Source organism: Acanthochromis polyacanthus, chromosome 1 (assembly GCF_021347895.1).
Source record: "Acanthochromis polyacanthus isolate Apoly-LR-REF ecotype Palm Island chromosome 1, KAUST_Apoly_ChrSc, whole genome shotgun sequence".
NCBI lineage: Eukaryota > Metazoa > Chordata > Actinopteri > Pomacentridae > Acanthochromis > Acanthochromis polyacanthus.
The window spans coordinates 35,950,245-36,092,830 of NC_067113.1; the positions used below are offsets into that span (position 1 = coordinate 35,950,245).

A 142,586-nucleotide genomic window follows, 5' to 3' on the forward strand; every position below is an offset into this window, starting at 1 on the left:
GAAAACCTATCAAGGCTTTTTATCTTTTGGATCGTTTTGCTTGAAATTAGTACAATTAACTGAATATCTAGTGTCATTTCCAGCAGTCAGACCTCTCAGTATTTGGACGGTTTTCATAATTTCCTGTTAACACGTCTGAACTGAAGTGACTCTGATGTGACTGAAGCGTTGATTTTCAGCTTTAATTGAGGAAATTTAACTCACATGAAGTGTTTTTATGGAGTCCCTGAGCTAAGAAGACGTCTGAGCGACGAGAAGCTTCTTCCAGGTGTTTCCTCATTATTCCAGGACAACTTGAGGTCAAAGATCCGGATTTAGTTTCAACAGTTCATCTGTTGTTGAGAACTCTTAAAGAGGCATCGATGGAAATTATAGAGGCTGGAAGGCAAAACAAAGAAACCAGACAGACGCCAGAGGAATTTATGGAGAAACAGATTATTAAAAACAATCCATTAACGAAAAGAGCAACACCAAAAAAGGCGTCAAGATCCAGAAGAGCAACGTCAAAAAAGATGACAATTCTTGAGTCAGTTTGGACATTCTGTGCTTTTTTGGTTGAGTTTCATCCATCCATCCATTCTCTATACACCTCTTTATCCTCACTAGGGTCATGGGGGGTGCTGGAGTCTATCCCAGCTGACTCTGGTGAAGGCAGGGGACACCCTGGACAGGTCACCAGTCTGTCACAGGGCTACATATACAGACACACAATCACACTCACATTCACACCTACGGATAATTTAGAGTAACCAATTAACCTCAGCATGTTTTTGGACTGTGGGAGGAAGCCGGAGTACCCGGAGAAAACCCACGCATGCACAGGGAGAACATGCAAACTCCATGCAGAAAGATCCCAGGCCGGGATTTGAACCGGGGATCTTCTTGCTGTAAATGCTAACCACTACATCACTGTGCAGCCCTGTTTCAAATCATTTTGGTCAAATTTAGATGGAGAGGAAAATCTATTTTTTTCTACCGTTGGTAACATGCGTCATTTTGACCAAAGTCTGATTTATTTTGGTGACATGTTGAAGGTAGCATGACCACATTTTAAATACATTTTGATGCTTTTTGAGTAAATGTGGACATATTTTCCTCATTTTGGACGGATTTTGAATACATTCAGACGTTTGGGGTTTTTATGTTGCTTTGGACAACTTTCAAATCATTTTGAACTAATATTTTCTAGTTTTGGTAAAACCCATGAGACTAACCCTAAAATGACTCAAAACTTGGTTATTTTGAACAGTAAGAGACTTTGTGGATAATTTCAAGTCATTCTGGACAAGTCTTCCACCAGTTTGGACAAGTTTCAAATCATTTCCCATATTTCCAACCTACTGGATGAATAAATGAAGTCAGCATGGCTCAGAAACAGAACAGAGCAGCAGGTTGGTGGAGATCCATCAGCATGGAGGAACATCTACTGATGAACAGATTCAAAACTGGAATAAAATAATTTCAAAATGACTCAAAAATGGTCATTTTCAACTAATTTTGAATCATTTTCAACTAATATCTAACAACTTTGAGTTATTATAGACATGTTTTGCGCCATTCTGGACAATTTGAAGAAGTTTTAAATCCCTCGTCTCCTTCTGAATGCTTGTTGTTTCCACAGAGGTGCAGGAAAAAATGAGAAACTGCTGCTTGGAGGGTTAAACCTGAAAGTCTGCACTTCTGTCATATCTGGACTTTTTCATTTTAAAAAGAAAATAATATGGAAACTGTCTAAATACATACAGACTGGATTTACCTGAAGATCTCCTGAAGAAGTTAAACTTCTTCTCAGAGTTCAGACTTTAGTTTTGATTCATGCAAGTAAACAAACAGAAACACTGCAGAGAGAGAGATAAACCTGTTAAACTCTGATAAAACAACAACCAGAAAAGATTTAAAATACAAAACCAGAAGAGAAACGCTGGACTTCAGTAGATATAAGATGATCTCACCTCCACAGCTCTGTTCACTCCTGTCGACTTTATGTTCCTGAAATGTGGATAAATAAATGGAGACGGAGGCGAAGGTGAGTTAAGAGTTTTATTAGAGCTGAGAGGAAGAAACAGGAAGTTACAGAGAAGACAGGAAGTTTAGTCGATACAAAATAAAAGTGGAATAAAGAGGTCAGAGATGTGAAGATTCACAGGTCAGAGTCCAGGTCACTTCTGGCCGAGCTGAGAGAGCTGTGGGCGAGAACCAAGACAGGGGGTCAGAAACAGGTGATGGATAGGTGATAAACAGGTGATAAACAGCTAATAAACAGGTGGTAAACAGGTGATGGATGGGTAATAAACAGCTAATAAACAGGTGATAAACAGGTGAACAGGTGAGTTGTCTGACCTGTTTGATGAACTGAGCAGCGTTGAAAAGTTCACTGCATCCGTAAACGACCTTCTTTCCTTGTTTGGACTGAAAACACACAAACAGGAAGTAACTGAGTACAATTACTGTAGTACAAATACCACTTAGTGGTACTTTTTACTTCCACTACTACAGTGCAGTACCTTTGTGTAATCCACCAGGTTCTGGTACTCGATGTAGTTTCCTCCTCCGACCACAAACACGATGGCCTGAAACACAAAATATTAAAAACTTATGTATTTAACAACAGAAGGACCTAAAATCTTTAATTCTTATTTTATATTTTAGTCGTAAGAACTATCATAGACCCTGTGCACGATAGCATGTGCTAGTTCCGGTTGAAAAACTCCGGGTGCTACAGTTACTTCCGGTCCTGCTTACAGCGCTGTCAAAATGGAAGAAGCCAGCAGTACACTTTACTTTTCCAGATGCCTAGGCAACTTGCCTAAAATTTCTGTTGACGATGTTTATCGTCTCGTTGATGATTTTTCGTCAGCTCCTCAAAGCAAACGGGAAAAGGGATTCAAATTTTATATATCCCAGTACATATATAACTTTGAAGGTAAGTGGCATCGCATCCTACATAACTAGTGCTAGCTTAACTGTAGGGCTTGCCAAACATGTACCTTATCATTTTATTTTCTGGTATTTATACATTACTATTTTTTGCTTAGTTAGCTACTAGAATCCACTTTACACTTTAGTCTTTGGTACTTAGTTGGTGGACGCGGGAGTTGATGGACATCTCGCTGCCTGGACCACTGACTACCTCACTGACCGTCCACAGTACGTGCGGCTGTGAGTCAGAGGTGGTAGTCTGCAGCACGGGGGCGCCCCAGGGCACCGTCCTCTCGCCCTTCCTCTTCACCATCTATACCTCAGACTTCACCTACAACACGGACAGCTGCCATCTCCAGAAGTTCTCTGATGACTCCGCCATTGTGGGCCGTGTGTCTGAGGGGAACGAGCTGGAGTATCGGTCGGTCATCATGGACTTTGTGGACTGGTGTGAGCGCAACCATCTGTGCCTCAACACCAGTAAGACGAAGGAGATGGTGGTCGACTTCAGGAGAAGGACACTCCCACATCCACCAGTGAACATCCAGGGGCAGGACATTGAAACAGTGGACAGTTTCAAGTACCTGGGTGTTCACCTCAACAATAAACTGGACTGGTCCCACAACACCGATGCTCTGTACAAGAAGGACCAGAGTCGCCTCCACCTTCTGAGGAGGCTGAGGTCCTTCGGAGTGTGCAGACCTCTACTAAGGACTTTCTACGACACCGTGGTAGCCTCTGCTTTCCTCTACGCTGTCGTCTGCTGGGCCCCGGGCAGCACAGAGCGGGACATGAAGAGACTGAACAAGCTGACCAAGAGGGCCAGCTCTGTCCTGGGCTGCCCACTGGACTCTGTGATGGATGTGGGTGAGAGGAGGATGTTGACCAAGCTCTCATCCATCATGGACAACAGCTCCCACCCACTGCACCGGACTGTAGTGGAGCTGAGCAGCTCCTTTAGCACGAGACTCAGACACCCTCAGTGCAAGAAGGAGCGCTACCGCAGGTCCTTCATCCCCACTGCCATCAGACTGTAGAACACTACTGTGTAGTTGTTATTATGTGCAATATTTATTATCTTGTTCTTGTACTTTCGTGACTTTTGCACTCCTGTTTTTTGTTTTTGTTTCTAAGAGCCCTGTAATGTTAAATTTCTCCTTTGTGAGATTAATAAAGTCTATCTTATCTTATCTTATCTTAGTTGCGCTTCAGTGTCCCACCTGCGGTACACTTTGAGATCTGCATAAGCAATTTGCTAAATGTCTGAAACTGCAAACGCGATTATACAAACACTATACACCGATGGAAAGCTTTGATTCTCATGAATCCGCCGGTATAAACCACTTTCAGATGTGATTACCACAGCGGGTGAGAAAAACACATTTGTCCGACAAACAAGGAATATCCATCCATCATTTCTCTATACACGGCTTCAACGCACACAGCGCGACTCACATTTCCGGGTTCATTATTACACACTGATGAAAATATTCCACAAAAAACGGCCATAATCCAACCTTTTACATCCAGACGACACAAGCCAGTAAACTATTTTGTCCAAAACATGTCTTGAAGTCGGTATAAAATCCCCGAATCGGTCGTTTTCAAGGAAATGCACCTCGCGATGCGCGTCTAATATTCCCCGTATTTCTCGTCATATTTTTATTTACAAATAGAATATTAGCGATTTTTTGTACTGAAAATGTCTGGAATTGACTGAAGCTTAAAGGGTTAGTCGAGTTCAGCAAAACATTTTGTATTTTTGTTTGAACAAAATGACAAATGCTTGGATTTCCTCTATATTTAATTAGGTGTCAAAACAGAATAACAAATGATTGAAGAGTGCACGGATTGTTGTTATAGTTTATCAGATATTTGCTGTTTGATCAGTGACTATGCACTAATATTCCCGATCCTCAGCTCAGTGTGAAACATTTTTTTCGTCTAATTTTGGCAATCCACTGAGCCCGCAAATGCCGGTCTTTTGGAAAACGGTGAAGGCTTATAGAAGCGTTATAAACACCAGAAGCCGAACATAATGGTACACTACAGTACCTCCCATATCGACCTTGAACACGCTGAAATCTGATTTTTTGTTTTGCCGAGAAAACAATGTTTTTCTTTTTTGATTCCATGTTATCCATGCTGCCAAATAGCCTCCGGAAGGACCTGTAAGCCCTCCTGGTCAGAACCCGGAAGTTAGCATTTTGATGTGCACAGGGTCTGTTAAAGGATGTCTGTGGACATGCTGGACGAGTTTCTGTCATTGTTCATCATTTTGACTTATTCTGGATGATTATTTATTCTGAACAACCTTTAAGTCACTTTTTTTTAAATTTTGGCCATTTTTTGAGTCACTGAACAAATTTCAAGTAATTTTGACATTCAGAAGCATTCTGAACAAATTTCTGTGATTCTGGACAAAGTCTGAGTGATTTTTTGAATAAAAAACTAATTTAATGACTTTATTAGTATATTTTTGTCAAAGAATGATAGATAATTGAATTCAATCTATTTTGTTTTCTAACTGCCGTTTGTGGATCTTTCTTCCTCCTGTAATAAATGTTAGTTTTGTGTTTCAGGTGATTTTAGATGTGTGAGGGTTAATCAGGTCCAAATATCACTGAATACAGTCCGGTGAAGCTTCGGTTTTCTGTTTTCTCCTCAGACTGCAGCAGACTTTCTGCATCATTTCCTGTTTCCTGGATTTCCTTTCAACTCTGTTTGTCCTGGAATCGACTCTGAATCTAATCAATCAACCTCACCTCCTGAAACGGGTTCTTGTTCCTGGGAATGGAGCTGAAAAACAGCAGCAGAAGATCAGACTTTCTGTTAGTCAGCAGCAGACTGTTCTACTGATGATCGGGTTATTGATTATTGATTATTGATCGTACCTCTCGCTGCCTCGCAGCATCTTTGGGTCGAAGTATCGATAGTCGTCTGTTTCCTGGAAGAAAAAAAACATCAAACAGCTGAGTTTAATTTAAGCAGCAGATCTTTAAAAATGTTTTACAGATGACTCACTGCTTTCTATTTAAAGGTTCAGCTTCAGATTAAAATCCAACATCAGACAGTAGAAACAGGAAATATTTGATTTCTCTAATACTTCACAGTTCCACCTTTATTTCAGAAACATTGTTTCTGTGTTTCTTCCTGTTACTGCTCTGAAAAAGTTACAGCAACTCAATTTTAATATGTAGATTAGTCTGGTTTGTTTTTGGATCCAAAATGAGTTAAAAAACGGCAAAAATGACCAAGAACTAAGAAAAATACTTAGACTACTGTTCAACAGTTTGGGTTCATCCATTAAACTCCCACTTTTATCCATGTGCTAACATAACTGAACAAGGGTTTTCTAACCATCAATGAGCCTTTCAACACCATTAGCGAACACAATGTAGCATTAGAACACAGGAGATGTTCCTCTGTACCCATATGGAGATATTCCATTAAAAATCAGCTGTTTACAGCTACAATAGTCATTTACCACATTAACTATGTCTGCACTGGATTTATCAGTCATTTAATGGTATCTTTACTGAAAAAAAACTGCTTTTCTTTCAAAAATGAGGACATTTCTAAGAGAGGCCAGACTTTTGGACAGTCTCGTAAATATTAAAAATATAAAACAGTGTCCAAAAAGATTCAAGCATTCTTCATAAAGCCTCCACATTATCCAAAGAAATCTCAGCCGACAAAAATGTGTCCAGAATGATGGAAACATCGTCCACGATGACAAATGATCAAAAGTGACAATAAATTTGCTGAAATTGATCAGAAAAAGGTGTTCAAGAGATTAGAAACTTGTTCTAAAAGACATTATTATCCAAAATGGTTCAAATATTAAATGATGCACAAATTATTCAGAATTACAAAAAAGGGTCCAAAAATTACTCAAGTTATTTGAAAAAAGGCCGCGGACTGTGCAATAGGACTCTAAACGTGTCCAGAACCACTCCACCATAAACCACACATATCTCAGTGCTTGTTCTCGTTATTGATGCTAATTTGTGGCTGAATGTGTCTTTGAAGGTGTTGATGGACAAACAGAAGAAGGTGAAGGTTCTATTAATTCCTCCAATGTTCATGTGAAGCCAACAGAACAACATCCAGAGATCTGACAGAATGTTCTCCTTCCTCCTCTTTCATGTGGATCCAGAGCTGCTCCTCCTCCTCCTCAACAACAGGATCTTTGTTGCTCGTCTGTAACTCCAGACGCTGAGAACCCGCCGCTGTGTTTCTGCCGGTCCTCCTGTCCCTGTGAGGACCGGCTCTCTGGAAGCTTCAGGGTTCTGATCCGGTTTCTGGGTTCCCGTTAGAACCTCCTCCGGGCCGAACAGCTCTGAATTCCAGAGATCCTGCCGGGTGTCAAAGCGTGCGTTGGTTCACGTGTGGTCACATGTGAGTGATGTAATCTGCCCTCCGCACGCGCTCAGACCGTGCCGCTAACGTGGAGCTAACGGCTGTCAATCACAGCCGAGGTGAGAAGAAAAGTCTGCTGGTGTCCATCCGCCGCTGAAAGTAGTCCCAGCTAACACACTGCTTCCTGTTTGATAAAATATCTTCCAGCTTTACAAAAAACTGATTCTGAATGACAGGAAACACAAATCTTTACTATTTATCCCTCTATCAGACCTGATCATCAACATATTGATCGATTGGTTTGTTTCCATGACTGACTGTATAGAAACTGAAAGTGATGAAGGACAGCCGACAGTCGTTTCAGTTCGATGGTTAGCTGTCCAACGTTGTGAATGATGTGGAAAATTATGTGAAAAAAGACAAAAATGTGTCCTACACTAGTCTTTATCTGCAGCGATATCTAAAATGACCTTACAGTAACTCAAAACGACAAAAACGGGTCCAAAGCGAAAACGGTCTTAAATCACATAAAATGATCAGAATGAACCAAAAATTATTTAAATTGATTTAAATCTGTCTAAGAAAAGCAGCAGAACACCGCTGTATAATTCAGCTTAATTAAATTATTAAAGCTTCTAGATGAGAATCTGAGAAAGTCTCCAGAATGAAGGAACAAGGAAGGAAGAAGAGCTGCTAAGAAGACGTCATTGAGGCCTGAAAACATCCAAAAACATCTAAACTCTGCCACAAATGCTGGACTGTAGACGACTGGAAGAAGGTTCTCTGAACGGATGAGTCCAAGTCTGAACTCCTCGGTCAGCATCGTTGTGTTCATGTCCTTAGAAAAGCTGGACAACGTTTTGATGGTAGATGCATCACAGTGAAACACGGTGAGAGAAGTTCTACTAGTTAATATAGATGGTCTACCACACCATCTTCATGGAATCCCTTCTGGAGTGAGCCTGATTGGTGGTGGGTTCAAACACCAAGAAGACAACGACCACAAGCAGACTTCAAAGCTGAGCAGAGACGGATGGACCAAGAAACAGCAATCTGGAGTTCTGCAGTACCGTTGAGATTTCACATCTTTAAGAAGGAGGTGAAGATCCTTTCTCCTGAGCTAAAGATACGCCTCCTTTCCTTCTTTTGTACTGAAACTTCCTCCTTTTCGTCTTCTCTTGTGCCTTTAATCTGGAGTTGTGGACCTGATGGACTGAGGTCTAAGCCCAGACTGGAATCCTACTGAACAGATCTGGGATTTATTGAATTCAAAAACAGATCGCACAAGTTTCATCCAAAGCAAGTGTCTGGAACAGCTGGAAACTATCTGGAGCTCAACAACAGAAGAGACTGCTAACCCAAAATAGGAAGATTTCTGCTTTATGTCTGTGAGTAAAGAATGTTTATTGTTCCAGTTTGTTTGCCTCATAAATAAAAATACAGTTTTAGTCTGAAACAAGTTTTTGACAGACTTCTAAAATATTTGTTTTCTCGTCTGTCTAACTTTCAGTAAGTCTCCTCCACTACTAATCCAGAATCCCTTTTAGCTGCTGATCTTCTGTTTCTATAAGCAGTGAATGAATGTTTCAGACAGACGTAGATCTCTGATTTAAATCCTTTTTTCTGTCAGACTGAAAATCAAACAAATTATTAAAAAAACTGTTCTTGAAAAGAAAGCTGCAGAAATGTAAAGTTTTCTGAATAAATGAATTCCGGTTTTCAGGCAGAAAAACTCACAGGATGAGACTTCATCTCCATCAGGTTGTCCAGGATCCGAGTGACCGGAAGGTTCTGGAAGAAAACAGACCAACAAATGAGTTGTTGGTTACAGATGTTCTGTGAAAAGTTGTTTTCTTCGATCGCTCTGCTGATTTTAATAAACGTGTCTTACCCAGAGTCAGTTTGATTCACAACTTTGGTTTTCAGTTTCTGTCCATTTGAACCATTTTGAGTCATTTTTCAACATTTTTCCAGCAGGTTTTTGACATTTTGGACAATTTTTGAATCATTTTGAGAAAAGGTTTTTGATAATTGTTGTGCTGTTTTAGACAACTGCAGTTAATTTAGATGATTTCTGAACAATCGTGGCAAGAATGAGTCATTTTAAATCATTTTTGAGCCTATATTTCTTTTGAACACGTCTGAATCATTTCTGAACTATTTTGAGCAAGATTTTGGACATTTTGGAATCATTATGGAGAAGTGTTAGTTTTTTAGTTAGTTAAGATCTAAATGCTGTTTTTTATGCAGAAATTGAGCTTTAAAGGACAGTTCTGACCGTCTACAGGCTCTTTAATCGGACGTCCATCTGCTGTTAGCTTCAAACATTTCTGCTGGGAGTTTTAGTTTTCTACTAGTAGAATAATGATTCTATGAATCATTTCTAGTGATGGATCTGTGATGAGAGCAGTTTATCAGACAGATTTTAGTTTTCAGATGCAGATTATTTGTTCTGCAGCATAAAGACTCACGTGTTGTTTGAGAACCAGGTTCTTCACTCCCTCCATGACGAACTGAGAGCCGGTATTCATCACTCTGGAGAAGAGTCTGAGGAGGAAGAGGAGGATGAAGAGGAGGAGGATGAGGGGGAGGATGAAGAGGAGGAGGAGGAGGAGGATGAAGAGGAGGAGGAGGAGGAGGATGAAGAGTAGGAGGAGGAGGAGGATGAAGAGGAGGAGGAGGAGGAGGATGAAGAGGAGGAGAAAGAGGAGGAGGAAGAGGAGGAGGATGAGGGGGAGGATGAAGAGGAGGAGAAAGAGGAGGAGGAAGAGGGGGAGGATGAAGAGGAGGAGGATGATGAGAAGGATGAAGAGGAGGAGGATGAAGAGGAGGAGGATGAAGATGAAGAGGAGGATGAAGAGGAGGAGGATGAAGAGGAGGAGGATGAAGATGAAGAGGAGGATGAAGAGGAGGAGGAGGAGGAGGAGGATGAGGATGAAGAGGAGGAAGAAGAGAAGGAGGATGAAGAGGAGGAGGATGAAGATGAAGAGGAGGATGAAGAGGAGGAGGAGGAGGATGAAGAGGAGGAGGATGAAGATGAAGAGGAGGATGAAGAGGAGGAGGAGGAGGAGGATGAAGAGGAGGAGAAGGATGAGGATGAAGAGGAGGAAGAAGAGAAGGAGGATGAGGAGGAGGAGGATGAAGAGGAGGAGGAGGAGGAGGAGGATGAAGAGGAGGAAGAGGATGATGAGGAGGAGGATGAAGAGGAGGAGGAGGATGAGGATGAAGAGGAGGAAGAAGAGAAGGAGGATGAGGAGGAGGAGGATGAAGAGGAGGATGAAGAGGATGAAGAGGAGGAAGAGGAGGAAGAGGAAGAGGAGGAGGAGGAGGATAAAGAGGAGGCCAGGGTTAGACTGGTAGTCTGACATTAACAGTTTAAAAACTTGCATCTACAGTGAAATAAATCTCCACATCTGGACTTAAAGACCAACAATCATGATTTCTGTTCAGCTTTCAGAAGAATATTAACGAAGCAGAAAGTTTCTATTTATGGTCTCAGGTGAACGAATCTGAGGACAAATCTTTTTATTTCCATCATGAAGTGCTGCTGAAACTTTTCCAATAAACACAGTTAACGTGAAAGTGGATCAAATCAGACGACAGCAGGTCAGAGTCTTTAAATCATGGACAATAAGTCAGATCAGCACTGGGTTTATTTTATAGTCTGACTATAAAACATTAGTAAAAGAGCTACTTTAGACCAGTTTTTGTCATTTTTGACAGTTGTTGAGTCACCTTGGACATATTCTTGTAATTAGGAGCCATTCTGAGTCATTTTGGATAATAAATATTTTGCCATTTTTGATACTTTATGAGTCAGAGTTTTATGCACTTTTGGACAAATCTGATTAATTTTGCACAACTTTTTGTCATTTTGGACAGTTTTTTTTTTGACATTTTCGTCAATGATAACTTGGTTCTTTTGAGAAATTTCTAAGCTATTTGGGATATTTTTTCTAAATATAGACATTTTTTCTATAGTTTGACTATGAAACATTAGTACACAAGTTATTTTAGAAAGGTTTTTATCATTTTTGACAACTGTTGAGCCACCTTGGATATATGGATTAGGAGCCACTTTGAGTCATTTTGGATGACATTTTGCCATTTTTGACGCTTTATGAGTCACATTTTATGCACTTATGGACACATTTTGAGAATTTTCAAACAAGTTTAACTTTCTTCAGAGTGATTTCTGTGCAGCGCTTTGCTCAGACGCAGCTTTAAGAGGACTATTAGTGAAGCAGAGTGTTTTATCTCTGGTCAGATCATATTTCTCCATGGCTGCAGCCGTTATATTTCCACACATTATCCAAGAAACTGGATAAAATCAGACACACAGCTGCTCCAAGTCTTTAAATCATGGATAATAACTCACAACACCACTGCTTTCATTTCCTATTTTGACTATTAAAATGATTATTGTGACATTCTAGTGTTATTCGGATTCTAAAAGGAATTAAAACATTCCTTATGAACGTTATGAACTCACCCCATGGGTTTGACTCCACTGTTGCCGTAGTTGGCAGGTGTTGCAGCCATTTTAGTGAACGCCCTGGAAATAATCAGAAGAACAATTAAAAGCTGACTGAACTAGACTCTGTTCTTACCACAGTAGAATAAAACACCACAGAGGAAGAATAACGCTGCATCATATACGGTGTTTATAAAGCACAGTAAAGGATGATTTCCATGAATCAGACCGACTTACTTCCACTGTTTGATGTAGTTTAGAGGTGAGAGGTCGCAGCCTGCGTCCGTCAAAGCCTTTTTGTACTGCTCCAGGTCCGACTGAAACACAAAAACAACCACAAACCAACGTTAACGCAACATAAGACAACCAGGACCACGTTTCCCAACATAATGTTAACAAGGACAGAGCATTGTGGGAGTTTAGCCAGCAAAGGGGGCACCATGACAGCGACTAAAGTGGTGATTAAAGACCTCCAACCAGAGCTTTCCTTTTTTAGGGCACAGTGAAGTGCACTAAAATGGAAATTCTGTGGACCCACGTCTGATAATTACTCCATTTGAACGGGTTACAAGAATGCCCACATCAGATTATCATCAATATTATATTACATTTTATGGGTATTAGAAAATGGTTTTGACACAGAGAGAATTGTGTTTAGAAGCTTACTGTGGTATCAAATGTAGGAAAAATTATGCTTTCGTCATCTATAGTAGTTCTAACCAAACAACTATCACACATACTGATATGAGCCTTAAAGTTTAGCCAGAATGACCTTATAAAAGTTTCCTCTGGTGAATTATCAGAAAACGGAAGAAGGTTCTTTGGTCTGATAAGATTAAAATGGAGCTTTATGTTTATTAGATGATGTGAAGCATGGTGGTAATTTCTGTCCTTTCTGTGGTGATTTTGTGTTCTTTTTGTGACAATTATCCCTCTTTTTGTGGTAGTTTTAGTCCATTTTGTAGCGATTTTGCATCTTTTGTGTTGATCTTGCATGCTTTTGTGAACATATGAAGTTATGTGGTTCAAAAGTGATAAATCTGGGCACACCTCTATGGACTTCAAGGACCTGGAACTCTCAATTATTGACAGTATGAAGGTTGAACTTTGATCATTAAATAGTTTCTGACTGATACATTTATTACAGAATGACGTCTTCTAACTGCTGCTGTGGTTTTGGCTTCTCAAAGTGTTTTGAATCCTGTAAATTACGAGACTTTTCAGATTTCAACACATGCAGAGTGTTTTTTTCCTTCTCTGTGGTCATCATGTGAGATTCTCCATCCTGCACTTGAACTTAAACAAAAATAAATCAAGCGTCTCGGCAGCAGCAGCACTATTCCAGGAATGCAGGTTTCAGTGGCGTTTTCCTGCCACGCATATAGACGTGGTAGTAAGAAAACATTCCATACGACTGTTATTTCCTGGTGGAGGTGACGCTCAGAGGATCATCTGCTCAGTTTCCTCCTCGCTGAGCTTCTGACCGGAGGATTACACAACCTGCACAGCCGTGTGAGGAAAGACACCAAAGAAATCCAACACATCAGTCAGAAAAGCGGGCAGCACCCAGGAGACCCTGAAGGCTGATCAAAGGAGGCCGAGAGGGGACAGAAGGAAGCAGACGGGAGGCCGAGAGCTGGTGATGGAGGGATAATCCTGGGAGGTCGACGCTCAGCTGGACGGCAGATGAAAGAGGTTCATGTCCTGATGGAAGGAGAGTCGCCTTATCGTCCGGCAGGAAACAGGACGAGAGGAGAAGGCCTCCAACAACCAACAGTAACGGTCATACCGAGGAAGCCAATGACTTTACTGCCACTGCTAATCCAGCAGGGATGTTAGTTTGTATAGACGTTAACAAAACCAGCCATCAGGACAAGTTTTCTTTAAAGAAATCTAAAATATGACACCATTCATGAGGCAAAATCTGTAAGACCTGAGAGAGATTGTCAGATCTTCAACTTTCATTCAACTAATCATGTTTGACATGAGGTTCCAGTAGGAAAATGAGCCAAATCCAAGTTTAAAATCATGATATTTCACTCAAATCGCTTTATTCTACAGGTCTGGGATTCAGTAGAAACCAACTGGACTTCTCTTGTAGGTTCTGGAAGGCAGAGATTGTTGGAGAGATGAGTGAAGTAAGACATCTGCACGACCGTTCAACAGGCTGGGTTCATCCAGATAAACCCCCACTTTTATCCATGTGCTAACATAACTGCTCAAGGGTTTTCTAACCATCAATGAGCCTTTCAGCACCATTAGCTAACACAATGTAGCATTAGAACACAGGAAATGTTCCTCTGTACCCCTATGGAGATATTCCATTAAAAATCAGCTGTTTACAGCTACAACAGTCATTTACCACATTAACTATGTCTACACTGGATTTATCAGTCATTTCATCTTATCTTCATTGTAAAAAAAAAAAAAAAAAAAGATTTTGTCTGTTGGTAACTTCTGACACTATGAACAAATTTTGATTCGTTCTGGACATGTTGAAGCTATTATGAGCAGATTTTGACAAAAATTTTAGTAAATTTTTAAGCTTTTTGAGTAAATGTGGCCAGATTTTCCTAATTTTGGACAGATTATGAATAAATTTAGACATTTTGAGAAATTAATGTAAGTTTGGACAAGTTCCAGTGTTGGCAAAACCTGTGAGACTAAAAATCCACTAAAATGGTCATTTTGAACAAAGTTTGAGTCATTTTGAACAATCTCAAGTAATTTTGGACAAATCTTAAACCAGTTGGGACAAATTTCAAGTCACTTGGGATGATTTGACACAGAGGAAAACCAAAGCTACTGGATGAATAAAGAAAGTCAGCATGGCTCAGACACAGAGAACAGAGGAGCAGGTTGGTGGAGATCCATCCAGCATGGAGGAACATCTTCTACTGATGATGAACAGAGGAGAGAGGGAAAGACTGGAGACATGAAGATAGTAGAATATCTACAGGATGAGGAGACAAAATTTGCCCTTTGTTTTTAAACTATGAAACTCAAAATTTGACACTAAATGTTCCTAAAATAAAAAACAACAACAAAATCTTAAGATTTTTTAAAACAAATTGAGTAATTTTTGACAAATTTTAAGTAATTCTGAGTTAGTTTTGTCAAGGTTTCAGTAAATTTCCAGTGGAGACAGCATTTTTCCAGTGTTTTTTCTTTGATTACTTCTTTTACAAAACTGGGGAAAAACAGGAACCGACATGTTTCCAAGGGTCCACAGATGTGGATGCTTGTTTCCAGTTTTGTAAAAGAAATGATCAAAGAATTAATTAGTTTTTCTGCTTTCTGTCATTCTGCAAATAAGCCAGCAAAGGAGAAACAGAAACTGATACATGTAGAATAAAGCAATGTTGATGAAATATTCTGATTTTATGGTTAAATTTCGTACATTTTCGACCTAAATCTGCACAGAAAAATTTAAGATGTTCAGGATCGATTGACTGCTTTAACCGAATGGGCAGAAATTACCCCGAAGCACAGAAAACCAGAGACTTTCTGTCTTATGAAGCACAGATCTGCCATAATTTAATATTCAGTCAAACTTCAGGCCCAACACTGACATCAGCGGAACACATGACCCGGCTAGTTTTCCTTGGAGACGTTCCTCAGCCTTATTGATTAACATCTATGACGGTTCTGTCCCGATGCTGAATGAGCTCTGCCTGAATAATGGAGATGGATGGTTGTAATGACTTCTGCAGAACTCTCAGCAGCTGGAGGTCCGGACCGATCCAACCAACCCACAGTTCCGAAGGTCTGTGGAAACTTCAGGGGGAGAAGAAGTTCTGCAGGGGTTTTCAGGTCTGATTGGAGCAGAGTTCAGGTAGGTGTCGGCAATTGGAAGGAGGGTAGTTTCTGTTTGGAGGTGTGAACGAAGAAAAAGAATGACCTGCTCCAGCTCTGAGGAAACTAATAACCGTCAGAGTCACTGTCAGTTCATGAAGGATGAGAGTTGAGAGCCAAACCAAACCTGATCCAGCTGTTCCTCTGACAGTGACTCTGAGCAGGTCTCTGTTTCTGAGAGGACCTTTGTTCACTCTCATAATGACATTATGGACATAAAGGAGCCAAGAAGATGCTTCTTGTAAAGAGGTTATTGATCAACATGCAGAACACCGGGGTGAGTGGGACTGTAAACCATCTGTAGAAACCATTTCTGCTGCTGCCAGTCCACAGCTGGTGATGTAAGTGTTCCTCTGTGCTGCTTCAGTTTGAGAGTCTAGATGAAAACTGGCGGCGACGATTGGAAGATCTGGAGGACTGTCATCAGAGACTTCCAACGAACTTTAGTTGGGTTGAATCCGATCCAGATTTCAACAGGAAGTTCATCCTGATGCTGCAGGTCGTCAGGAAGATGCTGGAGGTTCGACTTCAGAGTAAAATTTTAAGAAGACACCAGTGGTTTATAGTTAAAGGTGAAGTAAGAAAACAAGAATTTACTATAAAGATTCTTTCATGTCAAAGTGAGAACAGATTTCTACAAAGTAGTGTCTGTAAAATAAGTGACAACATAAGAATCCACACCCTTAGATGAACCTTCAGGCCCATCATGGATCTTGTTGGTCACCATCAGTCTGAACATCTGGATGCTTCTTCTTTATAAACGCTCTCAGGTTCCACAGGATCCTGAGCGAACAGAACTTTTCAGGTCCAAACTCCAATTCTCAGCTGGACTGAGGTCTGGACTCTGACTCCTCCAGAACTTCCATCTTGTTGTCTTCAAATCATCTCTGAGGATCTTGTCTGTTTGCTTCCACTCATCGTCTGGATGGAAAACTGATCTTCTCCATGTCTCAGATCTCTTCAGACTGCATCAGGTTGTCCTCCAGGATTTAATTTACCCTCTATCTTTACCAGCCTTCCAGGACCTGCTGCTGAGGAACATCATGATGCTGCCACCACCGTGCTTCACATCATGATGCTGCCTCCACCATGCTTCACATCATGATGCTACCATCACCGTGCTTCACATCATGATGCTGCCACCACCGTGCTTCACATCATGACGCTGCCTCCACCGTGCTTCATCATGACGCTGCCTCCACCGTGCTTCACATCATGACGCTGCCTCCACCGTGCTTCACATCATGACGCTGCCACCACCGTGCTTCACATCATGACGCTGCCACCACCGTGCTTCACATCATGATGCTGCCTCCATCGTGCTTCACATCATGATGCTGCCATCACCGTGCTTCACATCATGACGCTGCCACCACCGTGCTTCACATCATGACGCTGCCACCACCGTGCTTCACATCATGATGCTGCCATCACCGTGCTTCATCATGACGCTGCCACGACCGTGCTTCATCATGACGCTGCCTCCACCGTGCTTCACATCATGACGCTGCCTCCACCGTGCTTCACATCATGACGCTGCCACCACCGTGCTTCACATCATGACGCTGCCACCACCGTGCTTCACATCATGATGCTGCCTCCATCGTGCTTCACATCATGATGCTGCCACCACCGTGCTTCACATCATGATGCTGCCTCCATCGTGCTTCACATCATGATGCTGCCTCCATCGTGCTTCACATCATGATGCTGCCACCACCGTGCTTCACATCATGACGCTGCCACCACCGTGCTTCACATCATGATGCTGCCTCCATCGTGCTTCACATCATGATGCTGCCATCACCGTGCTTCACATCATGACGCTGCCACCACCGTGCTTCACATCATGACGCTGCCACCACCGTGCTTCACATCATGACGCTGCCACCACCATGCTTCACATCATGACGCTGCCTCCATCGTGCTTCACATCATGATGCTGCCTCCACCGTGCTTCACATCATGATGCTGCCACCACCGTGCTTCACATCATGATGCTGCCATCACCGTGCTTCACATCATGACGCTGCCACCACCGTGCTTCACATCATGATGCTGCCTCCATCGTGCTTCACATCATGACGCTGCCACCACCGTGCTTCACATCATGATGCTGCCACCACCGTGCTTCACATCATGATGCTGCCATCACCGTGCTTCACATCATGACGCTGCCACCACCGTGCTTCACATCATGATGCTGCCTCCATCGTGCTTCACATCATGATGCTGCCACCACCGTGCTTCACATCATGATGCTGCCTCCATCGTGCTTCACATCATGATGCTGCCTCCATCGTGCTTCACATCATGATGCTGCCACCACCGTGCTTCACATCATGACGCTGCCACCACCGTGCTTCACATCATGATGCTGCCTCCATCGTGCTTCACATCATGATGCTGCCTCCACCATGCTTCACATCATGATGCTGCCTCCACCGTGCTTCACATCATGATGCTGCCACCACCATGCTTCACATCATGACGCTGCCACCACCATGCTTCACATCATGATGCTGCCTCCACCGTGCTTCACATCATGATGCTGCCACCACCGTGCTTCACATCATGATGCTGCCTCCATCGTGCTTCACATCATGATGCTGCCACCACCGTGCTTCACATCATGATGCTGCCTCCATCGTGCTTCACATCATGATGCTGCCTCCATCGTGCTTCACATCATGATGCTGCCATCACCGTGCTACACATCATGATGCTGCCATCACCGTGCTTCACAGTTGGAATGGTGTGTTTGTGATCACGTTCAGTGTTTGGTGTCCATCAAACATATCATGTAGTCTAATGGCCTACAAACTTCATTCTAGTCTCCTCACACCAAAGAACCTTCTTCCAGGTGTCTTCAGAGTCTCCACATGTCTTCTGGTGAACTCTAATCCAGATTTAATTGGAGCTTTTTATGAACAGAGTCTTTCTCTTTGTCTCCATGAAGCTTTGACTGGTAAAGAACAGACAACAGTTGCTAGATGAACAGTCTCTAACATCTCAGCTGCTGGAGCTGGAACTCCTTCAGAGGAGTCATAGGTGTCTTGGTGGCTTCCTCACTAGTCTCAGGACCAAAGTAACTCCATGTGGAATGTGAATTCTTGCAACAAAACAAAACCACAGTAATGTGAACAAACTCGCTCTCAAGCAACCAAAGTCCTGATCAGCTCTGATGGGATTTACTATTCAGTCCTCTATGGTTTTAATTTCAATTCCCCTCAGGTCTTTCAGTTCCCCGAATGTTCCTGTTGTGTTCTTTGAAGTGAATGCCGAAACCGCAGAAGAATTCACAGACAGTTAAAGATCCCCAGAGTGACAGTTGTCCTCCATCATCCTCTATTTTGACACAACTGAAGCACACAGGGACTAAAACTGAACCACAAACCCTCACATCCCTGTTTCACCGCTAAGTCACCTCATACAGCTGTGAATAATCCCAGAAAATACTGAACATCTTCTTAAAAACACATTCTGCTCATAACTCTGCCTTTACAGGTTCATGACTGCAGACTGAAACAAAGTGAAACCAACTAACAGCTTTAAGATTTAAGGTCATTTCTGTCTGGAACATTGGTGATGAATGAAAACTGTCCATGTTGGAGTTGCTAAACTCTCATGCTGCTGTGGTCCACTGTCAAGCATTTTGCTGCAAACACAAGGAAAAATTAATGCATGAATGTGAAAACTTTACTGCTCACTTTAGTCTGCAGATTATTTTGATCGATGTATATAATGTCTTTATACTATGAACAGGATCTTTATTCCTTTTTTGATAACTGCAGTTTGATATTTATAATGTTTATTTGTTGATAACTGCATTTTAGATACTTTCATAATGGTTTATAATGTTCATTTTTTAGACAATTGCATATGTAATATGTTAAGTTAACTGGATATACTTATCTTTGACAATTCCATGTCCTTGTTATTACAACCGATGTGGACAAGGCAAAAATTTCATTGTACAAAAGTATGACTGTGCAATGACAATAAAGATTTATCTTATCTTAGTTTAAAAATGCATTGGTTTATATACTATAATTGCATTACTATTGATCATTATTGGTAACACCTTATGCTATTTAAAAGGCAGGTTTGTTTTCTCAAGTTAAAGGAGCCAAGGAACGAGATTTAACTAAAACTACTTTTTCAGTCAGAAGAAAGTCTCTAGAAGTACTAAAACTATTGGCCAGCAGACAATCAAATGTTTGTTGGAACAGGATCACGAAAAACAACCATGTGAGAAGCAAATTAGCTTCTAAAGACTTGAGAAAAGTTCAGTTTAATCCACAAATCAAGTCACTGCTATCATACAGCCCATTGAAAACATTAGACGCTGACCTAAAGTGCTTCTCAACAAAGTTTGAAGGTTATTTTCTCAGTTTCCCTCAGGAGGTTTGAATGTTCAGCTACAGGACTGTGAGAACTTCTTGCTTGTCTAAAACTATTTTCACATCATTCAGGAACCGACTGAGGTGAACTCCGACCGTCAGTCCAACACATCAGCAGCTTTAAAGCGAGAACAGCGAGACGTCGGAGCTCCAGTTCAGACGGTGCAGAGGAGGTTTGGAGATCTGGCGGTCTGAGTTTGCTTCAGACGATGACGGGCCATCGACATCCATCACAGCAGCGGTTTGGAAACGCTCAGGTTTTGGCGAGTTTTAGGTGAAGGCAAAGACACACTACAGTGGACTCGAAGTGAAAACACACACCATCAAACACGGAAAATATTTGGATTTTGGCGGCAAGATTGAGCATTAATTCACAGATATGATTAGTTGCACTTGGTGCGCTGACAAAGGACGCATTGTCAGGACTGCACAGAACCATTAGGCAGCTCCTTCACTGAACGATGGTGACATAAAGCACGACACTCATGGGAACCAGTTCTCAGCTTCAAGATGGTCAGATATTTGTGAGAAGAGGTTGTGCTGAAGTGTTAATCCAAAAATCTATTCTTTCCCTGCTGGAACATCCAGTCTCAGATGTGAGGAAACTTTATGAGTTCCAGTAAAATACATGAACTTCATCTCCAAAGCCCATATTTATAAACCGACAGTTAAAGCAACAAGATTAGTAAAAAGTGTTGATCACCGCATAGAAACTGTTCCACTGTAAGAAGTGATTTTAACAATATTTCAACTAAATTTTGATGATTCTCTGTTGTGAAACACATTTTCTGCGGAAATCCTCAAAAGCTCCTTTAAAGTTCAGAAAAAAGTATAATAAATGTTTTAACATTTTGTTTATTAAATGTGGCCTTCAGTTTTTAGGAGTAGGGAGCACTGTATTACCTCTAAGGTCTAATTCAGCTGCAGAAAATGAAGGTAAAGTGAAAGAAAGGACTGCAGAGAAACAAAATGATGATCCAATTAAAGACTATTGTATTGATGTAAATGTAAAAAACATTTATTTTTACACTTCTGAAACCTTTTAAGGCCTCAAAAAATAACATCTAAAACACGTCCCATAGTAGAAGGAATGCACATTCAGTCTGGTGACAGGACTTTCTGTGATAATAGATATTTTTCCAATGTCATTCCATATTTCTATGTAAAATAACTCATGCAGTCATTTAAATAAATGTTTGATGCATTAGTCTGTGTTCCATTATGAAGCACTACATCAAAAATGACAGATTTTATATTCAGATATGCTGCAGCTCAGAGTGTTTTATGTGTCTAGAGGTATTATCTGGATTTTTTTCATCTTTTGTCGTCACAAATTAAGGCTTCAAAGATATTTTATGGCCTTAAATTTTAAAAGACGTTCTTGAAGGTTATCTAATGGTTTGAACAAGAGGAACTCGATGGTGAATGTCTGCAGTGGGGATTTTGGACAGGATTATTGGGACACGCTGATAAAGACAAGACCTACAAGACTCTGACATTGCTTTCAGGACTTGGACAAGATCTCATGGACTTGTGCAATGTCTTCAATCCAAGGATATCACTGAGAAGTACTTAAATATTGTCTTGAAGACTTGGACGTGATCTTAAGATCTCTTTGTATGAGTCAGTAAGATCTTGGCCAAGTTTAAAGACATTGTACGAATCTCTCAGGGAATCATACAATGTCTTTAATCCAAGGATATCACTATGAAGTACTTGGACATGATCTTCTACATTTGGACAAGATCTTAGAGAATTGAAAGATCTTGAGTCCTACGATATCACCTTGAAGAATTTGTCATTATCTTTGAGACTTGGACAAGATCTTAGTGAAGCGGAAGTTCTTGAATCCTACAATATTTCCGCCTTCAATCCTTCAAGATTTCCGCCCTGTCTTTGAGACTTGGACAATATTGTAGGAAACCTGAGAAGATCTTGAATCCTACGATATCACCTTGTATTTGTTTCTGTGAGTGTGCTACCTCTGAAGGAGCCAGCTGAGCAGTGATGTAGAAGATCAGGAAGAGTCTCATTTTATCTTCAGGTGTCCCAGCTGACAAACACAAACACACCGTTTAGTCAGGTTTGCTGTCAGGTGAATCATCAGTGTGTGGTAATACGTGAAACAACCATCTAAACTCCTTTTTGATGCCTGTGAAGTGTATAAGTGTGTGTTTGTACCATCAGGGTCGCTGATGATGTCCAGCAGAGATTTGTCTAAAGTCGACTTGCTCATCAGTTTCTCTTCATACTCAAAGTAAACGTCCAGTTTTCGACTCTGAGGACACAAACAGCATCAAGTTACTACAAACAGCCACTTTGTTCCCATGGTAAACCTCAGATTATCCAGGTCTGTGGTGATTTAAGGTAACCTGAGCTAAACTGGGTCTGTGGCAGGTTTAGGTTAAAGCTCAGATAAACCAGATTTTCTGTAAATGGTAAATGGTTGTATTTATATAGCGCTTTTATCCAAAGCGCTTTACATGATGATATGTCACATTTACCTATTCAAACACACATTCACACACTGATGGTGGAAGCTGCCATGCAAGGTGCGAACCACAACCCATCAGGAGCAATTAGGGGTTAGGTGTCTTGCTCAGGGACACCTCGACATGAACACAACGGGCCGAGGATCGAACCGGCAACCTTCCAGTTACAAGACGGCCACTCTACCCACTGAGCCATGCCGACCCTGTAGGTATAAATTTAACCTAAGTCAGACTAGGTCTGCAGCAGGTTAACTTGAGTTAAATCAGGTCTTCAGCAAATTTAAGTTAAACCTCAGGCAAACAAGGTCTGCAACAGGTCTAACTTAAACCTGAGTTTAACCAGGTTAGCTGTAGGTTTAAGTTGAACCGCAGTTAAACTAGGTATGTGGCTTGTTTACACTAAACTTCAGCTAACCAGGTCTGTGTCAGATTGAAGCTGAACCTCATAAAAACAAGGTGTGCAACAGGTTTAGCTTAAACCTGAATTAAACCAGGTTTGCAACTTGCTTAAGCTAAACGGGAAGTTAAACCAGGTTTATGGCAGGTTTAAGTTAAATCTTAGTTATATAAGAACTGTGGCAGAATAAACCAAAGTTGAACTAGGTCTGCAGTAGCTTTAAAGAAACCTGAGTTAAACCAGGTCTGTGGCAGGTTTAAGTCAAACCTCAGTTAAACCAAGTCTTTTAAGTTCTTGAGTTGAGGCTAAGTTTGCTGTCGGTTTAGTAAAATGTCTGATAAATGGGATCAGTGGCAGGTTAAAGATCAATAGGTCTGCAGCAGGTTTAAAGTTCAGCCTCAGTTTAACCAGGTGTCATCCTCAGGTAACCAGGTAACCAGGTAAGTGCTGCGTACCTTGATGTGGTCGAGCACTGCGGTGGCGACGTTGGTGTGCAGGTCGATCAGCCTTTTCTTCTCCAGCAGCTCCGGCAGGGAGCTGCAGTAAACACAGAAAAATGTAAAAACCAATCAGCAGAAACGTCTTCAGTCTGCTTCTCACATCAACCCAACATTTCAGCACCTTTTACTGGAGCATCAAGTGTCTTAATCTGTGGAAATCATACAACTAGAAGTCTGTCACAGAGAGAGAAACCTCCTCAATCACTGCTGCCTACAGCCAAAAACAACATCCCTGCAGTTCCCATTTTAAACAGGATTCTAGACAACAGGTTGTTTGGGAAGTTAGAGTTGAGAAGAGTTTCCTGGTTACAGATAAAAAACACAACAGCATCTTAATGGTGGAAACCCCCGAGATGGAAACCAAAAATACAATCAGATGTGCCCTGGCTCAGAGCTCAGCTGTCCTCCAGTTCACAGAAATACAATCTTCAGAAGTTCCCGAGAAACAGTCACTGAAGGGGGTGAAGCTAAAAACTCTGTGTTCTCTTTTTCTGGTATTTAACCTTCTTTAATCCACTGAAATTCAATGACAGTGAGAACAAGCTGAGCAGTGACTGATATAAATAATGTGAATTAAATGTTTGTCTGTTACAAAACTGAGACAAACAGGAACCAGAGTGACATTTTAAACCCTTCTATAAACGCAGACATGTCTTATTTCTACCCAGATACATGAAGAAATGTGTGTTTCCTGATGAAAATATCCAGTAATGTACAGGAACAGACTTGGCCATTTTAACAAAGCTCATGATGTTTTTTATTGTTTTTAATTACCTCCTTTAACTTAAATTCTATCCTCGTATATTAAAGTATTTTCTAGTTTTCTTTGTTTTGTGTGCATCTCTCAGTATTCACTTGTGACAACTGAACACTGATTTTCTCTAAATGTTTCTCCAGAATGTCTGCTATGAAAGACTTTGTGCTTCTCTAATTATGATGATGTTGGTTTATTATCATACAGATCTTCCACTGTGTTCAGTACCTCATGGCAGAGGTGAGTTTTGCTGTGTTGTCTGACAACATGCTGATGGCTCCTTCATCTTCTCCTTCCAAACCCTGCAGAAACACGGTAGACATGACACCAATCAACATCTAAATCATCTGACATATAAACTCCATGGACTGAATCATCTTTATTGCCTTGTTGGATAAAGATAAAGATAAAGATAAGATAAAGAGATCTCATTGTCATTCACTTCATTGTAAATAAAAAGTTCTTGAAGGCCAACTAATGGTTTGGACAAGATAAACTTGGTGGTGAATGTTTGTAGTGGGGACTTTGGACAGGACTGTTTGGACATGGTGATACAGACAAAACCCATAAGACTCAGACATTACCTTTAAGATTTGGACAAGATCTCATGGACTTGAACAATGTCTTTAACCCAGGGATATTACCGTGAAGTACTTAAATATTATCTTCAAGACTTGGACAAGATATTCAGGAAATGGAAGTTCTTGAATCCTACGATATCACCTTGAAGACTTGAGCGTTATCTTTGAGACTTGGACAAGACCATTGGGAATAGGAAGTTCTTGACTTAGATATTATCTGAGGGACTCAAAAAAGTCTGGAAGCATTGGACACATTTTGAAACCTTAGGTATTATCTTGGAGACTTGAGCAATATCTTAGGTACATGACATCAACAATACTTCAGGGACTCTGATGTGATTTGTGGGACTTGGAACCTTTCTTTCCCTGTCTTCCCTGAGAAGTGAATGTGACTAGGCGATGGACTGCGCATCTCAGGGATTCAGAGAAGCTCTTAAATCCTACAATATCAAGACTTTTTGGATATTATCTGAGGGATTCCAAAAAAACCCTCCTAACTCCTTACATACTACCTTGAAAACTTGGATATTATCTTTGACACTTGAACAAAATCATAGGGAAGTGGAGAAGTTCTGGAAGCATTCAATTAGGTCACGCTGAGGATTCAGGAAATGCTTTGATGAATTCAAAGATATGAACTTGAAACTTTGGACACTGTTTTCGACACACTTCGGTTGGGCGTGATCTTAAGGAGCAGAAGAAGATCTTGAAGCATTAGATAAATTTGAAAGCTTCAGTATAAATTTAAAGACTTTGACACAACCTCAGGAACACCTTGTACCCCCTCGATGACTTGAATTTGCCGTAATGATCTTTGTAACCTGTTGACTCCGACAAGACCTCAAACAGTCAGCAGAAAGTTTTAGTTTCTAAATTGAAAACCACCAGCTGACCATATTTAATCAGTACCATACAGTGCGTTAGTGTCTCACCATGATGCTCTTCAGGCGTTTGACTTCGTCCTCCTGAGCTCGGTACGTATCCAGCTCCTCCTGAACCGACTCGGCCACCTCTGGGAACGGACTGGAACAAACAACCAATCGGAACACTTCGTACTCAACTTCTAAGCAGTAAAACAGCTTCCAGGTCATTTTAAAGTAATTTTGGACCCATTTTTAGTAATTTTTGAACCCTTCTCAGCCATCCCAGACAATTATCTCATCTTGGACAGATTTTGAACAGTTAAGAAGGATTTTTGAGCAAGTTCTGGACAAATTTTAGTCCTTTCTAGTAATACTGCACATACTTTGGGCCATTTTGGACACATTTTGACAACATTTAGAGAACGTATTTATTTTATGAGGTCAAATTATTTTTGGAACCTTTCTAAACCATCCTAGATGTCTGACTCATTTTGGACAGATTGTGAACAGCAAAAGAGGATTTTCTGAGCAAGTTCTGGACAAATTTCTAGAACAAATGTGGAGATTAGTTTAAGATTTCCGTATCATTACCAGATAGCGGCACGGCGTCACTGTAACCATGACAACCAGTGAACACTACATCAGCTGATTGTGATCCTACTACAAATCCACCTCTGAGGACTTATCAGGACTGATCCATCAGAAATGATCCAAGGAACAACTGATTAAACTGTGGGGGGGTTTCTGAGTCCCATCGTTGGCTACATACTTAGGTCATGTGATTCGACATCCATACATAACGTACACATGCAGAACACACACCTGTGCTCAGAAAGGTCACTGTGTTAGTGGGTACATCTATATTAAAAGGACATATTCTATGTTGCAGTGATTTCTGATCATCAATAATAAACAAATGCGGCATTTCTGACATATCGGGGAATGAGCAGCCTTGGAGGAGGACTGCGGTCTTGTTTCTAGTTAAACCTTCTGTCACTCAGTATTCTCATTAATTTATCCACTTAAAAAATTGATTGATTGCAAAAAATAGTTTCCTAAAGCTGTATGTGCTCAAAACCCAAAGACATTCCATTTACAATCAAATTAGACAAAGGAAAGCGGTAAATCTGCACCGTATAAATGTAATTATTGGTATAAACAGTTCCAAAACCCACCTGCCCTTGTGTTTCTGCCAGAACTTGTCAGCAGCCGTCAGGTCGTAGGTCTTCCTGCTCTTCTTCTTTGGTCTGGCGCCCGCCGGCGATGGCTCCGCCCCCACGCCCTCCTCCATCATCACCCTGTTCAGATGGAAGTCCTGGTGGACACACAAACCCAGATCTGGTTCATCTGCTGTCCAGGTGCAGCAGCTCGTCTCAACAACCACGACTGATGTAATTATTTTCCAATATAAACCGTTTTTCTGGTGTCAAGTGACCCGAAAAGGATTTAAGTCTTTAGAAGAAGTGGAGCAAAACCAAAAGACGTCATCAGAGATGCTCAAAGTGAAACTCTGACCATAAAACCTGATCCAGCACCAGCAGAGCGTCACCATAATGACACCCCAGAACCCCAACACTGAGGTTGCCATGGTGACGGAGGGCAGATTTAGCATTGGGATGCTTCTCCTGCTGGGTGGAAGACATGTTTACAGCCCAGAGTCTGCAGCCATCTGGATCAGGGTTGGTAGAACCGGGTCTCAGCAGAAACCAGATCACAGTCGGACCCTAAAATCATCTCACCTGCTTCCAAAACAAACCAACCAGTCGTTTTCTGGACTCTGGAGCAGAGAAATTTAGTCTCTCTGACCCAGTTCATGTTACTGATGGTTATTTCTCACCGATTCCTGAAACCACAGACACAAATTGGAGCTACAGAATAAACCTTCTGAATTAAGAGGCCTCATTCTGCACATCTGCACGTCAGAGGAGGATTCTGGAGTCTAAGAGAAGATCAACGCCTGAAATGATTCCTGTAAAAGTCTGCCTTTGTTGGAAGCTTCCATTTTGGTCATTTCCAACCATTTTTTAATAAATTCAGGTCAGATTTCAGATTATCTCAGACAATTTTAGGTCTTTTTCAACAGTTTATGACGATTTACGACAATTTCCAACTGTTTTGGATCACCAATCATCAAACTGAAATGACTGCAGAAGCTATTTTTATTCATTTTTGACTACTTTTAGACAATTTCTGAAGTATTTAGGAGCTTTTGTGGTCAAGTTGTTGTCCAAATTTCTGAGCCGTTACACAAGTTTCAAGTCATATTATGAAATTTGGAGAAATTTTTACCAAGTTTTTGAGTCATTTTGGCCAAGTTTCAAGTCAGTCTGCACATTTTTTAATCTTTTTGAAGAATCTTTGAGCCATTTCGACAAGTTTCAAGTTTTTTGCACAACAGTAAGTCTTTGAGCAGTTTTTTCTTGAATGATTTTCAAATCATTTTGGAAAAAAATATTCCAACTAAAATGACTGCTGTTATTTCAATTCATTTTTTAAATTCATTTTGTAAAGGTTTTGAGTTATTTAGAAGCATTTTAGGTAAAGTTTTTGTCTTTTTAGACAAATTTCTGACCCATCAGACAAGTTTCAAGTCATACTCTGCAATGCTGTTTTTCAGTGATTCTCAACAGTTCTTGAGCTATTTTCAACAGTTTTTGAGTCATTTTAACAGTTTCTGGGCCATTTTTAACAGTTTCTGAGCCATATTGGACAAGTTTGAAGTTATTTTGTATGGTTTTTACATCTTTTGGACCAAATATGTTTTTAAACATTAAAACATGAAAACGCATTCTAGGTGACCTTAAAAATAAAAGTGCCTCCTGTAAATGATGGCTTCTTAAATAAACTAACATGTGTTATGTGCTGCTGCGCTCCATTATCACATCAGTTAAATTTTAGAACTCTCCTGCTGCTAATTTTCCAGCAAAAATCTGCTGGAAAATTAGTCCTGAAGGACCAATCTGAGACCAAACGACTCGTTCAGAGTGAAGTCTTCTGGGCTCGGTTTGCCAAATATTGGTATTTTGACAGCCTGTGTGTGTGTGTGTGTGTGTGTGTGTGTGTGTGTGTGTGTGTGTGTGTGTGTGTGTGTGTGTGTGTGTGTGTGTGTGCTGATGACATGTTACATAATACGTCCATGTAACTCTACATTCCAGTGGTGTCAGTATTAACCTCAGCACCTCAGAGGCTGACAGTGTTCTGGCTCTGCATGAACTACACAGTGTGTGTGTGTGTGTGTGTGTGTGTGTGTGTGTGTGTGTGTGTGTCAGACAAACTTTTCCACTGGTAGTTCTGGTTATGCCAACGTTTTCAGTCAGCTCCACCAACACTATGCTATGCCATAATATGCTATGCTAGCCTAGCCGCGCTAGACCCAGGTCTGAAGACGCAAGGGTCTAGGAACTCTCGACAGGGAGGGAGGCGGCTAAAAGGTTGTCTTTCAAATCACTCTGCAGCAATTGGGTAGGTATACAACCAATCAGCGCAACGAATAGGCTGACGTAGTTTCGAGAGCACCAGAAATCAGAGGATGCGGGAGTTCGGTGAAGCCGTATTTATCTCTCTTATCTTATCCTTTGTTTATCTTTCAAGTTGAATTTTAGCTTCAAATCTTTAAGGGCTGTGGCCAAAGCCGAGTCGAAAGATAACTGGTTATTGTGCGCAGCCATCTTCTTGTCTATCCTTGTTTCTATGGTTGTTTACGGTTGTTTCTGTCAGAATCGTCACGCCTCTGTCATCACTTAGTTACGCCCGCCTTCTGACTCTACACTTCATGGTGATTGGTCCGGCCAGTTTTAGGAGCATCCAACCTCGAGGCTTACCGAGGGTAACTAGACCCACCCTGGCAGAGAATTAAATTCGTTGCCGTGGGTTGTCTAGCGCGGCTAGGCTAATACTATGCTATAATATGCTATGCTATACTATGTTATACTATACTAATGTGTCATCACACCTATTCATCCACCTGTTGATCAATATCTGTTGTGAGAATGTTGTGGCAATGTTCAGGTTGTTCAATGTTGTGGACATTGACAGCTCACCAGCACGTCGTGGATCAGCGCCTGATAGGTCCAGGTGTGGTGGAGGGGCGTGGCCATGTCCACGTTACGGTCTGCCAGGACGAACAGAGGCCTCTGGAAGCTGTAGAGAGATAAACGAGAAACACAGGAAACATGTGAGACAGAGCGATCATCATGGGAGATGAGGTCCTGCAGTCATTCATTCTCTTTGTCCTTCCTGATAATTCTATCATGACGATATTTAGGCTAAAGTTTAACTGAACATGTGTTAGTTTAGTTTATAAATACTGGAATGATTATTATGTGAATGGGGAAAAAAAAAATCAACTGATTCAAGCTCATTTAAATCAATACAATAATATATAATTCTATACAATACGGTGCTATTCTGTAGTCTAATCAAGGATATTTTATTTCATAATGCTGTTCTGTTCTATACTATACAGTACCTTACAATACTACATTATGTTATGGTATATTATAATATCCCATACTATACATATTACAGAATTTCTCTCAGTCTAAGGCTACATCACACTACACTAGATTATGTTACATTATACCATGCAATAATAATACATTATTCTATGCTTTACTACACTATGCTATATCATATGATGCTATTTTATGCTATGCTATGCTATAATGTGCTGCACTATGCTATACTATGCTACATTACACTATGCTATATATATATCCTATACTATGCTACAATATACTACGCTATGCTATGCTATACTATGCAATGCTAAACTATACTATGCCATACTATACTATGCTATGCAATGCTATACTATGCTATGCAATGCTAAACTATACTATGCTATGCTAAACTATGCTATGCAATGCTAAACTATACTATGTTATGCTATACTATGCAATGCTATACCATGCAATGCCAAACTATGCTATGCTAAACTATACTATGCTATGCTATACCATGCAATGCTAAACTATACTATGCTATGATATAATATACTACCCTATACTATGCTAAAGTATGCTGCATTATGCCATGCTATACTACCCTATACTAAACTGTGGTAACCTGCACTATGCTATGCTATGATATGCTATGCTATACAATGCTAAACTATGCTATGGTATGCTATGTTGCATTATGCCATGCTATACTACCCTATAGTAACCTGCACTATGCTATGCTATGATATGCTATGCTATACAATGCTAAACTATGCTATGGTATGCTATGTTGCATTATGCCATGCTATACTACCCTATAGTAACCTGCACTATGCTATGCTATGATATGCTATGCAATGCTAAACTACGCTATGCTATGCAATGCTAAACTATGCTATGCTATGCTGCATTATGCCCTGCTATACTACACTATGGTAACCTGCACTATGCCATGCTATGATATGCTATGCTATGCAATGCTAAACTATGCTATGCTGCATTATGCCATGCTATACTAAACTATGGTAACCTGCACTATGCCATGCTATGATATGCTATGCTATGCAATGCTAAACTATGCTATGCTGCATTATGCCATGCTATACTACCCTATACTAAACTATGGTAACCTGCGCTATGCTATGCTATGCAATACAATACGTGTAACAGACGTTCATGAGCAGACAGAATCTAACCGATCACTGACCTGAACTGTCCGGCTGCCATACTGTCTCCGGTGAACAGACTGTTTCTGGCGTCACGCAAGTTCTCTCTGAGCTTCTTATCCAGTTTCTACACAGAACACATGTTTAGTGTTAAAGCTGCAAATGTTTCAGACTTTACACTTTGGAGGGTTTAAGTGTGTCAGAGAACTCACCACGGCCACCATTTCTGCTGCGTTTCCTCGAGGACATCTGATGATCGGCACAGCACCTGATCAATAACACGATTTATTAATCTCAGCTCAGCGAACACAAGAAAACACTCACGTACACAGATGTTTATAGATGCTATTCAAAGCTGATGAGACATGAAGGTTCACTTTGAAAGATGAATAAATATAAATATGAGTTCTAACAGCTGATTGAGTTCATTCAGCAGCAGTTTGTACTTTATTCAAAAATAAATCTGACTCTGAATAGATAAACTCTGTACAGTTCAGCCCTTTTTTAAACAGACTACAGCTCCACCTGGTGGTCAGAGGCAGGAACACACTGGAGCAGGAAAAATGCAGTTAAATCAGAAGGAGCTGCTCTCACCCAGAGTGACGAAGAAACAGAACAGACTGTCCACGATGGTGTCCATGATGGCCTCCATGTCCGTGTCCTGGATGTCCGCTCTGTTGATGGCTGCAGGTGACAGCTTCATTTATTAAATGCTTTCTGAGATCATTCGTTTTTAAAAAATGCCCGGTGATCGACTTTTAGCAGAAGTATTCAATAAATCAACTTAAAATTACGTAAACATCCATAATTCATCATAAAGCGTGTTACCGTGGTAGGATATGAGCTCCTTGTTCTGGTGACAGAGGATGAACATGTCGTCCTCCAGAGTGATGAAGTTCAGGTACTGATCAAACACCTGGACGCAAGAAAGAGAACCACAGCAGTTTGTTTAGTTCAATAAAACACAGGGAGGAACTACTGAGGGGTCCAACCTGAAGGTTTATCAGTGAAGAAGAGAGCAAAGTTCACAACTATAGATTTATAGACAGGAAAATACAGATAAAACAGCTCATTGGGAAAAAGGTTTGAATGAAAAACTGCCGAAATAAACGCAGGAAAACATCTATTACCGTATATTCATATTTATTTCCTATATTTACTTATTTCCACACTGACGTATTTCTACATTTATTCATATCTATGTTCCTGAGAAGACGAGCGTAACCGTGGTAACCTTGGTGACGAGGTTGACGGCGTTAGCGGCCAGAGCGGCGCTGGCGATGTCCTCCAGTTTACTCCTACTGATGGCAGAGATGAAGTTCAGGTAGTACGACTCGTACAGCTGGTTCCTCAGGTCCTACACCCATAAATATACATTAATATACACAAAATACAGAAATAAACAAATAAATACACACAAATACACAAAACCAATAAAAGCACAACATAATGAATCTAAAATTTGAATCATTTTGGACCCATTTTAAGTAATTTTGAACCACTATTTAGTCAAATCCGTGGATCCAGACTAGAAGCTTCATCACTGCCAGAATCTAATCACTTGGTCCTTGTGTCATTTCTGATCTTCCCTGAAAATTTCATCCAAATCCGTGGGTCTGTTTTTGAGTAATGCTGCAAACAGACGCCGATCATCACATAAGTCCCCCTGTTCCTTAGCAGAGTAACTATTCTACATGTTAGAGCAGGTTTCCACCTTTGGTCCCTGTTCCCGTCCTCAGGTTCTGACCTTATCTCGCCCTAATCTGGTCTTCAGATATTCAGACGCTGCAGGAGGAAGACCTACCAGGACTCTTTGCTCTGGTCGAGGTCAGATAATCTCTATTCTGACGTGACTAAGCAAACGAATTATCTCCATGTTCGTCTGTAATCTAAATCTTCTCCCAACTCAGAGAGAATCCTCAGAACTGATGGTGGCATGAACTGCTGCTCTGTCGGTGTCACTTCTCCCGATATCAGTGAACCTTACAGCCTAAGTCATCTGAGTCTCCTGTGTTTCTCTTCATCTTCTCTGGACCTCTACAACACAAACACGTCAACACCAGACTAAACTCTCAGCAGACAGGTAAAGTGAGTTAAACGTGAAAGAACCTGACAGATCCTGTCGATGTTCTCCTCCGTGGGCATCACAAAGTAAATAGCTGGAACGTCTGGAATCGGATCTCTGTCAGAGTGAAGCAGCCTAAAAACACAAAAACTAAACGTTAACATGTTTAACTTAGAAACACAACACAGGATGGAAGAACATTCACAGAAATACCAACTAAAACACAACTGTTCCTCACATTACTGCGCATTTATCACTGTGTTCGGTTAGTGTTTCTGCTCTGCACAGATCTGTATTCTCAGGTATTCAGCAAAGAACTCGATGCAAAATGATCACAAAGATACACAAAACTGACAATATGACATTAAATATCCTAAAGGAGACAAAAAAGACAGAAAATGGCAACACGGTGATCCAAAATCGGTGAAAATAAACACAAAATGTGAGAAACATAAAAAACAAAATGAAACAGAAAGCCACAAAGAGACACAAAACAGCCACAAAGACACAAAACACCCACAAAAAGACACAAAACACCCACAAAGAGACACAAAACAACCACAGAGAGACACAAAACACCCACAAATAAACACAAAACAACCTCAAAAAGACACAAAACACCTACAAAGACACACAAAACACCTACAAAAAGACACAAAACACCCACAAAGACACAAAACAACCACAAAGAGACACAAAACAACCACAGAGAGACACAAAACACCCACAAATAAACACAAAACACCCACAAAAAGACACAAAACACCCACAAAGACACAAAACACCCACAAAGAGACACAAAACAACCACAGAGAGACACAAAACACCCACAAATAAACACAAAACAACCTCAAAAAGACACAAAACACCTACAAAGACACACAAAACACCTACAAAAAGACACAAAACACCCACAAAGACACAAAACAACCACAAAGAGACACAAAACAACCACAGAGAGACACAAAACACCCACAAATAAACACAAAACAACCACAAAAAGACACAAAACAACCACAGAAACACAAAACAACCACTAAGACCCAAAACAACCACAAAAAGACACAAAACAACCACAGAAACACAAAACAACCACTAAGACCCAAAACAACCACAAAAAGACACAAAACAACCACAGAAACACAAAACAACCAGTAAGACAAGCAAAATCACTAAAAACAAACACGAAGAGATACAAAGAAGTCGTCGGTATTTCTAAGCAGCTCAACAAACCACCATCTGATCATCTAGAAGCAGCAGCCGACTGTCTCTGTTTTATTCCTAAATAGTTCTGGTTCTGGATCAGCAGCTGATATATTTTATAAATCATATTCATTTAAATAGAAACTAACCAGGTTGCAGTGACTTAATCTCCTAAAACCAACTGGTTCTGTTGGTTTATGATCTGTGGAACATTTAATTCAACTCATGGATTTTATTTTTCTTGTTACCAGTTGGTTGACTACTAGCTACAATTCTTTCTGGCTGAATTCATGTCTAACATGAATAAAGGATATAAATGCTGCAGTGTCTTACAGATGGAGGGTGATTCCCATATCTCTCAGCTCTTTGACAGACAGCAGCGGGGAGATGATGTCCTGACCGAACCGGTCGTAAATCAAAACCTGCACAGAACCAAAAGTGTCAAACACATGACGGTTAGCACAGGTTAGTATGGTCGCCTGGTGGAAAAGAATTTTAATTTTTTTAGGTGTGTTTCAGGTGAGTTACCTTCCATACTGGCTCGGCTGCTGTGTTCTTCAGAGGAGGAGCGTTGAAGTTCAGCATTCGCTTTAAAGCGACTAAAATAAAACAAAAAGACTCAAATCTGTCACATATTCACAGATCAGAGTCTCCTCATTGATGTACAGATCATAGATTTAAGCAATAATTACAAGACGACATGGTCATCAATATCCCCCCCCACATGTGATGTCTATGAGTCTATATCCAAAATAGTGATAAAGGGCCATAACTCTGTTAAATATTATCGCACAGGTCTCATTTTCGAACTTGATCAAGGTGTCCATGGTGTGAAGCTACACACTAAATTTCGTAATCGTATCTGTAACAGTTTCTGAGAAAAGCTGTCCCCTTCATCTTGGACGGACGGACGCCAAACCTATATCCCCCTTTTCCACTTCGTGGAGGCGGGGGATAAAAATAATAATTAATCAGCAGCTGTTAATCAATCAATCAATCAATCAATCAATTAATAAAACCATGTAGTTTTAATCAGGAAAAAAATTTAAACAATTCCTATTTCAAGATTCTGAAATAAGAGAATTGATGTTTGTCTGAGAGAAAAGACAATAGGAGACAGAATTTGAATTTAACTTATAGAAAAAATACTTTATAAATAATTTAAAACCAGATAAGGCTCCAACTAACAATAACATCAAGAAATCATCCATTTTCTCATTCTTCTGTTTATTGTTTGTTTCTGTTGACTGAAATTTTCTAAAGTAATACTGCTAATTGTGACGACCCTCCATCTTCACACCGAGTGTGCCTGATCAGGAGCCGAGGGTCGCCACCTGACGGAACACACCTGCAATCAGTGCTGCATTTAACTGCTCCCTTTTTCCCAGTCAGATGGGAACGCTGTCTGCGGAGCTCCAGCCTCACGCGTGGGTTTTGGACAGCATTGTGAATTGGGTTCAACCAGGCAATAAGCATTTGTTGCTCACCGTACAGTGGTTATCTCTGAGTTTTCTGCTACAACTAAGGAGCCATAAATTGAATTGAGACAAAACAACCAGGAACTAATCCTGAAACTGAAATGAAGAGTATTTTTTAGTATCATTTCTGTCTGCTGTAGACTTAGAGGGAATTAGGAAAATACCTGATCTGTCTTTAGTGCTATCAGTCTGTTAGTTGTGATTTGGTAGGAAATAATTCAATATTTACACATTTTCAGCACACAAAACTACTAAACGTAAATTATAAAACTTTTCTGACGCTGCATGATTTATTTATTTTTTATAAAACGTCCTGAAACTTCAGAAAAATTTGGAATATTCATGGCATTTTAGCATTTTACTGCTTTCATCACCGTTAGCAACATGCTAACTTCACCATCTAATTCTACCGTTATAAAGCTAGCAGTACGGTTAGCTGGCAGGCTAAAGGGCTGGTTAACGGCTCAATTAACTAGTCAGTTAACTAGCTAGCTGTGCTGCTGGTTAGTTGGTTAATTAGTCTGTTAGTGAACCAGAAGTGAGCTGAAGTGAAACAGAAACGTCTGTTAAGCAGCTAGTTCAGGCTGGTTAGTTAGCCGGTTAGCAGCCTGACACCGCGGGGTAAACGCTCTCTGGTAAGACCCCGCGTCGGTGCAGCTCTCCGCCACCGGTTACCGCCGCTGTCAGCCGGTAAATGCGACCGTTACCGGAGGAAATGGAGCCGCTCCTCTCACCTGTCTGCTTCTCCCGGACAGACGCCGCCATGTTGGATGTTGTTGGTGGTGACGGAGCGGCTGATGACGTGGCAACAGGCGACGTCAGCTTACCATCAGAGAGGAGCGGATTATGAAGAGGTCTCACTCCGCCAGTTTTTACCGGAGACCAACAATAAAACTGAGGCCCGTCAAAGAGTGTAGCATGAAGAGGTCTCACTCTCCCGCTGTTTCCAGGGACCAACAAGGACAGACGATTTTTTTCTTTACATTTAATACAGCACCTTCAAATAAAACTTTTTGTAAATGTGATGTGTGAAAATTTGAAGTTGAAGTAAAGAGTTTAAGTTAATTGTTGCGTCTGAAACATCTCACTAATAAATCAGATAATCTCGGCAAATGTTTCTGTCTGTTCTTTGATTTTCTTGACAGATATTTATCCAATTTGCTTCAAATTTGGCAAATTTATTGTTGTGGAGCAGAGGAAGTGTAGTGGTGAGTTTGAAACAGTTTGGATCAACAATTCTCAAGAAATAGATAAACACTGAAGATCAGGAAGTGGTGACCAAAGCTGATTGTTAGAAGCTTGAAGGCTCTTAAAGTTCTTAAAGAGTTGGCAGTGCATAAATTTAATCAAAACCTGGGTCAAATTAGAACTAAAAGTTAAGATAATTCAGTCGTATTTGTACAGTACTACTATTACCTGAAGAAAATATACTTTCTTTGTACATTGAGTGGTGTAAAGATTAAAAAACCTGTCTTACTGAATGTTCCTGACATTTTATGCAGGTATTGTATTGATAAATTCCCAGACTGCTGAGTTTGTTTAAAGACAGAAAAATGTTCCACACTGCATGTCATCTCTCTAAATGTCTCTTTTATTGGATCTGAGCTCTCTGTGACTTCTGTTCAGGGACATAAACCTCCTGAATTTGAACCCAAAATCCTGTAAACTTTCATTTCTAACCATCAATGTAACTTCATTCATTCTCAAGAAGGAAAGAAGTGGAAGAAACCAAAAACTTCACCAAAAAAAGACACCAAATAAGCAAGATAAATATGACCATAGGACATCTGTGACATCTGTGAAATGTTCTTTGGAATTTTTGGTGGAATTTTTAACTTTACAAATGAGAGATTTAATCCTCTTGTTATGTTTAGAAGATTTTAGATAAAGAATGAATATTTTGACAAGCGCTGATTCAGGGTTCATACCTTGTGAATTATTCTTTAAGTCTATTACAGATTGGATTTTTTCACTTGGTAACTTCATAAAAACTATAATTTCCAAAGAAAGGGGTCAGTTTTATAAGGAAAACAATATAAAGAGTATAAATTCAACCTAAATAATGAATCTGGATTCATGTTTGAATGTTCTCATCACAATGGCCTTAAAACTTAACCAATGATGGATTTATTTAAGTCCTAAAAATCATCATTGCTCCCAACATCGGTAAAATAACGTCCTCACATGCTTTAAACTCTTCAGCAACGACACACAGACATCTTTAAAAGCTGCATAAAATCTGAGAATAAACTTGTTCATTTTACAAAATATTGTAAAAACAACAAAAATACAACAAACAGAAGCAAGAAGCAAAAAAAGCCGAGAGAACAAACTGTACAATATAAAACAGAACTAACAAACTAAGATATAAAATCAGCACAAAAGATCTTTAACGGTTTACAGATGAAGTTTGAAAAAGAGAAAATTAAGACATTCTAATGCTTTATGTGTGAAATGAAACAGAAAAGCAGAGATTCTTCCATAATAATAATCATTGTGGTGCGATATTTACTGAGAAAAACTAATCAGTGGGTTCATAATGAGCTTTGGTATTTGCTTACAATATGATGTACATAAAGAGAAAGTGAAATATGAGCAAACAGTCGAGCTGATTTTAGATAATAAGACACGAGGACCTTTGGGAAACAGATGGGAACTATTTTCAAACTAAACGACCAGTAATAATAACAATAAAAACAGTTTCAATGAGTTTGGACCAGACTGAAGGAGGAGCTGGCGTCGCCTCCTCTAGCTCTCTGCAGGCAGCAGCAGATGGACTCGGTGGCTCACCGCCTGCTCCATGGAGCTCTTGAAGTTCTGGTAGGAGGAGCTGATGGGCAGCAGCAGGCGTTTGGACTCCGGGTGGCTCTGGGGGAAGAGACCCTCGTCCCTCTGGTCCTCCTCCTGGAGCCCTGGAGGGTGGAGGAAGGAGATGGAGGGAGCAGGAAGGAGGCCGACCGCCGGCACATCCTGGACCCCGGTGGAGAACCGGAGGAGGTCCTGCAGGGAGACGGAGCTCCGACCGACTGAAACCGACAGAGTTTAAGATCAGGATCCACCTCACCGACTGAGGAGCTCAAACGGTTTATTTTTAGTGTAAACGCATCACAACTCCACATGTTTAACCAAAAATATTGTTTCCTTGTCTGAAAAAAAACCTAAAATTCAGCAAAATAATTCCTCAAATTTCTGAAAATTTACAAAACCTTCAGGAAGAAAATTCCAATAATTCCTTAAGTTTCCCTTGAAGTTTTATTTTTAACAAAGCCCCCAAATTTGGCAAGAAAATCCTTGTAAATATTTTCAAAAAATGAGAGAAATAAATGTAATAAAAATACTACATTTACACACGTGGACAAAATTGTTGGTACCCCTCAGTTAAAGAAGGAAAAACCCACAATTCTCACTGAAATCACTTGAAACTCACAAAAGTAACAATAAATAAAAATTTATTGAAAATTAAATAATCAAAAACAGCCATTACTTTTGAATTGTTGATTAACATAATTATTTAAAAAAAACAAACTAATGAAACAGGCCTGGACAAAAATGATGGTACCTCTATAAAAGATTGAAAACTATTTGACCAGAGTGACATGATTAACTCAGGTGTGTCATTTAATTGACATCACAGGTGTTTCCAAACTCATAATCAGTCAGTCTGCCTATTTAAAGGGAGACAAGTAGTCACCCTGCTGTTTGGTGAAAAGGTGTGTACCACACTGAACATGGACAACAGAAAGCGAAGGAGAAAATTGTCCCAGGACATCCGAAAAAAAATTATAGACAAACATCTTAAAGGTAAAGGCTATAAGACCATCTCTAAACAGCTTGAAGTTCCTGTGACAACAGTGGCTCATATTATTCAGAAGTTCAAGACCCACGGGACAGTAGCCAACCTCCCTGGACGTGGCCGCAAGAGGAAAATTGATGACAAATTGAAGAGACGGATCGTTCGAATTGTATCCAAAGAGCCCAGAGCAACCTCCAAAGAAATTAAAGGTGAACTCCAAGGCCAAGGTACATCAGTGTCAGATCGCACCATTCGTCGTTGTCTGAGCCAAAGTGGACTTCATGGGAGACGACCAAGGAGGACACCACTGCTGAAAAAAACTCATAAAAAAGCGAGACTGGAATTTGCAAAAATGCATGTTGACAAGCCACAAAGCTTCTGGGAGAATGTCCTTTGGACAGATGAGACCAAACTGGAGCTTTTTGGTAAGGCACATCAACTCTATGTTCATAGACTCAAAAACCAAGCATACGAAGAAAAGAACACTGTCCCTACGGTGAAACATGGAGGAGGCTCAGTAATGTTTTGGGCCTGCTTTGCTGCATCTGGCACAGGGTGTCTTGAAAGTGTGCAAGGTACAATGAAATCTGAAGACTATCAAGGCATTCTGGAGAGAAATGTGCTGCCTAGTGTCAGAAAGCTTGGTCTCAGTCGCAGGTCATGGGTCTTCCAACAGGACAACGATCCAAAACACACAGCCAAAAACACCCAAGAATGGCTGAGAGAAAAGCGTTGGACTATTCTAAAGTGGCCTTCTATGAGCCCAGATCTGAATCCCATTGAACATATGTGGAAGGAGCTGAAACATGCCATTTGGAGAAGACACCCATCAAACCTGAGACAACTGGAGCTGTTTGCTCATGAGGAGTGGGCCAAAATACCTGTTGACAGCTGCAGAACGCTCATTGACAAATACAGAAATCGTTTAATTGCAGTGATTGCCTCAAAAGGTTGTGCAACAAAATATTAAGTTATGGGTACCATCATTTTTGTCCAGCCCTATTTCATTAGTTTGTTTTTTAAAATAATTATGTTAATCAACAATTCAAAAGTGATGGCTGATTTTGATTATTTAATTTTCAATAAATTTTTATTTATTGTTACTTTTGTGAGTTTCAAGTGATTTCAGTGAGAATTGTGGGTTTTTCCTTCTTTAACTGAGGGGTACCAACAATTTTGTCCACGTGTGTACAAGTTAGAGTGCTGCATTTACACTCAGAAAAGTGTAAATAAATACACTAAAAGTATTCATGATGCAGAACAAACCTGCTAATGTTCAACATTCTTGTTGTCATGAGTTCAGTTAAACACTTGAAATTACCACAGAAAGCTTTTCTCACTTTGAATCATCAGTCTGAATAAATCTGCAGCTTAAATAAATCCCTTTTACCTTCACACTCGAGCAGGAAGTGTCTCCAGTAGGCCACGACGGCCGTTTCTCGGTTCAGTTTGTCTTCCTGCTCAGAGAAAGCGACGGTGAAGAGTCGACCGACCGTCTGAGCCGTGAGATGATCCGAGGCTTCACAGAAAACCTCCAGGAAAGCCGACGGGAAGAGCTGGACCTGCAGCAGACCACACATCGGTTTAGATCATCAGACTTTATCCACCTCTATGCAGACGATGCTGTTATTTATTCCTCTACTCGCTGCAGAGCATTTAGCGGTTAATCTGTTTAAATTATGTTTTAGAGTTCCACCAAATCTACCCCAACTTCAAGAACTTCTCTTTTATTTAAACAGCTGGAGTCACAGCATGTTTGAACTGAAATAAAAGATTTTTAACCAGATTTGCAGATTAACGTTTAATTTAAATAAACTGTTTATTTAATTTGTTGATCAACGGGTCAGAAATATCAGAAAAATGCAGATTTCTGTCAAACAAATGAACATGGTCTCACTGATTTAGCGTATGCAGGCTGATCATGTTTACCTCTAGATCTCTGGATATTATTTTTATTCAAACAATCAGAATTCGTGTCAGGAAAAGTAAATTTCAATCACCTGATCAAAGACACCCAAAGTCTGCAAACCTTCACGAAACCTGCAGGAAAACAAGCAGAGTGACGACAGTTAGCGCTCTTTGCAGATTGTATGATAAAAAAAGGGAAATGTATGGAAAGACAAAGCAGAAAAAACGTGAACAACATCTTCACTGTGATGAGAACAGCGACTCTAAAGCTCCTGTATCCTGTAAAGCTGTTTATTCTGTGCTCTGTCCCACCTCTGCAGAGGAAGCTGCATCCTGGTGATCATGGTGAAGTTCACCAGATCCTCCACCAGAGCTTCTCTCTCCTCCATGCTGCCGATTGGTCGGTTACATCCGGCCACCTCCAGGAAGCCGCAGCTCGACGCCATCGCTTCTCCGAGTTCCTCCAGAGACTCGGCCTCGGCGATCTGAAGCAGAAAACCAGAAGTTCAGCCTCAGATTCCTGGATTTCTGCAGTTCTGGTGTCCAACCAGAGAGAACGTCTGCTCACCTGGAGGACTCGATGGGTCAGCGGCGTGTCGGGGGTCATGTGACCGACGGTCAGCGGCCGGTGGGCCGGATGGTTGAACAAACACTGGTACAGAGCCGGAGAGAAGAATCCAACCGGTGGACCGCCGTGGACCAGAGACAGAGCCAGAAGACAGCCGACGTCAAAGTAGAGGTCCTCACGTACGGCTGGAGGACAAATACAGACAGAAATATACAGAAATATGAAATATAAACACAGTAAAATAATAATAATAATATTTAAATACAGGTCCTCACGTACGGCTGGAGGACAAATACAGACAGAAATATACAGAAATATGAAATATAAACACAGTAAAATAATAATAACAACAATTATAATAATTATCATCCTCACATACAGCTGGATCCAAACATACAGACAGAAATATAAACTCTAAATACAGAACATGATGTATTTATGTCTGAGACGTTTACATCATATGATTATAAAAAACAACCAATCAGAAACTGTTCATGTACGATCGCAGCATAACGATGGAAACAAACAGTTACAGAAGTACAGAAAGTCAAAACTGATCTAGAAATGAATAACTATACAGATAAAGAAGTAGCCATAAATGAAATATTAAAAAAGACAAAAACAAAAATACTGAAATAAAAGATAAAATAGAAAGATAAGATACTATATAGCTACAGAAACAAACAACTACACTGATAAATAAATACGTAAATAGATTAACTAATAAATCAATAAATCATTTCAGAGAGATTTAAAATAAATACATAAGAAAATACAAAGGTAAACAAAAAATAAATAGATAAATGAATAAACAAATACTTAGCTAAAGAAAGAAAGAGAAACAGACAGATTAAAATATTTTAAAGAAAAGACAAACACAAAAATAAGGAAATAAAAGCTAAAATACATAGATAAATAACTGACTATATAGATACATAAACAACTAAACTGATAAATAAATACATAAATAATCAAATTAATGAATGAATAAATAACTATATAGATAAAGTAAAGAGAAATACAGAAAAGTAAAATGACTAAATATATAAAGATAGGAACCCGATAAATACAGATAAACTTAGAAAGAAATAAAGAGATAAATAAATAGATAAATAACTACATGGATAATGAATAAAAAGGCCGTTAATTATTAGATGGAACGATTCATAAAGGAAGAAATAGCAACATAAATAAAAGATAAATAATCAATCAGTGAGAATCAATAACTTCTCGGTACCCTGGGAGTTCAGCGCAAGATTCTTGGCTCCTTCTGGACCCTCAAACACCACACAGTTCTGGATCTGCTGCACCAACAGCTTCAGGAAGTTCTGCCGGGCCGAGTCCCCGCCCCGCGGGCTGCTGGGTAACGTAGTCTCCTCTGTGAACCTGGAACCACAAACATGGCCGCCAGGTGAGGAGGAGCCGCAGGTGAGGAAAATAACAGAGAAGGTGGAGAGTTTACGGACCTGACGGACAGAACCAGAGACGGGTCGAAGTCGGTCCTCCTCACCAGCTCCAGACCCGCAGACAGAACCTCGTCTCCTCTCACCTCCACCTGCACGCTGAGGGGGCGGAGCTGAGGCAGCAGCACCTGCAGCAGCTCCTCAGGTGAGCCGGCCTGCACAGGTGAGGAGGGTCTGACAGAGACGGACGCCGTTAGAGTTCTGAAAGTTCTACAGAGAATCACTAAAACCCAAACAAACAACTCAGACAGAGGACAGGTGTGTTTGATTTATGTACCTTTAAGAAGTAATGAAGGACAGGTGAGCTTGGTTTATTTACCTTTTACATGTTACATTTATGTACCTTTGAGCAACAGGTGCATTATTTTTGTGGACCTTTAACAGCTTTTTGAGGACAGGTGCGTTAGATTCGTGTACCTTTGAACAACAAGTCTATTACTTTTGTGCACTCCACAGCCGATGGAGGACAGGTGTGTTAGATTTATGTACCTTTTACTGCCGATGGAGGACAGGTGTGTTAGATTTATGTACCTTTTACTGCCGATGGAGGACAGGTGTGTTAGATTTATGTACCTTTTACTGCTGATGGAGGACAGGTGTTAAATTAGTGTACCTTTTACAGCTTTTTGAGGACAGGTAACTTAGATTTATGTACCTTTTATGGGTAACAGAGGACAAGTGTGTTCAATTTAAGTACCTTTTACATATTTTTGGGGACAGGTGCATTACATTTGCATACCTTTTACTGCTGACAGAGGACAGGTGCGTTAGATTAGTGCACCTTTTACGGCTGACGGGGGAGTGGTTGGGGGACAGGTGGCGTTTGGACAGCAGACTCCTCCTCTGAACTCCCTGAGGAGACGTGACCAGAGAGGCTGTAGAAAACAAACACACACTTTATCAGCTTATAGAGGTAAAACATGAGCCTAAACCCCGGCGACTGATCCGGACCTTTCCCGTCGGTGGCCTGGGTGCACTCGCTGCAGGCCCAGTCTCTGGTGTCCACCTGCAGCTCTGAACATCTTCTGTGGGTTCCTGTGGATCCACACAGCCGGCAGCGGATCACCTCGAACCAGCTTTGAAAAACAAAGCAGAACTTCGCTGCATTTCTGTGACATTTAAATGGTTTAAACATCTAAAACGTGCAGTAACTGGTGGGTTTCTTACCCGCTCTTGGCAGAATGAGCTCGTCCTTTCTCACAGAGGCAGCTGAGGGCATCGCAGCGATTATAAACCTCCAGCAGCTCTGAGAAAGCGTTGGCCTCCAGCTCCCACGATGCATCTCTGCAGGAAGCACGGGACGTTTGTACCACAAAAGAAGCTCCAAGTGCTCTGAGTGACTAAACGGCTGCCTCACCTCTCTGGGATGTAGATTCCCATCCTGAGCATCTCCTCCTGGAAGCTCTCCTTGTTGTTGCACAGAGTACACCTGAAGAAGAAGAGTCCTGCACTGTGGGCCTGACGCTGACACACAAACACAACCAGGAGGTCAGCAGGTACACGTCTAGGGCTTCACATAGTCACTGATCTCCTCAGTCTGCCGTCGATGCAGCAGAACGTCACCTGAAGGTTCACTTTGGACACCAGTGGGACGCAGAACTAAATTCTAGGAAACTTTTTGGCCGAATTTTGTTTTAAACCTGGAACTTTTTGTATTTTCATCGTCAAAAAACAAACTTGAAGGTTCCAACAGCTCCAGAAATAAAACTCCTGCTGTTTCCTTTTGTTGTTTTACTGCAGCACTCATCTCCTGTTTCACTGCTCCGGTTGGTTACAGAACTTTGTCACATAAACATGAGATTCACTGTGATAATCAGACTTTATTTCCAGTATCTGTAGGAGAACATTCAGAAAATGCCACCATGAAGACACAGCAGGTTCTACTGATGTTAGAGCCTCAACAGGTGGAGAAATGTGGACCACAGACTGGATTTTAGTGGAAACATGGATCCATCCACAGATAAACACTCACAGAGACGTCATGGAGACACCAGACCAGCCTGGGCTGCACGTTTAGCACTTTTCCCTCATTTCCAAGGACCAGTGATTCTTCATTATTGTCATTTTGGAATTTAGTTTTTGCCATTTTAGAGAGGTTTCAAGTAATTTGGAACAAATTTTGTGTAATTTCTGGCAGGTTAAATGAATTTTAAACCTATGTTCCATGGCCAATAAATATTCATTATTGTCATTTTGGACAATTTTTAGTAATTTTTTTACAGGTTCAAGACATTTTAGAACATTTTTTTGGATTTTTTTAAAATATCATTTTGACTAAATTTGGACAACTTTCAAGTCAAAAGTTTTATTTCTCGAGATATTAAACCCTTAAATGGCTTCATTTGTTTTTTGAGGGTTAAACTGCAAAAATTCCCAGATCTGAAAACATGAAGTTCTCAAAGTATTTCCCAGAACCCAAATAACAAATAAACAAACTGAACAAAACCTTAGATTGTGCAGAAACATATTTCATGACTTCTGTGTGAAGTCAGAGCGTTGTAAAACAGACCGATGCTCTCTACCTGCACACAGTCTCTGTGGAACCAGCTGGTGTGGCAGGACGGACACTTGAGGACGGAGAAGGAGAGGACGGGGTCGATGGAGTCCAGACAGATGGAGCAGGACTGAGGCAGGCTGAGGTCCAGACCTGCACCCAGAGTCTGAACTGGACCGTGGTCCCGACAGTAAGACCTGCACACGCAAACACAAGTCAGTTTTTTGTTCCTAAGAGCTCTGTAACAGTAAATTTCTCCTTTGTGAGATCAATAAAGTCTGTTTTATCTTATTTAGTCGTACAACATGCTAGCAGAACCTGCTGATGACGTTTCTGTCGCTTTGTGTCTCATTTCTGTTTTATGCCTTTTTATTGTTTTGTGTCTTGTTTTTGTCTCATTTGTCGCTTTGTGTCTCATTTCTGTTTTATGCCTCGTTTTTGCCGTTTTGTGTAATTTTTGTCGTTTTGTTTTCCTTTTTGTTGTTTTGTGTCTCATTTTTATCATTTTATGCCTCATTTTTGTTGTTTTGTGTCTTCCTTTTTATCATTTTTTGTCTCATTTTTGTTTTATGCCTTTTTATTGTTTTGTGTCTTGTTTTTGTTCATTTATGTCTCATTTGTCGCTCTGTGTCTCATTTCTGTTTTACGCCTCGTTTTTGCCGTTTTGTGTAATTTTTGTCCCTTTGTGTCTTCCTTTTTATCATTTTATGCCTCATTTTTGTCCCTTTGTGTCTTCCTTTTTATCATTTTATGTCTCATTTTTGTCCCTTTGTGTCTCGTTTTTGTCGTTTTGTGTCTCATCTGGACCACGTCAGCCCTCTCTGGGTGGAGAAGTTTGATCTTTACTATCAGGAAGATCAATAACTGATACAGGAAACTGATAAACTATTGTAAGAAAAGTGGAAATATTGGTGTAGAAATTTAGGAACTCCACTAAATAAGTTAATTGAAATGCTTTTTTTGTTTAGTTAAGTCTCTGAACTCTAAAAACCCACCAGCTGATTTAAAAAGCACAAAATCTAAAAAAAAAAAAACACCTAAAGGACCAGTTATCGACCAGGTTCTCTGAAAACAAGAACAATCTCTTCTGATTTTTTCCCACATTTGTTCTTAATAATGTGTCATTTTTACTGAGGAACAGTCACCATGAATTTCACTGCACAGACCATAAGAGACAAATAAAAACTCCTGAAATCTTGACTCACCAGATTTCAGACAACAGAAAACCCTGAAGTCAGAGAATGACCAGATAGAGTAGCTGTTAGCCTGTTAGCCTGCTAGCTGAGTGTAAAAACGTGGTTCTGAAACGGGTCCGTGTCGGTCAGAACTCACGGGAAAAGTCCGGTAAACTGAGAGACGGACATCCGTTTCCTCCCGCAGGGAAAGTGGAACATCTTCCTGCAGCTCCTGACGTTACAGCCGACACACGCTCCCTTCTTCTTACAGACGAAACACATCTGCAGCTCACAAACAAACAAACAAACAAACAGAAGAATCAGAATATTTATTGTCATTGTCACAAGAACAACGAAACTGCGCTCAGAGCATCCATACAGCGAAGTTGATAAGTGCAAAAAAAAAACTCACAGTAATAAATATCATAAATAGCCCAGTACAAAAAAACCCACAATAATAAATACTAAATACTGTAAATCACCCAGTGCAACAAAGACATAACCGTTGGGGAAGAAGGATCACGAGAGAGGGGGGTGGTGAATAGTGACATTCTGCAACTATGCAAACCAGATCAGATTTATAATTGGTGGATACGGTTATTGTCTGTGTAAACACACAGAGGGCTGCACTTCTCTATATTTTTATTCCTGACTGAATCTTTCACAGGTTTAAACTCGTATTTAAACAGACTTAGTGTTTTCTTTCCTCACCAGTCGAGCTGAGCGTCGGATCTCCTGCTTGATGTCGTCCACCAGGAAGCCAAAGACGCCTTCGTTCTCTTCTCCTCGCTGGTAAACTCCACAAGACGTCAGCTGAGACACAATAAAGAAACACAGTCTGATATCAGTTCTAATTTATGTCAAACAACTGATTCTAACATCTGAGGAACATGAAGGACGGAATGAGACCTTTTAACTTGTTCTACAGAAGAATAATCTGCATCTATTCTAACGATAATTACTGAATTTATTCAGCACTTTTGACGGGTTTATAAAGCGTTTTAACAGACAACATAATATATATGTACAGAAGTCAAGTTATCATTAAATGCAGCAGATTTAAACAGCAGCTTTCAATAAAGAATGAGATTAATAAAACAAATTCACCCTGACAGGTATAAATATTAAACAAAAGACTTATTAAATGCAAAGCGTGACAATCATGTAATGTTTTCCTGATAGTGGTTCAACAAAAACAGCATCTGAAAGTTTGATATTTTTCATGTTTTTGTGACGCTGAAGAATCCAACAAAGTGATTAAAACTTTCTAGTTCTTTGTGTCCGTTTCTAAACAAATATAAATGCATGAATGAACACAGCTTCAGTTTTTAAATACTATAGTTTCAATTTGTTTGTTTTTGTACTTTTACTTTGTGTTTTTTAATGTAAGTGCTTTAATTACGATTATAATAATAATAAAACTAAAAAAAATAGTCATTAAATCTCTCTTTTTAATCAATCCTTATTTTTTTAGGTATCTTACTATTTTATCTCGGTGTGCTTTAGTCTCCCAGACTATTTTTATCATCCCATGTTTTTGTCTTTTAGTTGTAAATCCTCTGAATTCCATTAAAGCTGTTTTAAGTAAATAAACATGTTTATCTGCATAAACTCACCAAACAGAAGTAGTGGACGGACAGTTTGTGCTCTTTGAGAGTCACTTTCTCCCCAAACAAAGCCGGATCATCGTCACTGAACCGGCACAGAGCACAGCCTGCAAACAAACACAAAACATTCATTTATTTATTTATGTGTGAGTCCTTCTGCTTCACAGCGCTGCAGCACGGTGTAAACGGCGTGTCAGAAGAAAAATTCACATTATACTGTCCCACAACACACAACAGTGAGAGAGTTCTCAGGTTGAACTGCAGGCAGTGTTTCCACAGAGAGACTGAAGATAAAAATCAATAAAATAAAGTCAGTATGGATCAGAAACAGAGAACAGAGGAGCAGGTTGTTGGAGATCCATCCAGCATGGAGGAACATCTACTGATGATGAGCAGAGGAGAGAGGAAAAGACTGGAGACATGGAGATAGAAAAACATTCACAGAAGGAGGAGACAGAAGAGAATAGAATCATGTTATTCATCCATCCTCTATCCACCGCTTTATCCTCACTAGGGTTGCGGGGGGTGCTGGAGTCTATCCCAGCTGACTGAAGGCAGGGATTTTATTCATTCCCGAAGGGAAATTCAATCATATTCATTCAAACACAATGACCATAAAGAGACAAAAAAATATAAATGAGTCACAGAACGACCAAAAATGAGACACAAAATGACACACCAGACAATAAATGAGAAAGTAAACAACAAAAACAGACAAAAACAACAAAAAGCAAGACGAAATGACACAAACTAGACACAAAACAACAAAAATGAGCCCAAAAAAAGATTAAAATAAGACATGAAGCACAAAAAAATCGGACAAAATGACACAAATCAACAAAATGAGACACAAAATGACACAAACTAGACAAAAAGAAAAAAATGAGACCAAAAAAGATTAAATTAAGACATGAAGCAACAAAAAAAAATCGGACAAAATGACACAAATCAACAAAATGAGACACACTAGACAAAAAACAAAAAATGAGAGCAAAAAAGATTAAAATAAGACACGAAGCAACAAAAAAATCGGACAAAATGACACTAACTAGAGAAAAAACAAGAAAGAAAACAACAAAAAACAGACACAAAATAATCCAAATTAGGCAAAACTGACAAAAAAACAACCCAATTAAGACACAAAACCCACAAAATGAGACACAAAATGTCAAAAGCTAGACAAAACAACAAGACCAGCAGACGTCTATTAACACACTGACCACACAGAATGAAAGAGACGCCTTTAAATTTCATATTTTTGGAGCTTATAAGCAGCTAATAATTCTCGGAGCAGACGGTAGCGTTGGTTAAAAAACAGCTTATTTACATGGAAACTGTGTGAATTCTCTCCAGTTTTAGATGCAGGATTGTCTGACTGAGTGTTCAATGATCTGAACAGAGTTTGTATATTAAAGGTGAACTCACACTCCTTCTCCATGCTGTCCACCTGAGACCTTCTCATCTTCTTCTTCTTCATCCTGTCGGTGTTGATGGATTCTGCAGGAGCAAAAAATGTACAGACCTTTAACATCTCAGAGTCCTTCAGTAGAAAACATAAACAGAGCTGTGATGATGAATGAATATGATGACTATGACGTCGACCAGACCTATTTTTGATGAGCAAACTGCATAAAAACTGCAAAAAAAAATATTTCCAAGAAATGCAGTCCTTTGGATGCATTATTACATTATCGGCTGCAGCTATTACATTTTAAAATGTAAAATGTGTATCTTATTCACTAAAACCACCAGATCCCCATATGAGAGCAACAGGAACCTTTAAACGCACCTCCAGGCTGCTGCTTTGTGTTAGCATCTACAGCTAGCAGGTCGGATCATAATAAACCCACATAAACTGTTACTATACGTTATTGTAAAGACATTCAGGTACAGTTTAATAAGCTAAATATCTATTTAAAACAACACAACTGTGTTTACTAAGAGAGAAAAAAGAAGTCGCTCGTTCGTTAACGTCTGTGTTTAACCACAAAGTGAGTCAGAAATTCAACCGTTAAAGAACAAAACTTCGATATTAAAGGTTCCTTTAAAAGACAGAACGTTTATCTGTGAACTTACTTTACATTTGGGAGAGAAAAGCTTCAGTTTTCTGTCATTTTTCCGGATTTATTCCGTTTGTTTGAGTCGCTTTCAGACTAACGTCGCTCCAACTTTTAAATTTCCCTCTTTCAAAACAAAAAGGCTCCGCTCCCTTTCTTCTTCTACGGATGATTGCTGCTGCTGCTGCTGCTGCTGCTGCTTCTTCTTCTTCTACGGTCCTCCAGCGGCCTGCAGCAGCGCCCTCTCAGGGTTCAGACTGACGGTTTGTGTTTTATATTATTTATGTTTGTTCATTTTCCTTCCAGTGACTCATTTTCAACTTTACAGAACAAAATATGCAAAACAAAAAAATAAATTTTATTATACGAGTTTTATTTTTTAAGGTGGTATGTTAAATAATTCAATAATCGTGACAATTTTTTTAAAGAAAAATGTGACATAGCATGAAAAACATGGAATAATTTATAAAATATGGCATTTTATGAATTATTTTACATATTTTATAGCGTTAAATAGCATAATTACACATTTTATTCAAATATGACGCAATATGTGAAAAATACTACATCATATAGTCATAAAAAACTTAAAATGTATAAAAAATGGGAAATTTTATTTTTTAAAAATGACAAATTTCATAAATTAACTGACATATTTTATTCATTATTCAAAGCATTATATGATAATTTTGACATTCTATGAAATCAAATGACACTAAATATTTTTCCTTCATATCATATTCTTTAGCAATATATGTCCAATAATTCACAAAATGACAAATCTAATAAATTATGCTGTGTTTAATATATATCATTCTTTCATACAATGTCAGATTTTCATATAATACATCAGATTTTTCATAAATGTGATTGTACTCCTTAAATATGTCAAATCTTTGAAATTGGGATTAAAAAACAAAAAACACTTTATACAATAATAATTATTTTATTATTTGATATTTAAAAAACATGATAAATAATTTACATAGTATATGATTTTTTTTCTGTCACATTTTTCATAGAAAATGTTCTTTATTTCTATTGAAACAGCATCACAAAATATGACAAATTTTGATGCTACTCTAGAAAACAGAAACTGGCAAATATTCACATGTTTGAAGCTAGAAGCTCATAATTTTGGACATTTTTTGTTTTAAACATCAACATCAAGTCTGTTTATTTATTTATTCACCCCTTTATTGAACTTATATTTAATAAAAGTGAAACAAACTGAGGAGTGGAGGCAGCAGAGGAGAAAAATGTCGTCACTGTCAGATGGAATATTCATGTCCATCAGTTTACCTCCAGTTCACTTCCTGCTGATTTAGTTCACAGTTTACATGTTATACTCATTTTATTTGATTATTTCCTTGCCATCCACCTAGAAATAGTTTGTTTTGTGCTTCTTCTTCTTCTTCTTCTTATTATTATTATTATTATTATTATTATATGTATATTTAGATATTATTCCTTGCCATTTTTTCAGACAAGGAAACAATATTTCTGGTGCCCGTAAATGAAGAAAACGGGAGGGTTAAAAATTAAATAACAAAAACATGAATTAGAGCATTTACAATTTAAACTGAGGAATCAGAGTCGCTGGAAGGAAAATCAGCTGAAACTAGAAACCTTATCCGCTCTCTAATGATTGATTATTGATTGATTATTGATCTATTTTTGTCTTGTTTGTTTTCAGACTTTTATTTCCACACATTTGGCTGCTGATGAGGAATAATCTGCGCTCTGTTTGGCTTTCCTGGTTGACCTCTGGGTGTTTCCAGGCTGACTTCATCCTGCATCCTGCTGCAGCGTCACTCCGCAGGGCGGTGCCGGCAGGTAGAGCCCAGCGGCGGCCACAGCTCCAGCAGCAGCCGGGGCCGCGCACTCAGGACGCACTGTGCTCCGGGACACACGCACGGACCACGAACAGGGAAGTTGGAGCGTCAGAGTCGGAGGGAAGAAGCATGTTCAGCTGGGCCAAACAGGAGCAGGGCGGCCGCAACAAAGAGGGAGAGATGTACCAGACGGTGACCGAAGGGCTGCAGACCCTCTACACCAAGAAGCTGCTGCCGCTGGAGGACACCTACCTCTTCCACGACTTCCACTCCCCGGCCCTGGAGGCGGCTGACTTCCAGAGCAAACCCATGGTGCTGCTGGTCGGACAGTACTCCACCGGGAAAACGACCTTCATCAGGTAAACCGACACCTGAGGGACTAAAACCAACTGTAGATAGGGAGGCAAGAGGTTAAAAACACCTTTAATAGGTAGGAAATCACCTCTAGTGGAACCTCATGCCAGACCTCATTGTAAAACACCGACATTTAACCTTCTCTTGCTTTCACGCGAATTCAGATAAGTGGTACATATTAATGCAATGTGTCAAACTAAAGTGTCGAGTCTTGTGTTGAATTCGGCTCAAATAAAATCCACAGAAGCCCTTTAGTGTTTGAGATAAAATGCAAGTTCATGTTCAGTCGCAGCACCGCGAATGTCGAACTCTGGCGAAGCGCGGTAATGGAAGCAATGCCAAAAACATCAAGTGTCATTGAAACAGCAAACAGCTCAGTGGCTCAGATTTCTGCCGAAGTGGAGAACGTTTCCTGAAGTTCATGCATTAAAGCTCTAAAATCTGTATTTACAATGAGTGAAGTTTAAAATCAGAAATATCTTAAAGGGGGCATTTTTCAGTTGAATTTGGTTTGAGTTTATTTCAGGGGATTTACATGACTGTACTTTGCTGAGCGGTGTTGTGAAACAGTTAATTCAGTTTATGGGTGTTCCTGGATGGATTTGAACCAGCAGCCCTTCAGGCACAGCTGCTGAGGCTCATGGGAGTTGTAGTTGTGAGTGATTCTTTCCTCTGGGTTGTGGAACAGATCTACGTTTGTGCTGTGACTTTATTCTGTGGCTCCACAAAGTCTCCTGTGTTTGTGTTGTTGAATCAGATGTGAAGATTTACTCACTCATTTTTCCTTTCTGTATCCGGACAAAACAATTCGGCACCAGCAAAGAAATCAATTAAAAAAAAAGGTGACATAGGAATTAGAAAACTCCATTGAAATAGCTTTTTAGGAGATTTAAAACCTGATTCAGGGTCAAATTGACACGGCTAAAGGTGTCCTGAAACTGGCCAAGTCGGAACAAACTTCTAAAAATAAGCTGTGCGTCAGTCTGAGTGATTTCCAATGAAGAAAAGATGAAGAAAAGGGAAGCTGAAGCTGCAGAAAAGTGTTCACAGTCAATCAGATCCTGCAGGAAATTTACCAAAATGTGGAAAAAAAAAAAAAATTCGGTTTTAAAAGTGAATTTATGCTATGACTGTTGATTAAAGATCAACAGGTTCCTGAACTGCAGCAGGAGAATTAAATATATGAACAAAAACAACAAGAAAATGAACATGTAGGGAGAGTAAATCTGCAAATAGAAAAGAAAACCAGAGTTTCATTGTTAATAAATTGAATTATTCCGATAATTACTTTAAATATAAAACCCTAAATTAGTTTGACAGCTGATTAAGAACGCATTAAATGATCAGTGACTAAAATAATTCAATAAATAAAGCAATTTATCGTCTGGATCTTCCACTGAGAGCTGCTGCAGCATTTCAAATAATAAAATAATCTGATGTAAGCTGCTTAATTATTCAATATTTCATTTATTCTCGTTTTTCTCTTCCATCTATCAGTGGGTGGAGATTTTGTTTGAAAACTGGTGGATTTTTCTGCACCAGTTTGCTCATTTTCTGCAGTTTTCATCGTCAGTCTTTTGCTTCTTTTGTGTTTTTATTGGAGGAAACAAAAGCACATTTTCTAAATATTTAATTTTCTCTGCATCCATCCTGAGCTGTTATTTACTAATCAAACCCTGAAGAAAACATAAAGACATCGGAGGACTGTTGATGCTTTAGGAATATCAATAAAACAGACTTTTGTTTCCTGATTTCAGCCTGTAAAGGAGGTTTATCTATCAGCACATCTCAGGTCTGACTTAAATAGTGCATTAAAAAGAAAGAAAAACTGCATAAAAGCATTAAAAGATAAAAAGACTTAAAGATAAATTTTAACATAAATAACCAGAATTTATAGATTATGTTAAAACAGCTAAAAAAGCAACAATCTTTATATATTAAAATCTGAGGAGAGACGCTGCCTTCATCCTGAGGGAATAAAAGCCCTCATTAATGCTGGACTTCATTAGAGGCGGAGCCACTTAGAAATCAACCAATCAGAGCTGCTGAAAACTGATGAGTCACTCTAATATGATGGAGGTTCTTTCCTGTCTCCTGGCTGCAGTTCATTCAGAGCTGCAGACAGAATCCGTCAGCGTTTACATCGTTTAATGACAGATCTGCTCACTGCTTCCTGATTACATCACCGTGACACGCCTGTGACATCACCCCAAGTCATCTGATGGGACTGAGAGCTGATCTGAGGTCTGAGCAGGCTCCAGATGATGACATGTGGGCCAGATTTCACAGGAAGTTCAGCTGATTTAAAGCTATTTTGTTCAAACAAATATTTAGTGAAGCAGATTCTCGCGTGTCGACCAAACGCCTCGGGGCAATTCTGACCTCATAAAACCAACCAGCAGCTCTGTGGTTGAAGCTTTTAGAGCGTCGTCTGATGGAGGGTGGTGAACAAGAGGAGGCACAGTCATGAAAACATGAGGATCAGCTCAGTTAAAGAGGCTTCATTTGTCCTTTAAAGGGCAGAAATAAGAATTCCAACAACAGCTGGAAACAACTGACTCAAAATTTGTCCAATTTGAAAGCAGAGTGTTCCCAAAATGACTTAGATTATGTCCAGAATGACGTGAAACCTGGCTGACATCAGTCAAAATTTGTCCAAAATGACTCAAACGGTCCCAAAAATTATTTCAAATTTCTCCCAATATGTAACAGAAATAGTAAAAAAGGCCTTAAAGTCCGTGCACAGCGACTAAAATGTGACACTTTTTTTCCCACTTTTGCAGCTTCTGGCTGATAAATAGCATTAATTTGGTGATTTTATTAAAATAAATAGAACATATATTTCAAACTCACTGGTGTGTTTTGTTTTTCAGAGGATTCATTTATTCTCTAAATCCAAATCAGAGCAGCTCATGTGGATTCAGACCAAACTTCAGTCAAAAATCAGTGAATTTCTGACATGAAGACTGAATTAAAGCTGCTTCAGAAGGATCCTAAACTTCTGAAAAGTCCACCAACTTCTGCAGAGTTTTAGTGTTTCTACAGCAGAACCAAAGTCCTGCACAGATTTATTCTAAAGCGTGGCTGCTGATTGTAGACAGAGCTACCAGTCTGCTATAAACTCCTCCCCAGAAGCTCCTGGACCTCCGGGTTTCTGCAGAGTAAACACTGGAGGACCTGAGTTCCTCCTCAGCTTCCTGCTGTGGAAACACACCTTCTAGTTACCAAATACCAGGCCGGCTTTAAATGAGGCAATTTTAGAATGGAGTCTGGTACGACGAGTTCCTCTTTATAAACAGCTAAAGGTTTGGGTAGAACGTCTTTATAAACAGTTAAAGGTTTGGGTGGAACGTCTTTATAAACAGTTAAAGGTTTGGGTAGAACGTCTTTATAAACAGTTAAAGGTTTGGGTAGAACGTCTTTATAAACAGTTAAAGGTTTGGGTGGAACGTCTTTATAAACAGTTAAAGGTTTGGGTGGAACGTCTTTATAAACAGTTAAAGGTTTGGGTGGAACGTCTTTATAAACAGTTAAAGGTTTGGGTGGAACGTCTTTATAAACAGTTAAAGGTTTGGGTGGAACGTCTTTATAAACAGCTAAAGGTTTGGGTAGAACGTCTTTATAAACAGTTAAAGGTTTGGGTAGAACGTCTTTATAAACAGTTAAAGGTTAAGGTGGAACGTCTTTATAAACAGTTAAAGGTTTGGGTGGAACGTCTTTATAAACAGCTAAAGGTTTGGGTGGAACGTCTTTATAAACAGTTAAAGGTCTGGGTAGAACGTCTTTATGAACAGCTAAAGGTTTGGGTAGAACGTCTTTATGAACAGTTAAAGGTCTGGGTGGAACGTCTTTATAAACAGTTAAAGGTCTGGGTGGAACGTCTTTATAAACAGTTAAAGGTTTGGGTGGAACGTCTTTATAAACAGTTAAAGGTTTGGGTGGAACGTCTTTATAAACAGCTAAAGGTTTGGGTGGAACGTCTTTATAAACAGTTAAAGGTTTGGGTGGAACGTCTTTATAAACAGCTAAAGGTTTGGGTGGAACGTCTTTATAAACAGTTAAAGGTTTGGGTGGAACGTCTTTATAAACAGTTAAAGGTTTGGGTGGAACGTCTTTATAAACAGTTAAAGGTTTGGGTGGAACGTCTTTATAAACAGTTAAAGGTTTGGGTGGAACGTCTTTATAAACAGTTAAAGGTTTGGGTGGAACGTCTTTATAAACAGTTAAAGGTTTGGGTGGAACGTCTTTATAAACAGTTAAAGGTTTGGGTGGAACGTCTTTATAAACAGTTAAAGGTTTGGGTGGAACGTCTTTATAAACAGTTAAAGGTTTGGGTGGAACGTCTTTATAAACAGCTAAAGGTTTGGGTGGAACGTCTTTATAAACAGCTAAAGGTTTGGGTGGAACGTCTTTATAAACAGCTAAAGGTTTGGGTGGAACGTCTTTATAAACAGTTAAAGGTTTGGGTGGAACGTCTTTATAAACAGCTAAAGGTTTGGGTGGAACGTCTTTATAAACAGTTAAAGGTTTGGGTGGAACGTCTTTATAAACAGCTAAAGGTTTGGGTGGAACGTCTTTATAAACAGCTAAAGGTTTGGGTGGAACGTCTTTATAAACAGCTAAAGGTTTGGGTGGAACGTCTTTATAAACAGCTAAAGGTTTGGGTGGAACGTCTTTATAAACAGTTAAAGGTTTGGGTGGAACGTCTTTATAAACAGTTAAAGGTTTGGGTGGAACGTCTTTATAAACAGCTAAAGGTTTGGGTGGAACGTCTTTATAAACAGGTAAAGGTTTGGGTGGAACGTCTTTATAAACAGCTAAAGGTTTGGGTGGAACGTCTTTATAAACAGTTAAAGGTTTGGGTGGAACGTCTTTATAAACAGTTAAAGGTTTGGGTGGAACGTCTTTATAAACAGCTAAAGGTTTGGGTGGAACGTCTTTATAAACAGTTAAAGGTTTGGGTGGAACGTCTTTATAAACAGCTAAAGGTTTGGGTGGAACGTCTTTATAAACAGCTAAAGGTTTGGGTGGAACGTCTTTATAAACAGTTAAAGGTTTGGGTGGAACGTCTTTATAAACAGTTAAAGGTTTGGGTGGAACGTCTTTATAAACAGTTAAAGGTTTGGGTGGAACGTCTTTATAAACAGCTAAAGGTTTGGGTGGAACGTCTTTATAAACAGCTAAAGGTTTGGGTGGAACGTCTTTATAAACAGCTAAAGGTTTGGGTGGAACGTCTTTATAAACAGCTAAAGGTTTGGGTGGAACGTCTTTATAAACAGCTAAAGGTTTGGGTGGAACGTCTTTATAAACAGTTAAAGGTTTGGGTGGAACGTCTTTATAAACAGTTAAAGGTTTGGGTGAAACGTCTTTATGAACAGTTAATAGTTAAGGTGGAACCTCATCCATCAGTTGGTTTCAGGATAAAGAGATTAGAGTTAAAACCAAAGTTCATTTTAGAAATCAGAGTTTGGTGTTTATTCAGCTGATTATAGGGAAGTAGTAGTGTGGAAAGAGTTGTTGTTCCTGTTTGTGGTTCTGTCTGTGGTTCTGTCTGTGGTTCTGTTTGGACCTGGATCTCCTCATTCCTGCTCCGGTTCCGTCTGCAGTCTGACTCTAGTTTGTGTTTGAACCTTGGAGAGTTTTAGCGTTGGTTCTCTGACAGCAGACGAGCTGTGACCTGCAGACTGACTCACACCTGGAGGCTACAACCTGTCAGTCAGAACCAGAGTCCAGCTGTGATTGGTGGAGCTCAGACACAGAACCAGGAAGTAAAAACCATTTACTACCAAACTATAAATAATGCTGGTCGCTTAAAATGAAAAATAAACTGTGCAATAAACCTGAAACTGATCCAGAATGCCTCAAAATCTTTCAAAAATGACAATTTGAAGAGTCCAACATGACTCCAGCATTTATCAAGATGACTAATAATTTATCCTGAGTGACTAAAAATGATCCTAAACCACTCTTTACCACCATGCTTCATGTCATGATGCTGCCACCACCGTGCTTCACAGTGGGGACATTCTGTCTATTTTAGTCTCATCAGACAAAAGAACTTTCTGTTTTCTGATAATTCACCAGAGAAAACTTTGAAAAGTGCATTCTGGGTAAATTTGGACTAATTTCAGACACATTTGGGATAATTATTGTGTCATTATGAAGATGTTTCTTAGGACTTATGGACAGTTTTTGACTTATTAAACAAATTTCAAGTAATTTTAAAAACAGTTTAATGGCATTAATGCTGGACTTCATTAGAGGCATTTCAAGCTTTTTTAAAAAAGAAAAGTCTGACTTTGGACAACTTTTATGTCATTTGAAGCAAGTTTTCAGTCATTTTTCAAAAAGATTTAGATAAATTCTATCTAAAACTTGGGGAAACTTGTAAAAAAGTGCATTCTGGGTAAACTTTAAGGCTCATATCAGCATGTTGGTAGGTGGTCAGAACTATTCTAGACGATGGAAGAAGAAACAGAATCATCTCGAGTCAGTATTCACTCTGAGGTAAAACAGTTTTAGGTTCTCTGGTTGTTATCTGTCGTTTGCACATGTTGGCTCCAAACAGTCGAAGGTTTGGCTGCAAATCGACGTGTGTGTGTGTGTGTGTGTCAGAGGGGTGTGTCGCCCGCTAAGCCCCGCCCTCAGGAATGCTATGAATCATGGGAACTTGCTGCCAGTAAACTGCAGACTCAACATATTTTCTTCTCCTTCTGTGAAGTGAAACCTGCGGTGGTCCAACAGGCGGTTCGAGGGCCACAAACAGGCCACAGTGTGGTCTCTGGAGGGACAGCAGTAACTCGTGTTGAAGCTTTTTTATTAATATTCTACTTTTTGCACAATGTTTATTATTTATTCATTTCACACCAGACTCCATTCAAAAATCTATTAATTTAAGGTCAGTTTGCATACAGCTGAACACTAAAGATAAATATTGATTTATTTCCTGATCATAAATCAGAGCAGCTGATATGAGTCAAACCAACCAGACTCCATTCAAACATCAGTCGATTAAATGAAATGAAAGCAGAAGAGTTATTGTTGTTTGAGGTGTTCTGTCTGGACTCGTGTTACTGACTGGAATGGAAGCGACAGACTCTTTGTCAGATGATGTTTGTATTTCTGTCAGCTGAAGCTTCACCTGTACAGGTGTTTACCTGCAGCAGAGACCTGCTTCTCCTTTCACAGCGGGAAGATTCAGGTTTCTGAATCAGGACATGGAGCTTTAAACACAGATGATGTGTGAAGCTCACCTGTCTGCAGGTGGACAGGTGAGAATCAGCTGGTGGATCAGCTGGTTCTCCGTTTAAAGCTCAGGTTTCTAAGATTTCAGTGGTTTTCCATCGTCATCTCTTCTTTGAAGTCCTGAAACAGGAAGTGAGAGGACAGACTCTCAGCGGCCATCTTCCTTCTCTTCCTTCCGTTCTCACTTTCCTCTGAAAGCGTGAGAGGAGATGAAAGGACGGAAACAATTTTAAAGATGCAGCGTTCTCTGACAGATGGAGAGGAAAGTTTATTTAAACTGGTGAGAAAGTAGAACCGTAGTCCTGGTTCCATGTGTTCAGATCAGACCTGATGGTGTCCGTTCATTGGTTCATTTGTTCATTGGGTCATTGGTTCATTGGTTCATTAGTTCATTGGTTCATTAGTTCATTGGTTCATTTGGTCATTGGTTCATTGGTTCATTGGTCATTAGTTCATTTGTTCATTGGTTCATTGGTTCATTGGTTCATTTGGTCATTGGTTCATTGGTTCATTGGTCATTAGTTCATTTGTTCATTGGTTCATTGGTTCATTGGTCATTAGTTCATTGGTTCATTTGGTCACTGGTCATTAGTTCATTGGTTCATTTGGTCATTAGTTCATTGGTCATTGGTTCATTGGTTCATTGGCCATTGGTTCATTGGTCATTAGTTCATTGGTTCATTGGTGCATTGGTTCATTGGTCATTAGTTCATTGGTTCATTTGGTCATTAGTTCATTGGTCATTAGTTCATTGGTTCATTTGGTCATTAGTTCATTGGTCATTAGTTCATTGGTTCATTTGGTCATTAGTTCATTGGTCATTGGTTCATTGGTTCATTTGGTCATTAGTTCATTGGTCATTGGTTCATTGGTCATTGGTTCATTGGTTCATTGGTCATTAGTTCATTGGTTCATTTGGTCATTGGTTCATTGGTTCATTGGTCATTAGTTCATTTGTTCATTGGTTCATTGGTTCATTGGTTCATTTGGTCATTGGTTCATTGGTTCATTGGTCATTAGTTCATTTGTTCATTGGTTCATTGGTTAATTGGTCATTAGTTCATTGGTTCATTTGGTCACTGGTCATTAGTTCATTGGTTCATTTGGTCATTAGTTCATTGGTCATTGGTTCATTGGTTCATTGGCCATTGGTTCATTGGTCATTAGTTCATTGGTTCATTTGGTCATTAGTTCATTGGTCATTAGTTCATTGGTTCATTTGGTCATTAGTTCATTGGTCATTAGTTCATTGGTTCATTGGTTCATTTGGTCATTAGTTCATTGGTCATTGGTTCATTGGTTCATTTGGTCATTCGTTCATTGGTCATTGGTTCATTGGTTCATTGGCCATTGGTTCATTGGTCATTAGTTCATTGGTTCATTGGTGCATTGGTTCATTGGTCATTAGTTCATTGGTCATTAGTTCATTGGTTCATTTGGTCATTAGTTCATTGGTCATTAGTTCATTGGTTCATTTGGTCATTAGTTCATTGGTCATTAGTTCATTGGTTCATTGGTTCATTGGTTCATTGGTGCATTGGTTCATTGGTCATTGGTTCATTGGTGCATTGGTTCATTGGTCATTGGTTCATTGGTCATTAGTTCATTGGTTCATTGGTGCATTGGTTCATTGGTCATTGGTTCATTGGTGCATTGGTTCATTGGTCATTAGTTCATTGGTCATTAGTTCATTGGTTCATTGGTGCATTGGTTCATTGGTCATTAGTTCATTGGTTCATTTGTTTATTGGTTCATTTGGTCATTGGTTCATTGGTTCATTTGGTTGAAGTGATCCTTTAAGGACTCTGAGCTTTAATTTATTCACAGATATCACTGAATTCTCTTTAAAGTTACCGTTAAATCCTTTAAATCTCATCTCAGATGGACACTGAGATGTAATTTTCAGTTTTTTGGAGTGAACAGCTGCAGATGCTGTTGAGTTTGGTGGTTTCATGTTGGATAGTTTTAGTATTTTTGTTTTTTTAAATCTCAGAGCAGCTTCATGAGCAGAAACTAAAGTCTGGTTCATGAAGGTATCTGTGCCTCCATGACGAGTGTTTCTGTACGTTTAACCCTCATGTATAAAACACTGTTTGATGTAAAGTCTGCAGTCGTCTGTGGACACAGAAAACACCAGCATGGTGGTAAAAACATGAAGCTGTAGACGTTTCTGCTGCAGCCGCAACCATAAGAGTCCAGATTTTTCTGTTCTTGAGTCTGTGTTGGTGGTTTTTATCAGAATTATTTTTATCTTTACTGTTGATTATTTTCTGGATGAATCGATCAGATATTTGGTCTAAAATGGTCAAAATGTGGATCAGTTTCCTCAAACGTCTCATTTAGATCAAAGATCTTCAGTCTAATGTCATAAACCAGAAAATATTCACATTTAAGGAGCTGAAATCCCAAAATTATTACAGTTTTTATTTGAAATAATCAATCAAACTGATCGATCGATTATCAGAATAGTTGTTGATTGATTTAAAAGTTGATAGTTCTGGTTCAGTATCCTCAGAGGGATTCTACAAGTCTTAATCTGAACTCTGTAGCAGGATGAGATCAGGTTATTGATGATGGGTTATTGATGATGGGTTATTGATATTCATTGATCAGTTGGTATTGACTAATCTCTCTGTTGGTTTTCCAGGTACCTGCTGGAAGAGGACTTCCCCGGCATGCGGATCGGTCCGGAGCCGACCACCGACGGCTTCATCGCCGTGATGTACGGAGAGAACGAGGGCGTTGTCCCCGGCAACGCTCTGGTGGTCGACCCCAAGAAGCCATTCAGGAAACTCAACGCCTTCGGGAACTCCTTCCTCAACAGGTAAACACACGACGGCACACTTAGAGTCTTTTCTGGAAAACATCAAAGTCTGAAAACCTCCAGAAATCTAAAAAATCTAAACCTGGATCTGAGAATCGATTCTGACGTCTAAAGAATAAACACAAAAGACATCAGAATCAGAACCAACTTTGTCGTAGATTCGGTCATTTTATTTTTCATTTTTTGTCATTTTCTGTCTTTTCAGGACGCTTTTGTTTCCTTTTGTTGTTTTTTGTCTCATTTACACCATCATGTGTCTCTTTGTAGACATTTTTTTTTAGTTTTTGTTCTTTTGACTCTCATTTGTGTTATTTGTTTGTCTTGTTTTAGCTGTTTTGTGGCTCTTTGGGTTGTTTATTATTTATTTTGGTTGTTTATGCCTGATTTTCATCATTTTGTGCCTTTTTTGGACAGTTTTGTCTCCAGTTTGTCATTTTGTGTCTGGTGTCTGTTGTTTTTTCTCTCATTGTGTTGTTTTTTTGTTTCGTTTAATAAAACATCAGGATTTTAAGCTCAGATTAGGTTTCAGTTCCCCAACAGAAGGACTGTGAGAAAGTAGAAAACCTGTCCATTCTTTCTGTTTTAAAGTTTCTGGCTGATAAAGACAGAGTTCAGGTGTTTTTTTTTAAAGAAAACAGGAACCTTTCAGGGTTCAGAGGTTAATCAGGAACCAACACTGTGCTGCTCTTCAAAACAATCACATTTTTAGACTGAATGCCTCCTAACTTTAATAATAGTATTCCATTAAAACGTGGAATCAGGTCTGAAAACATCACAAAACTCAATCCCGCTGGAGTTAAACCAACATTAAAGTCACTAAAATGAGACTGAATAGAATAAAAATTGGTCATGAATCAGTTCCATCTCTGATCATTAGTCTAAATGGATCCTTCATCAGCAGCTTGTGGAACCAGAACCCTGAGAACCTCCTGACTTCAGAGGGTCTAAGCTCAGATTTTTCTGGTTTATTAACGCAGCAGCAGCAGAGCAGGCGTCTGGATAAATAAAAACTCTGATCCGATACGACATTAAGGAGCTCCACCCGGTCCGGACAGACCTCCAGCCTTAAACCCGATCCCTCCAGAACCACTCCAGGGTTCTGGGTTCTGCTGAGCCGATGAGTGATTCTAGATTCACACACCCAAGAAGACAAAGTGAACCCAGAAGAGACTAAAAAGAGCGAAACACCCAAAGAAGAGAGACGACTTCACCCACAGTAGACCAGGACACATCTCATAATGACAAACTGGAGAAAAAACGGACCACACAAGGAACAAAATCACACCAATTAGAGATAACACAGCAAAAAATGTGATTAAAAATGACCCAGAGAGACACAAAATGACAATGAATCGGAAAATAACAGAAATGAGACAATTAAAAAAAAAACAAATGTTCAAATGAGAGACAAAAGAACAAAAACTAAACAAAAAATGACCACAAAAAGACACAAAACGGTATAAACGAGTGTCAATTTTGTCATTTTCTGGCCTTTTTTTGTTCCGTTTCTGTCGTTTTGTGTTTTGTTTTTGTTGTTTTCTATTATTTTGAATCCCGTTTTTGTGTTTTTTCTTGTTTTTCTCATTTACATCCAGTTTAGCTATTATTTACTTTCAACAAAATAACCGTATCTGTAATTCAAACCATTTTTTCTTTGCTTTTAGCAATTTTTAACCATCAACTATTTCAACTAGTCATCCATTATTTGTTTTATCTAATATTTCAACCAATAATTCTACAGTTAATCTAATATTTCCACAGTTTATTTCAGCTGTTTATGCATTTAAAGTTCCATCTGACACCCTTTATTTAAACTACCTCTTAAAGCTATTTTGCTATTTATCCATTTGTTAATTAATTTTACGGTTTATTCAATAATTTATCTGTGACTTTAGCTACTATTTCTCCAGTTTCAACCACTTGCCGGTCTGTTTCAGCTTCAGACTGAGCATGAAAAGCCTCAGATCAGTAAAACCATGGACCAGAACCTCTCTGCTCTGAAGCTCCAGCAGCAGTCAGGCTTCGGTCCACCATGAGGACGTCTGAACACCGCCGGTCTGATCGCTGACCTCCTCCTCCCGCTGTCAGTTTTCTTCCAAACATTTCCACCGAGGGAAGTGACCTCTGCGTAAACACTCTCTGCTCGCTGTCAGACCCATCACGGTTAAATTTAGCCCAAACCACGGCGGCACAAACATGTTTCCTCCGTCCAGAAATATTCCTCAGAGCGGCAGCGAGGAAGTGGGAGGACGGTCCAGCGGTTCAGGAGGAGCAGCTCAGGAACCACAATAACTTATTGTTTCCAGGGGAAGTGTGTGTGCGTCACCACGTGTCAGCTCGGTCGCTTTGTTTTTTCCCACTGCCAACCTGCAGCCGACACAGAGAAGCGATTTATAGCCGCTGTCAGATTAATGTACCCTCAGATGACTGGAGGCCTCACAGATAGAGTTTAGACTGTGAAGGTCAGTTTGTCTAAAATGACTGAAAACCCCTTCAGAATGAGTGAACAAAATGACTCAAAAATGATCTGAAATGACTCATAGTTTGTTCAAAATCATAAATATAATAGTCCACATCTGAAAAATGTCAAGAATTACTCAAAAAATGTCTAAAATGACTTAAAAACTGTTTAAAATGCTCTCATGTTTGTCCAGAATGACTGAAATCTGACCAAAATGACTCAAAAATAGAACAAAATTTCTTTTAATTTATCTGAAATTCTTGAAAACTGTCCAAAATGACTGAAAACCTGTTGAAAGGGTGAGTGAAATTTGAAGAAAATGACTCAAAAATGATCTGAAATGACTCATAGTTTGTTCAAAATCATAAATATAATAGTCCACATCTGAAAAATGTCAAGAATTACTCAAAAAATGTCTAAAATGACTTAAAAACTGTTTAAAATGCTCTCATGTTTGTCCAGAATGACTGAAATCTGACCAAAATGACTCAAAAATAGAACAAAATTTCTTTTAATTTATCTGAAATTCTTGAAAACTGTCCAAAATGACTGAAAACCTGTTGAAAGGGTGAGTGAAATTTGAAGAAAATGACTCAAAAATGATCTGAAATGACTCATAGTTTGTTCAAAATCATAAATAAAATAGTCCACACGTGAAAGATTGTCCAGAATCACTCAAACATGGTCTAAAATGACTGAAAACTGTTCAAAAATGACCCTAAAACATCACAGAAAGACACAAAATCTCCACCAAAAGGGTGAGAATGACTACAATCATCTGGTTCTTCATGTCCAGTAGCTTTATTAATGATCAGAGTTCTGCCTTCATACTGTGAATATTTCCATGTTCTTGAAGTTCAGTTTGTCAAAAATGACTGAAAACCTGTTCACAGTGAGTGAAATTTGACCAAAATGACTCAAAAATGTTCTGGAATGACTCATAGTTTGTTTAGAATTATTAAGAAAATTGCCCACAAGTCAAAAAATGTCTAAAATGACTTAAAAACGGTTTAAAATGCTCTCACGTTTGTCCAGAATGACTGAACTCTGACCAAAATGACTCAAAAATAGAACAAAATTTCTCTAAATTTATCTGAAATCCTTGAAAACTGTCCAAAATGACTGAAAACTGGTTCAAAATGAGTGAAATTTGAAAAAAATGACTCATAGTTTGTTCAGAATTATGAATATAATAGTCCACATCTGAAAAATGTCCAGAATTACTTAAAAAATGTCTAAAATGACTTAAAAACTGTTTAAAATGCTCTCACGTTTGTCCAGAATGACTGACATTTGACCAAAATGACTCAAAAATAGAACAAAATTTCTTTTAATTTATCTGAAATTCTTGAAAACTGTCCAAAATGACTGAAAACCTGTTGAAAGGGTGAGTGAAATTTGAAGAAAATGACTCAAAAATGATCTGAAATGACTCATAGTTTGTTCAAAATCATAAATAAAATAGTCCACAACTGAAAAATGTCCAGAATTACTCAAAAAAGGTCTAAAATGACTTCAAAGCCGTCCAAAATGGTCAAACAACTCCAAAGTTGTTAAAAAATATTTTAAATTCATCTGAGATTCTTGAAGACTGTCCAGTTCCTGTTTCTGGGTCCACGTTTATCACTTTTTAATTTACTTTTCCATCATTTCTGAGCCTCAGAACTCCATCAGTCCAGCAGATAGAACCAGGACATGTAGGAGGAGAAACATCTGAGTTCTGGTAGAAACTGACCCCAGATCAGTTTGAATCCATCCAGGTGTCACTGAATCTGATTTCCATTTATTTTCTCTATAACCCAGTGTGATCATCAGTATTATGGGATGTATCCTAGTGTCAGCAGTTTGGAGTCCTACAAACAGTCACTGGTTCCCTGGATGTGTTTCTGCTTCTGATGATCCACCAGAGAAAACTTTACAGAGGTGAATTCTGGGTAAACTTTGGTGTTGATGGATGGTTGGTCAGAACTATCAGAGATGATGGAAGAAGAAACCAGAATCATCTAGAGACAGGGTTCCTGCTGGTTCTGATATCATTCTACAAAGTCTAACACAGATTCTTGTTGTCTCCTCAGGTTCATCTGCTCCCAGATGCCCAACCAGGTCCTTCAGAGCATCAGCATCATCGACACTCCTGGAATCCTGTCTGGAGAGAAGCAGCGGATCAGCAGAGGTGAGAAGGCAGCAGCTGTTGTTGCATAACGGTCCTTGAGATTCTTTCACTTCCTCGTATTGTACGAAGCCGGAGAACTTTAACCGTCTGAACTCCAGCAGGAACGTTTAAAGCCACCGTGGTTCATTTTAAAGTCCTGCAGCTCTGGAACCAGAACATCATGAAGGAGGAGAGAACTCAGAGATCAGATGGAAAGCTAGATCAAGACAACAGTATTGGTTCAAAAGAACAGCTTCTGTGGTGTTTTGGATAATTTTAGTCCATTCTGAGTCCGTTCCTCCATGCTGATGGATCTCCAACAACCTGCTCCTCTGTTCTCTGTTTCTGAGCCATGCTGACTTTATTTATTCGTCCAGTCGGTTTGATTTTACTTTCAGTCTAAAATATCATCTAAAATTGTCCAAAATTATTTGAAACTATCCAAAGTACCATAAAATTACCAAAACAGACTCAAGAATTGTCCAGAATAACTTGAAAACTGTCCAAAAATGCTTAAAATGTGTCCGTAATTACATCAATTTTGTGTAAAATTACAATTTTTGAAAGATTTTGGACGAGTTTTTTTTTAATCAAGTTTAAAGTCTCTGGTAAAAGAAAGGAACATTGTTTGCAGGGTAAAATATTCCCTAGAATCCGTGCAGATTTCATGAAACCATCAGTCGACCTTCTGACCTTTTCTCTCCACCTGAAACATCTCACTGTTTTTATCAAACATCTGATGAATGCTTCACATTCTGCTGTGGCTTCAGGACAAACTCGTGACGGTACAACGTTGAGAAACTCTTCGTCTGTTTCCTCTGATGAATCACAGCTGCTGATGTGAAACTACTCTGTGTGGAAATGCAGAAGTGAAACCAGAAACTGACAGAATGGTTTTTAGGAGGTTTGCTCCTCGACAACAAACAGCTGCAGACGAACGCTCAGTTTTCTGCTCCTCCTATAAATAAAACACCAGAACGCTTGGTGGGATCAGCGGTGAAATGTTGGCAGAAGGGAACTAAACATGAAACTAACTCTGGTGGAGAACAAAATATGCAGCATTTCCTGAAAAAAGAGACGTAATGATGCATCAGAAATGAAATTCTGTCAGAACTTCTTCCTCATTTCTGTGAAAATACGACTCATGATGTTCAAGACAAAAACAGATAAAGACATTTTTATATTCTGAAAACACAAAAACACAATAAATACACCACATAAATACTATCAAAAAATCACTGAGAATGCTCAAATTATGTGTTTATTAGTAATCAAACAGATTGATAACCAATATCTGTAATCCGTGTTCATAAATACTGCAGCAAAAAGATAAATCTTGGTGTCAAAGTTGAGAAAAACAACAGCAACCTTTTTTGAAATTTGTTTAATGTTTAATTTAAAGAGAACTTTTATCCTTCACTGCTGATTAGCTGTTACTAATGACATGTAACCAATCAGAGAGAGCTGTGGGCGGGACATTGGGATTCATTGATTTGATCAGGAATCAGCTAAAAAAACGAACAACAATCTGAAAAATGCTGAACATTTTCTCAGATAATTGTTTGTCACTTAATTTTATTACATGATTGGTCGAGTTGAAAATGTAAATATTAGCTCATATTGCGTTTTTAAGTAAAAATGTAATGACATTTTCAGTAAATTCTGATATTCCAGGGTGCTGGGAGGCATACTGGCATCGTGAAGGCCAAAAATTGAATTTAGATTTAATGTCACTGCCCAAATATGTCTAATAAATGTTTAAAAATGCTGAGAAATCAGAGAAAAGCTGCTCCCCATGGCTCTAGAAGTTGCTTCTCATCATGATGCTGCCACCACTGTGCTTCTCATCATCACTTCTGTATCACAGTAGTCCAGTGATAATTACTGTTCAGCACAGTTTTAATTCAGATATTAATGAATGTTGAACAAATACAGGCATTAAGTATTTTTAGAAACATCTACTGTGATCTACTTGATGTTAATCATGTTGGTGGAAATAAAACTGCAGGAACAAACTTTAAAAACCACACATTTGAGGAATACTTGAATAATTTGTCTGCTAGTATCTGTAAGATTGAGCTTCTTGTTTGAGTTTCTTTCTGTGGTGTTTAACTCTGAGGTCTGTTCCTGATGAAGGTTCTGGGTGTGGAGCCAGACACTCACACTCACATAACTCTGTGGGAAACGGTCCTGTTAGCGCTCATAAACGTCCTGGAGGAGTTCCTCAGGGAACCGTCAGGGGTCCCCTTACGTTCTCAATGTGGGGAGGAAATGTTAGAGATGCCTTCTGCTGCTTGGTGAGCTCAGCCGTGTTCTGAAATGTGTGTTTTTGAGCTGCTGACACTGACGGCCTCAGGGGGGAACTGAGAGGAACCGAGGGGAACCGAGAGGAACATCCACCTGCTGCTCTGCACAAGCTGTTACAAATCTGGCAAATTAAAGTCACCAGAGAGCAGAAGGGATTGTGAGGCTGATAACAGCTGCAGTTTAAATACAGATTTCTGGTGGAGAAAATTAACAATCATCCAGATACAGTCCAGCAGACACCAGCATTTTATCTCAACCTTATCAGTAAGAGTCAAAACATTTTGTCTGCAACAATACATTAGTTTTTAGCTTTTCAGGTCCAGACTCTGATCCTCAGGTGGACTGAGGTCTGGACTCTGACTCCTCCAGAACTTCCACCTTGTTGTCTTTAAACCATTTCTGAAGATCTTTGACAGTTTGCTTCGACTCATCTTTGGTTTATATGAATCCTGCTGCAGAAAAACTGTTTTGATGGATGGATGGATGGATGGATGGATGGATGGATGGATGGATGTATAGATGTATGGATCAGAAGGAGGGCCTCGGCTACAGGAAGCAGCAGTGGAGGGTTTTTCCCTCCATCTGGAAGCATTTAGCGGCTCAGCTGAGGTTAAATTCCTCCTGAAGACGTTTTCAGGCCAGCGGTGACTCAACACAAACGCTCACATCAGTTGGTTGACGTCCAGCTCGCTGACGCTCGGTGAGATCAGCGCTGCTGCTCAGGAATGCTTCGACCCGTTAGCTCACATTCAGCAGTTTGTTCTGTTTCTAAAAGCAGACCACCTGCTGGGTGAACATGTTGGCCTGGGCTTTGTTTAGAGGCTCGACTGCACACGTGTGTGTTCAGCTTCATTTCTGTTTATTTACTTAGTTTGGATCGATAACACATTTTTTACTTCTTGGTGCGAAATGAACAGAACAGAAATCTGTATTAAGGTTTAATAGTTGCCAAAATGAAAAGTTGTTCTGAACTCTGTGAGCTACAAATATTCACTTAAGTATCATTAGATCAGCTAAAACACTGACATCTGTAGTGTTCATCCACTGCAAAGACACAAAACACCACAAAGAGATGCAGAGTGATCAAAAGAGATGCAAAAACACCACAAAGGGACACAAAACAATAACAAAAAGACATTTAGTGACCAAACAGACACAGCATGACCATAGAATATGCAAAATGACCACAAAGAGACAAAATTACCACAATAAATTCACCAAATGACCACAAAGAGACACAGATTCACCACTGAGAGAAACAAAATGACTACAAAAATATGCAAATTTGCCGCAGAAATTCACAAGCAACCATAAAGAGACACAACAGAGATACAAAATGGTAACTAAAAAACAAAAACCAACCACATAGGTGCACAAAATGACCACCAAAAGACACAAAACTAGTACAAAAAGACATTAAGTGACTGCAGAGATACAAAACAACCTCAACGGGATCCAGAACAGCCTCAGAAAGACAGAACATTACCACAAAATAACACCAAGGGACACAAAATGACCGTAAAAATACACAAAACTACCGGAAATATGCACAAAATGACCATAAAGAGAAGGAAAGGTGCAAAATGTCAGCATAGAAACACACACATGTGAGTTCTGAGCTCAAACAACCACTGGGTCTGTTGTGTAAAGCAGAATCCTCTCCTTTATTTTTCTCTGTTTGTCACATCACAGCACCAGAGTATTTCATTCAGACAAACTGAATGACCTCCTGGCTGCTCCACGGTTCTGTCTACGACACCAGGCGGGCCTCTATTTAAAGGTTAATGTGGGAGTTGTCGGCCTGCAGCAGGAATGTGTGTGTTGTGTGTGTTTTGTGTTGTTGCACCACAGTTTGAAGCAGCTGCTGTTTGTAGCGGCGTCTCGATGTGCTGACAGTAAAGTGGTTCTTTCTAAACTCTGCAGGCTGGATGTTCTCGCTGCTGAGTCGCGTGTGTTTGCAATGCAAGCAGTGGTGTGTGTGTGTGTGTGTGTGTGTGTGTGCTGTGGAGTCATTCCAGCTGCATGTTTGGCTGCAGATGTGCAGGGTGGAGCTGCAGACTGATGTGCTGCCAGTGGAGGGTGGAGGCGGCGTTTTCTTCCTACTACCGAGTCTGTAGCTGACGTGATGCTGCAGCTGATGCTCATGTTCACTGCTATAAGAGTAAATACTGGAGCTTTAGAAGAGACGACGCAAAGAGGAACGACGCAAAGACAAACGTCCCACCGCCTGGAAAAACGGGGACAGAGTTTAACTTTTAGCTTTTGCTCACAGAGCTGCTAACAGGCTGCAGAGTCTTTACAGAAAAAAACGTTTTAAAAACTGACCAGCGCAGTTTTTCTGCATCCAGAAGACCACAGAGACACAAAACAGCTGCAAAAACATGCAAAATGACCACTGGCTGGATTAAAACAAGACCAATTCACATTTATTGTTTACAACAGTTCTAAAGTTTGCTTCAGATTCACTTTACGGTTCTGTTGAGGCACAATTAGTGTGGATTTCTGTTGTTGTTTAGTCAAAACATCAACAAAATCAATAAAAACTGTCGACCTCAAAGTCCAAGAGCAAAACTCTAGAGCAAAACTATTCTGTTTGTGCAAAAGTTCAAATACTTAAAAACCTTGATAAACAAGAAAACACTAAATCAGAGAATATGTAAGTTTCAGGTTATTTTCTGGGTTCAGCTCCAGTTTCAGGGTTTATCCTGAGGGGACCGTGAGCGTCTGATCCTGTAGTTCTGCTCAGCAAATAGACCTTCAGCCTCACAGGAAGTAGTATTGTTGTTCTGCAGGCATTTCCCTGTTTGACGGAAATGGAACATGTGAAGTCACCAGAGGTTCTGTAATGGAACCAGCAGAGAACAATTCCGGCTCATATCACAGGAATTTCCTCCCATTAAAATGGAACGAGGCCGGAGCAGCAGCAGAACCCGGAGCTTTATCTACCGTCCAGACTCTCCTGAAGAACCTGGAGCTTTATCTACCGTCCAGAGTCTCCTGAAGAACCTGGAGCTTTATCTACCGTCCAGACTCTCCTGAAGAACCTGGAGCTTTATCTACCGTCCAGACTCTCCTGAAGAACCCGGAGCTTTATCTACCGTCCAGACTCTCCTGAAGAACCTGGAGCTTTATCTACCGTCCAGACTCTCCTGAAGAACCCGGAGCTTTATCTGCCGTCCAGAGTCTCCTGAAGAACCTGGAGCTTTATCTACCGTCCAGGCTCTCCTGAAGAACCTGGAGCTTTATCTACCGTCCAGAGTCTCCTGAAGAACCTGGAGCTTTATCTACCGTCCAGACTCTCCTGAAGAACCTGGAGCTTTATCTACCGTCCAGACTCTCCTGAAGAACCCGGAGCTTTATCTACCGTCCAGACTCTCCTGAAGAACCTGGAGCTTTATCTACCGTCCAGACTCTCCTGAAGAACCCGGAGCTTTATCTGCCGTCCAGAGTCTCCTGAAGAACCCGGAGCTTTATCTACCGTCCAGAGTCTCCTGAAGAACCCGGAGCTTTATCTACCGTCCAGACTCTCCTGAAGAACCTGGAGCTTTATCTACCGTCCAGACTCTCCTGAAGAACCTGGAGCTTTATCTACCGTCCAGAGTCTCCTGAAGAACCTGGAGCTTTATCTACCGTCCAGACTTTCCTGAAGAACCTGGAGCTTTATCTACCGTCCAGACTCTCCTGAAGAACCTGGAGCTTTATCTACCGTCCAGACTCTCCTGAAGAACCTGGAGCTTTATCTACCGTCCAGAGTCTCCTGAAGAACCTGGAGCTTTATCTACCGTCCAGACTCTCCTGAAGAACCCGGAGCTTTATCTGCCGTCCAGACTCTCCTGAAGAACCCGGAGCTTTATCTACCGTCCAGACTCTCCTGAAGAACCTGGAGCTTTATCTACCGTCCAGACTCTCCTGAAGAACCTGGAGCTTTATCTACCGTCCAGAGTCTCCAGAGACCAACCTGAGGCGACACCTGAGGCTGAAACCTGAAGCTGCTGGAGGATCATCTCTTATTCATGAGGCTCAGACACCAAAGAGCTGCAGCAATTCCTCCTCCAACCGTTATTCTACTGTCTTTTATTCATCTGAGGGGATAAATGTTTGAACTTCTTTACTTTCTGAGGCTTTTTGGAGGATTTTCAGAGGATTGTTTGGACGTCCTGAAGATAAGAAATTACTGTAATTTAGACTAGAAATAACAAATGCATGGACTAGCCTTTAGCATCACTCTGAGACGAAATGGTTCTGAGAAAAACATAGAAATGGTTCTTAGAAAAACAAAAAAGAGACACAATATGGCCGTGAAAAGATGAAAAACAACAATAAAGAGACACAAAACGATAACTCTGTATAGATGGAAAAATGCTGTGGAATGATGATGAGGTACAGTCAGACCATTCTACAGGAACCTCTGCTTTCCTTCATGATGTTTGTTTTTCCCATCAGCTGTGTGTGTTTTGTCCACAAACTCTGGGTTGTCATCCTGCAGCGATGTTGTGTTGATGTTGAGTTCTTCTCAGCTGATTCAGCCTCTAATTTCACACGTTCATTCATTAAAACTGCAGCAGATGGTGAATCTCTGCTGATTCTAGAAGCTGCCGGTCAGAGCTGAAGTGTTTGCTGAAGGTGTTTCTGTGTGTTCAGGTGTGTGTTGAGGGTAGACGGTGGGTTTAAAGGTGACCTCACAGACCTGAGCAAACAGAAGCTTACAGGGTTACGTCAGCTGTGAGGAGATGGTCAAACAGAGAAAGTTTTACTGCCTTAGACTCCATCAGTAGAGTGGAAACAGTGATTATTAAACCTGAACACACCTGAGAGGGTTAAAGTTAAACCTCAACTTTGATTTAACTCCATAAAACATCACATGTATGTACAGAAATATAACTTCTGAAAGTTTTTAACCTGTTTTACTAAATCACAATTAAAAACTTTGTACATGTGGCGTCTGTGAAAATGACTCATAACGACCACAAAGGGATGCAAAATGGTACAAAACAACAACAAATACACACAAAATGACCACCAGTAGACATAAAATTATATAAAATGACCACAAGGAGTTGCAAAATCAAATCAAACATCAAAGAGACCAAAAAATGACACGAAATAACAGCAAGTAGACACAAACTGACCTTAAAGAGACACAAAGTAATAAAAAAAGATGCAAAATCACAAGATAAGGACACAAAATGACCAGAAAAAGAGACAAAATGATGCAAAATGATCAGAAAAGGACATAAAATGATGCAAAATCACCAGAAAAAAAAGATACAAAATGACACAAGATTTCACAACACCACAAAAAGATGCAGAATGTTCAAAATAGCAACAAGTAGACACAAAGTGACCACAAAGAGATGTAGAATTGCACAAATCAACCACAAATATACACTAAATGACCACAAAGACACAAAAAACACACAAACAAGCAGAAAGAGATGCAGAATATACAAAATAACAACAAATACACACAAATTGACCACAAGGAGACATAAGACGTCGACAGAGACACAAAAAATGCAAAAATAACAATAAAATGATACAAAATGAGGGAAAATGTCAACAGAGAAACACACAATCACACAAACCGATGACAAAAAGACACAATAATGCAAGCTGAGCACCAACAGACACAGTAATGTCACACAGTGCAGCACAGACGATCATCATGTGAGCAGAGCTGAATCTGTCACCGCTTTTCTTTGTGCTGCAGAATTTTCCTCTTTAACGTTCAGAGCTTTTGTGTTTCCAGGTCTGAGATCAGTGTCGCCCAGTTCTGGAGGAGCCACACCCAGACTGCCACAGATCGCTTTACACACAGACACACAACTTAAAGGCACAGAGCAGCTGGTGCCCTCAGCACCAACAGTCAGTCTATGCAGTCACTTATGAAGTCACTTCTAAAGCTGTGTGAGTGTGGATGAAAGCTGCTGATGAGCTCTGGACAGACTCACTGCAACTACTTTCTTTAATCAGGTTCTTGTGTTCATGTTTGGACGGCGTTACACAAAAGATGTGATGTTTTGGTGCTGATGTGTTGCTAAGAAACACCTGCTGGAGGTGTTTGAGCCGCTCTGAGTCTGTATGTAAACGACAAACCAACAAAGAGACACAAAACGACCTCAAAGAGACACAAAACGACCTCAAAGAGACACAAAACAACCACAAAGAGACACAAAACAACCACAAAGAGACAAAAAACAACCTCAAAGAGACACAAAACGACCTCAAAGAGACACAAAACGACCTCAAAGAGACACAAAACAACCACAAAGAGACACAAAACAACCTCAAAGAGACACAAAACAACCACAAAGAGACACAAAACGACCTCAAAGAGACACAAAACAACCACAAAGAGACACAAAACGACCTCAAAGAGACACAAAACAACCTCAAAGAGACACAAAACAACCACAAAGAGACACAAAACAACCACAAAGAGACACAAAACGACCTCAAAGAGACACAAAACGACCTCAAAGAGACACAAAACGACCTCAAAGAGACACAAAACAACCACAAAGAGACACAAAACGACCACAAAGAGACACAAAACGACCTCAAAGAGACACAAAACGACCTCAAAGAGACACAAAACGACCACAAAGAGACACAAAATGACCTCAAAGAGACACAAAATAACCACAAAGAGACACAAAACAACCTCAAAGAGACACAAAGCAACACATTTGTGTGACCTGGAGGTCTTGGGTGTCACATGAAAATTGAAGCAAAAAATAAGCAACAAATAAATATTCCTGTTGTCAAATATTTAAAGTTAAATTAAAGTTTGAAATAAAACTTGACTTCAAACAATTTGCAGCTGCAGTAAAAATGCTCTTATTGAGTCATAGTTCTGCAGAAAACATCAGCAGTAATGACAGCTAACGACCCTCAGTCTGTCCACCTGTCACCTGTCTAACTGTCCACCTGTCTAACTGTCCAGGTTACGACTTCTCCGAGGTTCTGCGTTGGTTCGGGGAGCGGGTGGATCGGATCATTCTGCTGTTTGACGCTCATAAACTGGACATTTCAGACGAGTTCTCTGAAGCCATCAAGGCCTTCAAAGGTCAGGACGACAAGATCAGAGTGGTCCTGAACAAGGCTGACCAGGTGAGTCACCGCTCAGGGACAGTCTGCTCCAAACTCCTCCCCTCCTCACCTGTCTACTCTAAACTCCTCCCCCTCCTCACCTGTCTGCTCTAAACTCCTCCCCCTCCTCACCTGTCTACTCTAAACTCCTCCCCCTCCTCACCTGTCTGCTCTAAACTCCTCCCCCTCCTCACCTGTCTACTCTAATCTCCTCCCCTCCTCACCTGTCTACTCTAAACTCCTCCCCTCCTCACCTGTCTGCTCTAAACTCCTCCCCCTCCTCACCTGTCTGCTCTAAACTCCTCCCCTCCTCACCTGTCTGCTCTAAACTCCTCCCCCTCCTCACCTGTCTGCTCTAAACTCCTCCCCTCCTAACCTGTCTACTCTAAACTCCTCCCCTCCTCACCTGTCTACTCTAAACTCCTCCCCCTCCTCACCTGTCTGCTCTAAACTCCTCCCCTCCTCACCTGTCTACTCTAAACTCCTCCCCTCCTCACCTGTCTACTCTAAACTCCTCCCCTCCTCACCTGTCTACTCTAAACTCCTCCCCTCCTCACCTGTCTACTCTAAACTCTTCCCCTCCTCACCTGTCTACTCTAAACTCTTCCCCCTCCTCACCTGTCTACTCTAAACTCCTCCCCCTCCTCACCTGTCTGCTCTAAACTCTTCCCCTCCTCACCTGTCTGCTCTAAACTCCTCCCCTCCTAACCTGTCTACTCTAAACTCCTTCCCTCCTCACCTGTCTACTCTAAACTCCTCCCCTCCTCACCTGTCTACTCTAAACTCCTCCCCCTCCTCACCTGTCTACTCTAAACTCCTCCCCTCCTCACCTGTCTGCTCTAAACTCCTCCCCCTCCTCACCTGTCTACTCTAAACTCCTCCCCTCCTCACCTGTCTACTCTAAACTCCTCCCCTCCTCACCTGTCTACTCTAAACTCCTCCCCTCCTCACCTGTCTACTCTAAACTCTTCCCCTCCTCACCTGTCTACTCTAAACTCTTCCCCCTCCTCACCTGTCTACTCTAAACTCCTCCCCCTCCTCACCTGTCTACTCTAAACTCTTCCCCTCCTCACCTGTCTACTCTAAACTCTTCCCCCTCCTCACCTGTCTACTCTAAACTCCTCCCCCTCCTCACCTGTCTACTCTAAACTCTTCCCCTCCTCACCTGTCTGCTCTAAACTCCTCCCCTCCTAACCTGTCTACTCTAAACTCCTCCCCTCCTCACCTGTCTACTCTAAACTCCTCCCCTCCTCACCTGTCTACTCTAAACTCCTCCCCCTCCTCACCTGTCTACTCTAAACTCCTCCCCCTCCTCACCTGTCTGCACTAAACTCCTCCCCCTCCTCACCTGTCTACTCTAAACTCCTCCCCCTCCTCACCTGTCTACTCTAAACTCCTCCCCCTCCTCACCTGTGCTCCCAGGTGGACACCCAGCAGCTGATGAGGGTGTACGGCGCCCTCATGTGGTCGCTGGGGAAGGTGATCAACACTCCAGAGGTGGTGAGAGTTTACCTGGGCTCCTTCTGGGCCAAACCTCTGCAGAACACCGAGAACAGGTGAGGCTCGTTTACTAATTGATCTATTAATTAGCTCATTAATCAATCCGTTCATTAATCAATTGGCTTATTCTCCCTCCAGGCGTCTGTTTGAGGCTGAATCTCAGGATCTTTTCCGAGACATCCAGAGTCTTCCGAGGAACGCGGCGCTCCGGAAACTCAACGACCTCATCAAGAGAGCGCGACTGGCCAAGGTGAGGTCACATGACACGTCTGGAATTCTGGGAAAATCCTGGAATGTTTGTTTGACCTGGAAATCTGATCCGACTGCAGGGATCAGAGGATATTAGAGTTCAGGCGGACGTTGGTTCAAGTTTTTATAGTGGAGAACTGAAACAGAAGCAGAAGCAGGAAAAAGAACTGAAACTAGAAATTAAGATTTTTTTCCAAAACAAATGCGGAATATTTTGAGGGTGAATAAATTATGTTTCAATAATGTAGTCTTCATAGTTTGAGAATAAATTTATAACAGTTTAAGAATAAATTTGCATAATTTAAACATTTTTACAGTGAATCCAGGATGAATTTCTGAAGTTCTGCTGAAACTGTTATGTTAGAGTCTCTGTTTGTTTGTTTTCCTTCTATTGTTGACGTTCTAAATAATATTTCATTTAGTCAGAGGACTGAGAGCTGCTGAATGACTGTTCCTGATTAAATAAGTTCTGTTAGTCCTGGGTGGAGCTGAGCAACGTTTCATGAGATCTCTGAGGGTCTTCAGGAGAACGTTGAGCCTGCAGCTTCATATTGGATTAAAGACTTCTTCTGTGTGTTTGGTCACATGACCTTCTAGTGCTGTGAGGACAGAAACACACAAACAGTCTTTGTTGGTGAGAAGCTTTTAGTGAAGAACAGATTGAGCTTCATGTGATTCTGGTTCCTGATGAGGAGGTTCAACCTTCAGGCTACGATTCTGGAAATAAAGAAGGTTCCTCTGGAGACAGAGACTCTTTGTCCTGTTTAGTGTGTCTCTGTGGTAGCTTTGTGTCTATTTGTGGTTGTTTTGTGTCTATTTGTGGTTGTTTTGTGTCTATTTGTGGTTGTTTTGTGTCTATTTGTGGTTGTTTTGTGTCTATTTGTGGTAGCTTTGTGTCTATTTGTGGTTGTTTTGTGTCTATTTGTGGTTGTTTTGTGCCTATTTGTGGTTGTTTTGTGTATTTTCTGCAGTCTTTTTGTGTCTTTTTACCGTTTTTGTGTCTTTTGGTGGTCATTTTACCTTTTAGGTGCCTTTGTGGTTGTTTTGTTCGTATTTGCAATCAGTTTGTCCCTTTATCAGCCTTTTGTGTCTCTTTGTGGTTGTTTTGTGTCTCTTTGTGGTCGTTTTGTGCCTGTTTGTGGTGTATGTGATCTAGATCTGCTCATTGCGTATTAGTGAGTCTTCTCCTCTACTGAGCTGCTTTTGGTCTTCATCATAGTTTTTCCTGTTTACTGGATCTTGCCTACATTACCCACAATGCATCAGGCGTTGGGTGTGTTGTGGTTTAATGATGTCAGCTGGTGGAGGTTCAGTGTGACTTTTATCCAGATGAACTCTGTAAATGAACAGTGTTCATCCATCTCTTTTATTTTCATTCCTCCTCCCTCCTTTGATAAGTTGCTCTGGTTGTTCCTCCTCCATCATCCATGTAGGATTAGGGTGGTCCTCCTGCTCTTCATCCTGCTCTTTATCCTCCTCTTCATCCTCCTCTTCCTCGTCCTCCATCAGTGTAGTTTTACCCCTGGCCTGTTTCTGTATTATTTATTATTAACATTCAGGCTTTAGCTTACAGATTCATTGTGTTTTTATGTTTCCTCATGAATTGTTCTCCACTTTTCTTTTTGTTAAAGATGACCATTTTTTTTCTCTTTGTGGTTGTTTTGTGTTTCTCGTGGGTAAATTTGTATATATTGTGGGGATTTTTTGTCTCTGTGGTTGTTTTGAGTCTCTTTTTGCTCGTGTTGTGTCTCTTTCTGATAATTTTCTCTGACTCTTTGTGGTTTTGACTTCTTTTTAAACCTCATGAATTCTATTTATCTTTATAATATAGTTATCTTTTTTAAGATTATTATATTTCCTGGTGCTTTCATGCATCAGTTAAACTCCAGACAGGAGAGTCTGCGCTGACAGATGACTGTGAAAGTTGTGAACCAGCTGGAATCAAACTGGAGACTCTCTGCTTGGAGACATTTGCACCTGAACCGCTCCGTCATCGTTATTTTCCTCGACAGAACAAACACCAGACGTCACGTTTTCATTCTTCAAGCGCCTGGATTAATGGAGTCCTGAGACGGAGAGTCGCTGCCCTCTGCCATGTGAACCTGCAGACGTCCGGCTGGGAGCTGTGATTGAGGAAAGCGTTGTTTAAACAGCGCTGTTGTTGAACGGAGCTCTGGCAGCGGGGGGGCGTTCCTTTTCTAGGAACTGTCAGCTGGGAGGTGAAAACAAGAGGAGGTGGATCAGCTGAGCCTCATTACAGGCGTCTGACAGCTCACACATAGAAGAATTTATAACCAGTTAAAGGACTGTTTTGTGCAGAAAACCCGAGACTGAATTATGTATTTAAAGTAGGTTCGTTTTAAACTGTTGGACTGATAGTTTTCACAGCGTAACCCTCTAAACCCTTTAAAAGACATGTTTTCTTGTTTAAAATCACCAAAATGTCACATTTATCAGCCAGAAGCTGTACAAGCAGGAAAGATTTTCAACTTTCTGATTGTTTTTTAACATATCACCGTCTAAAATTTGCCTTAAAAATATCTTGAATTCATGATATTTAATTAAAACTCACTTTTAAATGCATTTTTTTTAAATTGTAAAAAATAAACATTTTCTTTACACCAGATTCTATGAAAAACAAAAAATTCTGAGCTTTTCGCCGCAGCCATGAAGCCATGATCGACTCATCTACGACCAACAGTCATGGGACAAAAATTCAGAGAGTTTTCTGCTGAACTGCAGGCAGTGTTTCCACAGAGCAAAGAGATCTGAGAATATTAGAAACAAAACTGATCAAAATCACTGGAAATTGTAATTTTGAACACATTGTCAGTCAATTTGAGCATCTTTTCAAGTCATTTTATGCAGTTTTTGACTTATTTTGGACATTTCTCAAAGCAATTTAGACATTTTTGTTACTCTGGACAAGTTTCAAATCATTTCAGACTGAGAGCAGCAGGTTGTTGGAGATCCATCCAGCAGGGTGAAACATCTTTCTACTGATGACGATTCGGTTTCCGTCTCATGTTTAACCGTCCGTCCGTCCGTCCTGCAGGTCCACGCCTACATCATCAGCTACCTGAAGAAGGAGATGCCGTCTCTGTTTGGCCGGGAGAAGAAGAAGGAGGAGCTGATCATGAGGCTTCCAGAGATCTACACCTTCCTGCAGAGAGAGCATCACATCAGCCCCGGAGACTTCCCCAGCGTCACCAAGATGCAGGTATGAGCTGCTGCTGGTTTAATGAGGACCTGCAGGGGGCGCCACTGAGACTAGCCCCCTTCCTGTTGGATGATGGTGTAACACTACAGATTCCCTGTTTAGATAAACCACAAAAACACAGGAAAGTGTTCATTGTGACTGTAAAAAAAGATGAAATATCTGTATGTTTGCAAATATTAATTACTTGTTTTTACGCTTAAATTTAACGGAATATTACATCATTTTTTACTGTATTTAAACCAGCAGAAGAAATAATATTTTACAAATTATTGCCATTTTTAAAATAGAAAAATAGTCAATGTAATTTGACTGTTGTTTTATCACATTTTCTGTTTTGTTAAATTACATTAACTATACAGGAAAATCACAGAAAAGTATTAATTATGACGGGAAAAAAAAGATTAATCTGTAATATTAAGAAAATAGTCATGAGTTTTTTATGTACGATCATAAATTGCTTTTTTTTACTGTATTTAAATCAGCAGAAGAAACACATTTTTGCCATTTTTAAAAGGCAAATAATTTATTTACTTTATTAATTTCAATATTTTAAAAATTTATTTATGTATATTAAGAACCGCTCAAAGATGATCCAGCGGCTTTTAATTCAACATAAAGTAAATAAAAACCGTCTGAAGGGAAAATCAGAGAGCAGCTGAGGAGACGTCAGAAAAGTTTCATCATCAGAGAAAGAAAACATCCAGAAAACAGAATCAGGAACAGAACGAACCCAGAGAACAGCTGCTCGGTGTGTGTTAATGTGTGTGTTATATGTGTGTGTTAATGTGTGTGTGTGTGTGTGTGTGTGTGTGTGTTAATGTGTGTGTGTGTTTCCTGGATCCTCTGGTATTTATTGGATGCTTTCGGTCGTAGAACTCGTCTGGATGTTTCCGTCTCTCTGGTGAAATATGTGTTTTCACTGATAAAGACGTCAGAACGTCGTCGTGTTATTTTCTGTCCTGCTTCAGTCGGTGACGTTATTCTGACATTTTACCGTCTGAAATCTCTCCTCTGTTCTTTAAATCTATCAGCTGCTTTCTGGCCGTGAGATGAGCTTCAGTGTTCACGTGTTTTATAAAAAACTGGTTTAATTAATCACATTTATCAACGTTTGCTGCATTCAGAGCTCAGTTTGCTGTAGCTGACTGTTTAAAACTTAAGATATTTAATTCATTATCATAAACAGCAAAGAAAATCGGTCAGGAAACCAAAAAATATTCAGGATTTTAACTGTTACATCATCAATTAATCTGTTTCACAAAGAAAACCGTCTAAAACTTCAGATACTTAATTCATTCATTTAATGAACAGCAAATTAAACCAGTTCAACTCGTCTGTTTGGTCTAAAATGTGAGAAAATGTGGATCAGAGTTTCCTCAAATGTCTCATTTTGTCCAAAGGTCTTCAGTTTTTTTAGTCATAAACCTGAAAATATTCACACAGAATTTAGACTGTTGATGAAATCGATTATCAGAATATATGCTGAATAATTTCCTGGTTGGCGATTAATCAATTAATCGATTAATCGATGCAGCTGGAGTTCTGATGAACTAAAGGAATAAACTGTTAGTGAAGGAAGAAATGAACCAAAGAGTCTCTTAAACCTCAAAAACAGGATTATGAAGAGAACCAAGTGAATTTTTGAAAGCTTGTAAATGAAAAACTCCTGAATAAAATGTGTTAAATGTGTAAAAATATACTTTTATGTTTATATATTTAAAACCTGAGCCGAAGTTGAGTGTAATTAGATATTAAACATTTAAAAATGTTGCTGCAGTGACTGTCAGGGTTTTATTTCATCAGGAAATAGAACCTTTAATTTAAAATGTGACTTTGTTAGAACATAGTTTTGACTCAGAAGAACTTTTTACTCTGAAACACTGAAAGGATTCAGTGACAAAGTGAGGCAAAGGTCTGAAATATAACACACACACACACACTATGTTTTTCTATCATTGTGGGGACATACCATTGACTCCCATTCATATCTAACCCCTTACCCTTACCCTAACCCTTACCCTAACCTTAACCCAGACCAAAACAATGTCTAACCCTAAAGAAACGTTTTTGCACTTTTACCTTTTTCAGTAACAACAACATGGCCAAGAAAACACTGTTTCCGCTCATAGGGACCTCATTTTTGATCCCCACCGTGACACGAGTCCCCACTGAGATAGCAGAAACAAGTACACACGAACAGATACACACACACACAGACACAGACACACACACACACTCACAGCATCTATCAGGGTCCAGCTGTGTGCAGCTGCAGAAAACAGGACGTTCAGATTTAATCTCAGTCCAGAAACTTCAAGAAGCTGAAAACTTGCAGAACAAATTTCATTTTATTTACCTGAAGATCTTCAAGTGTCTTCGTTCTGTTTTTTTTTTATTCTTTCTCAGATTCTTGTCGGTTTGTTTGTGTTGAAAACTGAGTCCTAAAAAGTCTGAATGAGTCCATGTCACTATTTATGCATCAAAAACCAAAAATCTGGAACATATTTTTGTCCCATATCACATTCTACTGATGTTAGAGCCTCAAAAGTAAATTTTTAGGTTTAGATTTTATTTAATAAAATCCATTTCTAATTTATAATATAGTAATTAATAATTATAGTAATAATAATATCACTGATATTTATTATTATTATTATTTATTATTATTATTATTAATAATAATAATAATAATAATCTTCTTCTCTTCCTGCAGGACATGCTTCAGCACTATTATTATTATTATTATTATTATTATTATTGATATTATTATTATTATTAATCTTCTTCTCTTCCTGCAGGACATGCTTCAGCACTATTATTATTATTATTATTATTATTATTATTGATATTATTATTATTATTAATCTTCTTCTCTTCCTGCAGGACATGCTTCAGCACTATTATTATTATTATTGTTATTATTATTATTATTAATCTTCTTCTCTTCCTGCAGGACATGCTTCAGCACTATTATTATTATTATTGTTATTATTATTATTATTAATCTTCTTCTCTTCCTGCAGGACATGCTTCAGCACTATTATTATTATTATTAGTCTTCTTCTCTTCCTGCAGGACATGCTTCAGCACTATTATTATTATTATTATTATTGTTATTATTATTATTATTAATCTTCTTCTCTTCCTGCAGGACATGCTTCAGCACTATTATTATTATTATTAATCTTCTTCTCTTCCTGCAGGACATGCTTCAGCACTATTATTATTATTATTATTATTGTTATTATTATTATTATTAATCTTCTTCTCTTCCTGCAGGACATGCTTCAGCACTATTATTATTATTATTATTATTATTATTATTATTATTATTAATCTTCTTCTCTTCCTGCAGGACATGCTTCAGCACTATTATTATTATTATTATTATTGTTATTATTATTATTATTAATCTTCTTCTCTTCCTGCAGGACATGCTTCAGCACTATTATTATTATTATTGGTATTATTATTATTATTATTAATCTTCTTCTCTTCCTGCAGGACATGCTTCAGCACTACGACTTCAGTAAGTTTCCGTCCCTGAAGATGAAGCTGATCGAGTCGGTGGATAAGATGTTGGCCACTAAGATCGCCGTCCTGATGGCGATGATTCGGGACGAGGAGTCCAAGCAGCCCCCCGCTATGGTGTCGGGCGGCGCCTTCGAGGGTTCCCATGAAGGACCCTTCGGCCAGGGCTACGGCGAGGGCATCAGCGCCGGCGCCGACGCCGAGGACTGGATCGTAAGCCGAGACAAGCACCGCTACGACGAGATCTTCTACACGCTGATGCCCGTCAACGGGAAGATCACCGGCAACAACGCCAAGAGGGAGATGATGAACTCGCGGCTGCCCAACACCGTCCTGGGGAAGATCTGGAAGCTGGCCGACTGCGACCACGACGGCATGCTGGACGACGAGGAGTTTGCTCTGGCTCAGCACCTCATCAAGATCAAGCTGGAGGGCTACGAGCTGCCGGCCGAGCTGCCCCACCACCTGGTGCCCCCCGCCCACCGCAAGAACCCCACCGCCGACGCCCTGTACAACCACAGCGAGGACTAGCAGGGCGATAGGGACTGGAAACACGGAGGGACGGACGGCTGCAGGACGTTAAAGGTTCAACACCAAAACCACCAACAAACATCTCTGACTTTATCTGTCGAACAATTCAGCCGAATTAAAGAAGAAAAGCAGCAAAACTTCTGGCTTCCTGTCGCCACATTTCACTGATTCTGCTTCATTTAGTATAAAACAGAACAATCCTAATATTTAACCTCCTTCACAAACTTCCTGCCTTAACTTTCCTCCAAACGACCACAACATAAACCTGCTCAGAGGTTTAAATATCCAGCAACTCTCCACTGTTTCTGTTCCATTAATTAGCATTAGTTTGTCCAAAACACCGACCACTTTGCTCAGCATCGCTTCATTTTTCTTCTATTTCTGCCAAAAATCCCCAAAATCTGCACCAACCTCTGCTGGCTGCCGCAGAAAGGGTTTTAGTTTGCAGCAGTATGAAGCAGAAACCTGCAAATATTCAGGATTTTAACTTTTATGTCATCAATTAATCTGCTAAAGAACCAAAAAAATAATCTACAAAGTGCATGAGAACAAAATTATATTATCTTTAAACACAATAAACACAAAGAAAAGTGTCTCAAAACTTAAGATATTGAATTCATTCATTTACAAAACAAAGAAAGTCAGCTGTTTGGTCTAAAATGTGAGAAAATGTGGATCAGTTTCCTCAAATGTCTCATTTAGTCCAAAGGTCTTCAGTTTTTAAGTCATAAACCAGAAAATATTTGCACAGAATTTAGACTGTTACTCAAATCGATTATAAAAAGGGTGATTAATTTCCTGGTTAATGATTAATCGATTAATCGATGCAGCTGGAGTTATGATGAACTAAAGGAATAAACCGTTACTGTAGGAAGAAATGAACCAAAGAGCCTCTTAAACTATCAAAAACAGGACTAAGAAGAGAAACAAGAGGAAAAAGCAGAATTTTCCTTTAAATCCTCCTCAGATTTCCATCCTTCATTTCCACAGCTGTGCCTTTTCATTTCAGAGCCTCTCAGGAGTTCATTTCAGCGTTTGACTCGTGTCGTCACGTTTCAGGGCTTCAATGCTGCAGCGCCTTCGGTTCTATGACGGGACAGGTCCGTCCTCGAGGACTCGGCTTCACTCCAGTGCCTTTAACACGCAAAAACCCAAATATAGACCAAGCAGAAACTGTTTCTGTGCTTTTCACATCCGACCAGGCCTCCTAGAAATTACATTCACATGTTACTGACGTGGTGGATCCTTTAAATTCATTTAAGTAAAATTAAGCCTTGAATCATCTTTAAAATGCTGCAGAATCAAACATCTGTGGTTCTACAGTCAATAAATGAGGTTATTCTGCAGAAATAAACACTTAAATGTCAGAAAATGTCATTGTGGAGGACAAAGAAGTTGCATTTCAGGGTTTTTCCTGCTCAGAATGAGGCAATCAGGATGATGGTTTTTCACTGAAATCTGCATTTTCTTATTTCTGATCATTTTATCAACAACAATGTCTATTATGCTTCACTAAATGACATAAAAATATGCCTGTGATTGTAAAGTTTAATATAATGTTGATCTGTGAGCTTAAAAACCTGTAGATGAAGCGGCAGGAGGTCGGGGTGGATGGAGGGCGAACAAACACAAGTTCCCATCTGAGGCAGGAAAAGTTCAGAAAATCAACTGGAATAAAAGTTTATGCAGAAATCTAAAGTATCCAGCCTCCCGTAGACAAACATTTCTACTTTACATCTCTGGTTCTGCAGTTATTTTTATGTTAAATCCATAGTTAGGTTAAAAAAAAAAAAAAAAGACTCAGAGTTCAGTCACGGTTTTCTGCTCTGTTAAAACAAATCAGAACAAAATCAGGATCTGGAAGCAATTCTGGACTCTGAACTTTATCTGCCTTTTTTCAACTTCTTGGAATATTTTTTTTTCAATGTAAAACCAAAAAAAAACGACCATGTAAGGTTTCTGTTTTTTATTATGTTAAAATCCTGTTTCATGTAATTTAAATAAACATCTTGATTATTATGTTCCCACAAATTCAAATGTGATTTTGCTTTTTGTTTGTTCTTCAGACGTTTGTGAGTGGAACCTTTTTGATGACCAACATGTAGCATCTGTTCTGCTGTTTATCTACCAAACATTTCCTCTTTGTGTTCATATAGATTGTACTCCAGCTGCACTGTGGTTTCCTTCCTTGCTGTTTGTGTGTAAATGTAATTTCTAGGAGCTCCATGAGGGAACATTTGTCCATGAAGTCCAGATTTACTGTAAGGAAAAGGAAGCAGCAGCCGGGTGGTGGTTTAAGACAAGCTTCTCTCAGTCCGACTGTACATTTCATGAAAAGCTCAAATGCAGCCTTCATTTATCTGAATGTAAAAGTTTTTATTTTTTGATCTGTTTTGTATTCTTGTTGTTCAGATGTGAAGCAGCTCATCCTGTTAGCGGAGCTGCGAGCTAATAAAGATTATTCAATCCTCAATGTTCCAGTAGTTGGACTCCAGTTTGTGTTTCCAGCTCAGTGGATGGAGAATCACAGTAACCTGAACCACAATACTAAATAAAGTCACGTTTAAACTGCACGAACATCAGCAGACAGCCTGGAATATCCCGGACAAGACCCCAAATATCAACAGAGTTCAAAGACAGTAATAAGTAGAGAGACAACATGAGTTGATAGCTAAGAAAAGATCAATTTCTTTTACCAAAACAAAATGAAAAGATGAGTTAAAATGACTGAATTTAACATCATATAGATTATGATGTAATATGAAGCATGGTGGTGGTAGCATCATAATTTTGCTGGACTGATGAAGTTCTGAGGCTCAGAAATGATGGAAAACGTCCATTAAAAAGTGATAAATCTGGACCCAGAAACAGCAACTGGGCAGTTTTCAAGAACTTCAGGTAAACGATACTGTTGCTTATTTAAACCGACAATTCAGAAAAGTTGTATTACGTTGCGGTTTAAATAAGCAACATTATCGTATAGTATATAACGGCAAAATAAACCTAATCCAACTTCAGGTAAATTTAAAATCATTTTGAACAAATCTTGAGTTATTCTGGACAAATGTTAGATTGTTTTGGACAGTTTTTAAGTCATTTTTGACCATTTTTGAGTAATTTCAACAGGTTTTCGGTCATTTTATCCGTTTTTCAAATCATTTTTGACTAACTGAATCTCTCTTGAATTTCCATCTATGTTCACTGTTTTGTCCTCGTCTCCCTGAATCTCCTGCTTCATCTACAGGTTTATAATCTGCTGAACTGATGAAGTTATGAGGCTCAAAACTGATAAATCTGGACCCATCTCTATGGACTTCAAGGACCTGGAACTCTGAACTATTCACAGTTTGAAGGTGGAACTCTGATCCTTCATAAAGTTACTGTAGATGAAGAACCAGATGTTCTGAGAGGATCAGGAGAACGTTTCCAAACTAAAATCATCTCTTCAGTAACTGTTTCCTCCTACAGATCCACTTTAATCTAAAACATCTCTGTCCTCTTGTCCTTGAGGACGATCGCTGCTGGTTGCATAACTTCCTGTTTCCCTGCAGCGTCGCAGGATGACGGATGGATGTCATTAATTAGAATTCAGACAGGAAACAGAAACTCTGTGAACTCTGGAGATCCAATGGTTTCCTCTGTTCTGTTTGTTTTCTGGTTGATTCAGTTTCATGTGAATTACAGTAAATCAGCAGGAAGACTTGAATGAACTGGATCTGCTCTGTTTGCAGAAGGTTCTGTTTCTGCTCTGGACTTTAAATGAATGTAAAAACAGAACAGAGGGATGTTAATGTGGTTTAAAGGAGAACTGACGCTGACTGTTAGCTACTTCTACGTGTTTTAGAACCTTTTTCTGAATCAGTTTTTAGATCTGAGGCCTTTTCTTTCACTGAACTGTTTAATTCCTGAAATCAGCAGTTTAGTTGTGATGTTTTAGTTTCAGTTTCCTAAAAAATACTTCCATCTCTGTTAGGTTTTCCAAAAGGGGACAAACAGTCAAAACAAATCAATGAAACTATGTCAATTAAACTTTTGAATTTTCCATTTAAGATGAAATCCCGTCAGGTCTGAATTCACTTGTTGTGAAAGACTTTGGACAAAACTCTGAAAACTCTGAAGCAAAATTCAACAAAACTGTTTCTCACAGCTCAGTGTGCAACAAAAAGGACATTTCCAGAAAAAAACTGCCATATTTCTACTAAAATCCAGTCTTTGGTCCACATTTCTCCAACTGTTGAGGCTCTAACAGCCGTAGAATCTGATGGTTAAAGTTTGACCAGACAACAACTGGAAATCTGTCTAAAAGAAGATAAATATTATCCAAAATAATTCAAAGCCCATCAAAAATGTGTTGAAATCTGATTGACATGACTTTTGTAATCATGTTTGTTGTGCTTTTCTTAATTTGCTCAAATTTATCCAGAATGTCTTATCTAAAATTAAACAAAAAGAAGATAAAGATTGCCCAGAATAACTGGAAACTGGTCCAAAATTACACAAAATCTTAAAAAATGTCTTGAAACTTGCCAAAAATGACTTCGAATTGCCCAAAGTTTCTTGAAACTTGTCCAAAATAAGATAAAGACTGTTCAAGAAAAAGTCTAAAATCACAATAATGAATAATTATTTGTCCTTGAAAAATGTACATTTTTGAGCTTCAGTGGAATAGTGTCTCCATAAAGTTCCTCTAGGTGTTTAAGACCATTCAAGGATGATCCAAAATTACCTCGAACTGGACAAAATTATGTGAAACTTGTCCAAAATTAATAAAAAATGTTCCAAAATATGACAAAAACTGACTTGAAACCTGTCAAAATGACTCAAAACTACTCAAAATGAGTCCAAATGTGTAGAATGTAGCAGAAAATAATAAGAATGTCTGCAGCATAAATCAGAAAATTAAGATTTTTTTTATCATACAAATATGATTGTGAATAAATGGTTACAATATGTGTGTTCGTTGTGTGTTTGGTGTGTGTGTGTGGGTGTGGGTGCGTGCATGCATGCGTGTGTGTGTGAACTTGGACCCTGCAGGTTTGTCAGGTGAGTCGACCTGCTCATGCTGTAAATCCAATGGCTTCAAAGGTCACACACACACACACACACACACACACACACACACACACACACACACACACACACACACACACACACACACAACATGTTGACTTTCGTCTATTCTTAAAGACTAAAACTGTCCCTTAAACCATCATCGAACCCTGAACTTGATCAGTTTATTGATCCAGATGATCGGTTTGTGTGTTTGGTCCTCATAAGGATGTAAAGTCCCCACACTGCGACTGTCCTAAACCCACTGTGTCCCCACAACGGCAGTAAAACCCTCAGGTCACATGTGCAGCAGGTGCTTTCTGGCGACTCTGCAGGGGAACATCCAAACTTCACATCGACTCGGTTCTTCAGGAGGAGATTATTGATCCATCAGGAAACCAGCAGAAGGTAAGGAGATGTTTCCTCCAGAGGATCTTCTGCTCCACGTTGTTTTGGTTCTGTTAAGCTGAAACACAGGAATCCATCTAAAGTGTTTGTATTCCGATATATAAAATCAGTTCAGAGCACAGACCAGAGTCTCTACACACTCTATTGTTAGCTTAGCTTAGCATAAAGACTGGAAACAAAGGGAAACTGTTAGCATGGGATGGTAAGCAGACGGATTTCCACTGAAAGTCTCTTTATACATGTCGTATCTGAGAGGAGAATACTGCAGTTTCTGCTCCAGTACATTTAGCCAGCTGCTAAAATTACTCTGTGAATTAGGTTTTACCTGCAAAACACATGGAAGAGTTTAAAATATGATGCAATGTCATAAAAATAAACAGACAAACTGAGTTCTCATTTCATTTATACGTTTAAGATCATATTTATTTAGCAGTTTATGTGGTTTGGGTATTATTACATAGTTTTATTTACATCTTGTGACTTGGTTAGAAGAGTTTAACTGATTGTTAATGAACAGAATCTTGTGCTAAAATCACCAATTTATCTTTTAATATTTACATATAGTATAAATATTTTATATATTCAATACTTTTTAAAACCCTTAAGTACTTTAAACAGCAAAAATATATCATGCTATAAAAATTATTCAGTCTCCAAAGACAAATATAAGCACATGATGTGTAAAAACCAACATGATGTTGGTTAAAAAACATTTTTAAAACCAGAAGTTCACGTATTAAACGACCACAAAGATGATCATCCAGATTCTGTCCTGGTGCTCATTAATGAAAACTTTACCTGTAATTTTACCCCAATTGTCTCTGCACTGATTTCTGTTTGTTTGTGTTTGTTTTGTAATTTTTTGCGCTCATTTTGCATCTTTGTTGACAATTTCTCTCTCTTAGTGGTTGTTTTGCGTCTGTTTGTGGTTATTTTGTGTTGCTTTGGTTGTTGTTTTATATCTTTTGCCATCATTTTTTCATTGTTGTTTTGTGTCTCTTTGTGGTTGTTTTTCATGTGTCAGATTCTCTCTTTCCAGGACTAATAACCAGGTCACCATAGATACCAGCAGGAAGTTAACAAAAAAATTTTTTTAGTACATATTAATGTTTAACTGGTAGATTGTTGGTTGTAAATATATTTTACAACATCGCAGCTACTTGTGAAATGAAATTTAGTGAGCAAAAGAAACGAGTCGAATCATCAGAATGAATCTTTAACAACTCCGCAGTTTTGGTGTTGCTTAAAAAAAACAAAGATTAGCAAAATTATATGTCTTAAAACACACACACAGACACAGACACACACACACACACACACACACACACACACACACACTGATGACAGTGTGTTAGTGTGTTATGGAGGCTCAGGTATTTTTACTGAAGGTGTGTTCGTCCTGTCAGCATGAATGAAGGTATAAACCGTGTCCTGTTGTACCTGCTGACTCAGAGACTCACCGACCAATCAGACGACAGAGCAGGTGTGTCCTCCATCACAGCGTCTCTGTGTTTCATTACAGCAGAATAAATACTGACAGCGGTTTAATGAGTGTCTCTGTGAGGTGTCATCAGTTTTTACTGGCGCTTTATTCACACAATCATTACACAACGGATCAATGTTTGACACGACAGTTAGGATTTCTGTTGGGAAGGTCAGTCAAATGACAACAAAGAGCTGCAGAAACACCACAAAGAGACACAAAACCACCACAAAGACACACAAAAGGACCACAAAGAGACACAAAACCACCACAAAGACACACAAAAGGACCACAAAGACACACAAAACCACCACAAAGACACACGAAAGGACACCAAAGACACACAAAACCACCACAAAGACACACAAAAGGACACCAAAGACACACAAAACCTACACAAAGACACACAAAACCACCACAAAGACACACAAAAGGACACCAAAGACACACAAAACTACCACAAAGACACACAAAACCACCACAAAGACACACAAAAGAACCACAAAGACACACAAAAGGACACCAAAGACACACAAAAGGACCACAAAGACACACAAAACCACCACAAAGACACAGAAAAGGACCACAAAAAGACGCAAAACTACCACAAAGAGACACAAAACAACCATCAAGCCACTGCAGATTTGGCTCCGCCCTCCCTTACCTGATCACTAACTCTCGTTGACACCTGGTGTGTTTCAGCCAATCAGGATGGAGGGGGAGGAGGACGGGGCGGGGCGAGTGCGGGAGCTGCAGGAGCAGAGGATGGCGGTCCAGAAGAAGACCTTCACCAAGTGGATGAACAGTGTGTTCTCCAAGAACCGGGTGAGAAAGAACCTCATCAGGACCTTCAGTCACCAACACATTCTCTGGTTTACCTGAAAACACACCTGAGTAAAGACCAACACCTAATAATGAGTTACAAAGTAAAACACATAAAGTTTCTACTGAAGCTAATCAAAGCCTCAATTCACCCAAACATGAAACAGCACGAGGCCGAATTTAACGGCAGTTTAACCAAAAACATCTCAGTTTCTTCACATCGTGTCTCATAATTTTTACTATTTATTTTATGTCTCTTAATTTGAAATAATTCACTTAAAACTTGGAGTTTATTTCATAACTCAGACTTAATATCACAAACATTTAACTTTATAATGTAAAGATTTCTGTTAATATCTCAGTAATTAAACTTGTCTGAAATATTTTAGCTAATTTTGATTATTTACATCAAAATCTGACATAGCAGTGTTAGTTTTACATGTTTTTTTTAGATTTTTTTATTGCATAAATGTGACTTTTTGTCTAATAGTTTCTTCTCTAACTGTTATAATTGAGGTTCTTTGATCCCTTTTTCCGCCTGTATTTAGCCTCCTGCAGTATTGAAGTGTTTCCATGCTGGTGTTCTGTTTGTGTTTGTTGTTATAGCAGATATTTTTATTATTACTGGAACCAACCTGAATGCAGGTAAAGCACAACTCACTGCAGTGTTTCCTTCATGCACGACTTCATGGGTTGAAAACCAGGTACTGATGAGCAGTTTGTTGTAGAAAAGAAGAAAAGGCGTTTATTTCAGTGACTGTAGATGAACTCATGGACCTGAATCTGTTCTAATCAAAGCATTTAAAGTCGCTATTAAAGCGATAATATTAAATTTCCTGCAGAGAATCTGCAGCTTTAAGCAACATGACATAAATACAGTTTATTATTGTAAAATCTATTTCCAGTTTTAACCAGTGAACCTTGAGTGTCACTTATAAAGTGGTTATCTGTTAAATTAGAAGTTGTTGGTGTTTTCTGTAGTTTCAGAGGAAGCTTTGTTCCACTGTGAATTTCTTCTTGTTGTTCAGCTGCTCAGTGATCTCAGCTCGTATTGTTTTCATTCAGAAAGGTTTAAAGATCCTCTGTGTTCATCCTGTAGAACCAGAAACCAGCTGGTGGACTGATCCCAGCGCTCTGCAGAGTCCCTCCTCTGTTCTGTTTCTGTGTCATGGTGTCAGCGTTATCACATTCCTGCCTGATAAGCAGCTAATTTCTGCACATTATCAGCTGCTAGCTCGTTAAACTCTCATTAATCTGCTGATAGGTGACCTCAGCCCCCCGTGGCAGCGTTCTGCTATGATTTCATGTGTTTTCTCTGATAAGTGATGCCAGCTGTTGGCTGAACACCGAGTCCTGCTGCCAATCATTCCCAGGATTCCTCTGGGGTTCAGCAGCAGGGAGAGATGTTTATACCAACGGCTCCACTGTTTCTCATTCATTTATTTATTTCACATGTTCAGTTTTATCTAGGTGTAAAGTAATTAACACACAGAAAACCTCAGGGAAGGTTGTTTCATTCTCTGTTATCGAGCTATTTTCATGATCAACAAGTCTTCTTTAATAACTGACTGATGGATCTGTGTAGAAAATGTCTGAAAATATTTAAATATACCAGATTTATCTTTGTGCTGCTTCACTTTGTGGACATTTTGCCTCTAGTTAGGGTCCTTTTTCATCTGTTTTTTTCACTTTGTGGTCATTTTCATGTTTATTTGCTTCTTTTATACCACTATATGATCACTTTGTCACCATTTCAGTCTCTTCGTGGTCATTTTGTGTATTTTTGTGGCCTTTTTATGGTAATTTCAGTATGGTTGGCCAATTGTGGTCATTTTGAGTCTCATTGTGGTCGTTTTTGTCTTTTTCTGGTTATTTTGCACTACTATGTAGTCTCTTTGGTGTTGTTTGTGTACTAGTAGTCATTTTGAATGACTTTGTGGTCTTTTTTTATCATTATGTAGCCATTTTGCCTCTAACTAGTGTCATGTTGCATTTCATTGTGGTAGTTTTGTGTCTCTTTGTGGTTATTTTGTGTCTCTTTTTGGATTTTTTGTGTCTTTTTGTGGTCATTTTATACCACTATATGATATTTTTTTCATAATTTCAGTCTCTTTGTGGTCATTTTGCAGTGTTTTGAACATTTTGCTACTTTTTGTGGTCACTTTGTATGTTTTTGTGGCTATGTTTTGTGGTAATTTCAGTGTTGTTCAGAAATTCGTGAACCTTTTGAATATCGCTGTGGTAATTTAGGCATTTTTCGTGTTATTTTGCACCTCTTTATGATGCAGAATAATCAAAAAGGTCATTTGTGTCCTTTTTGGTCATTTTTTCACTTTGGGGCCATTTGTGGTTAGTTTGAGTCTTGTTCTGATCCTTTTTTTTCTCTTTGTAGTTATTTTGCATCTTTATATGGTAAGTGTGATGTAATTTTTTAGCATATTTTATGAAGATACTGCGAACAATGCAACATACTCTTCGACTGTTTTATCGGTGTTGTTGTTGTTGTTGTTGTAATTCACCTTCCGACCGCTGGCGGCAGCACTGAGTATAGAGTTGCTGAATTAAGCTGGCGGCCGGCCGGAGTTAATAAATTCTGTTCCGTCACCGTGAACTCACCTGTCAGCAGGTTTACCCGCCCAGAAAGTTACCTGAAATGCTGCTTTATCTTTGGTGAGTCTAATTCATTTATTTATTTGTTTTAACGAAAACAACGTTTATTAAAGTGCTAGAGACTAAAATATTCGTGTTTAATCGGTAAAAATCCTGTACTCCGATAGAGACTAATGTAGAGTTAAATGTCAGCTTAGCCGTTAGCTTAGCCGAGGTACTAGCCAAACATTTGCGCTAACGGTTGATGGAAACACTGAATTTAAGCTTCGATTTCTCCTCAGACAAACATTTTAGTCATCTGGGCAGATTAAAAAACATCCACAGAAGCATGAAAGTGACTTTAAAGTCGCGACCTGCCGCTGAGTAACATTTAAAAACCAAGTTTCCATGAATCCTCTTTGGTTTGTTGTTAAAGGCATTAGAGGAGATTTAATTTCCTTTTGTATCACTGCTAGCATGCTAACCTAGCATAGGCTAACCGCCAAAAATAAGTTCATGATAATCAGCATCTTGGTATGTGAGGTGGGATGGATTATCTCAGCAAAGGAGAAGTGCTCACTATCACAGATTTAGACAGATTTGTCAACAATGTTTGAGAGAAATGGTGATATTGTGTATGTGGAAAAAGTTTTAGATCTTTGAATTCATCTCATAAAAAATGGGAGCAAAAACAAAAGTGTTGCGTTTATATTTTTGTTGAGTGTAGCTTTTCTCCAAAGAGAATCGACTGTGATAGTCTGATATAGCAACATTTTTACATTAAAAAAAGAATGTTTATCTTCATTTCTGATATTTTATTCACCAATCTGTTAACATAAAGCTAAAATAAAAAGGTGCAGCTGTTGGTTTATTTGAGGTTAAATATGTTTTCTCTCTCCTCTGTGATGTTTTTGGTAAACAGTGTCATCAGTGAGGTCACAGGAATTCAAGCTAATTTTAGACAGGGCGGTTTAAAAAAAACCTTCCTCCTCCTTTATGACCTCACAGCTACCTGATAAAGAGACTTTATCTGCAAAACTGAATTCCCACAAACCCAGCAGCTCAGTATTCATCCTTAGTGGCAGAAATCCAGAGTTCAGGATGCAATCAGGCTCAGCGTTTCCACCAAACTTTACCGAAATCCATTAAAGTTTCCTACAGACAAACGAACAGGACGGAAACAAAACCTGGCTGCAGATAAAAATGACGTCTGATTGATTATTTTATTTTTGTGCTTTTAAATCTCCTGAAACGGACACATCAAGGCCTCAGTGAAATATAGCATTGTGATAATAAGACCTGGAAGCCTTCACTGTCCTTTTTTAAATAAGGAGATTAAATTCTACACTTTAGAAGGATGATATAATAATGAGCAAATTATAAATACAATACACAACATTCAAATTGTTAGTATTAATAAAAATAACAAATACTACAAAATATCTCATTAAATAATATATATTTTAGAATTTTTTCTGTCTTTATCTACTTCGGCGTTTTATGTAATTTATTGTATGTATTTATTTAGTTTTGGTCTGATTAAAGCCAATATTTATCTACTCAAAGATTCTCAGTTTATTGACTAAAGAAAAAATAAAATATAGTCATAAAATTGAAATAATATTTGCGTATGAGAAGCTGCGGTCAGGGGATGGTGAGCACATTTCCTCAGTTAAACAATAACCCGTTATTGATGTTTTTTTTTTTTTCCATTTTTAAAAACAATTCGACTCATTTAACCATGGATCTGTGGTGGTTACCTGATTAGTTTTCAGCTGTAAATGAATACTAAAGTATTCTGATAATCGATTAACCAGCGCTAACCTTCTTAAATGTGAATATAATCAGTTTTTCTTCCTCCTCTGTGACAGTAAACTGAAGATCTTTGGACAAAACAAGACATTTGAGAAAACTGATCCACATTTTCACCATTTTAGAGACCAAAGATTTAACTAATTAGTCAAGAAAATCATCTGCAATGGAAATAAATGTTTTGCACCCCTTTGCTGCAAAAAATGAACTGTTTACAACTAGTACAAGTTGAGGTAAAACTGTGTAACACTTGGTTTCATCTGGGACAAACCTGACATTAGAACGCCTTAGTTTAACTCTTTTTCTAAGCGTTTTTGGTCGCCACCTGTCTGAGCACCACAGCTACCTACCAGCAGCCTGTAATGTGGACGTTTAGGGAGCATCGGTAAACTGTAGCGTCTATTGATAATGAAATGTTCAGCGAGTGATGTGTTTTGCCTGAGAGAAGGTGGACCTAAATGAGGAAATTGGTTTCACCGGTGGTACCAGTGAAAGTGTCAGTCTGGAGATCTTCAGGACAAGACTCCTTTAACATCTAAAAGCAGCAAATCGTGGGGTTAAAGGCTGACAGGGGAAGGTGTGTCTGGTTTACTGAGTTTAGCTGCTGCCTCTCTGGCTCCCGGTGGTCTGAGACACAAAGGAAACGTGGATTCTTTGGAATCTGCTTCTGGAACAAACACTTGGAGCCCTGAAGTGAGGAATTCCTGCTACCTTTAAGATGAAGCGGGCCTCTGACCTCCAGATAACCAGAGCCGTTACATAACGACATCCTCCTCACTGGATGATGAAGGTTTACTGCTCACATCATGTTATTTATATGTTGACACTTTTCCAGGTGCTGTTATGAGTGAGTGAGTGTTTGCTGGGTTCATTAACATCCTGCTACCACTTTTAGAAAATACTTTTACTCAAGAACATGAGAGCACAACAGGAGTTATTTATAGCTGAGTATTAACTCTGAGCACTTTCTGACAGGCGTCACATTTTTCTTTGTGTTTTTCTTTGTTTTATGTGTGTTTGGTTGGTTTTTTTTGTCTCTTTTTAGGTGTTTTCTCTCTCGTTTTTGCCATTTTATTTCTCATTGGGACAGTTTTGTCTCCTGTCAGTCATTTTTTGTTACTTTGTGTCTAATTTGTGTAGTTTTGTGTCTCATATTTTTCTTATTTTGTCTCTTATTTATGTAGTTTTGTGTTTCCTTGTGGTAATTTAGCGTCTTCTTTTTGTAATACAAAAACAAGACACTAAATGACAAAAAATTATGTTTTGCTCAGTAAATGAAACTCAAATTAACAATGTAATAACTTTTTCTTCTTAATCTTCCTGCAGGAGAAGGTGGAGCTGACCGACGTCTACACGGAGCTGGAGACTGGAGTCGTTCTGATCCGTCTGCTGGAGCTCATCTCCAGAGAAACGCTGCCGACGCCCAGCCGAAGGAAGCTCAGAGTCCACTGTCTGGAGAACAACAGCATCGCCATCGGCTTCCTCAAGACCAAGGTAGCTCACCTCTCTGAGCAGTACCCTGAACATCCAGGTGGAAATGGGTTCCTCGTCAAGAATATTTCACATTTTTCCCTGATCATTTAATTGGAAAACAAATTAGTAACTCGTAGCCGCCTAGCGACACCTCAGCTTTATCCAACCTTTTAATAGCATCAAATGACTGAAACAATGTGGGAATTTGAACAATCAGCAGCTTAATAAGAGAAAAGATTTATTTATTTAGATTTAGTTTTAGTTTGGCTGCACTCCCTCATGAAGCAGCAGAACTTATTCTGTAACCAGCCAACAGGAGGCGATGAAGACATTTTGGCGTCACTTTAGGAGAGCTTTAACCCTCGTGTCCTGCAGGTCAAATTGACCTGTTTTAAAGTTTGAAAATGTGGGGGGAAAAAATATCTTTTCACGTTGAAAACTGACACATTTTCAACATTTTTGGGGAAAAAAGGAACCATTAAAATGTTTCTTTATGGACATTCGAAAAAAAAGCAACCAAAATCCAGCAAATGTTGCTGGATTTTGGTTGTTTTTTTCTGAATGTTCTTTAAGAAATTATTATAAGTGTTACTGATATATATGGAATCATTTTAGATATTTTTAGGATTTTTTGGGAAAGATTTTTATTTATTTTTTTAAAATATTTACAGGTTTTTTTGTTTGTTTTTAAATTTTTATTTCTTGCCAAATTTGGGGATTTTTTAAAATAAATGTTATGGGAAAGTTTAAACGATTTTTCAGAATTTTCTTCCTGAAGGTTTTACATTTTTTTTATATAAATTTAGTGATTTTTTTTTTTGCAGAATTTTTGGATTTTTTTCACACCGGGGAACAATATTTTTTGGTGCCTGTAAATAAAGACACCAGGAGGGTTAAAGTTTTCCGTCTTTTATAAATAATCTTTAGTTGTCTTGAATCATCTGCATATTATTTTCTTGAATAACTGTCTAACCCCACATATATTCCTTTAACGTTCACTTTATGAGAACCAGCAGAACATTTCCAGCCTCGTTTCCTCTCCATGTGTGTCTGACAGATTCGGGTGGATCTGATTGGTCCAGAGAACGTGGTGGACGGAGACCGGACGCTGATCCTGGGTCTGCTGTGGATCATCATCCTCAGGTTCCAGATCGGACCCATCGACCTGGAGGAGGTGCAGAGCTGACCCCAGATCAGTTTTAATCTGAGCTGATGAATAACGGCTTCAATAAATGAGGTTGTTTCCATTTCATCTCCTCTTCAGGCTGGAGGTGGAGGCAGCGTCGCTCATCGCTCGGCCAAGGAGGCTCTGCTGATCTGGTGTCAGAGGAAGACTTCAGGCTACGACGGCGTCAACGTTCAGGACTTTTCCTCCAGCTGGAGGGACGGTCTGGCCTTCAACGCTCTGATCCACGCCCACCGGTAGCAGATGGAACACGTTTAGACTCAGAAGATGTAAAGATGTTGAATGTTGTAAACCTGTCTCTCTCTCTCTCCATCCCAGGCCTGACCTGTTCGACTACCGGCGTCTCCATGGCGACGACCCCCGCCGTAACCTGGGCCACGCCTTCGTCCTGGCGGAGCGAGAGTTCGGCATCATGCAGCTGCTGGACGTGGACGACATTGTGGTGCCTCACCCCGACGAGAAGTCCATCATGACCTACGTGTCGCTGTACTACCACTACTTCTCCAAGATGAAGCAGGGACAGACCTTCCAGAAGAGGCTGGCCAAGGTCACTTATTATTATTATTGTTATTATTAATACAAGGTCAGAGCAACACTATTATTAATATAGAACCAAAGAGTTTCAGTTTACTGTCATAATGGAAAGAAACCAGAAAATATTGACATGTCAGAAGCTGAAACTACAAAACGTAGTGTTTTTATCCAGAAATTGCTCCAAAAATGATCAAAATAGTTGATTAATTAAAAAATTGACCTCTAATTGATTAATTGTTGTAGTTCTTGGTTAAACAGACATCTGAAGACATCATTTTAGTTTGAAGGAGACGTTTATGATCATTCTCATTTAATTTTCTAACATTTTATAGACAAGGTGATTAATCTGTTTTCTTCTCTGCAGGATTTAAAAACCTTATAATTTGACATCTAAGATGACATCTTTGGATTCAGTTTAAAGTCGTATTCAACAAAGATAAAGAAGTTATATAATATGTATCTGTATTTGATCATATCTGACATTTGTTCTTTAATTAAGCTAAAGTGATTATTTAATTACCAAAACAGTTCCTGATTTTCCAAACCAGTGGTACAACAAACTAACTTTTATTTATCTGTTCATACAAAATGCAGCAGAGAGAACAAAAATAACTTCTATATATTTATGTGTTTGTTTTAGGTAGCACTTTTCTAAATCTAATATTGAACGGGTTAAACAAAGCAGACAAAACACTGAACAAATGACAGGACATAAGAAAATAACTGGAATCAAAGCAATCAAAGCCACATTTTCCATCCTACACTCCTGAACATATTGTGATTGTTATTATGTTTATTATATTGTTGCTCTACTGTATGCTGTGTGCTGCTGTAACATGGGAAATTTCCCCAGACACAGGGAGTAATAAAGGATCATCTTATCTTATCTTATCTTATCTTATCTTATCTTATCTTATCTTATCTTAAGGAAAGGCCTTATGAAAAAAGAAAATTTTCCATCATGCTATAAAGGAATTAAAGATCCTCTGGGTCTGAGAGGCTCAAACAGCAAAGACTGAATAAGATGTGATCTGCTGGATTTGGAGACATCAGGTCACATCTGCTATATGAGAAAAATCTGTAGTTTGTCTTTCAAATCGTTGATCTGATTACAGTCGACTAATCACTGATTATACCAGAGGACCTGACTACATTTAGCTTCAGATCTGGTGTAAAGGCTTCGTATCTAGAACAGGTTTTCTGTCAGTTTTTAAATCCCAGAAGCGTCTCTCGTGTTGATACCGTGGACTGTTCCGCCCCCTACAGGCTGCTGCTGGCTCTGCAGAGACTGAGCTCTAATCCAGCAGCTTCAGGTGGATTTACTGCTGGATTAGATTCAGGACTGCAGGCAGAGCCACAACACACAGAGCTGATCAGGAGATTATTCAAGGATTCAGAGAAATATCTTCACCAAACTAAAATGACGTCTTCAGAGAGTTGTTGGAAAAATTACTTGGTTTGAGTAAAAAAATATTTTTAGAATTCTCTGATTTCAGCTTCTTAAATATGAATATTTTCAGTTTTTTTTATTTCTTTCCTGCTTTGTTAAACAAAAAAATGACATTTTTCATCATTTTCTGACATTTTATAGCTCAGTTAATTAATTAATCCAGAAAATAATTGACAAACTAATCAGTTATGACAGAAATCATTAGTTGTAGCCTAAATGTGGTCCAGTTTCAGTTAAATGATGAAACATTTTGCCCATAAAATGATAAGAGTGACTACAAATATCTTCACAATCTACAATTGTGTCTATAGGAACTCTTCATTTGCTTAATTTGAATAATTTTTAAAGAATTGTGATTTCAGCCTTTTAAATGTGAATATTTTCTGCTTTTTCATCTTTGTTTCCTACTTTGGGAAACACACATCAACATTTTTCACCATTTTCTTGCATTTTATAGCTCAATTAATTGTTTAATCCAGAAAATAATCAGCAGAAGATGCTGCAGACTTACAGAAAACGGCTACCAAAGGACCAAAAAACACCACAAAATAACGACAAAGACACAAAATGAACCAACTCGTGTGATTTTCTTCTTGTAGAAAGGTGCAGAACTTCTAATAATCTCTAATAATCCTCTTATAAAGCGTTTGTATTGACATATCTTAGTCCTGGTGATGCAGCCGCCGGTGGTTGACTTTTCTACCTGGTCTACTTCCTTGTGGGCGGAGCTACAGATGCTAAGCTAATCAGATCAGAGCTCACACATGCTGAGAGGCTGCTGGAGGAGGAAACGTTCATTCAGAAGCTGCTCACCTTTACCTGCCGTCTGCTCCCTTATAACCAGGAGAAACTGGAGGTTTAACTGGATTTAAGGGCCGTTTGTTGTTGTTGTTTTGTTGTCGGAGCAGGAAGCCGTTTGTTGTTGTTGTTTTGTTGTCGGAGCAGGAAGCCGTTTGTTGTTGTTGTTTTGTTGTTGGAGCAGGAAGCCGTTTGTTGTTGTTGTTTTGTTGTCGGAGCAGGAAGCCGTTTGTTGTTGTTGTTTTGTTGTCGGAGCAGGAAGCCGTTTGTTGTTGTTGTTTTGTTGTTGGAGCAGGAAGCCGTTTGTTGTTGTTGTTTTGTTGTCGGAGCAGGAAGCCGTTTGTTGTCGGAGCTGCAGGAGTGAAAGTGTCTCTTCGTTCATGGAAAGTTAAAGCGACCGAGACACTTTCAGCTTCACGTTTGTCGTCGTGTTGGATGGAAGAGTCGAGTTTATGAGCTTTGGGTGAATTTCTGACTGCAGCTGTGGAGATTCCAACGTCTTCAGTGATTATAAATGGAAGTAAAATTGTCTAAAAATGGTGGATAAACTGTTTCAGTACAGACAGGTGGAAGAAGTACTCTTTCTATGTAAAATGATTCAAGTCTTGGCATTAAAATATACTTAAACTACCCAAAGAAAGAGTACTAATTGTGCAGAATAATGTATATTATTCATTAGAATAACTCAATGAAGTACTTGAGAATAATCTATATTGCTGAATTAATGTTAATTTCTGACTTAAAAGTAAAAGTTTAATCATTGTTATAGGTGTAGATAATGGGGGAAATAGTTAAAATGATGGCTTATTTATTAAACTTTATCTTAAGTGTCAATATTTTGTAATATTGGATGTAGATGGTAGCTCAGTTAATGTCAGTGGAATGGCTAAAAATGAAAGTTTAATCGTTGTTATAGCTTTAGCTAAGAGAGGAAATGGTTAAATTAATAGATATTTTATTTAAGTATGACTTATTTATAATATTGGGTGTAGATGGTGATTAGAGCTCTGTTCATGTTGGAATCACTAAAAATAAAGAGTGAACCATTTCAAAAACAGTTCAAAATAATTTAACAATGGAAGTAGCTCCAGAAAATGTGAAAATTATTCTATTAAAAACATAATCAGTGGTGGTCAATACTATCTGAAATAGTAGAACTCCTAAAAACGTACATTTAATCAAGAAAATGCTGTTAATTCATCATAATAAATAACCAGAATATAGTTGTTGTACTGAGTGGGTTGGCTCTAATGTAAATGCAGGATAAAGCTGTTTTCATCCATCTATTGACTGATTGATCTGCCTGATGTTGTTCTGTGATGGGTGGAGGTATGTCCAGCTCCAGGGGTTCACCTGACCAGCTGTGTCACAGGTAGAGTGTCCAGGTGTACTTTTCATCCATCAGCACTGATACAGGTGTAGTTGTAGCTTCAGGTGTGTTCAGAGGTTTCAACAGGACTCAAACTGGAGGATCCTCAGGTGTTTTTAACGTAGACAGCATCTGTAGTGGTTTCTGTTGGTAAACGGGTACAAAGTGTTAAATGACGTCTGAAGCAGTCAAAGGAGCGTCCAGGTGTGTTCAGGTGTGTGATGAGCTGCAGGTGACATCATGTCAGTAGGAGGGAGTCTCAGTGGACTGTGGGTGAAGAGGAAGTACAGGAGAGAATCTTCCAACACTTCCTGGTTCAAGGTTTGTGACTTCAAAGATCGTCCCGCTCTGCTGCTTTTAGAGCCTCACGTAAATGAAGGTTTATTTTTGTTATTTATTGTCGCAAACGTTTTAATTTTTATCTTCTGAGCATTTTGAGGCTGCAGCTATCTCCGTCTTTGTGTTCTTTAACTAGTTTTATTGAAGGTTAGAGTGGTTTTTCTGACGTTGCATTGGTGAGATTAGATTTGTGACATGAATGTGACATGAATGTGACACTTTAACTAAAAACCGTACAGCTCCCAGTCTCAGGTGTTTTACTTTTGCAGAGTAATGCAGGATTTCCCTCTCCATCACTGATGTTCTCTGCAGATTGTGGGGCTGCTGATGGAGCTGGATGCTATGAAGGTCCAGTATGAGAGGATGGTGTCAGATCTGCTTCACTGGATCAAAACCAAGGTAGGAAGTCAGTTTTAATCCTGCAGCCGGTCAGTGTGTAACTGAGGCACTTTGGAAGTCCATGCATACATTTTTATTAAGTTTTTGTGATTATTTTCTGCTTTATTGACTGAAGGTGGTGCAGCTGAATGACAGAAGATTCCCCAACTCTCTGAGAGAGATGCAGACACTGATGACGGCTTTTAAAACCTACAGAACTGTGGAGAAACCTCCTAAATACCAGGTCAGATATCACTCTCTGGACTCTTTATTCTGTTCACTGCTCAGCCTTGAGCTTAAACGTTGTTTTCCAGGAACGAGGAGCGATTGAAGCTCACCTGTTCAGCCTGAAGACTCAGCTGGCAGCCAACAACCAGCGGGCCTACAATCCTCCAGAAGGTAAACGGCACGTCTGATGGCTTTAATGTAGAACACTGATGATGCCAGAGCTCATTGTTGTGTGTTTGTGAAGGTAAAACCCTGAGGGACATCGAGAAGAGTTGGGTTTTACTGGAGAGAGCTGAACACGAGCGAGAACGAGCCCTGCAGGAGGCGCTGCTCCGCCTGGAGAACCTGGAGCAGCTGGCCCAGAAGTTCAACAGGAAGGTAAACACCTGTCCTGACTGTAGATTATTTAATAAACACCTTCAAACTTCATCAGACTCTTTCTCTGATTCATTGAAAAATTACCACAAAGACACAGAATGACCACAAAGAAATAAAGAATAACTACAAAGAGACACAAAATGACCACAAAGAGATAAAGAATAACTACAAAGAGACACAGAATGACCACAAAAAGACACAGAATGACCACAAAAAGACACAGAATGACCAAAAAATGACACAAAATGACCACAAAAAGACACAGAATGACCACAAAAAGACACAGAATGACCACAAAAAGACACAAAATGACCACAAAAAGACACAGAATGACCACAAAAAGACACAGAATGACCACAAAAAGACACAGAATGACCAAAAAATGACACAAAATGACCACAAAAAGACACAGAATGACCAAAAAATGACACAAAATGACCACAAAAAGACACAGAATGACCACAAAATTACACAGAATGACCACAAAGAGATAACTACAAAGGTTCAAAAAGATGCAACGTACCATAAAGGAGACACAGATTTCCTCCCTTGGACCAGTGCGTTAAAAATTCATTGTTTACCCCTTTATTTAGCATCCAGCTGCTCTAAGAACTTAATTTCCCTTCTGAGATGAATGAAGTGGTTTAAATCTAAAATAAATGTCCTGTGTGTGGCTCTGTGATCAGTTGGAGGTCAGGATGAGCTCCTTAAAACCTGAATCTGTACATTTTCCTGCTGTCAGGCGGCTCTGAGGGAGGGTTACCTGGAGGACACGCTGCGTCTGATCCGGAGGCAGGACATCCGAGGCCTGTCCACGCTGGAGGAGGCTGTGGCGGCCGGTCGGCGTCTGGAGGCTCTGTCCACCGACGCTCTGGCCAGAGAGCCTCGCTTCACGGCCCTCAGAGACATGGCTAAATCCATCCAGAGAGGAAACTACCACAGCAAGGAGCAGGTCATTAGGAGGTAGGAGCCAGGACGGACATTCTGGGTTTGACTTTAACTGTTTATGAGCAGTTTTAGTGTGTGCAGTGGAAAATAAAAATCTGAAATAATGGGTATTATGGCAGCTGGAATGCAAGAAAAATGCTGCAATCCAGCAAATAATATCATTAAAAACACATCAAAATACAGTAAATTAACGACAATAAAAATCAGCAAAATACACTAAATGATCAATAATATAAAACATAAAAATACAATAAATTATCAATGATAAAAACATAAAAATATACTGTAAATTATCAATGAAAAAACATAAAAATACAGTAAATTAACAATAAAAATCATCAAAATACACTAAATCATAAATATAAAAACATGAAAATACAATAAATTATCAATAATAAAAATCATCAAAATACACTGATCAATAATATAAAAACAAAAAATACAATGAATTATCAATAATAAAAACAGAAAAATATAGTAAATTATTAATAATAAAAATCATCAAAATACACTAAATGATCAATAATATAAAAGCAAAAAATCCAATAAATTATCAATAATAAAATGAAAAATAAAGTAAATGATCAATGATAAAAAAATGAAAATTACAGTAAATTATCAGTAATTAAAACAACAAATATATTGTAAATGATCAATGAAAAACAGAAAAATACACTAAATTAACAATAAAAATCATCAAAATACACTAAATGATCAATAATATAAAAACATGAAAATACAATAAATTATCAATATAAACAACAAATACAGTAAATTATCAATAATAAAAATCATCAAAATACACTAAGTGATCAATAATGTAAAAACAAAAAATACAATGAATTATCAATAAGAAAACAGAAAAATATAGTAAATGATCAGTGATATAAAAAAGTACAGTCAATTATCAATAACATTTGGTTTTCTACACAAGATAACTTTTTGTCTTTTTAATAAATCAAAGTGAAAAAGGCAAATTACCCGTAATACATAATATTAATCAGACACGTATATATGAATGTGACAGAAGCTTAATGATAATTATACATTAATAAAAACATTTTTTTCAGCATTTTTTGTTGTGAAAATCTCTAGTTTTAGAAAGACGTCATTTATAAAAAAAATGTATGTAAAATCACAAAATCAAAGCTTTCTTTATTTTCTCTAATTGTATCATAAGTTACAGATTTATTTACAATATTAAACTTGAATTTAAAACTTTGATTGATTAAATAAAAAGGATTTATTTGTGGATTTCAAACAGTTTTTTTTTTTTTTGTCAAAACATTATTTTCTAAAAATACAGTTACAGGTTTGTGCTTAATATTATTTTGAAATCAGTCTATTTTCTGGAACTTTGATATTTTTAAGTTTAATTCTAAAACAGAATTTTTTTCCACAGTGTGCTCTCTATATTATATTTTATAATATAGATTTTGGTGTATTTGTGTGCATTTCTAAGGGAGGAGAACATCAGCTGCCGATGGAAGGACCTGCTGCAGCAGCTCCAGGAGCAGAGGGGGCTGCTGGGAAATGTAGTCGACACTCTGAGCATCCTCAGAGACATCGAGCTCGTCTCCCAGGAGCTGAAAGAGCTGCAGGTGAGTTTATAAAGAACTAAATAAAGCTCCAACAGCAGGAAATCCCAGAACCTGATCCTCACTCACCTCCTGTTTTCTGGTTCCTCCTGTCATTTAATTCTTGGTTTGTGTTTAAAGATCCTCCTTCTTTCTCATGTTTTTTTTTTGTAGCTGAGTGTAGAAATCTGCTTTAACAGAAAAATGGAAGAAAGAAATGACAACAGAAAGACTCAAAATATACACATAAAGACACAAAATAGAACAGAAATAGAATAGAAAGCAACACAAAAAGGCCAAAAATGACCGCAAAAAGATGCAGAATGACTAGAAGGAAATGCAAAAAGGCACAAAGTGACCATAAAGAGACACAAAATGACTGTAGAAAGATGCAGAATGACCACAAAATCATGCAAAATGACTAGAAAGAGATGCAAAGTGACTAGGAGATGCAAAAAGGTGCAGAATGACCACAGAGACACAAAATACCCACAAAGACATAACATGGCTAGAAAGAGACGCAAAATGATGACAGAGACACAGATTTGCATTGATGGTTTTGTTGGCTAGTTCATATGCATTTGTATGGTGATTATTCTGTCTTCTTTCTCCTTTTTTATTTTAGCTAAGTGTTAAAATCTGCTTTAATATAAAAACTGGAAAAAAAAAAGAGTAAAATAAAGCCAGTAGAAACACTAAGATTTTTGTGAATGTCGTCACTGGAGCAGAATTCTGTTATAAGTCTTTGAAGCACCAATTAACTCTCCTGTCCTGTGCAGTCCCAGGCGAGCTCCTCTGATCTGGGGAGGCAGCTGGCCGAGGTGGAGTCTCTGCTGCAGAAACAGGACCTTCTGGAAGCTCAGATCTCCTCTCACGGTGAAACCATCGCCTCCATCAGCAGCAGAGCGCTCAAGGTACAGATAGGATTAAGATGTCACAACGTTTGGGGAGTATTTTTAGGGGAAGGCTGTGTCTGATTCCTGTTTCTGTCCTCCAGGGGAAAGTCAGAGACGGTCAGCAGATCCAGAGCAGAGTGAGAGCTCTGGACGCTCAGTACAAGTCTCTGGTGTCTCTGAGCAGCAGCAGGTTGTCTTCTCTGTCCTCCTCCAAGCAGTCTTTCTTTGCGTCTCGTTTTTGTCGTGTTGTGTCTCGTTTTTCTTTTTCATGTCTTGTTTTTCTCTTTTTGTGACTCGTTTTGTTGTCTTCAGTTGTCTCCTCTAAGCTGCAGATTCTTTACGCCTCCGTCTGTCCTCTGTTTGATCAGGAGGAGGCAGCTGGAGGCTCAGCTCCGGCTCTTTGAGTTCTTCTATGACGGTGAGGAGCTGGAGGCCTGGCTCTACGAACGCTGGGTGAAGCTGCAGACCGCCGGACTGGGACGAGACCTGAACCACATCCAGCTGGCTCAGCACAAACACAAGGTCAGACTCAGCTTCACACTGGGAGTCACAATGTTCCACATCTTCCATTCCATCTACAGATAGACGATGTGCAGCAAAGTGGCAATAAAGAATGCCTGCTAGTAAACAATGCAGGATTAAAACTTAACATAAAAGCAGCTTTAGACCGTTTGTGTGTTCATGCATGTACACAGGGCGTCACATCAGGACCTCTAGAACCTGCTGTTAGGTTTAATAGACGTGTCACCAAAACCACACCAGTTATCAGTCAGAAATTGTAAAAACAAAGAAATGTTTCTGTCAGCAAACGCAGTAAAATCTCAGCTTAAAACTGGAATATTTAATCAGTCACTTTATTTTACATATAAAACATGTTCAGCAAAATGACTACAAAAGCACGCAAAATAGCCACAAAGACACAAAACAACCACGAATAGATGCACAACAACCACAAAGAGACACAAAATGACCACAAAGAGACACAAAACAACCACAAATAGATGCATAACAACCACAAAGAGACACAAAATGACCACAGAGAGACACAAAACAACCACAAATAGATGCATAACAACCACAAAGAGACACAAAATGACCACAGAGAGACACAAAACAACCACAAATAGATGCATAACAACCACAAAGAGACACAAAATGACCACAAAGAGACACAAAACAACCACAAATAGATGCATAACAACCACAAAAAACACAACACGACCACGAAAGCACGCAAAATAACAACAAAGAGACACAAAATGACCACAAAGTGACCAACATGATTAGGAAGAGACGCACAACAACCACAAAGAGACAGAACGTGACCATAAAGAGACACAGATTTGCTCACTTGGACCAATGCGTTGATGGCATCAACACCTACAAAATGTTGCCTATTTTATACCCTTTTATATGCTGCTTATTCTGTCCTGAAAGTTTAATTTATCTGCTCCTTCTTTTCAACATCAGTTTGTCAAAAGATGTCATATCACATTTTAATTGGATGAAACAGAATATTTCTGAATCTCACTTCAGGGTCAAAATAAATTAGTTCTAAATTGTTATTATGAAACATGAATGTTGAAGAAAGAAAGAAATCAACTAATTCAAGGAGAGAAGCTTTAAAAAATCTGCAGTGCAAATGATTAACCTTAATTATTTACTGTGTGCAAGTCAGCATTTTAGGTGAACGATTTGTTTTTGAAGGCTTGAATTAAAGTATTTTCTCCACAGGATTCCTGAAAACATCTGTAGATAAAATCTGCTCAGTTTAATGAAGTAATCTGATTACTTCCTGCCAGGTGCTGGAGGCGGAGCTCCAGGCCCAGGAGTCTCTGTACCAGGGGGTTCTGGGTCGGGGTCAGGACCTGATGTCCAAGCAGAGCCAGGAGAGCCAGCGGGCCATCCAGAAGTGGATCAGAACCTTAAAGAAGCAGTGGAGCCAGCTGACAGAGGAAGTGACATCACGGCGCAACAGGCTGCAGGCCGCCACCACCATCAAACAGGTGAGACATGGAACTACAGGTAGAGGAGAAGAAATTATGACCTCATAGTCCAGTTTAATTAGCAGCAGTTAGCGCTGGGCTAAGGCTAGTTGTTTGCCAGTTGATTTGTGTGATGGTTGCTCATTTTTTTTGCTTTATGACTCATTTTTGTTGTTTTGTGTCTCGTTTTTGTTGTTTTGTGTCTCGTTTTTGTTGTTTTGTGTCTCGTTTTTGTTGTTTTGTCTCATTTTTGTAGTTTTGTCTCGTTTTTGTTGTTTTATGTCTCGTTTTTGTTGTTTTATGTCTCATTTTTGTAGTTTTGTGTCTCATTTTTGTTGTTTTGTGTCTCGTTTTTGTTGTTTTATGTCTCGTTTTTGTTGTTTTGTGTCTCATTTTTGTTGTTTTGTCTCATTTTTGTAGTTTTGTCTCGTTTTTGTTGTTTTATGTCTCGTTTTTGTTGTTTTGTGTCTCGTTTTTGTTGTTTTATGTCTCATTTTTGTAGTTTTGTGTCTCGTTTTTGTTGTTTTGTGTCTCGTTTTTGTTGTTTTGTGTCTCGTTTTTGTTGTTTTGTCTCATTTTTGTAGTTTTGTCTCGTTTTTGTTGTTTTGTGTCTCGTTTTTGTTTTTTTGTGTCTCATTTTTGTAGTTTTGTTCTCAACTTTCTCATTTTTTTGTCTCTTTTGTTGTCATTGTATAATAATATAATTTAATATCCTCTTTCCCATCAGGATAAAATCAGGATTTGTCAGATAAGGAGGCTCTGTGGGTTCAGGGTTCTAGTGGTCTGTTGTGTAATTTTTGATTGTCTTATTGTTAAATTACTTTCTGATCTTTACAGGATATTTGTTTTCACATTTCTTCAGTTTTTTACTTCCTGTGATGATGTCACGTGTTGTTTTTAATCATCCAGTCAGTATCTTCTCCTCCTGCTGTGTCTCCATTAGTTCAGTTTATGGTCCTCATTCCTCCATCGATGGGTTCATTCACTCCTCCTCACTCCTCCTCTTCTGATCAGTACTTTGCAGACGTGGCCGAGGCTAACTCCTGGCTGGGCGACAGGAAGCCGCTGCTGACCAGCGAGGATCATGGGAAGGACGAGTCGAGCACCGGGCTGCTGCTGCAGCGCCACCAGAGGCTGGAGAAGGAACTGTCGGCGTACGCCTCGGAGATAAAGAGGCTGTCGGAGCAGGCCAAGAGTGCCGCTCAGCTGACGGCTCTGACTGTGAGTTCAGGCTGTTAATCGAGTGTGTTATCCATTATTTGGAAATCATGAAGTCTGATAGTTTTATTGTGCAGCTGTTAGAAATAATCAGTTGCATTGATGGTAAAATAAATCCATTAACGCGTTTAACGGTTTTCTATCAGCGTTCCTGTCTTCCATCTTTTCCAGTCGCAGCTTTTTAACAGTAAAAAATGTTTCTGTTCCTCCATTAAACCGCCCTGTTGACTGAAACAGCTGAACACATCGGTTTTGTCCCGCGGGCCGCATGTTTGACAGCCTGGTTCAGAGTGACACTAGAACTGAGGTGGTGTTTCACTTCCTGTGTAGGCGGAACCTCAGCAGATTAAGATGATCCAGTACAGCGACTCTTCCAGCGACGAGGAGGCGGGACCAGCAGCTGTGACCTCATCACCCAAAGCCCGGAGTGGGAGGGGCTCTGTAAGCTCCGCCCCTCAGAGCGAGCCGAGCAGAGCCACGGTCCGGTTCAGATACGGCCGAGGTAAGGGATGAACACAAGGGTAGAGCAAACAACACATAAAACATGGAATAGAAATACTGCCGCTGATGTGGAAGCTTTGATCGTTTATTACCTGTTATTGATCAGTATGGAGCAGAACGCTGGAAAAGAGGTGGTTTGTTTCTCCAACGTTTTGAAGCCTAAATGTCCTCACCTTCTGGAATGATCCTCATTTTGTGCATCTTTCTAGTTTGTCGCCGTTTGTTTTTCTCGGTGTGTTTTGAGCAGTTTTCTGTGTCTTTGTGGTTATTTGTCTCTTCATCAGTGTCATCTGCATCTTTATTTTGTGTTTCTGTCAGTTTTAATCTCTTTCCTGTGTCTTTATGGTTATTTTCTCTCTAGCAGTGATCTACTTCAGGTGGTTTCTCCTCAGTGTGCTTGAAGTCAGGATCTGTTTGTTTTGCTTCTCTTTATTTTTGCTCACCTCTGTCTTTCTTTTGTGTCTTTTTGTCGCCGTTTTGTGACCTTGACATTTAGTTCTGCAAGAGTTTCACAATGATTGATGTTCACAGGAAGTAAAGTGGGGAAGTACAGAGAAAAAAAGGATAATATTAACATGCATGTGCTGTAAAATGTCAAATCTAATCTTGAACTCTATTTTCAGGTCAGTTCCCGTGGGATCGTAATGAGATGGTGACGATCGTCGGCCCTGGGCCCGACGAAGACAAAGTTCTGGCCAAAGACAGTCGAGGAAACCAGCAGGTCATCCCCAAAACCTACCTGACCCTGCTGCCGGCCACGGTACGATCAGTAATCAAATCAATAATTACTACGCTGTAAATCAGCTTTCTAATGGCCTGTGTCTAATAATCAGTCATCCTGTTACTTCTAGAGTTCCTCAGGGCTCCATATTAGGCCCCTAAAAGTTATTACATTACATCTATGTGGTAATAAACACTTAATGTGACTGAATCTTTGTATTTTAGGAGGCTGTGCACTTGTATGTTTATATTTAAAGGTGCTACATTAAAAAGTTTTCTAATTGTTGATGATCAGCCTTAAAACTCATAAAATTAAATTTTATATCCTAAATTTCAATTCAATTCAATTCAATTTTATTTATATAGCGTCAATTACAGTCAAATCGTCTCAAGACGCTTTACAGAACCCATATGCCTGACCCCCAGAGCAAGCCCAAAGGCGACAGTGGCAAGGAAAAACACCCTTTTAACAGGGAAGAAACCTCGAGCAGAACCCGGCTCTAATAGGGGGGACCCATCTGCCTGCTGGCCGGGCGGGTTGAGAAGGACAGAAGAGGGCAAGGGGGAGGGATGGGAGAAGAGGGAGGGGTGAGAAAGCAAGGAAAACACAACACACATTTGAATACATGCATGACAGGATATGTGACACAGACAAAGTATAAGCTAACATTGAAAACTGACTCATAGTTTACTCTTATGATGTACGGCTCTGACATTAAACATACTCCTTATATAGCTAGCAGTAAAATTCAAACAGTATGTAAGTTAGCATAACAGTATATTGAAGGCGATGCAGAGTTGACTCGTGGAAAAAGGGAATTGGAAGCAGAGGGCTGGTGGAAGGTCAGTAGCAGCATCCCACAGTGGACATGGTGGAGACTGGACCAGCTGGTGGAACATCAACCACAGATCTGAAGCATCCAGCTCTGGGACCAGGGACACTCGGAGAAATAGCACAGGGGGAAACAGAGTGAATGTACTGCAATAACGGTATACATATTAAATGTAAAGGTAGATAGAGAAGGGCTCAGTGCGTCAAGAAAAGTCCCCCAGCAGCCTAGGCCTATAGCAGCATGACTAGGGGCAGAACGAAGGGACGTCCAAGAAGGAGTCAGCTGTACAATGAAGACACAAGCCGAACCTCTGTGGGTCACCCAGTCAGCCCCAACTATAAGATTTGTCAAAAAGGAACGCTTTAAGCCTGGTCTTAAAAATAGAGAGGGTGTCTGTTCCACAATTTGACAAAGACTCTTAAAAATTTCAATGTCTTCCACTGCTCAGGCTCCTCCCCCAACCCCGCCTGTCTCCACCAATGGCGAGCCAGAAAGCCCGAGCAGGAAGCTGAGTCGTCCGAGGCGAAGCCGCTCGATGCGTCGAAGCACGACGGAGATCCAGACCGCCTGGCTGCCGGACCTGCAGTACCAGAGAGACACGGTGGAGGAGACACAGGCCGGTCTGGACCAGGAATACAACTCCCTGTACAGCCTGGTGAAGGTGAGAGAGGGGCAGCATGGGAAATGTAGTCCAGAAGAGTTAAAGCATAAAGAGCAGCTTCTCCTGTAACATCTGAAGTGTTTGTTTTCAGTCGAAGACGAGGATTCTGGAGGAAACGCTGCGTCTGCATCGCTTCTACAACAGCTGCCAGGAGTTTGAGTCGTGGATGGAGGACAAGGAGAACATCCTGAACACCTTCAGCACCGACGGAGACAATCTGGGAGTCGTTCAGGCCAAGTATGAGGTGAAGACTGAACTGTGTGACGCATGAAGAATGTTAAAGTCAGTCTCTGTGTTAAGAGTCCAGTTCCAGCTTATTTTTTTCTTTTTGTCTGGAAACAACAGCACCTTAGTTGTGGTTTTAAATTGTAATCTCACAGAGTCACGTTAACCACACCATTTCATTTTAACTTCCGGACATCTCAGGGTTGTGTGTGTTTTAGATTGTTCCTTTTTATTGGGTTCCTGGAGAAACTCCTTCTCATTCTGCCGGCACTACGGTTGTGTGCGCAGCTAAATGACAGTAAAGGTTGATTAGATCAGGTTTTTGGGGGGGTTCTGCCTGACCTTCAGTGTTAGAAAAGTTTTTTTTTTTTTTCTAATTTCAGTTATTTCTTTTTAAAAAATTCAGAGGTATAATTTGAAACCACGCTGGCTCTGACGTCTTTACGTTCTGGATTCAGCCCACATTGACCTCGTCTGTGTGTTTCAGAACTTCCTGACTGAGTTGGTGAGTGGGCGGGGCCAGCTGGATGACATCATCAAACTGGGGGAGGAGCTGGTGAGGCGTCGCCACAGTAAGCAGAAGGAGATCCAGGCCAGGCAGAGGAGAGTCTCCAGCAGGTGATGGAGCAAAAACATTTCATATAAATCAGCCAAATGTGGACAAACTTCCTGCCTGACCTCCTCAGATCAGCTGATATCTGCTGGAACTAAAGCTGTTGGCTTCATGCATGAATATTTACAGACCGAGGGTTCTAGCACATTCTCGAGCCGAATATTTGGATATTCTTCTTTATTTGGACCCGAATCTGGACTATTTTATTTATCATTTTATTTATCATTCTGAACAAACGGAGTCATTTCAGAACATTTTTGAGTCATTTTGGTCTCACTAAGATGTTTGTCTGCTGGACTGATGAAGTTCTGAGGCTCAGAAATGATGGATCAAGTCCATTAAAAGTGATAAATGTGGACCCACCTCTATGAGCTTCAAGGAGCTGGATGAAGGTAGAACTCTGATCTTTAATAAAGTTACTGGAGGTACAGAACCAGGAGGTTGTGGTGGAGGACTGGTTGGTTTGTTCATGCATTGATCAGGTTCTTGTGGACCTCAGGTGACTCTGGTTCTTCTGTCCTTCAGGTGGGATCGAATCCAGCAGCTGAAGGATGAAAAAGGTCACGAGCTGCTGAGTACGGCCGACGTCCAGATGTTCCTGCGGAGCTGTGAAGAAGCTAAAGCCCAGCTTCAGTCTCAGATGTCCCAGATGAACGCCGTGGACGTCGGCTGCAGCTCCTTCACTCTGCAGAACGAGGAGAAGAACCAGAGCCAGGCCCTCAGAGACATCCAGGTCCTGGAGGGGAAGATCTCCTACCTGAAGAGCATCGCCAAGATGTGAGTGTTCTTCCCTCTGTAGGGCTGAAGCAGGGTCTCTGTGGGTCTGCAGCAGAGTTCAACAGAAAAGTAGTCTTTGCTAAACACATTTAATATTATCCTCAACTAAATAATTTGGTGTTTATTTGTTGACAATCCCCTGAATAAGGTCCAAATATGAACAATCAAGCCCAAAAATCTTCATCCACAAAACAAATTTAGATTTATGGTAACTTTTTATGTTCAGTCGTGTGATGTCACAGTTTTGAGTCATTCACCTTTTTGTAGATTGTTTTTGGCAAATATTCTTTCAAGTTTACAGGTATTCAGGACAATTTTTTTTAAATAAATTTGGGCTTTTGAGTTATTTTTTATAATTTCCAACATTCGTTTTAGTGAGGTTTACAGTAAATTTTGACTAATTTTGAATGTTTTCTGGCCACTTTTTGTCCATGTGTGACACTTTTGTAACTTTAAAAGTTATTATGGAGGAATTTCAAGTAATTTCTAAACACTTTCTAGTTATTATGGGCGTCTTTTGTCTCCTGTGGTGATCCTCCATCATACATTTTAAATTTTGATTTTTAGTGAATTTTTATGAGACTGTCACAGTTTTGAGTCATTCAAGTTTTTTATTTATTGTTTCTGACATTTATTTTTCAGGTATTTGAGACACTTGTTGTATTTTTGGGCATTCATTGAGTGATTTAAAAGATTCAACACTTTTTAGTCAGATTTAGAGTAATTTACACAGAAAATGTAAACTGACATTTGTGATGTAAATTTAAATTTCCATAAAACATGCATGTGAAATGTCGCTGCTATTGTTTGTCAAGCCTCTTTAAGGACCTAAAAGAAGCTGTCAATATTTCTGTTTTCTGTCTTGACGGAAAACGTTTGAACGATGAAGTGACATTTCTAGAAAGTGGAATTGAGCCTTCTTCATGTCTGCCAGCTGAAGTGTGTGTTTGTTAAAAGAAGCTGCAGAGTTTGATGGACCTGCGAGTCCCTGATGACGGTTTTGTGTTTTCCAGGAAGCAGGACTGCAGTCCAGCAGAAAGTGCCGCCATCATGGAGGAGGTTCGAGGTTTGGAGGCTCTTCTGAAGCAGGTAGGATTCACTTCTTCATCTATGGACTGGAGGAAAATAGGTCAGAATTTACACCGTTAGCCCAGGAGCTGCAGCAGGTTATTAGTTAGATCTTGATCACCAACTCCTCTGGTAATTAATTAACCGGTTTGAGCAGCTTTGGAATGAAAAACGGTCTAATACACACGTGGACAAAATTGTTGGTACCCCTCAGTTAAAGAAGGAAAAACCCACAATTCTCACTGAAATCACTTGAAACTCACAAAAGTAAGATGTTTGTCTATAATTTTTTTTCGGATGTCCTGGGACAATTCTCTCCTTCGCTTTCTGTTGTCCATGTTCAGTGTGGTACACACCTTTTCACCAAACAGCAGGGTGACTACTTGTCTCCCTTTAAATAGGCAGACTGACTGATTATGAGTTTGGAAACACCTGTGATGTCAATTAAATGACACACCTGAGTTAATCATGTCACTCTGGTCAAATAGTTTTCAATCTTTTATAGAGGTACCATCATTTTTGTCCAGGCCTGTTTCATTAGTTTGTTTTTTTAAATAATTATGTTAATCAACAATTCAAAAGTAATGGCTGTTTTTGATTATTTAATTTTCAATAAATTTTTATTTATTGTTACTTTTGTGAGTTTCAAGTGATTTCAGTGAGAATTGTGGGTTTTTCCTTCTTTAACTGAGGGGTACCAACAATTTTGTCCACGTGTGTATCTGCTGCTTGCACTTTTCTTTCTACTTCTGTGACAATAAACTGAAGATCTTTGGACAAAACAAGACATTTGTCAACTCAGACTAAACAGCTGATCGGCTAATCCAGGAAATAATCAACATTTACTGCATTATTCAGTTAGAGAACCCTCTTCAAACCGTTCATAAAGTTCCAGACAGAATATATTAATGATTCCTGATTTTTAGCTCTGAATTAGTCGCCTCCAGCAGGTTTTACAATCAGGATACATTTTTGTCAGATTAGTTGTCATGTGACGTTCAGATGGAGATTTTTGTATTTCAGCAGATTGGAGACACTTTTCTCTCTCTTTGGGACCATTTAGAGACCAAACAGCTGACTGATTAGTACAGAAAATAATCAACAGTTACAGTATTAGTTAGTTGGAGAAACCTCTTCCAGTCATTTATAAAGTTCCAATGTAAAGCCAGACAGAAAACGTGAATGAATCCTGATTTTTAGCTCTAGTTTATTGGCGGTTTTTGTAGCTCAGCAGGCTACAGACTCTTGTCTGTCTTTGGGATTATTAAGAGACCAAACAGCTGATCGAGTATTCCAGAAAATAATCGACAGCTTAATTATGAAACTGTTCTTAATCTTTACTCCGTGTGTGTTTAAAGTGCAGCAATACTGACGGTTGTTCCTCAGGTGAAGCGTCGGGCAGCAGACAGACAGCGCCACCTGGAGGACGCCCGCCGGCTGCAGAGCTTCCAGCAGCAGGCCAAGGAGCTGCAGCGCTGGGCGGGGTCGGTCCAGGAGCGCCTCCTGCAGGAGGAGTCGGCCGGAGACGTGGCCTCGGCTGTAGCTCTGCTGGAGCAACACCAGGAGCTGAGGCTGGAGATGGAGGAGCAGAGGAGCAGGTGGAGCTGAAGACACAAAGAAATACATTCAGTTAAAGCGGTCAGGTAGAGAGGACGGTTAGAGCAGGCAGTTTCTAGAAATAAAACATGTACTTCAGGATGTGGGGCATCTCTGGGAATACTCAGTTTGATTTTAAAATTAACTGTTTTTAATATAAGACCTTCCAAAAAAAAGTTTTTTCTTGCAGCAGATTATTTAGGTAGATTTTTTAGCATTAGCTTCTTTTTTTTTAAAATATTTTTTTGAGGTTTTTGTGAGTAAATTTGAATATTTTAAAGTAGCTGTACATGACCTTCAAGTAATTTAGAATCATCTTTTAGTTCTTTTGGACAGTTTTTGTATTTTTGGACAGTTATTGAGTTATTTTGCACACTTCAGAACAAGTTTGTAGTACTTTTCAGAGTTAATTTGGACTGTTTGTGGACTCTCAGGCTGAAGGAGATGGAGAAGTTGGGTAAATCCCTCCATCAGGGTTCGACCGGTGGCGTCGACATCCAGCAAACCCTGAAGGAACTCGGCTCTGATTGGTCCGAGCTGGACAGGCTGTGGACCAATAAAAAGCAGCGTCTGGAGCAGGGGGTGGAGCTACAGAGGCTGAACCAGGAAGGAGATCGAATCGAGGCGACGCTGTCCGGACACGAAGCCCGGCTGAGGGTCAAAGACGTCGGGGTGAGGACGATGCTGAGAGTGCACCACTAAATGTGAATCTGAACAGAGCTATTGATTGATTGGTGTTGATCGATGCAGGACTCGGTGGACAGTGTTCACAGCCTGCTGGGCCGGCAGGAGGAGCTGGAAGGTCTCCTGAAGGCTCTGGACCAGCGGGTGGACAACTTCAGCGAACGCAGCAAAGAACTGATTGACCAACAGCACTACGCTGCTAAACAGTAAGGAACGGAAACATCTGGAAGGCAGAGTGTCGTTTAGTTTGTGAACGTGTTGAGTTGATTTTAGATACTGACCATGGATGGATGAGCAGATACACATGATAAAAATAATAATAATTAAGTTTAATTTATAATGCACTTTACATTTGAAAACCAAATCTCAAAGTGCTACAGATAAAAACATCAACGTAAAATAACATCGCTCTACATTTTGTTTCTTTTCTACAAGTTAACCGTTAATTCAAAGGCATTGTTCTTCAAAGAAGTAAAGATTTTATTAGACTATTTTGCAAAAAACTTAGGCTCCCATAAAGAACTGAAGGGATGTCATTACACATTAACTGAAAACTACAGACCGCTCTGCTTCCAAACCTTTATGCTTTAACATGGTCCAAATGTGTCCAAAATGACTCAGAAATTGTCTGAAGTTACTTAACCCTTTAAGCTTCAGTCAATTCCAGCCGTTTTCAGTACAAAAAATCGCTAATATTCTATTTTTAAATAAAAAAAATTACGAAAAATACAGGGAATATTGGACGGGCATCGCGAGGTGCATTTCCGTGAAAATGACCGATTCGGGGATTTTATACCGACTTCAGGACATGTTTTGGATCAAATATTTTACTGGCTTGTGTCATCTGATGTAAAAGGTTGGATTATGGCCGTTTTTTATGGAATCTTTTTTTTTGTGTGTAATAATAAACCCGGAAATGTGAGTCGCGCTGTGTGCGTTGAAGCCGTGTATAGAGAACGGATGGATGGATATTTGTTTTTGTCGGACAAATGTGTTTTTCTCACCCGCTGTGGTAATCACATCTGAAAGTGGTTTATACCGGCGGATTCATGAGAATCTAAGCTTTCCATCGGTGTATAGTGTTTGTATAATCGTGTTTGCAGCCGTCGGACATTCTTGAAATTCCTATGCAAATTAGTAGGTGTACCACCGGCGGTACACTGAAGCTTAAGGGGTTAAATCTGTTCAGAATGAACTGGAAATGATCAAAAATGAAATGAGAGGGTCAGAAGCAGAGTGGGCTAACCCACAAACAATCTGAACTAAGTTTTATATAATTTCTGTAATACTTTATTGCTTCCAAACCCTTATTGTCCAAGACGCTTCAAAAAGGATCCAGAACTACAGAAAAGCTTCCAGAAAGGATCTAAAATGATACAAATTTGTTCCAAATGAAATGAAAAGTGTTTAAAATGTCCTGGAAAAGATCCATGATCCAATGAGGGTTAGAAGAGGCATCATTCTGAACAGATTTAAGTCATGTTTGGACTATTTTTGAGTCATTTTGTGAAGATTTTTGTCATTTCTGACAACTTTTGTGTAATTCTGGACAAATTATCTGCAATTTTGGATAATTTTCAATTCATTTTAGACCATTTTCATGTCAATCTGAACAAATTTTTGTCATTTTAGATCATTTCTGGAAAGTTTTCTGTAATTTTGGATAATTTTCAAGTCATTTTGGACAAATTTGAAGTCTTTGGATGATTTTTAAAGCATCTTGGACAAATTTATTGTCATTCTGGATCAGTTCTAGTTTTATCTTCTGAGCGTTTCGAGCCTGCTGCTGTCTCCATCTTTGTGTACGGTTACCGTGGTTACGGGCGTTGTTGTGGTCTTTCAGCATCAAGGAGCGCAGCAAGAGCATCCAGAAGGCCAACAAGAGGCTGAAGGAAAGCAGCAGGCAGAGGAGGAACCTGCTGCTGGCCTCCAAGAAGTACCAGGTACCTTCATCTTCAGCAAACCCACTGAAACAGCCTCACATCTTTAACTTCACTGCTCTGCATCGTTTCAACCGTCAAAATAATCTCATGTCTTAATTTCTTTCTGTCATTTTGGGGCATACCGTCAGTTCTCTGGTGTTTTGTGCTTCAGGAGTTCCAGAGAGACGCCGAGGAGCTGCTGCTGTGGATGGAGGAGAAGTTTAAGGTGGCTGAAGACGAGTCGTACCGCGACCCCACAAACATCCTCAGGAAGCTGAAGAAACACGAAGCGGCCGAGAAGGAGATGCAGGCCAACCAGGTGTGGCTGGACAGACTGGTTCAGGTAAACGGACGCCCTCTGGTTCCAGTTTAGTGAAGAACTTCTGCCAGCTGCTTCTCTGATGGTCCATCTAACTCTTACTGCGTTCAGCTGGGACAGGAGATGCTGGCTGAGGAGCATCACAACAGTCAGAGCATCAGCAGGACGTCCTCTCTGCTCAGCAGCCGCTGGAGGAGGCTGCAGGACAAGATGGCCGACAGAGGAGACAAACTGAGGCAGGCGGGGCAACAGGAGCAGCTGATGGAGCTGCTGCAGGTAAACCACTGAGAGGAGGAGGAGCTGGGTTTAGTATTATAGAATTAAATCACTGTAGGACCAGGGGGTTTGCAGATAGATGTAGACCGTTTAATCTGTATTTACAGTGTACACCTCTGCACTTCTGAGTGGAACAGTAAAATATTTCTTCCAATTAATGATCAAACATTTTGTCAAGACATTTTTGAAAATTAAGGTTCTAGGTTTTAAAAAATGGACAAAATTGACTAAAATTTGGTGGAAAATTTCTCAAAACTAATCCACAACAAGCTAAGAATTGTTTAAAACGAGTCAGAATCTGTCCAGAACTGGCTAGAAGTGTACAGCATAACTGAAAATCATGTTCTTTGATCAGATGAAAATAACTGATTCGGGCTCAGATGGAGTCCAGATGTTTGGTGAGAACCTGACCAGGACCAGCACAGTGGATGGATGGATAGATATAAACTTTATTATCAGATCAGAGACCCAAAATTTGTTTTACGTGTTCGGCGGCTCCGCCACCCACAGACACAATAACACATTTAGCAGATAACGTTAACATATAGGACCGTTGTCCACTTTAGTTTGGTTTTGTAGATTGAAGTCTAGTTTTAACTATTTAATTTAACCCTTTACGCTTCAGTGTGTCGTAGGTGTACCGCCGGTGGTACACCTACTAATTTGCATAGGAATTTCAAGAATGTCCGACGGGTGCAAACGCGATTATACAAACACTATACGCCGATGGAAAGCTTAGATTCTCATGAATCCGCCGGTATAAACCACTTTCAGATGTGATTACCACAGCGGGTGAGAAAAACACATTTGTCCGACAAAAACAAATATTCATCCATCCGTTCTCTATACACGGCTTCAAAGCACACAGCGCGACTCACATTTCCGGGTTCATTACTACACACAAAAAAAAATATTCCACAAAAAACGGCCATAATCCAACCTTTTACATCCAGATGACACAAGCCAGTAAACTATTTTGTCCAAAACATGTCCTGAAGTCGTATAAAATCCCCGAATCGGTCGTTTTCAAGGAAATGCACCTCCCGATGCGCGTCCAATATTCCCTGTATTTTTCGTAATTTTTTTTATTTAAAAATAGAATATTAGCAATTTTTTGTACTGAAAACGGCTGGAATTGACTGAAGCTTAAAGGGTTAAGGATGGACTGATGGACAGAGGAGTTTCTTAATCGGATGCATGGTTCTGACAGTGAAGCAGGAGGTGGGAGTGAGATGATCTGGAGCTGAATGAGGGGAAAAGGTGCTGATGACATTTCGAGATGAATGTCTGAGAATAAACCAGAATACTGTCTGATGAGCCCCAGAAACAGAGTCTGGAAGAAGAGGAATATTATGAAGAATAAAGTGAAACTACAACCTGGACATCTCTGGGTACTTTAAAGTTGCTCTGCTCTCCTCAGGACGCCAAGCTGAAGATCGAGGCCATCCAGTGGATGCTGAACAACGCCTCCAAAGGTCACGACCTGCGCTCCAGCCGACAGCTGCTGAAAGTGAGGCTAACGTTGAAGCAGCTCTGTGTCTTTACAGTGAACGGTCTTTAATAAATGCTGTCTGTGTTTGCAGGAGCATCAGCAGCTGGAGCAGGAGGCCAAGGAGCTGGCGGAGAAGATCAACTCCATCGTCAGCAGAGCTCAGCATCTGGCCTCCAACCACTTTGACTCTCACAGGATCCTGCAGGAGACGGACACGTACCTCACTCTGTAAGTTCGTCTGCAGCTCCTCAGGCTGGAACTGGCACTGATTTTAAATATCCGCCTCCAGTAAAGTATCTTCAGTCAGTTGGTTTCATGTTGATATTTAACCTGCAGTAAAACCCCACAGGAGTTAAAGTCTGCTCTGTGCGCCTTCAGTCGTTCTTATTTAGTAAAACAGGATTTTCAGAGGGTTCAGGTTCTCTGCAGTTTAAAAGCTCCACCGTAATAATCAAATATGAAGTTAAACAGTGAAGACGAGGAGGGAGGAAGTGGAAGATAATTCATCTTAGATTCAGCAGAACCCCCAAACCAGATCCGTTTGATCCACTTCTCATAAATAATAGTGTTGATTTTTGCTGGTTCATTCTTTCTTTTGTGTTCTTTTGTTGCTCTTCATCTGTCTTTGTTGTCTTTAAATATATGAACATCCAGAGACTCTGTGATTGATTAGAATTGACTGCTACTGTTTTTCTTTATTCTGCAAGTTTTGAGTTATTTTGAATAATTTTCACTTCATTCTGAACCGATTTCAGTAATTTTGGACAATTTTTGAGTCATTTTGGGAAATTTTTTTATCATTTCTGACAACTTTTGTGTAATTCTGGACAAATTTCAAGTCATTTTAGACAAATTTTGAGTAATTTTGGATGATTGTTAAAGCATCTTTGACAAACTTTGTGTCATTCTGCAAGTTTTCAGTCATTTTTAATAATTTCAGAGAAATTCTGACTGATTTGGGATAATTCTGCAGTAGTTTTAGATCATTTCTGTAATTCTGGACTCATTTTCATGTCATTTTGGACACATTTTGAATACTTTTGGGTTGTTTTTGAAGCATCTTGGACAGTAAAGGTTTGGAAGCAGAGTGGTCTGACCCGCTTTAGTAGTTCTGGAGAAAAATTAGTTGAAAGTTTAATCTTTCCAGATCGTTCTACCATTGGAAGCTCCACTGTAACGCTGTGTTTGGGTTGTGGCTCAGACCTCTGGACTTCTAACCCCCTCAGTTTATCAAATAATTTGCTTTCCTTATATAAGGGGTTCAAGGAGACATTTAGAAGCTGTGAAATTTGAAGAAAGTTGTTTTTTAAAACCTAATTGAAATGAATGAAAATGAATTGTGTGTTCCGTTTTTCAGGTGTTTCTTAATTTTACTTTAGATGTTTAGAAAGTGGGTGACTGCTGTTTGTTTTCTTTAATCGTTGTAAAAAGGTTGTAACAGTATCCTGTGTGGTGTTAAAGTCTGAGCAGACGGTCGATGGGGTTGAGTTGCTGATTTCTGTGCCGCAGGTTCAAATCCCTGCAGAAGCCTCTGGACCAGCGTCGAGCTCAGCTGGAGGCGTCGGTGAAGCTGTTTGAGTTCTATCACGACGTGGATCTGGAGCTCAGCTGGATCTCTGAACGGGTTCCTGCTTCGGTGTCTACAGGATACGACAAATCTCTGGCCGGAGCCACCAGCCTGATGCAGAAACACAAGGTAGAGGCCAGCTTTCAGGAGCTTAGTGGCCGAGGAGGGTCCAGTTTAGAGTGTTTGTTCATCAGAACAGCTCAGTGGAGGTTTCTATTCTTTAATGAGAACTGTGTGTGTTTCTGTAGGAGCTGCAGGCTGAAGTTAACGCCCACAGAAAACATCTGAACCACGTCCTGGAAAAAGGAAAACGTCGAGCTAAATCCAGCAAATCAGACTCTGAGGAAGTGCTGCAGAGGTGGTTTTATTCCGTTTCCTTAGCGTGTTATGAGCATCAGTCTTCACTTAATCAACAAGAGCACTGATTCTACATTTAAAGACTGGTCTTTATGCAACGCTGTAAACTAGGGCTGGTCTGAATGGCAGCTTCTGGACTCCCAGTTAATGACGAATATCCGAATGTTCAGCTCGTCCCTGGGAGTGGAAAACAGCCTGTTGTTTGTCTGACAGTGTAGATCTGTGCTGCTGTTTCAGGTGCAACCACCTGAGTGCAGAGTGGGAGGAGCTTGAGGAGGCCTGCAGCAGGAGAGCAGCTCACCTGTCCAAAGCCATCACCAGAGAACAGGTGAGACCAACCAAGACTCAGTGAAGCTGTTACACACTGGTCAGTTTATTAGTCCTGGTGGTTTTCTCTCTCTGGTTTCTGGTCTCTGTGCTTGTGTTTTGCGTCTCTTTATAGTCTCGTGTCTCTTTGTGGTGGTTTTAAATCTTTGTAGTGATTTTGTGCTGGTTTTGTGTCTCTAAAAAGAGACTAAAAAGTGGTTTTGTGCTGGTTTTACATCTCTTTGTAGTGATTTTGTGCTGGTTTTGTGTCTCTTTTTAGTGGTTTTGTGCTGGTTTTACATCTCTTTGTAGTGATTTTGTGCTGGTTTTGTGTCTTGTTCTGGTGTTTTTGTATCTGTTTATGGTGTTTTTGCAGGTTATTACAGTTTTGAGTCTCTTTGTTTGGCATCTTGTGTCTTTTTGTGGTATTCTTTTAGGGTTTCTGCTGTTATTTGTGTTTAATAGTGTTCTCTCAATGTGTGTGTAGCTTCTGCTGGACTGCTCAGAGCTGGAGTCCAGACTCACCGAGATGCTGAGTCTGGTGAACACCGAAGATTACGGCAAAGACCATCTGGCCACGCAGAGTTTGATCACCAAACACCAGGTAGGACTCTGATCTGTACTCTGACCCACAGTGGACCTCTGAGGGTCGATAAACATCAGTCTGGTGGCTCTGCAGGTGTTGGAGGGCCAGCTGGAGGTCCTGGAGGTGGAGGTGGAGGAGCTAGGAGACCAGGTGGACCAGGCTCTCCAGAACTGGAGCCTGGAGGAGCTCAGCAGACCTTCTAGTCGGGTCAGCAGCCTCCACCAGGAGCTGCAGCACCAGGCAGCCCTCAGGTAAACCACTTCACCTGGACCTAAAGACCAACAGGTCCAGATATCAGGAGGATTCATTCAAACCTCTAGCTGTCTGAGCTGCTTGTTTCTGTCATTTTGGGGCTGAGATATGAAATGACTTTCACCTCAGCTTCTGATTTTACGCTTAATTTTAACAGTTACTCCATTTTTCTGTCTTTCTGTGGTCATTTGAATCTGTTTGTGTTTTTAGTGAGTTTGAATCTATTTATTCTGTGGCTGTTTTGTCTCTGTTTAAAGCATTCACGTCTTTTTGTGCTGGTTTTGAGGTTTCTGTCATGGTACCATTGCATCTCATTTATTAATCTTTTATTTTTGTGTCTCTTTGTAGTAGTTTTGAGTGTCTGTGGTTCTCTTTGGGTTCATGTGTTGTTTCTGTAATAGATTTGTGTCTCTTAGTGGCTTTCAGTGTTGTCATGGCTTTGCTTCTTCTTATGGTATTCTTATTTAAATTTTTTTGCTGTTGTGCATCAATTTCTGGTGTTTCTTTGCCTATTTGGGTAGATTTGTGTCTTATTTGGTAGTTTTGCTTACTTTTATAGAACTTCTCAGTGTTTTTGTCAGTGTTTTGAGTGTCTTCGTTGTTGTTTTGTGTCTTTTTATGGCCTTTTTTGAGTCTTATTGTCAGTGTTTTGAGTATCTTTGTGGATGTTTAAAGCTCTCTGTTGTTGTTTTGAGTCTCTTTGTAGTAATTTTGTGTCTGTTTTTAGGGGTTTTGTGCCGTCGTTGATGATTTTCTCTTGTTTTCATGGCTTTAACAATAAATCCCACCACTGCAGTGACCCGTAGTTGTGATCAGTAATCCATACACTGATTTCATTAGATTACTGCTGTGACGACCCTCCACCTGGACACCAGGTGTGCCTGTTCAGGTGCTGAGGGTCGTCAGCTGATTGAGCTACACCTGGTGTCCAAGTGGCTCAAACTACATAAAGCCTCCCTCATTTCCAGCGTCGGGCTCTCTGACAGGAGCTGCTTCCTTCTGGAGCTCCAGCAGCCTGGGTCTGGTTTGCAGTCTAGTTCTGGTTTGGTTGGAGGTCTTCAGTGTGTCTTTGTTCACTTGGTTTTTACTTCAATAAAACCTTTTTTTTAGTCGCCACCCTGTGTTGTCTCCCTGTTTCTGTTGCAGCGTCAGAGCAGAGTTGTAACACTGCTCATAATTATATTTACATCTGTTCACTGAGACGGTAGAGGACGGTCTGGAGCCTTTTTGGTTTATCTGCTTTCTCAGTTGTTTCCTACCTGAGTGTCCACATTTCTCCTGTCAGGGGTCAGAAACTGAACGAAGTCCTTCATCTGCACGAGTTCAGACGAGAAGCCTCAGAGTTGGAGGACTGGATGAACCAGCAGAGACAGACGGCAGAGTCTCAGGACCTGGGCAACGACTACCAGCATGTCCAGGTCACACCTCCACACAGTCTGACTGTAGTGTTTTTAATGGCTCATTAAACTACTGGAGGACGGCTGCTGGTTCCTGTTTTAACTGTAATGCAGCATCTAATGACCATCAACAGTGTGTGATGAGCGTCTAACTGTGTCTTCTGTGTCGTTTCAGCTGCTTCGTGGGAAGTTTGAAGGTTTCCTGAAGCAGCTGGAGGTGGGAGAAGATCGACTGCAGGCCTGCAGCGACTCGGCAGCTCGACTGATACGCAGCAAACATCCTCAGAGTTCTGCAGTGAAAGACGCTCTGCAGCAGCTCAGGTGAACAGAAACACAAATTTATAGCCTACTTTGCAGGGTTCTCGCCAGCGCATTTCAGCGTAACGGCCCGTCACGCTGTCGTAACGGCCCGTCACGCTGTCGTAACGGCCCGTCACGCTGTCAGTTTAAAAGATTACGCTGTGATTAGGGCCTCTACGCTGTTATTTTGACAGATAACGCCATGTGCGTTTGTTTTTATCGACTGGGTGCCTATCTAGGTTAATTTATGGCTCCCCACCTCAGCCGTACTCTCCTGTCGATTGACCCGTTCCCGTCTAAAATTAAGAGTCGCTTCCAATCTCGGGGTTACTATTAGCATGTCTCGGTTGTTTCCGTGATGCCATGTATGGTGAATAGTGACCTAAATCACGAGCATTTGGAGCATCTGTGTGACGCTCATTGGCTGACATCTGGGCCGGCGAGATTTAATGAAGGATATTGCGCATGCATGCGGGAGGACCTGCCGTTACGCTGTAAAAAATCCTGGTGAGAACCCTGCTTTGTTCTTCTCTCTGTGGTTGTGTTGATGCCGGTGGTTGTGTTGGTGCTGGTGGTTTGGACCCTCCAGAAAAACGCAGACAAAAATCCTTGATTATGCCAGCGCTTGATTTAGACTGTCGCCAGGTCGCCGCGAGCGCCGGGAATGATAGGTTGATGACATCATACAAAGTGGCTGCCTCCATGAAGAAAACATGATACACGGTTCAGCTCGATCGAGCGCTGGTTTTGGACGGTCGCCGGGTTGGTGGTGGTTGTGTTGACGCCGGTGGTTGTGTTGATGCTCGTGTTTTTGTGTCGTAGGTCCAGCTGGGAGGATCTAAAAGTCGTGGCAAAGGAGCGTCAGGATCGTCTGCAGACAGCTGAGGAATGTCACCGATTCTACAGAGACCTGAGCGACGCTCTGACGCTCATACAGGTATCTGGACATTCAGTGGATGCAAATTTAAACGGTTTCTTTACTGTTATCCGGCCTTGTTAACAATAACTGATTAAAATGAATTAAACATGATGTTCTTCTATCTGCTGGTTATATTACTTCTGTCCACTGCACTGCAAAGAAAGGATTTTTAAGGAAAACAAACTCTGGTTTCTAGAAAAATTTTCTTATTTTTAGCCTAAAAAAGACAATCTCGACAAGCATGGCATATAGCATGGCAGTAAATAAGCTGTAACTTTATTACTCTGTTCACGACAGGTAGACCTCAGAATTATCCTCCTAGCTGATCTGCATGACGGAACAACCTTTTCATTGTAGTTAATCCATCTGCTCAACTGGAACTGATGCCTGTAAATAAACTTCACATCTTCATTAGTTGAGGAAACCTGTCAGTATTTACTTTCAGTGCTGAAAAGATGCTGTTCGTAAACGTTGGCAGCATTCCGCTGGCAGACTCAGCTCCTGTGTTAGCCTTAGCCTTAGCTAGCTAGCTAAACTGCACAGCCTTTTTCCAACTCGATGCCACAGTTAGCAGTTAGAGGCTCCACCTGGTGGAACAAGCAGGTACTACAGCTGATGTATAACACTTGCAGTGTGTTTTATCCAGGAAAATGTTTTCAGCTGATTTTAAATATCAAATGAACGGGATCGGAATGGAGGCAGTAATCAAACCTTAAGTATCTCTTTGTCTGTAGGAGCGACATAAGAGCATCCCCGACGACGTGGCGAAGGATCTGCGAGGAGTGATGTCACAGCTGAGGAAACATGAAGCTCTGCTGCATGAACTGGCCACCACCGAGGAGCAGGTAGGAGATGATGGATCGCAGCAAATCTTCAGGTTGTCTTATATTCCAGACAGTTTCATGCTGTTTAGTTTAATGAGAGATGCATTATGAGCTCTAACCCGTTAAACTTCAGTGTCCCGCCGGCGGTACACCTACTAATTTGCATAGGAATTTAAAGAATGTCCGAAGGCTGCAAACGCGATTATACAAACACTATACACCGATGGAAAGCTTAGATTCTCATGAATCCGCCGGTATAAACCACTTTCAGATGTGATTACCACAGCGGGTGAGAAAAACACATTTGTCCGACAAAAACGAATATCCATCCATCCGTTCTCTATACACGGCTTCAACGCACACAGCGCGACTCACATTTCCGGGTTCATTATTACACACAGATGAAAATATTCCACAAAAAACGGCCATAATCCAACCTTTTACATCCAGACGACACAAGCCAGTAAACTGTTTTATCCAAAACATGTCCTGAAGTCGTATAAAATCCCCGAATCGGTCGTTTTCAAGGAAATGCACCTCGCGATGAGCGTCCAATATTCCCTGTATTTCTCGTCATATTTTTTATTTACAAATAAAATATTAGCAATTTTTTTGCACTGAAAATGGCTGGAATTGACTGCAGCTTAAAGTTAAGTAGCATTAATGCTGCTAAGCTGGTGAGTCCGTTTAGTCAGTCTTTTAGAGTCAGTCAGCAGTAAAGACGTTTGCTTGTTTGTTTTGCTGCCTTCAGAGGAAATGAATTCAATAAAAACAGACACAGAATCATTTTGTGTTTGGTTTATTAACGTCTTAATGTCTACAGCTGCAGGAGCAGTTGGACGCCGTGGACCTCGTCCTGGATCTCTGCACGCCGCAGCTGAAGCTCCGCCTCCAGGAAGTACAGCAGGAAGTGGTGGAGAAGTGGGAGGAGCTCCGACTTCACACTGAACGGAGGGAGGAGGAGCTTAAACTGACCTGTCAGAGATACACGTTCCTCAACACAGTAAGGTTCCTCAAAAACACAATGATGTGGAGCATTTTGTTCCTTTTACTGGTAGTACCCTTATGATGGGGTTTTGAATCTTTATGTGGACATTTTGCGTCTTCATGTGGTACTTTTGCAGCTTTGTGTTGTTTTTCCAAGTCTGTTAGGTAGATATGGACCTTTTTCAGGTAGTTTTACTTCTTTATGTCATTGTTTTGCATCTTAATGTGGATATTTTACATCTTTTTGATGTAGTTTTGTATTTTATGCCGGCGTTTCCATCTTTGTGTATTTTTTCATCTTTAATTATTGGTTTGCATGTCTGTTGAATGGTTTTGGCCCTTTTTCATGTAGATTTGCATCCTTATGTGGTACTTTTGCATCTTATTGTCGATGTTCTGCATGTTTACCTGGTAGTTTAGCATGTTATGGTAGTTTTGCAACATTTTATGATGACTTTGCAACATTTAGCAGTAGTTTGGTATCTTTGTGTAGTTGTTTTGCATGTTTTTTAGTAGTTTTGCATCTTTTTGATGTAGTTTTGTATTTTTGAGGACATTTCCATCTTTATGTGGTTCTTTCATCTTTAATTGTTTTGCATGTTTACCTGGGAGTTTACATGTTTGTATGGTAGTTTTGCATCTTTTTTACTTTTTTTTTTTTTTAAAAAGGAAGAAAAAAAGTTTTGCATCTTTTTAATGTAGGTCTGAGTTTTTATGTGGACGTTTTATATCTTCACGTGGTACTTTGGCATCTTTTTGTTGTTTTTGCTAGTTTCTTTGGTAGATATGGACCTTTTTCTGTTAAGTTTTTTTGTATTGTTTTGCATCCTTTTATTACCTTTCTTAGTTTATTTGGCATTATTTATATTTTACAGTAATTAATGCTTCTTTTCACTCAGATACCTGTGTAATAATCCCTACATGAGTTAAATCACGTTAGCTAATACATGTGTGTAGGATTTATTGTTCTGTGCAGCTGAGGAGGTCTGTCAGAATGTAATCTGTTGACTTCACTGTCGTTTTTGGTTTGGCTAATAAAGTTGGTGACCTCTCCTCGTCCAGGCACAGGACTTCCTGCTGTGGTGCAGTCAGCTGATCGGCTCCATGGCGGCCGAGGAGAGCATCAGCGACGTGGCGACGGCCGACCTGCAGCTGGCTCAGCACCAGCAGCTGTGGGCCGAGATGGAGGCCTGGCAGGAGACCTACCAGCAGGTTCTGGACATGGGAGAGGAGCTGCAGAAGCAGGATCGGAGCGACCGCAGGGAGGTGAGCAGCAACGTTCTGGATTCTTCCAGAACAGCGTTTCATTTAAAAGTACTGAAACAGAGAATGTTGAAGGTGGTTTCAACTTAGTTTGGTCAAATTTTTTGGTCATTTTAGAGAAGTGTCAACTTATATTGGACAATATTTGAAAAATTTTGCACAACTCTAAGTCATTTGAACAATTTTAACTATTTTTTATTTCTTTTGAGTTCCTACGTATTTTTCGGCAATTTTAACTTATTTTAGACAATTTTTGTTTGTTCTGGACTATTTTTTAATTTTAGCATTTTGTCATTTTTGGACAATCATAAGTCACTCCGAGCAATTTTAGCACATTTCGGTCTATTTTCAAGAAATTTTGGACACATTTTTTCACTTTCGGACCAAACTGAGTCACCTCTGTGCACCATTAACTCTTTTTGATCAAATTTCAACTCATTTTGGTGAAGTTTTGAATCACTCTGGAAAGGATTTATGTCATTGGGGTGAATTTTGAGTCACTGTGGATGATTTAAACTCTTCTTAGACAACCAAACGTCAAACTGAAATAACTGACTGTCCTCGTAACGCTCCATGAGATTGATCCACCAGCATGTTTAACTGCTGGCAGAAGAACATGTCAGAACGTCTATCTGTGGTCGTTTAGGTGCTGGACAAGCTGGAGGCTCTGCAGGGAGAAAGAGACAAACTGGAGGACCACTGGAAGAAGAAGCAGAGCTGGCTGGAGACCGTTCACCTGGAGCAGATCTTCTACAGAGACATCAGCAGCATGGACAAGACGTCCAACTCACAGGAGGTATGTCGGCCTTCATATTCTACAGGTTCTCTGTGCTGTTAATGGTGATAGAACATAGTTGTAGTTATTTTGAATCTTCTTGTGTTGCATCTTTTCTGGTAGTTTTGCATCTTTATGTGGTAGTTTTGCATCTTTTTGTGGTAGTTTTGCATCTTTATGTGGTAGTTATGCATCTGTTTGTGGTAATTTTGCATCTTTGTGGTAGTTTTGCATCGGTTTTGATTAAACCTATCCTCTGTGTCCACAGATCCTGTTGCAGAGCAGCACTCTGGGAAACACCGTGGACGAGACAGACGGTTTGATCAAACGCCATGAAGCTTTTGAGAAGCTACTGGGCCTGCAGGAGGACAAGGTTTGTCCTGAACCTGCAGCTCTTTGGATCAGACTGGAGGAACCAGATGTTTTGTTGTTGTCATGGTTGCGGCTCCTCTAAGTTCTTCCTCCTGTATCTGCTGCAGATCTCCTCTCTGAAGGATCTCGCCGACCGTCTGAAGAAGCAGCTGAGCAAAGAGAAGAGTGGGCGGGTCAAAACCAGACACAGAGCTCTGCTGCAGAGACGGGCCAGGATCAGAGAGCTGTCCGTCAAACGCAGAGAGGAGCTGGAGCTGTCCAGGCATCTCTGCATCTTCAGCAGAGACGTCGCCCAGGTAACCAGCCCACCAATCAGACGAGTCTTTTAGTTGGTCTTAGTAAAAAAAAACACGTGTGAACCCACCTGTTGCCTGCCAGGCCGAGGAGTGGGTGTCTGAGCGGATGCAGAAGATGGCGGAGGACGGAACAGCCGACCTGAGCAATCTGCAGACCAAGATGAAGCTGCTGCAGAAACATCAGGTGTTTGAGGCAGAGATCCTGGCTCACAGCGAGATCATCGACTCAGTGCTGAAGGTAAGATCATCATGGAGAGAATACAGGTGTTCTACATCTGTTGGACCCTCAGAACATCCTACCCTCTAATGCTACATTTACCCTCTAACGCTACATTTACCGTCTAACGCTACATTTACCCTCTAATGCTACATTTACCCTCTAACGCTACATTTACCCTCTAACGCTACATTTACCCTCTAACGCTACATTTACCCTCTAACGCTACATCTACCCTCTAACGCTACATTTACCCTCTAACGCTACATTTACCCTCTAACGCTACATCTACCCTCTAACGCTACATCTACCCTCTAACGCTACATTTACCCTCTAATGCTACATTTACCCTCTAACGCTACATTTACCCTCTAACGCTACATCTACCCTCTAACGCTACATTTACCCTCTAACGCTACATCTACCCTCTAACACTACATCTACCCTCTAACGCTACATCTACCCTCTAACGCTACATTTACCCTCTAACGCTACATTTACCCTCTAACGCTACATCTACCCTCTAACGCTACATCTACCCTCTAACGCTACATTTACCCTCTAACGCTACATTTACCCTCTAACGCTACATTTACCCTCTAACGCTACATCTACCCTCTAACGCTACATTTACCCTCTAACGCTACATCTACCCTCTAACGCTACATCTACCCTCTAACGCTACATCTACCCTCTAACGCTACATTTACCCTCTAACGCTACATTTACCCTCTAACGCTACATTTACCCTCTAACGCTACATCTACCCTCTAACGCTACATCTACCCTCTAACGCTACATCTACCCTCTAACGCTACATCTACCCTCTAACGCTACATCTACCCTCTAACGCTACATCTACCGTCTAACGCTACATTTACCCTCTAACGCTACATCTACCCTCTAACGCTACATCTACCCTCTAACGCTACATCTACCCTCTAACGCTACATCTACCCTCTAACGCTACATTTACCCTCTAACGCTACATCTACCCTCTAACGCTACATCTACCCTCTAACGCTACATCTACCCTCTAACGCTATATTTACCCTCTAACGCTATATTTACCCTCTAACGCTACATTTACCCTCTAACGCTACATTTACCCTCTAACGCTACATTTACCCTCTAACGCTACATCTACCCTCTAACGCTACATTTACCCTCTAACGCTACATTTACCCCCTAATGCTACATTTACCCTCTAACTCTACACTTACCCTCTAACACGACATTTTCCTCGGGTTCTGGTCCTCCAGGCCGGTACCGAGCTGGTCTCCCTCCGCCATCCTCAGTCCAAAGAGGTAAAGAAGAGCGCAGCGACATTGGAGCTCCACTGGGAGGCGCTGAAGAAGGCTGTGGCCACCAGAGGAAAAGCTCTGGAGGACAACAGAGACTTCCTGGAGTTCCTGCAGAAGGTGGAGGAGGTGGAGGCCTGGATCAGAAACAAGGTAGTGGAGCAGTGAAGAGCATGGATCAGCGTCCATCCAGTTCTGTGATACGTGGATCTATGTTGCGTATTTCTGTTCTGTGTGTTCAGGAGGTGATGGTGAACGTTGGAGATGTTGGGAAGGACTACGAACACGGAGTTCAGCTGATGAAGAAGCTCAGCGAGTTCAGAGGGAGTAAAGACGGGGTGAGTTGCTGAGCTCAGACCTTGATGATCTTCTGTGGACTCTTGACTAACCACCTGATGTAACGTCCAGGAGGTGACGGTGGATGACGCTCACATCACCGCCATCAACCGGCTGGCGGCCCGGCTGGAGAAGAGGCAGAGCGCCGAGGAGCTGCAGACGGTGAGGCAGAGGAGGCAGCAGCTCAACGACAGGTAAGAACACCTGGACGGACGCCTCACCTTCAGATCCTCGGCTCCCAGTCTAAACATCTCCTCTCCTCAGGTGGAGCAAGTTCCACGGAGATCTGAGCAGCTACAAGAAGAAGCTGGAGGGGGCGCTGGTGGTCCACGACCTGATCAGGGAGCTGGAGGAGGTCCGAGACCGAGCCAACGAGAAGGTCGGTCACCTGGTCTGTCTGATGTGGAGGGTTCTGGTTCTATCTACAGGGTTCTGGTTCTATCTTAAGGTTCTTCTGCTGCGTTTCCAGATGCTGCTGCTCCAGGACCAGGACTGTGGATCAGACGTGGACGGTGTGGAGAACCTGATCAAACGCCATGAGGAAACGGAGAGAGAAGCCGGCGTGATCCAGGAGAGAGCCAAGGTGTCCGATTTTAAAGTTTGTTTCAACCAGATTTACCGAGTAATAAGAGGAGTTACAGGCGAGTTTGATGACCCCCCAGCTGCCTGACGCTAATGCTAAGCTAGGACTTTGTTTTAGTTTTGTCTTTGTCTAGTTGTTTTGAATCTTCTTGTGTTGCATCTTTTCTAGACTTGCATCTTTTTCTGGACATTTTGCATAGTTTTGTGGTTGTCTTGGATCTTTTTGTGGTAGTTTTACCTGTTTTTGTGGTTGTCTTTCATATTTTGTGGAAGTTTTTTGTAATCGTCATGCGTCTTTTTGTGGCTTTTTTTGCTTAATTTTGTGGTACTTTTGCATCTCTTCTCGTTTTGCACCTTATGGGTGTCTTGGATCTTTTATGTAGTAGTTTTGTGTGTTTTCATGATAATTTTTGCCTTTCTTTGAGGTTGTTTGGCATCTTTTGTGGTAGTTTTGGATCTTTATGGATCTTCTTGGGTCTTTTTGTGGTAGATTTGCACCTTTTTTGGGGGTTGTTTTACAACTTTATGTGACAGGGTTTCACTTCTTTTGTCAGTTTAGTATTTTATTGTTCTAATTTTGCTTGTTTTGTCTTTTGTTATTTTTACAACTTCATGTGGTAATATTGCTTGTTTTTATGAGAATTTTACCTATTTCTGGTTTTGTATCTTTTTATGATCGTCTCAGATCTTTTTATGGTAGTTTTGCAACTTTTATGCTTATTTTTAACCTTTTTGTGGACATTTAGCATCTTTTTATGGTCCGTTTGCACCTTTATGTGGCAGTTTTGCATTTTTTTGTTCTCCTATTGTTGTGCTAAACTTTCTGCTCCAGTTTTAATTAAGTCAACAATAATGTATAAAAAAAAGTTATGTTTACTAAATTAAAACTATTCCTTTTTCCAGAAGACAAGGAATTTCCATCCCCTATGAAGGTCATTCACTCAGATTCATTTTTGTGACCTTGAGGAAGTCTTAATTTATTTTTTTAATGCGATACCATAAAATGCATAAAAATCCGTTGTGGAAACACCGCTAATGACTTTCTGACTCCCACCTCTGTAGTCTCTGGAGAAAGACGTCTCTGATCAGCTGAAGGCTCGGTCGGTGCTGAGCGACAAACTGAAGAGCAAACAGAAGGAGGTGCAGAAAGCTCTGAAGACTCTGGATCAAGAAGTCAAACACCGGTAGCTCCTTTATTACCAGCAGAAACCTTCACTTTATTTAAGCATCGCTCATCTTTAAAAATGTTTTCAGTTACAGTTTATTAGACTGCACTGATGGACGTTTTGTGTTCAGGAAGGAGAAGCTGCAGGAGGCTCACCAGCTGCAGCTCTTCAAAGCCAACCAGCGCCTCCTGCTGGAGTGGAGCCTCAAACAGAGCAGCGACATGTCAGAGAAAGGACTCCCCAAGACCAGAACTGAGGCCGAGAGGCTCATCGTGGAGCACCAGGACTGGAAGGTGAGACCAGAAGGTTCTGGTTCTGCTGGAACACTGAACTAACTGCTGCTGTGTTTGCAGACTGAGATCGACGCCCGAGCCGAGCGCATCGACTCCGTCCAGGACTTCGGTCTGGGTCTGATCCGGTCGGGTCACGGCTCACAGGCAGAGATCCAGAAAGCTCTGAAGCAGCTGGAGGAAGCTAAAGCTGGTCTGGACCGGACCTGGCTGAACCGGAACACGACCCTGGAGCAGGCCCGAACCCTGCAGGTGATCATCAGACAGGAAGTTAGAACAGAGCATCCAGAACTGGTTTAATATTGATGTGTAATTAGAATAAATTATAATAAGTAAGTTATTTATATAACACCTTTCACAGATACAATAATAAAACAAGGATGCAAACTAAAACAATATGGCTAAAGGCTTTAACCCTGCTGTCGTCCTGAGGGTCAAAGTGATCCGTTTTAAAGTTTGAAAATGTGGGAAAATGTAATATTTTCACAGTGAAAATTCTGATGTCCACATTTTTAACATTTTTGGGAAATTTTCTAACATTTTTTGGTGGATAAAATGTGAAGTAAAATGTTTAAGAACAAAATCCAACGAATTTCACTGGATTTTGGTTGATTTTTATGTGAATGTTCTTAAAGAAAACCGAGTTTTATGTAAAACTCGGTTTTCTTTAAGAACATTCACATAAAAATCAACCAAAATCCAGCAAAATTAACTGGAGTTTGGTTGATTTTTATGTGAATGTTAAGAAACATTTTTTGACATTTCTTTTTTCACCAAAAAATGTTCAAAGATTTCCCAAAAATGTTGAAAATGTGGACATCAGAAGTTTCACTGTGGAAAATAAATTTGTTTTCCCACATTTTAAAACAGGTCAATTTTGACCAGCAGGACGACACGAGAGTTAAAGTAAAATAAAACAAAAAAACAGAATTTATGAGCAGCTTGGAAAAGCATAATGAGTTCTTGGACTATTACCTTTGTTTTAATATATATAATTTTATTTTTGTGAACTGTTTAAGACCCGAAACTGGTGTAAAAATGTCCAAAATGACTGAAAAGTTGTCATTTTGAACAAGCTTTGTATGTAATTTCTGAGTTCTCTGTCCTCTGGTTCCACAGAGCTGCAGGACTTTAGATTAAAAAGAACCACAGGGAAGAAAAATACGAGTGTCTTAAATAACGTCTGTTGCTTAGAGTTTAGAGGGTTAAAATATTTCTGCGTTCATAATTTAGATTTATTTATATAACCGTGTGCAGGGGGTTCTGGTCTTGTTCTCATGTTAAATCAAACCTGTATGATGCAGAGAACATGCGGTCTGTCAGTTAACATGTTTTATTTTAGTCTCAGACTGTTATGTGGCTGATGGCTGATAGTTACTGGTTTTATTGAGTATGATAACTGAGGGGTCCTGCTCCCTCCGCATCATCTAGCTTCTGTCTGGTTTAGTTTCATTAACTCAGCTCCATTGATGATCCTGTCTCTGTAGATGTTCCTGTCCTCAGTGGAGCAGTGTGAGAGCTGGCTCAGCAGCAACGAGGCCTTCATCTCCAACCAGGACCTCGGGGTGAGGAGGGAGGACTTCTTGTGGTAAATAACCCGACACAGGAAACACCGAGGCTGACTCAGATCTGCTGTGTTTGTTCCTCCAGAACTCTGTGATGGAGGTGGAGACGCTGCAGAGGAAGCAGGTCCAGTTTGAGGAGGCTCTGGAGGCTCAGTGGGAGCAGCTGGACCAGGTGGACAAACTGGGCCAGACCATGATCCAGCAGAAACACTACGACGCTGACAACATCCGGACCAAGAGCAGAGCGCTGAACCGCAGGTAGGGACAAGAAATAACCCTGACCATCACACCTGAGAGGGAACGTTTAGTCAGTCTGATGCTGCAGTCATGTTTGAATTAACAGCTGAATAATAATGAACTATAGCAGCTGTCACCATGGTAACCGTGCACGGAGGTGGAGAGGGCTCAGATGATCTAAACATTAAAAATGCAAAAACCTGAACTAAAACAAAACTGAAGCACATTTTTGTCAAAACACAGAAGTCTTCAGGAATTGTTTTTAGTCAGTCATGATGTCATTTCCTGTCACATGGTGTCGGCCATGTTCAATGCAGAAGCAGCTGATTGGTCATGTGACTTGAATGTTTATGATGTCAGAACTTATTCCAGTGAAGCTCAGTAACTCTTTATTAAATAAATAGAAATTCACCCAAAGAGAATGGGACAACTTCTGGGGAAAAAAAGAGGAAAATGGTTTTGATTTTTCTTTTTCTAATGCAATCTTTTAAAAAGCAAATTAAAAATGTTATGGACACGCAGCTTCTGTAAAAGTTCAGAGTAGTTCAGACTAAATTTTTTCCATCCGGTCTGATATTTACCGTTTAGAATTTTGTCTCTTCCATTTACTCTTTGAAGTGTGGCATTTTAAAATGCTTGTGTTTACCTGTGTGTCTGCTCACCTGTGTAGGCGGAGTCAGCTGCAGCAGCAGAGCAGATCTCGTCATAAAGCTCTGGATCGTTCCCTGCAGCTGCAGCAGTTTTTATCCAGCAGTTACCAGGTAACCTGATGTTCTCAGGTGTGTGTTCTCAAAGTGTGTGTGTTCTCCAGGTGTGTGTGTAGTGACGGTGTGTGTGTTCTCCAGGTGTGTGTGTTCTCAGGTGTGTGTGTTCTCAGGTGTGTGTAGTGACGGTGTGTGTTCTCCAGGTGTGTGTGTTCTCAGGTGTGTGTAGTGACGGTGTGTGTTCTCCAGGTGTGTGTAGTGACGGTGTGTGTTCTCCAGGTGTGTGTGGTGAAGGTGTGTGTAGTGAAGGTGTGTGTAGTGACGGTGTGTGTTCTCCAGGTGTGTGTAGTGACGGTGTGTGTTCTCCAGGTGTGTGTGGTGAAGGTGTGTGTAGTGAAGGTGTGTGTAGTGACGGTGTGTGTTCTCCAGGTGTGTGTAGTGACGGTGTGTGTTCTTCAGGTGTGTGTGGTGAAGGTGTGTGTTCTCCAGGTGTGTGTAGTGAAGATGTGTGTAGTGAAGGTGTGTGTAGTGACGGTGTGTGTTCTCCAGGTGTGTGTAGTGACGGTGTGTGTTCTCCAGGTGTGTGTTTGGCTGAATGAGCGTAATGCCGTGGCGTTGGATGAGAGCTGGAGGGAACCAACCAACCTTCAGGCCAAACTGCTGAAACATCAGAGCTTCGAGGCTGAGATCCTCGCTAACCGCTACAGAGTGGATGCCCTCACTAAGGTGTTTAACTGATCAGTCTGGTGAAATCCAGTTGTTTTTTTTATTTCATAGAGGTTTTTCCTCAACACTTCAGTTGTTTATCCATATTGTTTGGATGAATCTGATCCTTCATGTGTCTGACTGCTACAGGAGGGAGAGAAGCTTCTGTCTGAGTCTCGATCAGCTGATGTGAAGGTTGGACCTCGACTCAGAGAGCTGATGGACAGCTGGGACGCTCTGATTCAAAACTGCAAGGAGAAGAAGACCCGACTGCAGGAAGCCTACCAGGTTCACAACCATTCATGCATGTTTGTTACTAAATCTGATCTTTACACCTGAACTGATCCAATCTTAA

General features: G+C 40.1%; 4 protein-coding genes and 1 long non-coding RNA gene across 9 annotated transcripts in view; 2 read left to right on the forward strand and 3 right to left on the reverse strand.

Annotated features, from left to right (window-relative positions):
• Positions 1 to 2,026: 2,026 nt before the first annotated feature.
• scfd1 (sec1 family domain containing 1) lies at positions 2,027 to 36,802 on the reverse strand. The gene is made up of 25 exons (XM_022211958.2): positions 36,689 to 36,802; positions 35,005 to 35,075; positions 34,810 to 34,898; positions 33,318 to 33,408; positions 32,443 to 32,565; positions 32,037 to 32,124; positions 31,803 to 31,892; positions 31,421 to 31,476; positions 31,250 to 31,335; positions 29,641 to 29,740; positions 26,776 to 26,915; positions 25,670 to 25,760; positions 24,385 to 24,458; positions 23,358 to 23,439; positions 22,195 to 22,291; positions 21,996 to 22,066; positions 11,993 to 12,072; positions 11,774 to 11,836; positions 9,753 to 9,828; positions 9,019 to 9,072; positions 5,814 to 5,866; positions 5,685 to 5,718; positions 2,505 to 2,570; positions 2,341 to 2,409; positions 2,027 to 2,183 (listed from the first exon to the last, which is right to left on the reverse strand). The coding sequence occupies exons 1-25, from the start codon at positions 36,717 to 36,719 to the stop codon at positions 2,160 to 2,162; spliced, it is 1,899 nt and encodes a 632-aa protein (XP_022067650.1). The 5' UTR covers positions 36,720 to 36,802; the 3' UTR covers positions 2,027 to 2,159.
• Positions 36,803 to 38,058: 1,256 nt separating this feature from the next.
• Positions 38,059 to 51,196, reverse strand: g2e3 (G2/M-phase specific E3 ubiquitin protein ligase). The gene is made up of 17 exons (XM_022211956.2): positions 51,039 to 51,196; positions 50,388 to 50,459; positions 48,972 to 49,069; positions 48,067 to 48,168; positions 47,513 to 47,637; positions 46,209 to 46,377; positions 45,044 to 45,150; positions 44,854 to 44,970; positions 44,638 to 44,762; positions 44,426 to 44,561; positions 43,690 to 43,860; positions 43,461 to 43,609; positions 42,224 to 42,408; positions 41,968 to 42,140; positions 41,748 to 41,787; positions 41,138 to 41,309; positions 38,059 to 38,980 (listed from the first exon to the last, which is right to left on the reverse strand). Exons 2-17 carry the CDS (start codon positions 50,437 to 50,439, stop codon positions 38,703 to 38,705), a joined length of 2,199 nt encoding a protein of 732 aa, XP_022067648.2. The 5' UTR covers positions 50,440 to 50,459; positions 51,039 to 51,196; the 3' UTR covers positions 38,059 to 38,702.
• A 1,631-nt stretch (positions 51,197 to 52,827) lies between these two features.
• On the forward strand, positions 52,828 to 88,793 carry ehd4 (EH-domain containing 4). The gene is made up of 8 exons (XM_022211962.2): positions 52,828 to 53,213; positions 63,101 to 63,277; positions 67,814 to 67,911; positions 77,144 to 77,310; positions 78,712 to 78,845; positions 78,928 to 79,039; positions 82,094 to 82,258; positions 85,763 to 88,793. Exons 1-8 carry the CDS (start codon positions 52,984 to 52,986, stop codon positions 86,318 to 86,320), a joined length of 1,641 nt encoding a protein of 546 aa, XP_022067654.1. The 5' UTR covers positions 52,828 to 52,983; the 3' UTR covers positions 86,321 to 88,793.
• LOC127535110 (uncharacterized) lies at positions 72,764 to 73,965 on the reverse strand. 4 transcript variants are annotated; one of them, XR_007943779.1, is made up of 4 exons: positions 73,850 to 73,965; positions 73,432 to 73,811; positions 73,242 to 73,317; positions 72,764 to 73,203 (listed from the first exon to the last, which is right to left on the reverse strand). It is a non-coding gene; the product is annotated as an uncharacterized LOC127535110 (long non-coding RNA). The 4 variants fall into 4 exon arrangements; XR_007943778.1 differs by having other exon boundaries at positions 72,764 to 73,393; positions 73,622 to 73,811; XR_007943776.1 differs by lacking the exon at positions 73,242 to 73,317 and having other exon boundaries at positions 72,764 to 73,241.
• Positions 88,794 to 101,240: 12,447 nt separating the features above from the next.
• The window catches only part of sptbn5 (spectrin, beta, non-erythrocytic 5), a 68,671-nt gene continuing 27,325 nt past the window's right edge, over positions 101,241 to 142,586 (forward strand). Inside the window, exons 1-56 of one of the 2 annotated variants that reach the window (XM_022211960.2) lie at positions 101,241 to 101,378; positions 101,461 to 101,689; positions 105,945 to 106,031; positions 106,147 to 106,254; positions 106,325 to 106,409; positions 106,483 to 106,616; positions 107,359 to 107,579; positions 109,027 to 109,165; positions 109,921 to 110,055; positions 110,139 to 110,227; positions 110,406 to 110,559; positions 111,840 to 112,043; positions 113,037 to 113,243; positions 113,571 to 113,742; positions 114,365 to 114,501; positions 115,743 to 115,955; positions 116,047 to 116,199; positions 116,668 to 116,798; positions 117,319 to 117,570; positions 118,584 to 118,659; positions 120,025 to 120,236; positions 120,669 to 120,906; positions 120,985 to 121,124; positions 122,762 to 122,861; positions 123,013 to 123,183; positions 123,271 to 123,435; positions 124,856 to 124,945; positions 125,019 to 125,155; positions 126,437 to 126,623; positions 126,743 to 126,852; positions 127,089 to 127,179; positions 127,645 to 127,761; positions 127,837 to 127,994; positions 129,281 to 129,413; positions 129,568 to 129,713; positions 130,515 to 130,629; positions 131,346 to 131,456; positions 132,259 to 132,438; positions 133,485 to 133,688; positions 134,332 to 134,481; positions 134,729 to 134,833; positions 134,940 to 135,128; positions 135,211 to 135,366; positions 136,608 to 136,799; positions 136,889 to 136,984; positions 137,055 to 137,176; positions 137,247 to 137,361; positions 137,452 to 137,565; positions 138,627 to 138,748; positions 138,861 to 139,023; positions 139,084 to 139,272; positions 140,508 to 140,585; positions 140,671 to 140,843; positions 141,493 to 141,583; positions 142,106 to 142,252; positions 142,382 to 142,519. In XM_022211960.2, coding sequence (XP_022067652.2) covers positions 101,555 to 101,689; positions 105,945 to 106,031; positions 106,147 to 106,254; positions 106,325 to 106,409; positions 106,483 to 106,616; positions 107,359 to 107,579; positions 109,027 to 109,165; positions 109,921 to 110,055; positions 110,139 to 110,227; positions 110,406 to 110,559; positions 111,840 to 112,043; positions 113,037 to 113,243; positions 113,571 to 113,742; positions 114,365 to 114,501; positions 115,743 to 115,955; positions 116,047 to 116,199; positions 116,668 to 116,798; positions 117,319 to 117,570; positions 118,584 to 118,659; positions 120,025 to 120,236; positions 120,669 to 120,906; positions 120,985 to 121,124; positions 122,762 to 122,861; positions 123,013 to 123,183; positions 123,271 to 123,435; positions 124,856 to 124,945; positions 125,019 to 125,155; positions 126,437 to 126,623; positions 126,743 to 126,852; positions 127,089 to 127,179; positions 127,645 to 127,761; positions 127,837 to 127,994; positions 129,281 to 129,413; positions 129,568 to 129,713; positions 130,515 to 130,629; positions 131,346 to 131,456; positions 132,259 to 132,438; positions 133,485 to 133,688; positions 134,332 to 134,481; positions 134,729 to 134,833; positions 134,940 to 135,128; positions 135,211 to 135,366; positions 136,608 to 136,799; positions 136,889 to 136,984; positions 137,055 to 137,176; positions 137,247 to 137,361; positions 137,452 to 137,565; positions 138,627 to 138,748; positions 138,861 to 139,023; positions 139,084 to 139,272; positions 140,508 to 140,585; positions 140,671 to 140,843; positions 141,493 to 141,583; positions 142,106 to 142,252; positions 142,382 to 142,519 — 7,977 coding nt within the window. In that variant the 5' untranslated portion in view covers positions 101,241 to 101,378; positions 101,461 to 101,554. Of the gene's footprint in view, positions 101,379 to 101,460; positions 101,690 to 103,714; positions 105,615 to 105,944; positions 106,032 to 106,146; positions 106,255 to 106,324; positions 106,410 to 106,482; positions 106,617 to 107,358; positions 107,580 to 109,026; positions 109,166 to 109,920; positions 110,056 to 110,138; positions 110,228 to 110,405; positions 110,560 to 111,839; positions 112,044 to 113,036; positions 113,244 to 113,570; positions 113,743 to 114,364; positions 114,502 to 115,742; positions 115,956 to 116,046; positions 116,200 to 116,667; positions 116,799 to 117,318; positions 117,571 to 118,583; positions 118,660 to 120,024; positions 120,237 to 120,668; positions 120,907 to 120,984; positions 121,125 to 122,761; positions 122,862 to 123,012; positions 123,184 to 123,270; positions 123,436 to 124,855; positions 124,946 to 125,018; positions 125,156 to 126,436; positions 126,624 to 126,742; positions 126,853 to 127,088; positions 127,180 to 127,644; positions 127,762 to 127,836; positions 127,995 to 129,280; positions 129,414 to 129,567; positions 129,714 to 130,514; positions 130,630 to 131,345; positions 131,457 to 132,258; positions 132,439 to 133,484; positions 133,689 to 134,331; positions 134,482 to 134,728; positions 134,834 to 134,939; positions 135,129 to 135,210; positions 135,367 to 136,607; positions 136,800 to 136,888; positions 136,985 to 137,054; positions 137,177 to 137,246; positions 137,362 to 137,451; positions 137,566 to 138,626; positions 138,749 to 138,860; positions 139,024 to 139,083; positions 139,273 to 140,507; positions 140,586 to 140,670; positions 140,844 to 141,492; positions 141,584 to 142,105; positions 142,253 to 142,381; positions 142,520 to 142,586 lie in introns of those variants that run through there. The other variant, XM_051944467.1, reaches the window with a different exon arrangement.

What these genes read in the sequence shown, in the direction of transcription:
- scfd1 (XM_022211958.2), bottom strand. Translation starts at nt 36,719, where the DNA reads ATGGCGGCGTCTGTCCGGGAGAAGCAGACAG. An exon ending in ACATCGACAGGATCTGTCAG is followed by an intron (nt 32,566 to 33,317) that starts GTTCTTTCACGT and finishes TTATGGGTGTAG; the next exon opens with GACCTGAGGAACCAGCTGTA. An exon ending in CTCAGCTGGCTCCTTCAGAG is followed by an intron (nt 12,073 to 21,995) that starts GTAGCACACTCA and finishes TTTGTGTTTCAG; the next exon opens with TCGGACCTGGAGCAGTACAA.
- g2e3 (XM_022211956.2), bottom strand. Translation starts at nt 50,439, where the DNA reads ATGAAGAAGAAGAAGATGAGAAGGTCTCAGGTGGACAGCATGGAGAAG. An exon ending in GGACAGCATGGAGAAGGAGT is followed by an intron (nt 49,070 to 50,387) that starts GTGAGTTCACCT and finishes GTTTGTTTGCAG; the next exon opens with GCTGTGCTCTGTGCCGGTTC. An exon ending in CCAGGCCACCGACGGGAAAG is followed by an intron (nt 44,562 to 44,637) that starts GTCCGGATCAGT and finishes TGTTTTCTACAG; the next exon opens with CCTCTCTGGTCACGTCTCCT.
- ehd4 (XM_022211962.2), top strand. Translation starts at nt 52,984, where the DNA reads ATGTTCAGCTGGGCCAAACAGGAGCAGGGCGGCCGCAACAAAGAGGGA. An exon ending in GAAGCAGCGGATCAGCAGAG is followed by an intron (nt 67,912 to 77,143) that starts GTGAGAAGGCAG and finishes CTAACTGTCCAG; the next exon opens with GTTACGACTTCTCCGAGGTT. An exon ending in TCCTGAACAAGGCTGACCAG is followed by an intron (nt 77,311 to 78,711) that starts GTGAGTCACCGC and finishes CTGTGCTCCCAG; the next exon opens with GTGGACACCCAGCAGCTGAT.